The sequence below is a fragment of the Pipra filicauda genome, unplaced genomic scaffold (genome assembly GCF_003945595.2).
Source record: "Pipra filicauda isolate LSUMZ 115617 unplaced genomic scaffold, ASM394559v2 scaffold37_size4185640_pilon, whole genome shotgun sequence".
In the NCBI taxonomy this organism is placed as follows: domain Eukaryota; kingdom Metazoa; phylum Chordata; class Aves; order Passeriformes; family Pipridae; genus Pipra; species Pipra filicauda.
Genome location: NW_024104509.1, coordinates 1,415,794 through 1,559,972, shown reverse-complemented (window position 1 = coordinate 1,559,972; position 144,179 = coordinate 1,415,794).

The window sequence follows — 144,179 nt, the reverse complement described above, 5'->3', positions numbered from 1 at the left end:
AGCCAGTTCATGGGCGATTAGGGCAGAACGACGCTCAGGACGTCCGTTATCCACAGAATCGAGCATGGTTCTGATATTCCAACATGTTAGAGTTAATTTAGGTACACCTTTGGAGGCAGCTGCATGTCTTTGTCTTTTGATCTTTGTGCGACCGCATTGGAAGAAGATGCCCGTTGGTCTGCGGTTAACCAACCTGGTGACGGTGGAGATGAGCTTTGTTTAGGTCACCTTTTCTCGACCCCTTTCCGAGTGGAGCAAGCAGTGCTGTCTTTGAAAAGGTTGCTTGGTCGTTCAGGGTGCTGCCCCAAGAGACTGTAATCTCTGGTCAGTCTCAAACAACCAATATCCTGAACCGCCTGCATGCACAAATACTACAAAGTTAATTAACTGATATTCAGGCAATACTAAGTGTTTTTTCGGCAAAGTTTCCTTACTGTTCAGTAATAAATTTTAATAAGGGTGTGTGACAGCCTATGACTTCAAAAGAGGGAAATGATTTGTGCAGCAAATAATGCAAAATCCCTTTTGCTTTCATTCTAAAGTGCAAAGCTGACTATGCACAACTTTTCCCAAAGTAATTATTCACTCAGAGACTTTCATCCCAGAAATAGAGATTTTATTTATTCTCTATCATCAGTGAGCACTTTAATATTTTCCTTTAAACATGCATCCTGTCTTTTTTCCAAAAATTCCTTTAAAGAGCTTCTTAACAAGTATTCAATTCTTTTTAGTAGGTAGAAGGCAAATTCTTTTTTAGCAGGTATGTATGTGTGTGAATGTAAGTGCAGTTATTAAATGTTGAGTGCTGTTCACAAATTTCTGAGGAGGAAATTTTAGAAATTACCTTTTACAGAAAAAACTATTTGGACTTTGCTGCTCAGAAAATAGGCAATAAAACCTTGTTATAATTTAGTTTGTTGGATTACAATGTTGCACATCAAGATGTCCATAAACTGACAGAAAATATTTTAAGCAGAGACTTCTGAGGCTGGACTCTTCTGGTATAATATTTTTGAATATTTCTTCTTGAACAGGGCCACTTTTAACTCTGAACTAATGGAATAATAATGATGTTGTCAACATGAAGATGATTTAAATGACCTACTTTTAATACAATGAAACCCAAGTAAACTCACATAACCACATGCAGTTAAATAATTTTGGTACTAAATAAGCATGTTTGAGGAACAGGTTTTTATCTCAAGTAGTAATTTAGGGAAATCTTTATCATAAAATCTAGCTCAGGAAACTTCAACTCATGAATGCAGCTTGAAGTACACCTGTGACAACCTTAGTTGTCATGGTGATTGGTTGGAAATTTTTTGGCAACATTAAACCAGGAGAGATAAGTTGATTATTGATTTAACTGATCTGGTTGATTTGATTTGCAGCAGTCAAATTTAGACCATTATTTCTAAATCTTGATTTACTCCATCGATTTTACCAAGCTGTCTATAAATGGGACTTAGACTAGGTTAAACTAATAAAAGTACAGGAAGATTCAGATCTCTTGTTCACAAAAATTCTTTAAATCCTGAATGGAAATTAATGAGGATGGAAAAAGGTGTTCATTTTAGTGCCATTTGGCTTTAATAGGTTTTGTAGACTTAAACAATAAGCTTTAATAAAATCACATTTTGTCAAATTTTCTCTAAAGGGAAGGTCAATAAAGTTAATTTATCTTGTCATGTTGACTACTTCTAGTCAGAACATTTAAAAAGGATTGTCAAAAAATCCTGGTAGATGTGTTTCTTTCAAGTCATTTTAATTATAAATTTGTATAATTTATGTGGATTAATATTCAGAAAGCACTCTTCAGAGTTGATTTGCAACTCAGTTTTAGTGACAGTAAGCTCAAGAATGTAATAAAATATTATAACATAGCTGTGTTCATAACTAGAACTGTTTTATAAGCATTAAAATGTTCTACATATCATAAATCTTAAAACTGAGCATTAATCTGGAGCTTTTATACTATGAAGTCCCTAATTTTACAGGCTTATCAGGGTAACAGTTATATTTCATCTACGTAGCTTTCTTAATGAGAAATCAGCTTTAAACAAAATAGCAACGAAAGGATGATACACCATGTAATGCTCATAGCTAAAATTTCTATTTAATTGGAAGGCCAAAAAAAAATTAGATGCTTTGGTTTTATTTAATTTTTTACCAGCATGTTGAAGATTACAAAAAGGTCATTAACCTTTTTTCATAGAGTTTACGCCAATTCAGTGCTCTTTTGATCTGAAAATCTTGAAGCAAACGATGTTTTGTACTTGCATCCTCGCATTTGTTATACTCGTTTATTAAGAACTGTTGATTATAAGGGAAGAAGGGAAAAACCAAGCCTGATGTTTCTGTAAGAGGTCAACAAAAGGTGATCAACTGGGCACTTTACAAAAAGCTGTATTACTTTCTACCACGTTGTCCAACATGAGGCCTCCAAATTGGAGAAATTAAGGCAATCTAAGGACACAGATTCAGCATAGGAAGATATTAAATAAAAAAATATTTGAAGCAAAAGGCTGCTTCACAAGCATCAATATTGATAATGTCTATGTCTATATCTATAGGAAGGAAATGAGTACTTTTTTTTATTTAACGCAGTACATCAGTACAAGTTTTAATGTAAAGATTTAGCATATTTCATACTTTATCAAAAATGTTTTTGATATATTTATGCCTTACAGCTAAACTTTTACATTTTAAATATTCATGTTTAAAATTTTATTTCAGCAAAACTATTTTTTAAGTAATATTTTATGGTAATTTGAATTTTAAATTTATGTTATTTTTACCCCATTCTGTGAAAATGCAATAGACTAATCCATGTCATATGTAACATAACTGTGTTCTCTTGATCACTCAAAGGACTATGCAAGACTGAGGACTGATGCATCTATAGTAACTGATAAAATATTTGCAAGCAGGACCAATCTCATCAGAATGAGTATGAGGGAGGTCTCTGACTAAATGTGAAAGAATATTAGTTTTTAAATAGCTACAATTTTACTTTATTTCTCATCAAAAGTACTATGACTTTTTTTTTCTCTTCCCTCCACCAGTAAGTGTAAAATGTACCATCTGCATTAGTCAGCTCTGCATTCTCCTGTATCAGACTCACTACCTAAGAGATTCCCAAGTCAATTCACAGAATCACAGAATCAGAATCACAGAATATGCTGAGTTGGAAGGTACTCACAAGGATCATTGAGTCCAACTCCTGGCCCTGCACAGAACCAACCCCAAGAGTCACACCATATGCCTGAGAGTATTGTTCAAACACTTCTTGAACTCTGTCAGCCTTGGTACTGTGAGCACTTCCCTGGGGAGCCTGTTCCAATGCCCAAACACCTCTGGAGGAAGAACCTCTTTCCAACTTAAACCTTTCCTGACACAGCTTCAGGCCATTCCCTCGGTCCCTGTCACTGGTCGCCACAGAGAGGAGATCAGGACGTGCCCCTCCTCTTCCCCTCACAAGGAGGTTGTAGACTGCAATGAAGTCTCCCCTCACTCTCCTCTTCTTCAGTCTGAACATGCCAAGTGACCTCAGTTGCTCTTCATACAGCTTCTCCTCAAGGCTCTTCACCGTCTTCATTGCCCTCCTCTGGAGACTCTAACAGTTTAATATCTTTCTTATATTGTGGTGTCTAAAACTGCCACAATATTCAAGGTAAGGCTGTCCCAGTGAAGAGCAGAACAGGACAACCCCCTCTCTCAAGCACCTGGTGATGCTTTGTCTGATGTCCCCAGACACGGTTGCCCTCCTGGCTGCCAGGGCACTGCTGATTCATATTCAATTTGCCTTTGACTAGGACCCCCAGATCCCTTTCCATGGCACTGCTTTCCAGCATCTCATTCCCCAGTCTATAAAAACACCCACACTTGTCCCATCTCAGGTGCAGAATGTGTCACTTCCCCCTGTTAAACTTCCTATGGTTGGTGATTGTCCAGTCCTCTAATTTGTCAAGGTCTCTCTGAAGGACCTCCCTGTCTTCAAGCGAGTCAGCAGCTCCTCCCAGTTTTATGTCATCTGCAAACTTGCTTAGTATCTCTTCCACTCCTGCGTCCAAGTCATTTATGAAGATGTTAAAGAGCACAGAGCCTGAGATGGAGCCCTGTGGAACCCACTAGTGACGGTCACCAGTCTGATGTTATGCCGTTCACTATTACCCTCGACTCATGAGCCAATTGCTCACCCACCACATGATGTGTTTATCCAGGTGTGTGCTGGACATTTTGTCCAGAAGTATCCTTTCAGCCTTACTGAAATGTGAAAGGATTACGTCAACTGGCTTTCCTTGATCAGCTAGGTGAGTTACCTCGTCATAAAAGGAAATCAGGTTTGATAAGCAGGACTTTCCTCTTATGAAGCCATGCTGGCAGTGAGCAGTGACTGCATTGTCTTTCAGATGATTTTCAAAAATTCACAGAATATTCTTCATAATTTTAGCAAACACTGAAGTGAGACTGACAGGTCTGTAGTTTCTGGGCTCCTCCTTCTTGACCTTCTTGAAAATAGGGACAATATTCGCCAGCTTCCAGTCAGCTGGGACCTCTCTGGATTCCCAAGACCAATCAAAAATCATCCGTCATCATGTGTGGTGACATCAGGCAGATCCTTGAGGATTCTGGAATTAATCCCACCAGACCTCATAGATCTGTAAGCATCCATCTGGAGCAGCAGATCCTGCACAACTGGGAGTTGATCATTCTCACAGACATGATCCTCCAGCCCAGGGCACTGAGACCCCCTTGTTCCGTCATCAAAGCTGAAGACAGAGGCAAAGAAAGCGTTAAACACCTCTGCCTTGTCTCTGCCCCTGTTTGGGAGGTGACCATCCTGTAACAGTGCTGATATTTCTATACTGCCTATTGCCAATAATATATTTGAAAAAAATTTTTGTTGCCCTCCACATTTCTAGCAACCTTCAATTCAGTTGAGCTTTGGCCACATGAATTTTCTGCCTACAGGGGTAAGTAGCATCTCTGAATCCTTTCCATGTCACTTGACCTTGCTTCCACTGGGCATACACCTTAGTATTTTGCTTTATTTCCAAGAGAAGATCCCTGCTCAGCCAAACCAGCCTTTTGTCTTGCCTGCTTGATTTCCAGCATCTGAGATTTGTCTGCTCCTGTGTCCTTAGGAGGTGATGTTTGAAAAGTGACCAGCACTGATCAACCCCAGCACCAGCACAGATATTTTCCAAAGGCACTTTACTTTCTAATTCCCAGAGCAGCCTGACATCTCCTCTACCCACATCCAGATCTGAGGTTTTGTTGGTACTTTTCCTTCTGTCAATAGAGATTTTAAACTTGATCTCTCTGTGGTTGCTGTGGCCAAGACAGTCACCAACCTCCATATTACTGATGAGATTCTCTCTGTTGACAAACGTTACTTGTCAATGTCAAAAGTGATACTCCAAAGCAGTTTCACTTTTCATCTATTGAAATTATTACAGTATGTGTGTGTCTGGGCAAGATAAAAGCTTTTCATCTTACTAATGCAGCAGCATCATATCATTTTGGCAAATCAGGTATGTCCTATTGGGACAAGAGCTCTTTTCCTTTACATATTGTATGCTTCTGTGAAAGAAGCCATGTATGAAGGCATGTGAGAGAATTACACTAAAAGAAGCCACATAATTTGCCACCATCCCCTATTTTAGAAATCTATTCTCTGATCTTTTCTGTCATAATTTTTTTGTACAAAAGTCACAGTCTGAGACATAAATATGAGTCAAATTCTGGGAATCATGGAATCATAGAATGGTTTGGGATGGAAGGGACCTCAGAGATTATATAATTCCAACCCTGCTTCCATGGGCAGGGACCCCTTCCACTAGACCAGGCCACTTAAAGTCACATCCAATCTGACCTTGAACACTTCCAGGGATAGGGCACCCGAAATGTCTCTGGGCAACTTGTGCCATTGCCTGCACACCTTCACAGTGAAGAATTTCTTTCTAATATCTAATCTAAATCTGCCCTCTTTCAGGTTGAAGCCATTACCTCTTGTGCTGTCACTATATGTCCTTACAATATATTCCTGTTCAACTCTCTCATGGCCAACCACTTTTAAGTACTTGAAAACTACTATAAGATCTCCCCAGAACCTTCTCTTCTCCAGGCTGAATAACCCCAACTCACTTGGCCTGTCTTTGTATGAAAGGTGCTCTAGTCCTCTGATGATTTTTATGACCTCCCCTGGACTTGCTCCAATAAGTCTTCTTGTGCTGAGGACCCCAGAGCTGCATGCAGCACTCCAGGTGGGATCTCAGGAGAGCTGAGTAGAGGGGGAGAATCACCTCCCTCGACTTGCTGGCCACATTTCTTTTGAGGCTTTCTGCGCTGCAAGTGCATGCTTCTAGGAGATGAGGGACCCTTAGTGTTCACTAACATCCCTAGTCTTTCTCCCCAGGGGTGCTCTCAATCCATTCTCTGCCCACCATGTATCTGTGCTTGGAATTGCCCTGAACCAGGTGCAGGATGTTGTACTTGGCCTTGTTGAGCTTCATGACATTTGCACAGGCCCACCTCTCAAGCCTGTCCAGGTTCCTTCTTCCTTCCAACATATTAACCACACCACACATTGGTGTCATGGTCAAATTTGCTGAGGGTGCACTCAATCTGATGGTCCATGTTGCTGACAAAGTTGTTAAACAGTACCACACTCAATACTGATGCTCGAGGGACACCACTCGTCACTGATCTCCACTCAGACATCGAGCCCTTGACCTCCTTTGACTGCGACCATACAGCCTATTCCTTACTTGAATGGTTCATCTGAAAAATCCATGTCTCTTCAGTTTAGAGACAAGGATGTTGTATGGAACAGTGTCAAATACTTTGCACAAGTCCAGGTAGACGACATCAGTTGCTCTCCTCTCATCCATCAATGCTGGAACCTTGTCATGGAAGGCCACCAAATTTGCCATGCATCATTTGTCCTTAGTGAAGCCATGTTGAATGTCAGTGCCACTTCCTTATTTTCCACATCTTGGCAGGGTTTCCGGGAGAACCCGCTCCATGATATTGTGGCTCACAGAGAAGAAACTGACTCATCTGTAAGTTGACTTATGATTCATCCCCTTCTGTATGAGAACTATCATTCTATTTGGTGAAAAAAAAGAAATAGGGAAGGGAACATTTATTTTAATGGTGTTTCAGTAACAGAAGCTGACTGATAAGAGCAAGGAAATAACGGAGGGTACCATTCCAGTGTTATAGGGCTATTGCTTTTAGGTTTTTGTGAGCTGTTTTGTGCTCTCTAAGTTTCAACACAAACAAATTTCACAAACTAATTTAAGGAGTGGCCTAAGTGTCTCAACACTTAACAATAAAGAATGTTTGTCACATTAATAAACATATCTTCCTCTGAGGAAAACCCCTTATGACTCACAGCTGAACTGCAACTCAGGACAAGATGGGACTCTGAAAACACGGAGTGTGAAGTCAGAAAAATAAAAGTAAATTTATGTATTGCTTTTTGAGTGATATAGAATTTAAGCAGCAAGTTAAGAAATAGTCAAAAGGAAAATATTAGAATTTATAAAGGATTTGTGAAAAGTCTTAAACCTTCTATAAGTTGCGATGTTGCTTATAGGTGGGGAATGAGGATATGCGATTGTTTCTAACAGATTATTTTCGTTTTATTCCAATGCATAAAATATTGCAAATCATGCAAAGTCATGCTTAAAGTCTCATTAAAAATGTCTGACAGAAAGTTGTAGGTTCTAATTTTAAAAATTCTATTTTTTCTTGTCTATACTTCAGATGTATAGGGACCTCAAAATACCCTGAACATTTATTTGGAAATAGAGGGAAATTTTACAAAGCTTGACATTTCAGTATCTGAGCCAGAGTATGTCTGGTTGTCTTGTATGGGGTAAGACAGCTCTTGCCTGTTTTGTACAGAAGTAGGGTGAATAAGGTGTTACTACCAAAAATTGCTTTCTACTAAACTTTTCAGTTATAACGTTTGGAATTCTTTTTCTAAATCTGCCAAAATTGTGGCTTGTGCTATGCCTGTGTTACACGAAGAGATTTTTCTAATTTCAATGCCATTACTAAAATAGGTTAACATGGAACTTCTGGCCATAAATTCAAATAATTTGGACTTCAGCCAGTTGGATTGTTTGTTGATTTGTTTTTGTTTGCAGAGAAGTGGTGGTGGTGGTGTTTCACTTTGGTTTCCTCTCTCTAATGGGAGAAGAAAGGCAGAGATTTATAGAAAGAAAAAATGTCTTGGAGAAGAGAATATTCAAACAAGTTTAACTCAACATACTTCTTTTTTTAGTGCCTTCCAAGGAGAAAATTGAGGAGAATAATTTAAATTAAATTTATCTTGCTGAGCAAAACGGGCTTGCATCAACAACACAGCTAATACATAGAGCAGAATTATTTCATTTGAATAATTGACTGTCATCTGAGATATACCCGTGTGAGAGCACTGGCTAAATTGTAGTCACAAGGCTCATGAAATAAAAGATCTGACAGATGATTCTGGTAGTCATTTATGTAAGCAGATGTCTTCACTATGTACAGTACACTTACAGAACATTCCATAACTTCAAACAGTGATTATGTTATGGAGTCTACTAAGGTTGCTGACAGACCCATATTGTGGTAATAGCTACTTGAAATCTGAATACATGTGCTGGAGCAGTACTGAACTGTACTATTTTTGGCTCTGTACGCTCATGAAGACAGGAAAGGAAAGAACAGATTTGTAGAGGCAGCCAGGTACCCAGTTTCTGCTTAAGCCAACTCTTAGCACCTTCAAAAGATGACCTTTTCCGCAAAATAATACTAACCACCTCCTTTTCATATTTCTGGAGCATGTGTCAAGTTACTGTTAAAATCAAGTGAGGAGGAAGCAAGAAAGGTCCAATGACCACATTGTTGCTTCTGACTTCCAAGACTCTGATTCTTACTCACTTGGGTTCCTTCCAGCAACTGGAGACAACAGCACTTCTTTATGAATTTAAAGGAAAAATTAAAATAAAATGTTGGGATCAAATTTCAGTAGCTCTTGCTGACTAGAATCAGAAAGCGCACATTCCCAGTTTGGAATCAGGTATGAGAAACAGAGGAACTTGGACTTGGAACAGTCACCTGTTAGAGGAAATGATAGATAAATAATGTATCAGGTGTCAAAATGAGGATGGAGCTATGGATATGCTCACATTTTAATGACTGTAATGAACATGTAGTACAGTGGGGCAGGGTAGGAGAGCAGGAAGCTGGAAGAGAGAGAATATAAGTAGCACTAATGTGAGTACAAGTTTCATCTTCAGATCATTTCCATGAGCTGAGTGATAATTTGCAGCTGAATCCTTGTGTTACTGTCCGAGTGAAACAAGACTATATTTGCTCTAGGTATGTGACAGTGATTCGTCCCCTTAGCTTCTGTGGCCTTTTAAAATATGACTGCACTAGGGGATTTATCATGAGTTTTGATACCCATATTTTTCCCCTCTCTTTTTGTTGTTAATCACAGAAACTCAGGCAATGAAATCTGAAAATTATGCTTTCTGCCATTTGACTATAGCAGATTTTATTTTGTCAGCTTCATGTTTGCCTCTACCTGTGACAAACTGGGATGCTGCTTCTCTTTTACTGCTGGCTTCCCTTTTCTTTGATTCTGTAAAGGTTTTCAGCATATTGGTGGATTCTACATTTTTCAAGGATTGTTATGACCAAAATCGACCCCCTGATTACTTAAGAAATAGCTCTGCTTGTTTTTTAATCTATTCCTCTGAATTTGCATTGATAACAATATTTTTGATTTGTACATATATGTTCCTTAGGAAGTTAGAGATGGGATTTTATTCTTTATGCCATACAAAACTTATATTTGGAAAGTATAACGAACAAGCAAGCAAACAAATGAAATCACAGGTCACAAATTTTGGACCCAGATTAGAATTCAAGACTTCTGTAACTATAGAGTTGTCAAAATCCTGGCTTTGGTTTTAAATCATGTTTGGATCTGAAGTTACAAATCAGTTTCACTGAAATTTTTGACATCTGTTTTCCTCTTCAATATAGTGTAATTCTAAACAAAATCTGATTTTAAAGAAAATTTAAATAATATAATCCTGCTCATGTATTGTACTTTTCCCCTTTACATTTCAGAATCATACAAGGCTTTCACAGAGACCTGTTTTAATGAGAATAATATGTTTACAGGATGTGGATGCATGTGAAAAGGTAATTTCTTACAATATGCTCAAGCAACACATCAGTAGCAGTCACAGACCGGTAATAAAACATCTGTTAGTGAGAAAATAGAGTGCTAGTAGGCTTTATGGTCCAAGACCACTTATATCTACATTGGCTCACAAACTCTGAATACATTTAAGTGTTGTATGGTTATATTAAGTTGCCTAGCCCTATGGCTCATCATTTTGAGCTCATCACACTAATTTTTTGATTTTATTACTGTTTAATAATACTGTTTAATAATACTGTAAATAATACTTATTTTAATTAACTCTAGAGAAATTTTTGGCACACATATTTGGACAAATTTTTCAGAATTACTGATAATGATTCACATGACATTACAATTGATGTCTATTAGTTTTATTAATTCATCAAGATTTCACATTGGCTTATGATGACTGTTTTATTTAAAAGTTAGCATGCATAATAAATGAATAATATTCTCTTCTATAAGAGAAATTTCTCTGCCATTTATTTTTTAATAAGATAATTAGTTGATATAAGTAATGAAATATTTACATTTTTGTATGTATGAGTTTACTACATCACAAATGAAAAAGACTGTGCTTTGGGATTTTACAATGTAGTTATATAATTGAATCACAACTGTATGGGTACCCATAAGTGGAATCATAATATTTAAGAAATTATATATGATGAATCATCCAGTTAATTCAAGCACAGATAAATGGCAATTACCGTAGCTTTTCAAATACCATATATTTTCAAAGCTGGGAAGAGGTTCTCCGTGATCTTAATGGGAGTCGCATAGCACAACTTTGAAAGTGTGCACAGCTTTGAAAGATTTCCTCTCAGACTAATGGGTTGCCATTAAAACTATCAAGAAAAAAACCATGGGATATGAAAGCTTCTCTATCTTTTTGACACACATTTCTCTATGGAAAGAGCAAGGACTGGAAGGGGAAAAAATCCACCACCTTCAGCAAGAAAAACTTTTTTAATTCAAATGTTTTTGCTTTTCTAAAATGAAAGATATATGCTTACTTTTTACTACATACCTTGATAGCTTTTTATGCCTGTCCAGTTATCTGGGGTTATACTAATTGCAATCAGTTTGCAGATTTTGTGATAAGATTTTTTTAAAATGGGTAAGTTCCAACTGTATTCAAAATGTGTGGTGAATCATGGGAAACATCTTTATTAAAACAGAATGCCAGTTGTATTAAAATCTTTCAGTGGATGTTTCCATCAGAAACCAATGTTACAAACAGAAAACACCAAGATACCTTGCATCTTTGAGATTTCATGTCCTGGGACTTCGGCATTGCTCCTAGCAAGCCTTAAATCACTGACTCCTTCCTCAGGAACCTTTAGTTCCTGGTATCTTGGGACAGTTGCTTCATGACCAGTCTGGTCCCAAACCCAATGTTCAAAATCACTGTAAATCAAAATTCTGAGGGTCCTCCAAATTCCTACCTGCCTGCAAACAATGACATTGTTTTGAAGGAGAGAATTTATGCACAGAATTATTACAAGTCATTTTCTGATTAACTGAACTATTTTTGGCTTTTATTTTTCCAACAAAATGCGGTGTCAGATCCCAGAATGCTGTACTTTGGCTTTTATGGTGCTCATGCTTTTAAATAGTTTATGTGACAATGAGAATGTCTCCCAGTCTTGTGTAGCTGCCAGCTGGAATGAATGAGATAACAATGTGTGGAATAAATCACAACTGTGTTAGAGAATGGAATGTAGTTATACATGGGATTAAAGAAGTACGTCCACATCCTGCAGTTGCTGATAAACATTGACAGCAGCTCAGCTGGAGTAAAAATTGAAGGACAAGCACTAACTTGACTCTCCTGTCTTCTCATGGTAACATTGTTCATCAGAAATGGGCTAAAAAGAATAGATTACACAGTTGTGTGATTTAAGAATGATTCTCTGAAGAGAATCTTGCAATCCTTTATCTTCAAGGAATTCCTCATCCTACTATTTTCTTGTGAGTTGTCAGTTTACACCACAATTAAAATCCTAAGTGCTTGCATGTATCTGGCAAGTGGGCGGGTGTGAAGTGGTACAAGAAGCAAACAGAATTCAAGCATCTAAAATGTTAGAAATAATCTGGAAAAATATATTTGAATTATTAAAGCAAAATTCATTCCTCTTACCCAAACTTGTCATTCCACAAAAATAATGATAATAATAACAACAACAACAGTAACAAAATTTGTGAAAGAAAACCAGTCACTGGACAACCATAGGAGCTGATGGCAGAGGTCTCATCAGCTATTACAGGTCACTTCCCTGAAGCCATATAACCTGATAGGAGGCCAGAGAGAGCTGTGTTCTTAGCTCCTCTACCTGAGGAGTCTTTCTGCTAGCAGTGCTGAAAAAGGTATCAAAGATAAGCATCTATTACATGTATCTCACTCTCTTCCAGCCTGTAAGGAAATGCCTGTGGAGTTACTAGAAAAATACTAAGCTATTATTCCATCTAGAACTGTAATGAAAATTGAAAACACCTTGAATTTGCCATTAAGATGAACAGTCTGATTTTGGTAAGGACTTTAAATACGTGTTTGTCTTTGAGTGATGACTTTGGAATAGATAATAATTTTGTGGAAAGGACATACACACATAGGTAGGAAAAGTGTATATTATTTAAGTATATTATTTAAACTCTTCTGAACTCTTATTCACCTTTTTGATGTTTCCCTAAATTCTCATCTCTTGTACACCAAACCTAAGACCTCTAGCTATACATAAAATATTCCATATTTAAATAAATGTTACTAAAAACAATGTATGTCTTTTCCATTATGTACATCTTTTCGTTTAGCTTAAGCTGTAGTTTGAGAAATGAAAATGGGTAATAGTGGTCTTAAAAAATAAGTTAACAGAACCCAGAAAACAGATAAAGTATGTAATATATAAATGCTCCATGCCAGTGCTTTTGTGCTGCATTCTTCTTCCTCCTTTGAGTTCAACTTCCTGGAGTTAGATTGTTGATAGAATATAAGAATGTCTTCCCTACTTCTGTGACACACTTGGCAATTTAAGCAGTCTGTTGCAGTTCCTCTCCCTTCTTTCTCCTGGAATATATTCCAGTCTGACTGTGAGGGCCAGGAGAAAACTTTCCCTGTAGGATCAGTTCTTGCATCTAATGGACTGTATTAGCCCACTGCAAGCTGTATGGGTGGGTGAGTTGACAGAGGTGTAGGACAGGAGAACAAAGAGGAGGACTGAATGGCAAAGATTTTCAGCACAGTTTGTGTCAAACTGCTATCAAACTATAGACTCTTATTTGAATGCTCATATTGTCTAACCTTTCACACACCTGAAGTTCCTCTGTCCCATATTTGGAGACGATTTATACCCTGCCTTACCAAAAAATTCTGGCCGCAGAGGGCCCCGGCCACCCCGCTAGAAGTGCGTGCGGCTGTGGAGGGCCGCCCCCAGGCCCATACGGGGCCACCTCCCCCCCCCAGCAGGGAAAGAAGAGAGGGAGCTTCGCCGGCATGGCTTTGTGCCCTTGTGAAAAAGGAGAGTGGAAGACTCAGAGCACACAGAGGTTTGCCGGTCTGGTTTGGGGGAATGGGGGGGGAGGGGAAGGGTACCGGGTGGGCCATGGGGGTCCTCGGACTGGAGGGTGGGCAGGTATGCGGTGCGTGGGAAGATACAAGGTAACCCTGTGGGCAGAGGATAAGGTCAGGGTGCATAATGGTTCCCTCTGGGGGTTGGGGATCTTGACCAGGCTGGGGCTTGGAGAGGTACTCGAGCCCTAGGTGGGTACGGGGACTGGAATGGTTTTGTTCGTTTGTTTGGTTTTGGCTCACCTGCGGCTACTGCCCAGGTTCAGTATGTTCTGGATATATTCGTTACATCCTGAAAGGGTGGTCAGGACAAAGGGTTGATCCTGGGTGTTTCCCTGGGATTGAATATAGACAGGTGGCAGAAAAGTAGGAAATGTAAGACTTGCCCTAATCGTTTTAATAGTAGGAATGTAGCCTGTGTAATCCTATGTGGTTGTGAGCTATGCTGGCGATGGTACATGCCTTCGGTAGGGTCACTCATGCCAGACAGGTCAAAACCGCAGGGTCAGATACAATACATCCTTGGGCAAGATGAGCTTGTAAGCCTTCTCACAGTTATCCTAGGAGAAGGACAACTCTAATCCCAGACCCAGGCAGATGGAGCTCACTTACCCCTGTAAGACCATCCATCTAAGAAAAGGTACCTCTAATTAAACCTGCATCCTGAGGACCTCACTGCCACCATCCAAGCTCGCTCAGCCCTGGCAGATGAACCTTAGATTAAAGGGTGGGTTCAGTTCTGCGCATACTGCATCTCACCTAAAAAATCCATTGCGCAGGCTCGAAGGCTTTACCCACATTCCCAAAGCCCTGTAGCGACAGGCAAGGGTCAAAATGGCAGGTGAAAGGTGCACTGGAAGCTGCAGACCCAACCCTGCATGCAGGAGGTTCAGGACACTGGTCATTTGAGACGGACCGGAGATGACAGTCTCTTAGGGCAGCACCCTGAATGACCAAAAGACAGCACTGCTTGCTCCGCTCGGAGAGGGGCCTAGAAAAGGTGACCTAAACAAAGCTCATCTCCACCGTCACCAGGTTGGTTAACCGCAGACCAACGGGCATCTTCTTCCAATGAGGTCGCACAAAGATCAAAAGACAAAGACATGCAGCTGCCTCCAAAGGTGTACCTAAATTAACTCTAGCATGTTGGAATATCAGAACCATGCTCGATTCTGCGGATAGTGGACGTCCTGAGCGTCGTTCTGCCCTAATCGCCCATGAACTGGCTCGTCTTAACATTGACATTGCTGCTCTCAGTGAAGTTCGCCTTCACAAGAAAGGTAGCCTTAGAGAACGGGGTGCCGGTCACACACACTATTGGTCAGGTAAGCCCAGAACTGAAAAGCATATCTCAGGAGTTGGCTTCATGATCAAAAACTCTATTGTTCCAAAACTCGAAAATCTACCGACAGGTCACTCTGACCGCATTATCTCCCTATGCCTTCCACTCCACAACAAGCAACACGTTGTCCTCTTTAGTATATATGCCCCAACTCTCCAAGCTGACCCTGCTGAAAATGATAAATTTTACACTGGCCTGTGCCACCTCACCCAAAAGGTGCCTGCAGAGGATAAGATCATTATCCTTGGTGATTTCAACACCAGAGTAGGTAAGAATTTTGAAGCCTGGAAAGGAATATTAGGCAAACATGGTGTTGGGAACTGCAACGATAATGGTCGCCTTCCGCTAGAATTCTGTGCAGAGCAACAGCTCACCATCACTAAGACTATCTTTCAGCAGAAAGATAGTCTGAAGACAACCTGGATGCACCCCAGATCTAAGCATTGGCACTTCATCGATTATGTCTTGGTGCGACGGAGAGATGTCCGCGATGTCCACCATACCCGCGTGATGCCCAGTGCAGAATGCCAAACAGACCATCAGCTTGTGCGCTGCAAACTCAACTTCAATCCTAAATTCAAACCTAAAAGGGGCAGTATCTCAAAGAGAAGACTCCAAATTAACAATCTCCAATCAGCCACAGTGAGAGACAAATTCCAGGCAAACCTTCAAACTAGGCTCGAAAACCATTCCAAAGATTCTACAGATTCCTCTCCTGAAACAATTTGGCACCATATTAAAAACAGTGGCCTGCAATCCTCTGAAGAATGAACCTCCTTAGGGTTCTCCTTCAAGAAGAACAAGGACTGGTTTGATGAGAACAATCAAGAGATCCAGGAATTGTTGAGGAAGGAGAGAACCACCCACCAAGCACACCTTGCACTGCCATCCTGTCATGCAAGAAAAACGGCCTTTCATCTTGCATGCAGCAAGCTCCAACAGAAACTAAATGACATCCAGAACAAGTGGTGGATTGATCTAGCTGAAAAAACTCAACTATGAGCAGATTCGGGAGATCACAAAGGTTTCTATGAGGCCCTGAAAACAGCATACTGGCCTACATTCCAAGTCCAAAGCCCTCTACTCAGCGCTGATGGTCAAACGCTTCTGACAGATAAAACCTCCATTCTGAATCGATGGTCTGAACACTTTCAGACTCTTTTCAGTACCAACCGTGTAGTCCAAGACTCAGCAATTCAGTCCATCACACAACAACCAGTGAAGTACAAATTGGATACTGCCCCCACTTTGGGAGAAACCCTCAAGGCTATACAGCAGGTGAAAACTGGCAAGGCAGCTGGGGTTGATGGAATTCCACCCGAAGTCTGGAAACATGGAGGTCTTGCACTCCATGCTAAATTTCACGAGTTTGTGGTACGCTGTTGGGAACTAGGTGAACTACCATCAGTCCTACGTGATGCAGTCATCATCACCTTGTATAAGAAGAAAGGAATTAAATCAGACTGCTCAAATTACCGTGGTATTACTCTGCTCTCCATTGCTGGCAAAATCCTGGCAAGAATACTTTTGAACAGACTAATACCCGCTATAGCAGAAGGAATTCTACCTGAAAGCCAGTGTGGTTTCAGAGCCAACGGGAGTACCACAGACATGGTATTTGTTCTCAAAGAACTGCAAGAGAAGTGTAGGGAACAGAACAAAGATCTCTATGTAACCTTTGTTGACCTTACCAAGGCTTTCGATACTGTGAGCAGAAAAGGAAGATTTTGGAACGTTTAGGATGTCCCCCCAAGTTCCTTAAAATGATCATCTCACTCCATGAGGATCAACATGGCCAAATCAGATATGGCAATGCACTTTCTGAGCCCTTTCTAATAACCAATGGTGTGAAACAAGGCTGTGTTCTTGCTCCAACCCTATTCACAGTCTTTTTCAGCATGATGCTCCAAAGGGCCACAGCAGACCTTGATGATCAGGATGGTATCTACATTTGATACTCTACTGATGGAAGTCTTTTCAACCTAAGGTGACTGAAGGCCCACACTAAGACCTTAAATCATCTTGTCCGGGAGCTGCTTTATGCTGATGACACCGCCCTTGTTACCCACACAGAAGCAGCTCTGCAGCGTTTAACATCCTGCTTTGCAGATGCTGCTGAGCTCTTTGAGCTGGAAGTCAGCTTAAAGAAGACAGAAGTTGTCTATCAACCAGCACCTCAGGAAGTCTTCCATCATCCCCATCCCATATCACCATCAGCCAGTCAGAGCTCAAATCAGTCCAGCAGTTTAATTACCTAGGTAGCCTCATCTCCTCAGATGGTAAGATTGACTGGGAGACAGACAACAGGTTAGCGAAGGCATATAGCGCTTTTGGAAAACTCCATAAAAGAGTCTGGCATAATAAACACTTGAAGAAAAGTACCAAGATCAGTGTTTACAGAGCCATTGTGCTGTCGACTCTCTTATATGGTTCCGAATCGCGGGTTGTCTACCGCCACCACCTGTGTCTCCTAGAATGCTTCCATCAACACTGCCTCCGTTCAATCCTAAACATCCACTGGTCAGATTATGTGACCAATGAATCTACTCTAGAACAAGCAGCAGTCACAAGTATTGAGACCATGTTGCTGAGAACACAGCTGTGTTGGGCAGGGCACATCTCCAGGATGAAGGACCACCGCCTCCCTAAGATCTTGTTCTATGGTGAACTTGCCACCGGCTGCCACAAGAGAGGAGCCCCGAAGAGGAGATACAAGGACTCTCTGAAACAACATCTCAGCCTTGGTCATATTGATCACCATAACTGGTCTACTCCGGCCTCCAATCGGGAGGCCTGGAGACACACCATCTATAACGCTGCTGATGCCTTTGAGAACACACGCAGGATCACTCTTGAGGAGAAAAGACAATGCAGAAAGAATCATGTCTTGCAGAATACACCATCTAAGGAGTCTTTCTGCTGTGCCTTTTGCAATCAGACATGTCTATCTCATATTGGCCTCATTATCCACGAGCGTGCTTGTGACAAACGTGGATAGGACCTTCCTAAATCTTCGTTCGCAAAGCCTGGCCATGATGAACCAAAAATTCTCTATTATAAAATGTATGCCTCTTTGTGTGTTTTGTACATGTCAGTATGATATTTTCATAATTTTGAGGGAATAAAATCTTTTCACTTCAGTTGTAAGATCGAACATGATCTGGACATAACTTTGGAAGGTCCACCATCTGGTGATGCTGAATAACCACCAGACCCGCAAGATTTTCAACAGGTCTTTGTAGCATGCAGTCACTTGCTTTTAAACAAGCGTTTCATCCTGGTTACCACCTATTCATCAGAGACATAATCCATACAACTCTCAAAAATTATGAAAGAGAAACATCACAATTAGTTTGCTTTTATGAACATTTTATTGCATTATGGCTATCCCCCACAAGGTACAAACCGTCTGAGAAATCACACACCTGCTGTGTGATTAAGAAAGGTAGAGCTTGATTCCACGGTCTCCATAGGTAATAGGTAGGAGTAAGAAGGTGTATGTCTTTACTAAGGCAAGTAGTTACTATTTCTAGGAGCATTTTCTATTAAATTAGTTCTGAGACTGATATTTTTTTCCCCATGAATTTCCCCTACAATATCTTCTTTCATACCCTTTCAAATCTTCTCATTGCAAGTGCTTGAAAAGGGATCTCTTTACAGGCATCTATAAATCAACTTTCAAATAAATGGAACTCTGCAATAGTTAATGATATGGAAGAAATGTAGTATATGGTAATATACTGTAGCAATATAGTATAGTAGGACAGCAGTTTTGTTTCACTCATTTATTACACTGACATAAGAATGCAGATACCTGGATAACCCCATGACAATTTTTAAGCATTCAAATTTTAAATTTGTTTAATTGCCTACATGCAATTCTATTAATGACATCAAAACATAAACAACAAAAAGCCTTACAAAATCATCTATTCCAATAACTAGCCTTTACACTTTCAAATTAAGCAATAAATATATTTTTCTCTCACAACAATAGAACTAAATGCCATGACATTCATTTAGCAGAGGAAAATTACAGAAAAGCAGAGCAATGAAAAGGAAAAATAAAGTTATCTTTGATCCATACTAAAATCTCAGATTTTGATCAGTTCTCTTTGACCTGCAAACTAAAATCATTCTTCCCATGAGAAAAGATTTTGACTTGAGGTTCATATTAGTTTTTTTATAATACTTCTGTGTCTACTCAGACTGGAAATAATGGGTGATTCAGATTTTTCTATGGTGTGTTGACCCTTGACGTTGTTGGACCAATGAGATGGTTGGAAGTAGAGATAGAGTACCTATTTCTGACTAAAAGTACATAACTGAATTTTCTTGAACATCAGAAAGTTTGGGAACCCACCTTTTAGATTTCGGTCTCATTTTCAATTTAATTTGGTGGTACACTTCTGGCTGGTGACTTTATTAAAGTCAAAATATGGAAAATATCATAAGCTTTACAAGTAGAGTGTAAACTCATTTCCTCTTTTACTCAGACTCCTGGAAATGTTGAAAGCAAAACGCATTTGTCATGAGAGAGGAATAAGACAATTTAGGAGATTAGCTCTATTAAGGTCATGTAAGCTGAACGATCGAGAGGTCAGTCTTCAAATTGCTGATAAATTAAGGTGTAGTACATCAGGGCAAAGACATTACCTTGCATCTGTCCTAAGTGTCTACTACTGGTCATTATCAGAGGCAGGATATTTTGCCAGATGAATATTTCATCTGATTCCATAGGGTAACTTTCCTGTAAAGTGAACAGAAGTAAAATACATGGAGCTTTATTACTAATTATAAAGAGTATCTTAATTAAAACCACTGTAATAAAAGAACTAGATCTAAATTTCACCTGCTAATAAGATCGGCTGTACTCTCCTCTCAGATTTTTAAAGCCATACTTTAAAGCAACTGTGACTAGAATACTAGATATAAAAGATTTAACTTAATTTTTATACCTCCATATACTCAATAAGACAGCACATTTGTACCTGTCACCTTAGAGTTTCTGATCTGAAGCCATCATGTCCTGAGAAAATATAACAATTTTCTCTCTAGCACAGTATATTTCTTTCTTTCTTTTTTTATCTGAAATTCAACCAAATGAACCATTAAGTGGAACAGACAGAGCAATGGAGCTGATGAACAATGAACTGAAACATGCCTAAGGCACCAAACAGGTTTTTAATTGCTTGACTTTTATTTCTCTAATGTCTATCTCTATAGGTGATTGTGTGACAAGTTTTCCCTCTGCTCTTTATTTTGAATTGTGTGGAATTCTACCAAGGCATGCAGCCATGATCACACAAGCAACAGCTTTGATCATCTCACTCTACATTCCCATCCTGCTCAAATTTTGATGCAATTTTTCATCATGGGACTGAAACTTATTAGACATCTCCCTCCACCAAGAATTCTGTATACTGTCATCAGAATTGGTGAATTTATCTAACAAAAAGAAATTTGTTCAAACGATAAGCAACGGAACAGACATTTTAAAAAGATTGAAGTTTAGAAAGCTAATGACTCTCTCAATGTCTTCATCTTAGAGGTCAGGAAAAAAAAGAACTTTTGGCAAGGAATAAATGAGTGCAAAAGTTTAGCTCATACTACAGGAAATGCAGGTGACCTCCAGTGACCTCCATCTTATCACTGCTGTCATCTGATAATGTTTGTATCAATACAGAAAAGATGGTGATGTGAAGGACACTACAACTTCCCTTGGCTAAATCACCTGTGGAGAGCTGCTGTCACCACACGCTTTGGGAAACAGCAGAAATGAGTGAAGACAATTGGCAGTTAATTGTTCAGACAGCACCCCGGTGAAAGTTGTGTAGAAGTCCTGTGCAGAGCTCACAGCTGCACAAAAGAGAGTCCTCTTATTCTTTCTGTCTCCCTATTTTCTCTCTTTTATTCACCATGGAGTGTATGACCAAAAGGCAACAGATTGTTTTACAGGGATCACATTTTAAGACTCTGTTCTTGGTACATCTTGTGTGGTTGCTCATCTCATCACTTTAACTATTTCCTTTTCTTGTCTTGATTGATTATCTCAAAAAATGCTAACATTGGAATCAATGACACTTCACTTATATCTGTTGTTTCCCTACTCTGCTTTGGGTAACAAATTGTGTTTATAAACTCACAGAGAGAAGGGGAAGACATTTTCAGTTACTTTAACATGGCAAAAGAATCCAATTTTATAGTGAATTCTTACCAGAACCTAGAAATTATTTAAAAATAATAGAGGTATCAAAATGCTTGAATAACTGAAGACTGATAAGGTTGTATAGTTTCAATTTGTCACAGTCAGTAAAATCCCTTGAGCTATCTTTGTATTTTACATTTTACTGGGAGGAACTCTAACTAAACATTTACAACACTGGTGCTGCTCATACATACTCTTTGTACAGGCTTGCAAGACAAACATTTCTTGTCAGGCTGCTTCCGTTTTCTCAGACTTTACTAACCTATCAACCCTTTGCATGGTGAAAAACAGTAATTGTGGATCAGAACCTAATAAAATTTTAGATACATCAAATACGAACATAAAATTCATATGCCACTATCCTACGACAAGATTCCTTTTAGATCTGATGCCTATCTCACTTCAGATACCTTAAGTTTTATACATCCCTCTGTAACCTTTCATGAAGTTCATATGTTCAAAATTCAACAGTTCCATCTAAGGAACTTTGCTTAATTGAATAAATTAGCTCAGTGAGCCAGCTCCTGCCTCGTGTTAAAACTCAGTTTGCTAGCAATTATTCCTTCTGACAAAGAAAAATTTGTTTATTGATGTCTGCATGTTACACCATTCAAACAAATCTGTTTCTAAGTGAAGTGTCTGAGTTACTGCCTGAGACTTTCTGAAAAACATGACCATTCAATCTAATCTCAGATTTACACCTCAGTTCAAAATACACTCCAGTGGGAGATGTTGCCTCTAGCCCTGACTGATAATGACCTGATATGTGATTTGACATTAAAGTCAGTTACTGGAAAAGGAAAAAAAATGGCACTTTTCACATACACTAGCAAAATTACACTGGATTTTATCTTCTGTTACATCAAAGAGACTTTAGGATTGCTTTTCTCAGGTTTTATTGTTATAACATTTTAATTAAAAAAAAGTCTGCAATTTTCTGAATTGTTGATGAGGACCAGGCGCAAAAGCTTGGATTTGCATATGAAAGCAAAAACTCTATGATACCTAGCTGTCAGCACTTTTTTCAAAAGGGATATAAACCTGTCAAAGACTCTTTAATGTTATAGAACATACTAGGGTCTAACTTCAGACTAAAATGTATAAAAAGAAAACATAGCTTATTCTGCCCTAGTTGCTTCCAAGAATGTAAGATAAAACTTGTTCAGCACAGCTTTTTTTGAGTTGAATACAGTGATACTTCAAGTGTTCAAGGCAAGAAATATAAATGCAATTGGTATGTTTCACCATACTTAAATGTAGGGGGGGTTATTTCATTGTGCACAAAAGAACCTGTGATTATAATGAATTTTCACATCTCTTCCCTTTAGAGACATTCCTCATCCATGGAAGCACATTTGGCCCTGTTCATTCAGACATGCATAACTTGGTGTGGTATAAATATTGCCGTACAGCAGGACAAACTCTCACTGATATGAGCAAGTGACTTCCCTGCTCATTACCATTGACTTATGTGCAAGTATGTGAACTCATGTTGGTTTCATAACCATTTATCAGTGCTCATCTGCACTGTATGTGTATAAGGTTTGTTGCTGTTGGACTACACATTAATCATCCTCCCTTTCTTTGCATAAAATTTTAAATCTGCCTTCTGTTCATTATATCCTATGCAGACGAATGTTGCTGAGAGGAATGTTGGGTTGTGGTGGTTTTTTTCCTGATCCAAGCTGTTGCTAATAACTACTTATATTCCTAAGGACAACAGTCTTGCAGTCAAGTTTCTTCTCCAACTTTGTAATTGAATTAAGGTGTGCATGTTTTTTTCTAGAACTTATGGCTGCAGATACACGTTTTTGCCCTCTCCCTCCTCTAATTGCTTCTGACGTTTTCTGAATGTTGCACACCACTAACGAATCACTGATCCTGTTCTATCTGAGCACCAAAAGAGAGGAGTTGAGTCAGCTGTCTCTTTCTTTCTTCTGTCTGAAGGAAGAAAGATGAAATGGACAACTCTTCCTCATTGAAGTGCTGAATATATAGATAATAATACTTAAATGAGTAAGTAAATAAAAGCATAATGCAAGCATTAAGTGATGTCAGTTTCAAGTGGGTTTGAACGTACTTGTTTAACGGTAATTTTCATTAGAATGTGGATTATCTCCAAGGACTAACAACTTTACCTTTACAGAAACCATATAGGGATCAAGAAGTTTGAGGACATTAAAAACCATATCAGGCAACAGAATAACTTTTATTTAATTATTCTGAGGTCAGAACTTTCACTTACCTTCCCACTATAATAATTTCTTTTGGGTTTTTTTTCCTTGGATGTTTTTCAAGGTCAGCATTGTGTTGACTATTTTTAGTTAACTGCTAATAGATGTCCTCAAATGAATACATCTTACTTCCCGTCCTGAAATTTAAAAACTCAAACCAGCTTTAACACTTCTAGATATAATAACCATTTTATAGCTCTAATCTGCTGAGTTTCACAACAGGGTAGTTTTTTCATTAATTCTTTGCCTCAAGCCATTATTCAACTATAATACTGTTTTACTTAACAGCGTTTTAAAGAGTCCCTCACCATTGGCACAGACTTTACACAAACTGAACCTGAAATCTATTTCAAGCACAGATTCATTTTTAATGTTATGGGTTTTTTCTACTAATAATGGTTTATTTTTGGTCTCTAAAATTCACTGACTGATTCTCAACCTATTCAATTTTCATCACAGAGAAACCACTTCTGACATAAGAACAACCAAACAACAACAACAAAACCGATTAATGGGAAGGATGCAAACAGGAATGTCATAAACTTATTTTAACATAGGAAACTCCAAAACAAAAAAATAGACCTATTTTCTTCTACATGAAGAATATAATATTTTCTCTTATATTCTATATAGGAGAATTCCTATCTCAGGGAATCTAAGAAAAAAGACAGAAGAATATTAAAAAGTACATTTACAATAGTGCCTGCAACAGAGACCCCTGATGTAGTTTTTTAGGTACTACACTAATGTGCACCCGTTCCAGCTAAAGTTTGCAAATCTATGTTGCGTTTTGTACTTCTTCTAAACGTACACAGTTAAATAAAAAACGAAGCCATGAATCAAATTAATCAGGTCTTCCAATTGTCAGTTATTCTGTTGAATAATGAGTGTTTATTATTTAGGTGCCTATAGACAAAACACATCACTTTATAAATCTGTTTACATTTATCTTACCTGCATGACAAAAAGTATGAGTCTTCTGTTTGTTTGCTCATATTTAGGACAAAAAATCTGTAATGATGCAAAACTGTTTTGAATTATCATGTCATATGAGGACCATCCACCTCTTTTTGCTCAAGTTTTTTCTCTGATGTTAGCTACAGCTACTGAGCAGAGAAAACAACCGACCAACAACCAAACTACAACTAACTGAACCTTAAATAACCTGAAAGAAAATTCAGCACGTCTTCCCAATTCTTGGTTTGATGTATTCTTGCAGATAAGAATTGTAGTTGTATCTCAGCCTTTGGGACAAGGAAGTGACATTGGAAGTGAAAAACAATGGCCAGTGACAACGCAGTGACTGCAGGAGTTGCTCTATCAGTGTTTAAGGAAATGACTTTTCACCTGTAAAATTTTACCTGTTTTTCCAAAGTTACTCAGTCTATCAGCTACCCCATTGCTTGACTATGGTTAACAAGGATTCTTATGATATTATTATTTATATAATCCAGTTCACAAAAATGCTAAACTTTCCTGCTTCTTACTTAATATTTTCATTGATGACATAGATGAAGGGATCAAGTGCACCCTGCGCAAATTTGCAGATGATACCAAGCTGAGTGCTGCTGTTGACACACCTGAGGGACAGGATACTATCCAGAGGGACCTAGACAAGCTTGAGAAGTGGGCCCATGGGAATCTCATGAGGTTTAACAAGATCAAGTTCAAGGTGCTGCATCTGGGTCAGGGCAACCACCGATATCAATACAGGCTGGGAGATGAACAGATTGAGAGCAGCCCCACTGAGAAGGACTTGGGGATGCTGGTGGATGAGAGGCTGGACTTGAACTGACAACGTGCACTCACAGCCCAGAAAACCAACTGTGTCTTGGGCTGCATCCAAAGCAGCGAGGCCAACAGGTCGAGGGAGGTAATTCTGTCCCTCTATCGTCTCATGAGACCCCACCTGGAACATTGCGTCCAACTCTGGAATTCCCAGCACAGAAGGGGTGTTGATCTGTTGGATCAAGTCCGGAGGATGGTCATGAAGATGATCAAAGGGGTGGAGCTTCTCTGCTATGAAGAAAGGCTAAGAGAATTGAAATTGTTCATCCTGGAAAAGGGAAGGCTTCAGGATGACCTAATTTCTGCCTTCCAGTACCTAAAGGGAGCTTACAAGGAAGATGGAGAGAGACTGTTTACAGGGCTTTGTAGTCACAGGACAAGGTGAAATAGTTTTAAACTGAAAGAGAGTAGGTTTAGATTAGATATGAGGAAGAAATTTTTTACTGTGAGTGTAGTGAGGCACTAGAACAGGTTACCCGGAGAAGCTGTGGATGTCAAGTCCCTGGAAGTGTTCAAGGATGGGGCTATGTGCAATCTGGGAAAGTGTCCCAGCCCATGGCAGGGGGGTTGGAACTAGGTGATCCTTAAGGTACCTTCCAACCCAGACAAGTCTATGATTCTATGATTCTATGTATGTTTACCCTTTTCCAAATATGCCAACAAAATCCCATAGCCCTTAGGACATTCAGTATCAGAGTACAGTGGAATTTAATTTCATGTTCTTCTGTTTTGCCCTGTCATTAGCAGATGAGGAATATGCAAAGACATGACTCAGAGATCAATACACTGTGGCCTCAAAGTTTAGGGTCTCAGAGCCCTAAAGCATTTGTCTACAGAGCACTAATTATTTCTTTGTCATCAGTCTTCTTTCACTAAACTGATTAGATATGTTTTCCCAAGACAAATTTTTATACTGAACATCTGCTACTGTACATCATATGCTTGTCTTTAAAAAGCTCCAATTAATTATAATCAACAGCTCAAATGAGTAAGGTGGAAAAGCCATTACCACGTCTGTGTCTGGTAGGTAGTCATCCAAACTGAATAACAAGAGATGTCTTTGAAAAAACATTGTCACCAATACTAAAATTATTCTTCTTGAAATTGTAAGGTAATTACTCAGTATAAAATAATTTCCTTAATAATAGATGAACAAGTAAATAACAGCAAAAGTTTATTCCTCCTCAAAGCCTGATACAGTTGCAGCTGATGTGAATGGAAGGAGCCACGAGATTTTAGGGAATCTAGGCCTAGCTCTGAGAGGACTCAGATATCGATTCTTTACTATAAGGGACTACAGTAGCTGAAAATAAAATGTTTGGTTGGAAATATTCTAAAATGTGAAAGTAAAATAAAAAAAGAGACTCATGATGAAAGTAATGTCACAGCTTATTTTATTAGTCCATTAGGGAAATAAAGGATATTTTAAGAAAGGAACCTAAAAGTGCTTGGAATACTGAATGACGATCTTCAACACTTTCCCAAGTGGACTGCATTTCACAGAATATTCTGAATTGGAAAGGACCCACAAGGATCATTGAGTTCAACTACTAAGTGAATAGTCTTTACTGGGATCAAACCCCTGACCTTGGTGTTATCAGTACCATGCTCTAACCAATTTAGTTGCATGCTGGTGGCTAATCTGGAACCTCTTCTGTACCTTGCTCTTTAATCACACACTGGAATGATGCAAAGAGACAAAATATTGCAACTTTGAAACCAGATTAAAAGCTGAGTTTGGAGAAAGAAGTAGTAACTGCACAAAAATGTGGTGAAGAAAGATTGAGAACTTTTCCCAGTAAAATACATTTTGCTTCATGTATGTTTGTTCTCTGTGGAAGAATAACATTGGGTGAATTTTAGTGGTTCAGTTTTTCAGGCATTTTTTCCCTTCCTTTACTATACTTCCAACAGTAATTCAAAAGCCAGGAATAGCTTGTATAATGTCACATTTTTTTTAATCGGTAGCTCGTGGCACTCCAAAGGAGGGGAATGCTACATGGATATCACAGAATCACAGAGTTGGAAGGGACCCACAAGTATCATCAAGTCTTAAATAAATGGCACATAAAGGGATCGAATCCACAACATTGGCGTTATTAGCACCAGGCTCTAACCAACTGAGCTAATCTCATAACACATTCAAATACTCATTACAACCATGTCTGATAGGCATGAAAGAAGCTTAGTACATTTGACACATTATTTATTTATTATTTAGGTTTCTACAAAACTCCTGGTTTTTACAGTCTATACTCTTGATTATTAAAATACATGATGTAATCAAAGTCTATGGCACACTATGGGAGATCCAAAGAAGAATTTAAGATTGAGTAACTGAAATACATTCTTCCCAGATACAGAAGTTACAGAAAGGGACATTAGTCCAGACTGCTGTCAGTACAAAATTATTCCCTCCAGTATTTTCCAATGTTTTGTGTAATATAACAGTTAATATTCCTAGAGATGGAGCTTTTCTCCACCATTTCCCAAGGGAGATTATTTCACAACCAAATAGTGCTTACTGTCAACTTTGATTTTTTATTCTGTTAAATTTTCAAGACACATATTTGTGCATCTTATTTAGTTGTTTAGCAGACTGTAACAACAATAGTATATCAATATGCATTTTAAGGAACAATGTCAGAATTGTGTTCTATCTGTCCTCCATACTTAAAAACAATATGTAAATTACTTGGCTTACAGCACCGAAGTATCTCTGCTCTATCCCTGTTCATGCTCAAAAAATACTCAATAAAGTTAAGGAAAAGTAAGGAATTCTTTGAAGTTGTTCTGCCTTTATGTAGACGTTTGATTTGTCATCTCCAAAATTTTATATACGCTTTCAAGAATAAACAATTATTTAAGTTATTGCAGTATTTCTACCTTAGTTTGTAGTAAAGCTGTCTAATTTTTAGGAAATATAGGGAGTGAATGTTATTTCAGTTTCAATAAATTCAAAAGGTAACATTTTGTGGAATTAGTATTCCTAGTATTCTTTTTCAAATATTATTTTTACTGTTAGCTTCAAACACAAATTTTGTGATTACTAATGAGAAAAAAAAATGCAAGGTAAGGAGACGTCATTAAACATGATTTCTCAGGTTTTAAGTTGGGCTTTTCTTGGAGTAAATTGCTGTTACTGCTCATATTTTCAATCAGATGATCTGTATTTTTTAGAGGATCCTTAGCAAGGAGGAGTTGTGATAACAACAGAGGAAGTAGGAGACTTCATTTTATTGCACAAGACTTCTCATTTTCCCTTTGAGAGAATAGATGACAAAACGCAAATTACAAACACACTTTTCTTCAGCAGGAGGACATAGAACTGTTAAGATCCACTGCAAAATAAAAGACATTTCCTTGTGTTTAAAATTAGTTTTTACAGGTCTTTTTTCTTCCAGCTGTCATGTTTGTAAAATGGGTGCATCTTGTAACAGCTAAAAGTTCACGGTTAAGCCCATGAGCTTTTGATAATGTGGAGACATTTGAGAAATATGCCTTTCAAATCCTACCCTTAAAATATTATGTCAGAGCTTCTGCATTCACCTGCACTATTCCTAGGTTTACTTGCTGCTCGGAACTACATAGAAAGTTCAGTACTGAAACTCTTGAATTTTCCCTGCCTCTTCCCTACTTTGGCATGAAAATAGCCACTGGATATGAAATGTAAAACAACCACAAATATGGGAAACCTTGACTGTGGGTTCTCTTTCCTGGAGGTGGTATATATATAGTTTAATTTCTATGGGTTTCTAATATTTATCATAGGAAATAGTAACTATATTTTCACCAATAAACTTTATTTATCACAAAAAAATTTGTTCCAACAGTTCAAGTTTCTCTCCTTGGGAATAGCGGCTAAGATGGACAGTAACAAGGATCTTTCATTTCTGTCAGTTCTAAACTGAAAATTTCTCCAAAGCAAGCTCTTGTTGGGGATTGAGAAACTGAAGCATCTTTCATGGGTGATTTGATGCATGTGATGAACACTAATGGACTCCTATTGCAAAGAGGAAATCCAGGCAAATTCAGTAGTCAGAATGGTTTGATGCCATAGCTCTAGAGGTGCCAGCCAGTATGCTCTACTGAGTTTTTTGCTTAGTTTCACGATTTATAACACCCTTACTATCAAATACAGAAAATCAATACATAGAAAAATTGTAAATACAAAAAACACTTTACCAAGAACAGTTACATGAAACCAGGACGCCTACTGTCTCTTTTACAGATTATTTTTTCTTCTTATACAATACATAGATGTGTACATATATGTGTCTTGTTCTGTATATATTGTTGGGTAGTCTGCCCTTTCATTGAAGAATCCATAAGTGTGGCAGTTACAGGAGCTGGAAAAGTATGTCTGCAGTACCATTTGCTATAGAGCAGCAGTGTACTGGCAAACATGACAGATAAATACCACAAAAATTCCACAGGCTTTTTTGTCCTGGACAGCATATCAAGAGGAACATGTAGCTAGCTGAGTCAGAGCACTGAAGTCTGAAGGACAAAAGAAGATGGAGAAAAAACCAAAGTATTTAGAAATCCATTGCTTTCAAAGAGACAGAATAAAAGGTTGCCCAAGTATAGTAAGGTAGGATGGCATTTGGGTGGAATATGAAGGAAGATCAGACTGTGTCCAGGTGAAGTCATAATAAACAAATGAGAGAAAAGACTAAAAGACATGGAGTAACAGCTTTGGGTAAGAATCAAGCAGGAGAAATCAAAAACTGTTGGTGGGATTGTCTTCATCAGATAGAGCAAGTCCCTACCTAGTTTTGAGTATTTGCTCAGTAGGTTTATCAAGCTCCAACTTCCCCAAGAAACTTCTATGGACAGGTTATGCTGCTGGTAAATGGATCCAAACCTCTAGTGGTGAACCTGCGTACAATACAGTCCTTGTTTCCCTCTGCTACATTCTGGTAAAGGTAGGTCCACATGCACCACGGTTTACTATTTCTCCTGAGATCACACTGGAGTTGCTTGTAGATGAGTTCTAGAGAATCCTCTCCATCATGTTAGCATTCATCTTTAGGAACTAAAAAAGATTAGGGCTCTAAAGAAACAAGGGTGAAGAATTCTCACAATAGTTTATACAGTTCTTTGTAACTTCATTCTAAGGTTTAGTTGGTACAGGATCTCAGACTCAATTAAAGTAAAGGAAACTGTAGAATAGCCCCGCAGAGTAGTCTATAGATACCTTTGCAAAATGCTTTTTTTTTTTTTTCATTCCTTCTAACCCTAGAGCTGCCACATCTAGCAGTTGCTTTCTTTTGACAATTCGTCACTCTTGAAAAATATTTCCAAGCACTTTGAATAATTTCCAATTCATTCTTGCAGGAAATGAGGATTTGCTTCCTCACTTGGGATACCTGCTGCTAGGTTTATTCACTAATAAGCATGATAAATGTTTTAGCCTTTGATCAGTGCTAAATTAACAAGTAAGCTCCATAGAAAAGAAGTCTTTGAGGCTCAGGGGCTCCAGACAGTGAATATGCTGGAAATATGATTGATTGTGTTGCTGCAAGAAATTTCCATTAAAAAACTTTTATCATTCAGTTATGTTCTGAGCAATTAAATCAAAAGTGAAAGATATTTAGCCTCCGAAGAAGACAAGAGTAAGGAAGAAACAGAATGTACTTCACATGACTTTGTTTCAGCCTATATAGACTGATTGTCCTGGAATGCTTTTTAGGTTTTATCATTATTATTATTATTATTATTATTATTATTATTATCATCATCATCATCATCATCATCATCATCATCATCATCATCATCATCATCATCATCATCATCATCATCATTAATTTATCTTACTTGGAGGATTATTTTGCTACACTGGTAAATTATTTTTATTTTTATTTATCTTCTTTCTTTTCCTCATTTTACTACGTCTGGCAGGGATGAAGTTAAGTTTACTCGTAGTATTCCATGTGGTGTTCTGCTTTAGATTTGTGACTAAATCTGTGCTAATAACTCACAAATGTTTTAGCTAGTGCTGAACTATCTTTGCACAACATCAAGGTATTTCACTCTGTTTCTCCCAGGGTATAGGCTGGAGGTGGGCAAGAGAAATTTTGTAATAAACTCATCTTCTCAAATTTCATGTTTTAACTGCAGTATCATATTAACTTATGTAGGAAAGCTTGAGCATACCTTGCTTTGATACAGAAAACTGTCTATTAATCACAACAGGAGATTTGAATTGAATTGAAAAATATTTCCTGAAAAGAAAAAAAATACATTTTCACCCATTCCTCTACGGTGTATGGCAGTGTGCACAGAGGATGCTGAATTAATCTTCATGGAAGATAGCACCCTTCTTATCAAAGATACATACAGAAATACTTATGCAAAATGGTAAACTCCAGCTTCCTATGTCACAGATGTGTCTCTGAATTTTTTTCTCCTGTATATAACCAGTGCCCCAGTAACCTTGCTGTCAGTTGGAGTAATACTAATTTCTCTTTTTCTTCAAACAAAATGCCGGCAGCTAACATCCCTGTTTTCACTGGTGCCATTCAGAAAACATGCCATAGACCACTGTCTGTTTCCACAGACTTATGAATGTGTACTTTCCTTGTGTTCATACCATCTTACCATCTCCCTGCAGTCATTGGACTGGCATTATGAAAGACCTAAAAAAACGCTTTATTACAAAAGTATCTGTCCTTGAAGCCAGCTGTCAGATTGTTACTGTGGAAAGCATCTTGTAACAGGTAAATCTGCATAGCTTTTTGTTCATGATTTCTTATTAAAATTTAAGACTCTCTTCTTAAGAACAGAAATATTTATTAGTTTCTTCCAATCTTTGTAAACACGTGTCCTTTGTTTCAAGTCTTTGATGTTTCTTTGTTAATGAAAAAGAGAAAAAAAAAGTAATTTTTCCCTGACCTTGGCAGCAAGCTTAAGAGATTTTTAGTGTTTAGGTTCACATTGGTATGAATCTGTCCATTTTTTTGCTTTTTCATCCTTTAAACAAAATACTGTTTCCCTGCAAATATTTTTTTTTTAAATCTTTCCTGAGAGAAAGCAAATCTGCCTTTGCACAGAATCTCACTTTGCACCTTATTCTTTATACAGCAGTCTTTGGAATTCATAACATGGAAAGTTTCATGGTCTGCCTTAATTCATGGTTGTGTGTTATCTCTTATATATCACATATATACACATATATATGTGAAATATATTATCCATGGATATGGACAGGTCTGGGATAGGTCTCAGGAATTATTCCTAATTTCTTCACAGTCTTATTGGTATCTTGTGTGAGATTATTTTGCACAACTACATTTATTAAATTTGCAAGGATAGTAAAAGAAATGTCTTACAACACTATTCTTATCCTCTCCCTATGAAAATCTGTATCCTACCAATGCACTCCTTGAAACGAACTGTAATTTTTCAGTGGAAGACAGTTCTGAGTTTTACAAGAATGAACCACAGAAATACGCTGTTTTAAAGTGAAGATTGCTGGACCAGTAGCTCTATTGACTTTGTACTGGAATGTGCTGCCAAAAAACAGAAGTGGACATGGAGAAAAAAAAAGCAGGGAAGAAAAAGAAAAGATAGGAAACACCAGACTGACTGCTACTTACTAAACCAAGATCATTTATGAAGACATGCACCATAGGTCAGATATTCAGCAGGTTAGGTCAGTCTTATTGACATGAAGACAAAGATGCATAGTCAAGCTGGAGGAAGATCTAACCATGTTTCTGCAATGAGGAAGAAAAGCATCAGGTGTGCACAAGTTATACAACAGCTTAATAATCTCTTAATATTTTATGTCTTCAGAAATTCATTGTTATATCTGGGAAAATGCAACTTCAGCTTTTCTTTCTTCTTCTTTCTGTAACAATTTACAAAATAAAGTAGACACATATCAGAAAACTTCTTGTCAGTGCAACAAGCTGTGTATGCTGCCAAGCTGCAGTCTCTAGTCAATCATCTGTCTTTAGGCTTCCTTTTTCCTGCATACCAAAAAGCACATTTCTCTTGCATTTACCACACACTTGTTACTCAAGTCAATTTGGTCATGCATAATTTTTGTTTAATTTTGCCAAAGCCATTGAGTGGAATTTGATACTGTACTTGACACTCCTGAAAACACACTTCAGTTTCTCTTCATGTCCTAGGTTTACATGAATTAAGCTAATTAGCTCGCTGCTGGCAGTCTTTTAAGTTAGCTTCACAAAACTTCAGAAGAATCTCTGGAAGCTCTTAAAATAACAACACTATCAGATCTGACAGAACTTTTTTAAAATATATCAAGTCATGTAGCTTTATATGTAGGAAAGTTATACAGTGTTCAGAAACCAAAATATCCAAAACCAAATAGAAAAGTATAAAAATTTTGTTCTCTTTTCAGCAGAGATCAGAGATCCTTGAAAGAAGTCAACTTGACTAAACGGTAAGACTAATTTATGATTGCTTTAACAGGGACTTCATAGCAGTGCTATTTGTTCACCTAATTTGTCCCTTTAAAAATAATTTGCACTGTCTTGCTCTCCTTGTGATGATAAGAATGAAGCCTTCTTGGATTCATCCAAGAAAAACGTTCCACAATACCAGTTGTAATTTTGAACTGCGCTAAGGGAATACATTTCAGTGACAAGTTGTCAGAAATGGAGCAAGTAACCAAGTTTGCTCTTCGCTTGGGACCATCTTCTGTAGGGTAGCACTTTCCACAGAATCTTGACTCCTTTTGAGTCAACAGTGAAAAACTCACTAAATTCAGGGTGTTCAGGATTTCTCAAAGAGAGATTAGCACAAAAGAATATATTATAGTAATTAATGATGAAATAACTAAGCGTTCTTTGGAGCGTATAACAACATTGAGCTGTTGAATCTAATGAATAATTTATAAAATGGATCCCTTTTGCTCCACTGCCTCAAAAAACTTTTTTTTGATACTGAAACTATTCTGACATAAAGGACTTAATGTCCTCCCTCATAAGGTATGATAACTGTGTGTTTAACTCCTTTTAGACAGAATTACACAGATTTTGTAGCAACGGAATAAATACTCTGTTCACTGAACCTTGGTATACGAAGTAGGAGGAGGCATGACCACTGCATTTGTTTTATGAGGAAGAGATAGCTGAGATTCACAACTCAAGGCAAGAGTGCCAAATTGTACTTCCCAACTCAGAGTGGGAATATCACAATGATGATGCTGAGATCACAGATATGGGCTCATTTTAACATGAACTTCCTTTAATCTGTTTTTAATGGCTAATTTAGGCATACGCCATTTCATCTTGGGTTTATTGTTTCCTATGAATCTTGATTTTGCCTAGCATTGTACTTAGAGACTCTACATAGGACAAAAAAATAATGTGTAAAAGTTTACATTCTGCTGTGCTTAGCCTGTTAAGATTTCAGGAGCCTGTGGACCTAGACTCCTATTATGCAGAGGGGTACCTTGGGAGGTGAGAGCCAGCCTCTTATACCTCACAGTTCCAGCCGAGGAGTTAAACCTCCGAGAAATGTACCAGTCCAACTCTACTGCATTCCTGCCAAACATGTGTTTAAACAGAATTTTTCAATGGTTAAAATTTAAGTAAAATTTAGGTGGCATTTTTCATGGAAAAAGCAAATACTGCATTCCTGAAGCAAAGGACATCCTTTGCTCATATGCAGAACCTCCAAAGTAATAGTTTTATCAGTCATTTTATTGTCATTATTTTTACCACAGAGTAGCCAAATTATTTATTCTAGTCTCAGTATGCATGCAGAGATGTTTTACTATGAATGATTTATGATGATTATGGCTATAAACAGACAAAAGTAGGTTATTGTCAGTGGAAAACTTCAAGATAGCTCCTCCATGGGCAGCAACACCAGCTACACAAGATAAATGACAATGCTTAGATGAATCTTCATCTCAGATGTAACTTTTATTTTCTTTGGGTACATTAGCAACACTCACATCTGAAAAGAACTGTGTTGTCTAAACAGGCTTTATGATACGAATGAATGTAGTAAGTCAGGAAGAGTGACAGTGTGTGCCGTATTACTGCATTTTGTTTTTTTCTTGCTATCAGAAGATTACTAGAGTGAGATGTAGCTAGCTGCGTTCAGATGGAAATGGGAGTGTTCAGATTTGGAAACGCCTTGTGAGCATACTTGAAGATGAAAGGGAGTAAATAGCACTTATCAGTGTTGAATTAATTTGATAAAACAGCATTAGTAGACTTAATAAGGCCAGAAACCTCCCTGCAAAATAGTTCCAAGCATTTGGAAGCATCAAAGTGACATTTGTATTGCTTATTACAGCTTTCGCCTTGACACCCATATGCTTCTGACAATGGCAGTAGAATCTGTCACACACAAAGAAAGTTTACAATGTACAGTTTGAAAGGACAATGTTAGCAACTTACAAATTTTAATCCTATGGGTTCTCTTTCCTAAGGTAATGTGTACTGTAGAACATAGCTACTTTACACTACAAATGTATAAGTATTATTTGGAACTATTGGAGTGGATTGTCTCTGCTGAATAGTGAGTATTGAAAAACATGGAAAAGAAAATGGATCTTTTACGGCATCTTTAGCTACAGGATTTAAATTTTGGAAGTGAGGACTGGAGGTTTTTTCAGTAAATGGATTTTTTATCATATTTACCTCCATTTCCCTTCCCATTCTAAATCATTGATCCTGTGTCATTGTCTATATGATTCAGTTAGACCAATTTTTCAGAGGGGTATAAATATGCATTTGTGAAAGGAACACAGTTTTCCATTTCATATCTGTTAATGGGCAACTAGATAACTATGATTAATTCTCCCCCATTTGGATTTATGAAGTGATGGTGAATACGATCTTGAAATTTATGCACTGTCCACATATTATCTCTTGTGAACAGTTTTATAAGGAGTTAATTGGTCAATAACTCAACACTGATAGCACAAGGAGATTAACTTTCAATGTAATAAAGACGTTTAAAACCACAGGAAAAATTGCGTTCTTCATTTTAAAAGTACATAGAATACAGTGGTATTTGTCTAAACTGCATTTATTGTTCCCATGAGAATAGAATACAGTAATATGTTCTCTTATTTTTAATTCTCATCCAAAATACCTAACAATGGAAAACTGTGAGACTAAATAAACATCAAGTTAGAGATGATCAGGTAAGTATTATGCCCTTCTGACTACTGTTTGGATGACTTCTTCATTCAGGAATGGTAGTTAGGTTGGCTTCTTTGTAAAGAAACTATGGGATGACAGCACATAATAAATCATGTCTAACAACATGCTGAAAAACTGGCGAGAGACAGCTTGTGCAGTGACAAATACAGCTGACAACAAGTATATACATCTGTTTGGTAGGATTTAGGAGAAAAAAACACAAACAAGGAAAAGGGACTTAGCTTTACAAACAGACATTTGAAATTCTTATATTTCCTACTAATAGAAAAATGCAAGGAATATAAAAATTGAGGCTCACAAATAACTTTTTATTATTTTAAACACAAGTAGTATATGAAGATAAAGTGTAGACTGCCATTTTGATTATCACCTTTTTTTTTTTTCCAAATACCAGAGGAACTAATAAGGAAGTGACTCGGAAGCATAGTGATTAAAGGATAGTATGGTGCAGCTATTTTTAATGCATACATTCAGGTATAAATCAGTGAATCCTGCCTCCAAAGCTTGGAATAAAAAAGTAAAGAGAGTTCATACATTATTCTTTGATGTAAATTGAAGTATCAAACCATTATTTCACAAAAAAAAAAATTATTATCAGAAATGACTTTACAAGAAAGGTCATCAGATTCAAACTCTTTCATAATTAACTACTCAGTTATCTGAGTGAAATAATCAAGGTGCTGGCATAAAAAGTATTATGACTTAGTCCTATTAAAATATTAAGACTTACTTGGTATCATGCATTGAAATCTGCCAATGGTTTTGGTAAAGACTAACTACTCTGTAAGTTTCTCCTTTTTTAGTCAAAGTGTTACATGAAATTCGATTTCATTATTATGGCATAAAAATTCTCACTGAAACTAGTAAATATGTTTATGTGCTACGTCTCCAAACAGCTGAGGTATACTGAAAAATGTAGAAATCAAAAGGAATTAAAAGATATCAAAAAAAATTCAAGAAGCTTCTACAGGTAAATGAACATAGATGTTTATTCTGTTTTGAGCAAAAGGGATGAAAAAATAAATATGCTTAATTAAATGTTTTATTCAACTGTAGCTTGTGGTTACAAGACATCACTGAGGAGAACAGTTCTGATAGATATACAGAAATCTTTGAGAATTGTAATGATAAATAAGAATTTTCAAAACATATTTAAAAGAGGTGAAACATTCAGAAGAGATTAAAAGCATTAGTTCTACTATTTTAAGATGAAGTTTCCCTTACAGACAGTTTGCTGATTATACTTTTGAAGATTTTTGCACTTACTGCTATGAAGAACATTTGTCTCGTGAAAAAGCCCATATCTCTCTCTCTCTCCAGATATGACATCTCCTCTGGTTTTATAACTTTGAGGCGAAAATTCATCTATACAGGGACAGTAATCTAGAATAAGCAAAAAAAATCCCAAAAACCCAAACATCTCTTCAAGCTCTGCATATGGATTGGGGCTAGCATAGACTGGCTTGCTGTGAAAGATTCTGCCAAGCAAGGTTGCTCGACAGAAGACAGTATTCCCTTGTTTCTGTTTGTCATGTTTCAAGAATACAATTTCCTTAAAAACTGTTTACACATTTGCATTTTTTAAGAACTTCTGAAAGACAGAGATAGTTTTACCAAAGATACTGTGGTCTACCTTAGCTGAACCGAAATTAAAGATGCCTCACTGGTGGTTTAGAAATTCCAGTTGTGTAACCCACTAAACCAACACCATACTCATGTTGAAAACATCAGGGCCAAGCTCATCATAGCATGCAAAAGGTGATTTAAATGACACCTGAATAAAATGAGGCACCTTATGCATGGTTTTCAAGAGCCTCACTTTGTGGAGGCAATGTGAGGAAGAAAGGTTACTCTTCTCAATTATTACCAGTTATGTTAGTCTCAGATCTTATCACCCTTCGCATGACACCTTTATTGTGACTTCCTCCAGGAAGGTAATGAAGGTAAATAAGTCAAATATTAACTATAGTTAATTCTGTGTAAGTTTTTAATTAATCTAACTGAATCACTAAAATACATAATTATCTTGGAAAATACTTTTACAACTTTATAAGAAGAAATATAAAATGCCTGGGCAAACATTCGTGTTCACACCCGTTGTTCTTTTTTATTTTTTAATGAAATATTAAAAGAATCGAATGTTCATTTGACATTTCCATCTAATCTGAGACTGAAAACCTGATGCAGTTATTGCAAATTTCAAAAGAAAATGAAAAACAACGTCAACCATGCTTGCTGCTTTAAAATTTTATCACTCACAGAAAAGACCTTTTTTTCACACTTCACAGTTGTAAATTGCTGGATTGTGAAGGTTTGCACACATACTCTCTTACTTAAAAAAAATGTCTCCAGTCTTGCAGATACTCAAAATGCAACTGGACAAGGACCTGTGCAACCTGATCTAAGTTACTTGTGCTCTGAACAAAGCATAAGACGAAATTAAAAACTTAAAACCCTCTGAACCTAAGCTATTCTATGATTCTAGATTCTTTATGGGCTGTCACTTAACCATACATTACTCATTCACATTACATCTTGTTGTAACACCATAGTTTGGTTTAGTTTTGTTTGGTTTCACTGTGGTTTAGGCTGAAAAAATGCTTTTTGTTTTCACTTGCTTAGGGTCACTTTGTGTGGAATATTTTCAAATTCCTCACAGTATTTCCTAGATTAATTTTTTTTCTTTTGATTGTGGATATAAAAGTATAACATTTATATCTTTTGGAGTCTTTTGAGCAATCATTAAAATAATAACCAAGCAGTTCGTAAGTACAGACTTCAAAAAATGAAGGGAAATATTAATAAGATATGTCTGTGGTTTAGGATTTTATACAAGATATAATCAAAGATTAATATTTAACTTGTAAGACTAAAAGTGGTTTGTTTAATGCACATTGTTTATAATATAGGATAAAATAACCAATGTCTACACATACTGTTATTCCTTACTGCAACTTTTTATTAAAGTGATATTATTTCCCAGACAAACAATCAAGGCCAGTAGTGTGACTTGCAATCCTTACTACAGAAGTCCTCAGTGAGAAGGTGGGACTGAATTAACTTCAGTCTCAGTTCAACAAAACAAGTGGCAATCTGTCAGAATTTTTTTTTGTACTTTTACAATCTGATCCTATTGGCTTTTTCTCCAATTGAGTAGGAGCAGAATGTCTATTTCCAGCAATATTAAGTAATAATTAAAACTATACATTGAGAAATTTCCCCTGTAGTGACGATTAAGAACTTTGTGTAAGTTCATCTGGTGTCAGCGTACATCACAATGAGAAACAAATTCCCAGACTTCTGTTCAGACACCATTGCTTAGCAATAGCAAAAGCAACACACCAGCAATACTGATTACACTAATAATCCTACTAAGTAGGATGATTATATATATATATATATACACATATATATTCTAATGAAGCTCTGACGTATCAAAACTCAAAGGGAAGCCTGGTATAGCATACTGGAAAATGTAGCTGAAAGGATACAACATAACTCCATCTCTCTTGGGAAATTCTTGGGTATTTAGAGAATTAGCTCAAAATGTCTTAGTATCATGGTAGCACATAGTACGTATGTGCTGTGTGTATTTGTGAATACTTCAGCTTCTGAATGCGTTGAATAAATGAAGAGTCAACTTTGATTCCTACCAGCCCTAGGAAAGTCTTTGCTATAGTTTTCTAGAGGCAACATTAAAGCAGATTTTTAAAAGCTACAACCCAATACACAAACTCTTACAATGATAACAAATGATAATATTTATGATGATAATAAAGTCTGGGTTTTCAAACAGCATTGCTAGTTTTATCGTTCTCAACTGCTTTCCATTTATTGAAATCTGTATTATTTGCAAATTTACACTAGAAAGGTATTATTTTTTGTCATACAAAAAGTTTTTGAGACTAGAAGATATGTAACTAGTGCAAGTGTTAAGATCTGCTGTCATTGAGAAAATTCAAAAAGTCAGTTTCTCTGGAACAGAAGCTCCAATCCAGCAGACAACACCTTTGTTTGGAATGTTTTCCCTTGGTCATTGTGAAACACTGAATTCGAATCTCACTGGATTATGTAATTACTGGGTTGGAACGAACTCAGGTGTGTGTATATGTGGGAGAGAGGGACTAGGCCTGCAGCCTCGGAAGGCACATGGCAGGTTCATAGAAGCTGCATGGAGTAGCTGTCAGTCAAAAGGGCAGCCTGAGAGCCCACCCACACCACACATCCAGGGACCTCTGGTGGCTTCATTACCTCTTACTGTAGTCTGGACCTACAGAGTGGCCAGTGAGCCAGAGGTCCATCCTGGGGTGGGGAGGGTGTTGGCCACAGAGGGCCAGAACACATAAATAAGGCTGCACATGGGCACCATTTCCTCTTTCCCATCCAACCATCACCATGTGAAAGATCCTCAGCAGTAACTATTTTTCTCTTATTCTGATCTCTATCTTTACTCCTTTTCTCTTCTTCTCTCTCTCTTTACTCCTGATTCTTCTCTTAATCTTTTTCTTTCTTTACTCTTTTCTTTCTCAATATTTTGGGTAACTTAAAACTGATGGGTTGTTTTTTACTCAGCTGTGTGAGCTGCTGTGTGCTGGGTGCTTTGTGAAATGCTTCTTTTCCTTGGTTGTATGGAAACTTTGTATGGAAACTGTGAAACTTTTGCCAAAATGTCTATTTCTCACTAAATTAAAAGAAATCTCTAGGGAAACGTATGCAGTGTTTTCTGCGTGTTTTCAGGCTTTGTAAAAATTCAGTGGGTGAAATTTTGGGAGCCTTAAATATAAGTAAAACATCTGGGCAAGCACATGGCTTGAATTTGGGGTCCTACAGACATCTGTATTTCTCCAATGCTTTTCACTCTGTGTTACATGGTATTCTGGCATTGCTCAGCACTTACAAGCTGATGAGGTAAGAGGTCTAGAAAAAGTTTTACATTTCCAAATTGAGTGTTACATCTTAAACTTGACTGGCAACAAAAAAGTAGTTTACACATGAAGAACAACTGCAACCATTGGGATTTGTTTAAGGAAACAGACAAAAGAATCCCACATTTAGTGGCATCGCCAGCTATCATCTTTCTTCAGCATTAAGTATTACGCTGAAGGGTCAAGACTAATTTGCCCTTCTCCAACAGTACTCAGAAAGTATCTTATTTGGCTTTCTCAATTTCCTGGACAAGGAAAAGTAACGGTCAGGATATTTTTTCATACATGCATTAAATCACTTCTAAACCCGAAATATATCAAAATAACTTAAAAACTAAACAGCTGAAATTATTGAGAGAGAGTATAACCACAATACTTCCCTCACTGTGCAGGTTTTGTCTTCCTCCCTTTCTTTTATTTCTCCTAACTTGATCTATTCTATCATTTAAGTTTTGAATTTTCAGATAGTAAACTTTTAGTGTAAGTGTGTAATTAGTGCCAGAGTTCCTTCTGTGGATTATTTGGAATGTTTTTCTGATCATTTGTGTTTGTGAGTACGCAGATGAATCACGAGAATATGCTTTTCAATAACAAGTGTGTAAAACCACCATGACTAATGAAATTAAGAGTAAAAAATTCAGAACTCCAATGTGTATTTCTTCAATTTGTCAGTGTGAAAAGTTAATGAAGAAATCTTCTCCGGAAGAATTTCTGCAGTTTCTGACACTGTACAGCTGGGCACCTGTACAGCTGGGCACCTGTCTCAAGCCTTGAAGACCTTTTAACGGTCCTAGAAGACTGACAGAAGTCACTTTCATTACTGCAAATCCCTCAATAGTCAACAGTATTTCAACTGAACAAGTACTACTGTTGGCTTGCCTTCCTCTCCCTACCTGCTCACTGACTTCTGCTCTTCAACCCTGGTGCACACTTGGGGGTTACAAAATGAAATTTGCAGGAGCAGGATGGGGATGGTAAATATTGCAGTGGTTGCTGGTCCGGCTTTGTCTTTGGAAGCATTCATGACAGGAAAATCAGAAGGTCCAAAATATGAATTTTGGGCAGCAAATAACACCGAATGTCAATTATAATAACAAAGCACAGCCAAGACAGAAAAATAAAAATGGTTTTGGGGTAGGACGAGCGGGCACCACTGAACAGAAGAGGGAAATCTGTAATAGAGGGCATGCTAATATAGTTAGGAATTGGCTTGCGTATACCTCTGACTCTGTTTCTTACAGATAGCACTGGAGCTATAAATAACTGAAAGATGAAAATAGCATTTTGAGGGGAGGAGGAGAGGATAAAACATCTGCCATTTTAAAGCCATATGTGTCTTTGAAATTGAACTTAAAATCAAATGCTAGGCAGGGAGATGCATTTAGGGTAGGCCACTTTTTTGTTTGGTTGGATTTTTTGGTGTTATTTTTTTGTTTGGTTGAGGTTTTTTGTGTATGGGAGGGGCTTTTGTTCTTGTTTGGTTTGGTTTTTCGTTGAAGAGTGATCTAAGGGCAGAAAATTTGAAGATATTTTCTGTCTTCACAAGAAGGAGCTTATCTATGATATTTTTCTCTCTTTGAAGATACTCAGAAGAGCTGTTATTTTATGCTATAGTATGGTATGGCATGGCATGGGGGCTACAACCTTGTTACTGAAACTCTAACAGCAGAGAAAAAAGAAAGATTTTTTTAAATTATATAAATCTTGGGATCTATAATATGGAAGATAAGCATTCTTCTATACTCACATATCTAATGAGTGGAAATCTGCTGCCTGTTGTTACATTTAATGTCACTATTGGACAAATTTTTATGTGTCGATGTGTTACTGTATCTTGGAAATGTGTTAGAAAAAACAGGAACAAAAACTCTAATGGTCTCATCAATCATCTGAAGGTCAGATTCTCTGCAAGCATTATATACTTTTATATATATGTCTGTTAATATGTCAGTTAATAATGTCTTTATTATTACATATCTGAAGTCTCATAAATTTTGAATGCAAAAAAAAAAATTAGTGTTCTTGAATGCCGGTTTGTTCACATTTACTTTTTCCTTTTTGGTTTTTTTTAACATACAGAAAAACTGAAAACCCTATGAAACCGCATCTGATTTCATCTTGATTGAGTTTAGACCATATGACAAAAGGAGTTACATTGAAATCAGCTACTGTAGGATTCAAGTACAGTTCAGTATTCTGGGGAAAATCTTGAACAATTTATGACTGTAGATGGTTTGGGAATAAAAATCTTTCCCATCAGAGTAAGACTTTTAATTCAGTATGATGTCTTAGAATTTTTAAGATTTTTATCTTTTTGTAGATTTTAATGAACACTATTCTTATGCTTCATATTGAATTTTCTAAATTCTTTAGGCTTGTTTTATGTTCTTCTCAAGGAAGGACTCTAGCAAACACATCCTGTTTAGGACATGTGCACCCCAGACCAGAACAAGAAGACATCATTGTAGCCAAAGCAACCTTGAAGGCCCAGAAGCTTAGAGAAGCTCCAAAGACAATGCATGTTGTGAGGAAGAGGAAGATGAGGAAGGAAGGAGTCTTGAGATCTCCAACTCACTTCCAGGGAGGCAAGCCAAAGGGGCAGATTTGGGGGGGCATATAGTTCTCGGATTGGACGGATTAGTACCAGAACATTGTGGAACCCCTGGACACTCGTGTGCACTTCGTACTCCATGCACTAGAAGGCCTTCATTAAAGTGCTGCTCTGTATTCTATCTATACCTAATATTGTTTGGAGAGTTTTTCCTCGCATTTTAGGCATCAAGTAAAACAGGATTAAACAAAACAACTTCTAATACCTCCTTTAAGACCTGTTGGTCCTTGGCCTGCTGAAATACACAAAACCACTAAGTGGCCTTTTGCATTAAATCTATGCTCTGGAACATGAAAAGAAATATAACTGTCTTTTTTTGTTTTAGTTCTGATGAAATAAGGGGAGATTCAATAACCACTCAACATCTTTACTAGCAGTCAGGAAAGAGAAATTTTGTGAAGTGTCTCCTTCTGTTCATGTTTTAGATCTAAGGAGTCATTGTGGCCTTTAAAATGATAAATGCATTTTTTCAATATATCTGTCCTCCTAAAGCATTCTCCCTTTAATATTTGATAATATTTTTTTATTTTCAAATCATATCATAGTTAGAAACTCAAACATATATTTCTGACTAATCAGTACCTGAGAATGCTAAATGATAAATTTAGCACTTCTAAAGGTCAAAAACCACTACAAAACAAAATCTTCTGTTACAATAGTTATATTCCTGCCTTTTGTGACTGAAAGGTATTTGGAATAAATTTCTTTTATGCTGTACATTATGTTACAGAATCACAGAATGATTGGGGTGGAAGGCACCTCTGGAGATCATCTAGTCCAACGCCCTTGCTCAGACAGGTTCACTAGAGCAGGTTGTATCCATCTGGGTTTTGAATATCTTCAGAGAAGGAGCTTCTTTGGGCAGCCTATTCAAGTGCTTTGTCACCTCAAAGTGAAGAAGTTTTTCCTGATATTCAGATGGAACTGTGTTTCAGTTTGTGCCCGTTGCCCCTTATCCTGTCACTAGGCAGCACTGAAAAGGGCCTGGCCCATCCTCTTGACCCATTAAGACATTTGTATGCCTTGGTAAGATCCCCTCTCAATCTTTTCTTCTTCAGGCTAAACAAACCAAATTCCCTCAACCTTTTCTTGTAAGTGAGGTGCTCCAGTCACTTCTTCCTCTCTGTAGCCTTCCTCTGGACTCTCTCCGGTAGTTCCTTGTGTTTCATGAACTGAGGAGCCCAGAACTGGGTGTGGTACTCCAGATGTGGTCTCACTAGGGGAAAGTAGAGGGGAAGGACCACTTCCCTCAATCTGCTCTTCCTGATGCAGCCCAGGATACCACTGGTCTTGCTGGCCATTAGAGCACATTGTTGGCTCATGGACAGCTTGTTGTCCACCAGGACCCACAGGTCCCTCTCTGCAGAGCTGTTTTCTATCAAGTCAGCCCCCACCCTGTCTGGCACACAGGGTTATTCCTCCCCACATGCAGGACCCTGCACTTGCCCTTGTTGAATTCTACTGGATTCCTCTCCACCTAGCTCTCCAGCCTGTCTAAGTCTCACTGAATGACAGCACAGCACTCCGGTGTATCAGACATTCCTGACAGTTTTGTATCATCAGACAACTTGCTGAGGGTACTCCCTGCCACTTCTTCAGGTCATTGATGAATATGTTGAACAAAACTGACTGGGCCAAGTACTGATCCATGGACAACACTGTTGGTTACAGATCTCTGACTAGAGCCCATGCCACTGATCACAACCCTCTGAGTTCTGCCATTCAGCCAGTTCCCAAACCACCTTAGCGTTCACTCATCCAGTCCACACTTTCTGACCTGTGAGTATGTCACAGGAGACAGTGAAATCAAGGTAGGCAACATTCACTGCTCTCCCCTCACCTACCCAGTCAAGGAGATTACTGAACTGGTCAAACATGCTTTCTCTTTGGTGAATCCATATTGACTACTGATAATCTTCTTTTCTTCCACATGCTTAGAGTTGTCAGCCGCATTACTGATTCCAAATTAAAAGCTCCATGCATGTAACAGAGAGGTACATATTCCTTCCGAATACAGAAATATGATGTCATCTGGGATATTTGATTATCTCTGCTCATTTCACTACTGTGGGAAAGAAGATTCAAGCAGCAGAAAGGCAGTGTGTTGGCTTCCTTATTTGCTTCAAATAGAAAGAGGTTTGGCAGGGAATACATGATTTGGTTTTACCTGTCAGAGCCTCATTTTAAGAAGACTACTAATAGAAGGATTTGTAATGATTAGAGGCCAGGAAACAGCAGATAGTAGTTAATTAGTAAAGGCATTTCTCATTCTGGTCTACCTAGAAAGAAGAGTCAAGACGATTTTTTCAATGAAGGTCTAGATTTTCTGCTGGTATGTAGTTTGGGTGGGGTTTTTTAATGGTTTTGTTTTTTAAATAAAAAGGAAGAATTGACCCTGACTTAATCTAGACTTTATGCTCAAGTTTATCCTGCTATTGCCTTTGCACAGAAAAGAAAGTTAGTGGAGTGTGTTGTAGTTTACAAGTAGTATAGCACCAGTATTTAGTTTATGGAGGTGGAAGGATGGGGAAGACTGCTGCTTGTCTCCTGAAACAGCGTTCAAGTGTTGATTGAGTCATAATTATTACCAAAACTCAGAAGGTTTTCTGTATGGATTATTTATGGATGAAATGACAACAGAAATGTGAGGCCTGTGTAAAAGGCAGAAAGGCTGACTATTGGGTTTCCACTCCAACAGGCTCCTTCTGAAGGTTCCTTTCTGTCAGGGAGGGAAAAAAAAAAGGCAAAACAAAAAAGCACTGGTGCCAGGAAATAAGTCTGTTGGAGCTTTGTATTCTGTTGCTGTTTCCATGACTGAGGAACTGCAAAATACTTTTTCTATGTAATAAAAAAAGAAGTCAAAGTCAAAAGTTTGAGTCAGAAGAAAGACTAAACAGAACAAACCTTCCCAGCCTGAGTCAAAGCAGGAATTTGTGATCTTCTGACTTTCTCACTACTCCCTTTTTCTTTCCTTTCATTTTTTGTTTCAGTTAAGAATCTGTAAAATTTCTCAGCTGAAGAGGTGGGAACTGAAGTCAGTCAACAATGGTAGAGGGGTCCTCTATGAGTTTTGGGCCCCTCACTACTAAAAAAAAAGACATTGAGGTGCTGAAACACATGCAGGGAAGGTCCATGGAGCTGGTGAAGGGTCTGGAGCACAAGCTGGATGAGGAGCAGCTGAGGGAGCTGGGGCTGTTCAGCCTGGAGAAAAGGAAGTTTGGAGATACCTTGTTGTTCTGTACGTGACAGCTACCTGAAAAGATGTTGTAGTGAGGTGGGTGTTGGCCACTTCTCCCAAGTAACAGGTGATAGAACAGGAAGAAATGGCCACGAGTTGTGCCAGGGAAGGCTTATATTGGATATTAGGGAAAATTTCTTCACTGAAAGGTTTATTGGAACAAATTGCCCAGGGAAGTGATGGAGTCACCATCTCTGGGGGTATTTAAAAGAAGTGTAAATATGGCACTTAAGAGTCATGGTTTAGTGATAGACTTGGTAGTATTAAGTTAATGGCTGAACTCTATGACTTTAAGGGTTTTTTCCAAATTAAACCATTCTATGATTCTACTAGTATCTCTAAAAAAGGGTAGATAACTCAGCCCAATTAGTGAATGCTGAACAAAAATAAAAAAAAATTCTGAATTTTGCAAGTATTCTGATAAATTTATCAAGATAGATCATAGCACATTCATCAAAATAACACTTTAATTTAGAACAGTTAGGCACTGTGGACTAATCCCTTTAAAGCACGTCTCTTTCCTGTATCAACTGTATTAATAAAAGCTCTCTTAAAGCTCAATAGCAACAATAATGGGCATAGTTTTAATTGACTTCTTTAATTTGTAGAGAGAGATCAGAAGTTGCTCCTTCTTTTTGAGATTCTCTTTGTCATTTCAAGTCCCTCATTTTATGTGTCCCTTCTTTAAGACAGATAGTAAACAGCCTGAACAGGTTTGGCTGTATGGGAATTGAATCTACAATGCATCAAACAGGAAATCACTGCGTATAGGTACAACTGAATATAAGATCCTAGCATAGTGCAAAGTTTTTACAAATTCTCGTGTTGTATATACGTAATCACTGGACGGTAGCTGAATTTCGAATTTATATTTTTTGCCTCGATTTACAGTTTAAAGCTGGTAGCATAAATAAATAGAAAACAATCTTCTTTCCTACTCTTGAGGGTTTGAGCTGTGTTGCAAGATAATCTGAAGAGAAAAGTGCAATTGTCTGAGAAGACAATTGAATGGATTTCTTTTTCCTTCTATTTGTATGATCACTTTTTTCCTTAAGGGTCAAAAAAGGCATTAGAAATCTACATACTTTTCAGGCCACAATCTAAGTCTAATACTGGACTTTTATGCAGTTTTTTGTCTGTGTTCTGTTAGGACATAAGGGTATGTCAACCATTCACACCATCCTAATTTTAGAAGGTAAAGGAACAATGAAAGTTTATTCTTTACATCAGACAGCTTTGAAGACAAAATATACTCTAACATGATAGTATACCACAATCTTGCCACTTGATTAGATGGTATATATTGAAGTGACACCACTGCAATTTTACTCAGTGGTACTGGAGTAGCTGGCCTCAGAAAGTATGAGATATGATTAGGCATTAGTTCTTAACTTGGAACTTATCGTTCTTTTTGATTATGGTTCCTATAAATAGGAACAGCTTTTTGTGCTGCACAGCTGGGAAAGGTCAGATGTTGCTGCAGATGTCTCTGATACAACAGAACAAACCAAATAGGCACCAGGACTGCCTATCTGCAAAACTTCCAGTCTGGCCTCTGTGGGAATTACTGTAACAAGAAAAAGGATAAAGTAAAGAGCAGTGAAGGGGAGGAGAGAAAGAGATGATAACAGAGAATCTGGCAAAGAAAAGGAAAAAATGGTCTATCAGGGAATGAAAAACAAAATATCATCTGAGTCCTTCAACCTGCATGCACATCTCACAGTTCATGCAGCCAGAGGTCCCACTCAAGATCAGAAGGAGGGTATAAGGTCAAGGGAGCCATGTGCTCTGCAAGCAGCAGCAGTGCTGCACAACGCTAAATGAATGCATCGCAGGTGCCGGGAAAATGTGCTATCGTTTTTTAGATCTATATGTCATCTCTTTATAAATATAAATCTGTTTTCAGATGCACATCACTAAACAGTTTGAATATAACCAACTTAGTACTGCATGTGACATTTGAACTTGCCTTTGTTTAGATTGCTATCTGCTCCCAGAATGGCTCTTATCCTTCCACAATGTTTCATTGTATGGCATATTGAGAGAACCTATCTTTACATACACGTATGCATTTATAAACTCAAGAGTCCAGGAACCAAATTAGAGGCATCCCTTACAGCAAATATTCCATCTTTAATATATGCCCAACTGCTGCATATGGATAATGGACAAAATGCCCCATTAGACATTTACAAGATAGTCTGTGCCCAGACTCAAAGAAATTTAAATGCATTCTCACTAAACACAGTAGCCCAGATTCCAGTACTATGCTGAATCATTCCGATCCAGTTCTATTACAGTGACCTTGTCGTGACTTTGGCTTTCCAGTCAGAAGAAATACTTTCAAGATGAAGCCGTGCTACAGGTGGCAAACAGGGAATTGCTGTTTGTTCTTGTCTGACTTACTGTAATCTCTGCAGTTGAGAAGAGCCTCTCAAGGTCTCTAGGTTGGCTTCCTTCCTGACAAGGGCTGAGGGTGCTCAAACATTTTCAGAAGCTAAGACAAAGGATTCAGTAAGTTACTGAATACGCACCTGCACTTTGACAGCAGAAGTGCCTGACACATGACAGTTTGACCCTCAGTAGCCATGTACAGCTCACTGCTCCTGCACTGCATCTGTCTTCACCATGTTACACTGCTGTGTGCTTCTCTCCCATTGCTTTCCAAAGTATCTCCAGGAACAAGGTGATGGTGAGTCCCAAAAAACAGTGAGTGTGAAAACTCGAGACATATATTTTGGCCTTATTGATCAATAGCACCTTGACACAGGACAATGGGACAGTACTGTCCAAAGTACACCCACCAGTGTTTTCCCCAGAGCACAGAGGTCAGTGTGGGGCCAGTGTCATATAGTCAGGATAAATATGATCAACCTCTGTTAGACTTCATTAAAACGTAAAGGTCATACACTATATATGTATTTATAAACTTTTAGAGACCTAAACATGAATTGGGTAAGGTCTGCACTATGGAACTCTTAAGTTGACCTAATAACTGTTTGCCACCAAAAGAGAGAGGTAACCCTATTCCCCTTGCTCAGGGTACTTGCTGGTTGTGGTATTCTTTAGATCCCATTGTGAACAGGTTTGGTTCATCAAGCCAGCAGAAAAATAAACTACTAGAAAAGGGAAAATAATAGCTTTCTTACAGTTATACATGCTGTATCCAGTGATGATATAGATCTGAAAGTTAAAAGATTTTGAACGAAAGAATAAGAGAGGTGAAAAATGAAAAAAAAAAATCTGAGAGAACAAGGTGATGAGTCAGTTAAAACATGCAGTGAAAGCAGCAAGTAGGCTTTAGGATATTCACAGGGTGATTACTAATGATCCATTTATGAGACATTTAATTCTTAGAAGTTTTGAGTTAAAAATCAAATTTCTATTGTGAATATTCTTCCCTAGTTTCAAGGGTCACTTCTGTGAATTCACATAAATAATCTGTTCAGAAGCTGAAATGAAGATGTCTGCATCCATCTGAACATCACTGATATAAAAATCAGGTTGGAAAACTTGGCTAATAACGTTTTGGAATTATGTAATACCAGACAACCAATTATAAAAATAACTTTCTATATCTCTTCCTTGTATCTAATTTTGATCTGAGCCACATTCAGAAGAACCATGTGTAATTGTAAATACACAACTAGATGCCAAGGTAATACTGTCATTTGATATACCATCTACACTGCAGTCGTGCATTGCAAGATTCTTCTGATAACAAATGAATTCCAAGGACTAGATCCTTAGACAGTTGTCAATCCACACAGCTCCAAGCCTAGCCTAAAGATTTGAGTAGATTTCTCACAACTCTTATTTAAAAATCAGATATTTTTCTATTGCAGGCTGACTTTTTTCCCCCCAAATGAAGCTTTCTGTTGCAAATGACAAACAGAAGGTAATATTTTCAGAAGCAATTAAGTTACTGACATTCCTAAGAGTGTGTATGCATGTAGGAACCCTGAAAGCCAAGAAGCTGGAAATGACTAGTCTATGTTATGGGGCTGTGTTTGTGGCTTGCACCATGGGAAGGCAGCAACAGAGACATCCACAGTCCTGTCCTGTTCTGGGAAGGCTCACTAAACTGAGTCTTCTTAAGGGAGAGAGGTCAACCTCACGCTGTCTAGTGTAGTGCAATGTAGTGGGGTGGGTCATTGTAGTGGTGTAGTGGTACAGTGATGTAGTGCTTCTTGTAGTGAAACTTCCAATCACTTTGAAAATTACCCTTTTTCCCCTGATGTTCTACTTAAGAATATTTTCCATGTTATATATTTCACTAAAGCTTTAGCTCCTATTTGCAACTTATTTCCTTGCTGAAATTAAGATTTCATTCAGACCAAAAAAAAAAAAAAAAAGGAGAACAATATTTTGGTTCAGATCGTTTGATACAATTATTCCAATAAATAAGTTTTAACTTTATAAAGAAAAAAAAAAGCCAGTATTTATTTTTCTGCTCCTTTGGTCAGTCCAAGGTTCTGCCACAATAAACAGACAAAGGAAACACTTCCTAAATGAAAACTGACATATTCTCCAGTTCCCTTTGATGTAAAACTGCTCGGACACTTTCTGGTTACACTTTTACAAAACTCTGTCCATATGCTGTGAGCATGACCAGTGTGTGAATTTTGAGCTACATGCAGCTGATGAATGGTTCAAGAAAAGTTCACAGGCAGGGGCAATGTGATGTGCCCAGTGACATCTCTGATGTGTCACCGTGATGGTTGAGCAAACTCTTGGAGAGAACAGGGGTTTTAGAGGCTCAAATAGCCTGAAATTGCTTCAGAATCACCTATTCATGCAGCCAAGCTCCACCACTCAGATGACTTTATGTCTACCAATAAAAATTTAATCTTTTATTTTCCCATGATTTTTTGTACAGAAGTGTATCTACTGCCTGAATAAGGATCAGAGGTTACAAGCCAGTGTACTTTCCCGACACTCTAAAATCAGTAAGTGTTCAGTGACTGTTAGATCATACATAATGATATGTTATTATGCCTAGAATCGTAGAACCATAGAATGGTTTGGGTTGGAGGATACCTTAAAGATCATCTTCTTCCAACCCCTCTGCCATGGACAGAGACATCTTGTACTGGACCAAGTTGCTCATAGCCCCATCCAGCCTGTCCTTGAACAGCTCCAGGGATGGGGCATCCACAGCTTCTCTGTGTAACCTGTGCCAGTGCCTCATCACTCTCACAGCAAAGAATTTCATCCTAATCAAAAGCCACCCTCTTTCAGAATAAACACATTATGCCTTATCTTTTTTCCTGTCACTACATATCCTTGTAAAAAGTCCCTTTCCAGTTCTCTCATAGATACTGAAAGCCTTTAGATACTAAAAGGCTGCTATAAGGACACCCTGGAGTCTTCTCTTCTCCAGGCTGAATGACCCCAACTCTCTCAGCCTTTCTTTGTAGAAGGGGTGCTCCATCCCTCATTTCCAAGGATGGAGACTTCACACGCAACACTCCGGGTCTCACTCCAGGTCTCACCAGAGCGGAGTGAAGAGGAAGAATCTCTTCCCTCAACATGCTGGCCACGCTGCTTTTGATGCAGCTTCACTTCACTTCCACCCTGGAGAAGCTCCAAAGACAGTATGTGCTGTGAAGAAGAGGAAGATGAGGAAGAAAATGGCTCTTAGGACCTCCAACTCAATTTCCAGGGAGGCATGCCGGGGGGCAGATCTGAGAGGGGGTGATTCTCAGATTAGATCATGAATTATGGAACCGCTGGACACAAGGCACGGGCGCCATTGATACTCCTTCCACCAGAAGGCCTTGGTGAAAGACTTGCTCTATATCTTATTTTAAATTTGCCTGGAGTTTTTTTTTGGCTCCTGATCTTTAGGCAACATGTTCACAGTGAACCTCCTGTGTTTGTTAGCACCCATTGCCCATTGCCTCTGGTCCTGTCACTGGACACCACTAGAAAGCACCTGACTCCATCCTCTTGTTCTCTACCTTCACATTTTGTACACATGATAAGATCTCTCCCGAGCTGAACAAACCCAGTCGTCACAGCCTTTCCTCACAGCATCCTCAGAAAAGATGGTCAAGTTCTTTGATATCTCCATGGTGCTTCACTGCACTGTCTCTAGTACAACTGTATCTATTCTTGGGAGCCCAGAACTGGCCTAAGGACTCCAGGTGTGACCTCATGAATGTTGAGGAAAGGGGAAGGACCACTTCCTTTGATCTGCTGGCAACACACCTCCCAATGCAGCCCATGATATTGTTGATCTTTCTTCAACAAAGGTGCATTATGGGTTCATGCTCAACTTGACTTCCACCAGGAAGCCCAGGGCCTTTGCTATAGAGCTGCTTTCCAGCCAAATGGCTCTCAGCATTTATTGGTGCATAGAGTTATTCTTCCCCAGAAGAAGAACTTCGCACTTCACATTCCCGAAATTAATGAGGTTCCTGTCACACCATTTGTCCAGCATATTGAGGTCTCTCTGATGGCAGCGTAAGCCTCTGGTGCATCAGGTGCTTCCCTCAGTTTTGTGTTAAAAGTAAACTTGCTGAGGCTAAACTCTGCTCCATCATCCAGATCATCAATGGGCCTAGTATTAATCTCTTGGGTACAATGTTATTCACTAGCCTTCACCTAGAATTTGTACCACTGGATCTGACCATTCAGTGGGTTTTCAATTCATCTCGCTGTCTGCTCATCCAGTTACTCTTCATTAGTTTCTCTACAGCGATCTCCTGGGAGACAGTGTCAAAAGCCTTGCTAAAGTCAAGGTGGGTAGTATCAGCTGCTCTTTCCTCACCCACCAAACCAATCATTGTAGAAGGTTATCAGGTTGTTGAAATATGGCTTCCCCTTTGTGAATCCATGCTGGCCACTCCTGAACATTCCCATGTCTTTCATGACTCTGGAAATAGTTTCCAAGTTTAGCTGATCCCTCACATTCACAGGAAACTGAGAGAGGCAGACTAGTCTGTAAGGTCCTCCTTCTGGAGCTTTTTTAATACAAAAGTGACATTTATTGTCCTCCAGTCCTTAGATTCCACTCCAAATTGCCATGACCATTGAAACATTGCCAAAAGTAACCTTGCAATAACATGTGCTAGCTCTCCCCACACTCAGGTGTATCATACATAAGCCCATGGGCTTATGTATGCCCATTTTGCCTAAGTATTCCCTGACTTGATCCACTTCCATCAAGAGTAAGTCTTCCTTACTCCAGACTTATACACACACACACACACACATATGCACTCCTTCCCAGCTTCAAGGATCTTCAGTTTCTGAAGACTGATCTTTCTAATATGGACTGAGGCAAAGAAGACATTCAGGATCTCACCCTGCCCCATTCAGGAGCGGGCACACATGTTGTCTGCTCTTCTTTTACTACATGTGTACTTATTTGTGCCTTTCTTATTGCTTTTGTCATCACACACAGGACAAGATTTGTCTTTCCTAACCAGATCTCTGAATGTTATATATATGTATCTCTCTGAACCTACGTATTCCTCTCAGATTCCCCATACTTCCTTCCACCTTCTGTATGCTCTCTTCTTATAGAATCATAGAATTTTTATTTTGGAAAATATCCTTAAGATCATCAAGTCCAACCATTAACCTTACATTACCAAGTCGACCACTAAACCGTGATGCTAAGCACCACATCCACACGTCTTTTAAAAACCTCCAGGGATGGTGACTCAATCCCTTCCCTGAGCAGCTTGTTCCAATGCTAAACAAACCTTTTTGGTACAGAAATATTTCCAAATATCCAATCCAAACCTCCCTGGCACATCTTATAGACATATCCTCTCATCCTGTGGCTTGCTATCTGGGAGAAGAGACTGACTACCATCTCTCTACAACCTCCTTTCAGGTAGTTTTAGAGAGTGATAGGGCTAACCCTTGAGCCTCCTTTTCTCCAGTATAAATTCAGCAACTCCCTCAGCCACTCCTCATAAGAACTGTGCTCAAGACCCTTCGCCTGTTTCAATGCCCTCCAGAGGACTCATTCCAGCACCTCAAAGTCTTTCTTGTAGTGAGGGGCCCAGAACTGGACACAGGAATTGAGGTGTAATCTCACAAGTGCCAAGCACAGGGGGAAGATTACTGTCCCAGTCCTGCTGGCCACATTATTACTGATTCAAGCTAAGGATGCTTTTGACCAGCACTCCCCAGTGTTTACCACCCAGCAGCTTTCCAGACAGTAATCCCCAAGCCTGTAGCGCTTCATGGGGTTGTTGTGACCCCAGGGCAGGATCCAGCTCTTCCCTTTGTTGACTCTCATACAATTGACCTCATCCCCGTGATCCAGCCTGTCCACATTCGTCTGCAGAACCTTCCTCCCCTCCAACGGAACAACACGTCCTGTTCTCTCCTTTCATAAATATGAACTCTGCTGTCTTATGGTTATTGCAAGACTACCTCTGGCATTTGCATTTCAAAGAAACCTCCAACAAAGTCCAGCAGAGTACTGATCAGGAATTTGTCATCAGGAAACTCCTGGATTGTTTACGGCCTGCTGTGTTGTTCTTACAGCAGATATCCAGGAGGTTGAATTTCCCCTTACAGAGCAGGTCCTGTGAATGTGAAGCTACTTGAAGCTAACCATGGTAGGCCTTACCCACTACTTCTTTCTGGTTAAGTGGCCTACCACAGATACTCACTACCATGTATGTTACCCATGCTGGTCTGCTTTTTAATCCTTACCCATAAAGTGTCAATTGTCTCATCATCCATACCTAGACAGAACTCCAGAAAACTGTTCTTTCCCATAAAGGGTAACTCTAATTCTTCATCGTCCCACCTTGTCTGTCCTAAAAATCTTGTGTCATTCCACTGAAGTACCCCAGAAATATGAACCATCCCACAACACCTCCACAGTCCCAGTAAAATCAAAGCTCACAACAGGACCCAGATCTATAATTCCTCCTATTTGTTTTCCATGACATCCTTGATACCCATCTAGCATGGGACACCCAAGTCCTATGCCCCTGTACTCTCTAAAACACTGTAATTGTATGCATACTCCTTAATGGTAGTGTTCCTTGCAATGCTCTAAATTGAGAGCAACATCCAGTGACAGCAGGGAGTACTTGTGGGCAGAAGTCAAAGCATGGTACTGACTATTCTGGGAGTTAAGTATAGATAATGGTATTTCTGGGCACTTTCTTAACTTATTAATGTAGAGATAACCTCAGATTAACTTTAATCCAAACGAGGCAAAAGGGAAATTGCTCATTAGTGTTTTAATTGTTGTTTTAAAAGACAATCAAGAGTACACCAGATCTTATTGCTCTGAATAAGACCAGCAGTAACACAACTTTGCTTTTCAGACACTAATTATATTCAACTTCAGACTGTGTGCTGTCTAACCCTCAAGACAACCCAATCTCTTGCTTTGCATAGAGGCAATACTATTGTGGTGAGGAAATCCTTTTTCTGAATCAGTATCCACTTTAAAGATAATTTTTTTCTTTTAAAGTAGATAGGGAAACTAAAACTGTGGAAAAATAAAAGTTTGACAGTGGTGTAGATTTATACTTAGGTATTTTTTCTTTAATTTTTTTTATATATGTAAACTTTTCCTTTCCTAATCTAATCAGATTAGAGAGGCATAGTCTCTCTGTTCATTAAAAATTATATTACCTTATTATCAAGTGACATTAGAGGACCCTGTTGTGGTTATACTCCAAATCAAATCCCATCACTTAAGTCACAAAGTTTTCAGCCAGCTGTGTAGCACACAAAGCTGCAAAGGTGCCCACTCATGCTTCGACCTGTGTCAGAGCCCCGGAAAGCTGAACTGGTTGCAGGCTGGGATATGAGCAGTTTCCCTTCATTCAGGTCTCTCTTTAGGCTATGCATTTTCCTTCTACATCTCTTCTTTCTCCCAAATGGAGCTTGAAGGTCTCAAAACATACTTTTTTCTATCATACTGAGAAGCTTTAAATGGCTCTGTCAGTGTTTTTCTGCTTATAAACTGAGGGGAACTGTATCGTTATTCTGTCACTTGTGGAAAAAGTCCAATATGGATTATCAAAAATACCAGAAAAAAAAATTGAACTACTATGTCATTATACACCTGAGGATCCATATTAGCCCAGTGATGTAAATAGTGTAGAATGTATGAAGAAGTTAGGGCAGTTTTTGTTAAATCACCTGACAGATATGAGAACACGGCAGAAATGGAGGTCCTGACTGTGTCCATGACAGTTAGGTTGTGTGCCAAATTGAGGGCTGCTTGCCATCAGCCTCTGTCTGAGTACATCTGCCGGAATGACCTTTAAGAGAAGTTTGGCATTTCAAGAGGCATAGTTTCTGAATCAAATGTTGAGTGAGTAGTGACAAATCCTCAGTCTCTTAGTGTGGGGAAAGGGTTAACTTTACAGGAAGATTGCCGCAAGGAAGGATGGGAAATATAGTCTCTGCAGCAGGACCCCGAAGAGAGTGTTAGACTGCGCGTGCCCACTGGACGGGCTTGAGAGTGACCAGTGGGAGCAGCACGTGTTCTATGGTATGTAACCTCTTATGTAATTGAGGGGTATAAAAACATTGGCCGGTCCCATTCCCCCTGTTCCTCCAGCTGTCCCTGCTTCCCCTAGGGTTCCCCCAGAGACGAGGTGCAAATGTGGGGGTGTGAGAGGGCCCTCAGGACCGAGGGAGGAGGGAAGACAGGAAGAAGATAGCGTACCGCCCAACCCGGCACCACCTTCCTGCCACCAAGAGCGGGAGTGGAATGATGTGCCGCCTGGCTCGGCACCTTTTTTCGCTGGCATGCAGTTTTTGAGGAATCATTACCTCACTCATGCTGCACAGCTGTTATGGAGGGGCAGCCATTATGCTCCTGCCGTGAGGCTGCTGAGGAGCCACGAGTTCAACCCTGCCACACAGCCATTGCAGAACCACCAGTTCATGGCAGCTGCTTGGCGGCCAAGGGGCAGCCATGTTTTTCTGCCATGGGGCAGAAGTGGAGACTTCTCTTCTGCCCCCACTGACATGTTCTCATGTGTCCCTGCCTGAGGAGTCATATGAAGAGTATGATGATCCAGTAGGCAGTGAGTTTATGGAGGACACAGGGAGGGTATCAGTCATGTCCCTTCCTAATGAGGATACATGGTCTTGTGGAGATGCTTCCACCAGTATGTGGGAAAGGTGCCAGGAAGAAGCATTACGTGTGGGTAATTGGAAGGTGGTAAATGCATGCCCTGTCATTTATCACCCTTGACAATCCCCTCAGTTCCAAAGCCTATCATATGAGGTTATTAAGGTACTGAGGCAAATAGTTAACGAGAGTGGTGTTTCATTGCTCCACATGTTTTCCTCTTTAGAGACATTAAGTAGCACGTATGTGTTCATACCTCATGACTGGGAGGCTCTGTTAAAAACAGTGTTGACAACTACACAGTACAGTGTCTGGTTTACAGATTTTCAGGAAAGATGCGCGGCTTATGCTGGTGACCAGAGCAATTTGCAAGCGGGGCTGACTTATGCCCATCTAGCAGGGAAAGGAATACATGCAATGCCCAGGGCTTCCTTCACCTGCCATGCTTCCTGCTGGGTGGCCCTTATTAGTGATTGACCTGAAGGACTGTTTCTTCACTATCTTTCTGCATCCTGATGATGCCCCTCACTTCTCCTTCTCCATTCCTACTTTAAATCACTCAGAACCAATGCAGAGATATCACTGGGCTGTATTACCTCAAGGTATGTGCAACAGTCCAACCATTTATCAAGCAGTGGTGGCTAACGCAATACAACCTCTTTGGAAACTTTACCCTTCTGCTGTTATATATCACTATATGGGCAATACATTAGTGGCTGCCCTCCAAGAGACAGAGTTATAGTTGATAATGACTGCTCTAATCGAGAAGCAGGGCTACAGATCACTCTAGAGAAGATCCAGTGCACTCAGCCATGGACCTACCTCAGATGGAAGATAACACAACAAGAGATCATGCCTCAGCCTTTGACTCTTAAGGTAACAGACACTAAGACATTAAATGACTTACAGCGGTTTCTTGGAGCCATTAACTGGCTTCAATCTTTAACAAGAGAAGCAAAGCAGACTTTAAAGGTATGCTCACAGGCCACTGAAAATAGACAGAGCAGGTGACAGCATCTTGACCTGCATACTCACCTGGCTCTCATATCTAGCAAATTTCAACCATTTGCAGTTCTTTTTCAATGGGACTAGACTGACTCCAATCCCCTGAGAATCCTGGAATGGCTGTTTCTGCCCCAGTCTCCCCCTAAAACTGTCTGGACTATTAATTACGTTTGCCAAGCCTGTTATTAAAAGTCGGGAGTGACTGAAGGAGATGGATGGACAGGACCTGGAAGTAATCTACATCCCAGTAGCAAAAGACAACCTGGACTGGCTTCTTGCGGAGGACGCTGAATTCCAGGCTGCGCTGACAGATTATATGGGTGACCTGTCTATTCATTTTCCTAAACACCCATTATGGGCAGAAATTGGGAATTTACCTTTAATGGCCACACGCCGCTGCCAATCACAACCAGTAGTAGGTATAACTGTCTTTACTGAAGCGTCTGGATGATCAAAAAAAGCTGCAGTGACATGGACGGATCCTGTCACAGGCCACTGGAATAGTCAAGTACAGACCATCAACAAAGGCTCTGTACAAGTGTTAGAACTTACTGCTATTTGCATGACCTTTGAATTATTCTGTAATGAGCTATTGAACATTGTTACCAATTCGTACTATGCTGCAGGATTAGTCTCATGTCTCAAAGCCTCTTTTCTTTGAGGTTTCTCTAATGAATTCTTATTTGCAGAATTACTCACTCTACAGTCCCTTATCAATCATAGAAAGTCCAATTTTTATATATTGCATGTCCATTCTCACACAGAGCTTCCAGGACCCGCAGCGGAAGGCAATCAAAGACCAGATTCCACCACCATGATAGCTGCTGTTCCCAAAACTTTCGAGCAGGCCAAACTCTTTCACTTCTTTTTCCATCAAAATGCACGCTCTTTAAAGAGACAATTCCAACTCACCATGAACCGGGCCAGAGACATCATCACGTGATGTCCTGACTGCCAAAAATTTGCCCCAAGGCCATCTAAGGAAGGGGTTAATCCTCAGGGCATAATAGTTAATGAGGTATGGCAGACTGATGTCACTCACATAGCTGAGTTCAGTCGACTAAAGTACGTACATGTCATCATAGACACCCACTCTAAGTATATTGATACCACTGCACATACAGGGGAGAGGGTAAAAGATGTCATTAGATATTGGCTTAACTGTTTCACAGTTTTGGGAGTCCCAAAAACTATAAGAACAGATAATGGTCCTACTTACTGTTCATTGAAATTTAAAACATTTCTTAAAGATTGGGGTGTAACTCACATTACAGGCATCCCACACTCACCCATAGGACAAGCTATTGTTGAGAGAGCACATCACACATTAAAAGAAATGTTACAAAAACAAAAAAAGGGAGAATCCATCCATAGTCCACAGAAAGGCCTGTGGAAATCATTATGTGTCTTGAACTTTTTAAACTGCAACAACACAGGTTACAGTGGATACGAGCATCAGCATGAGTCCAAGGTGCTATCCTCTCCCAAACCACCGGTCATGATAAAAGACTTAATATCAGGACAGAGGTCAGGACCAGTGGACCTCGCGACCTGGGGGAGAGGATATGCGTGTGTATATCCTATGGATATATGTATCCAATTAAGGTGAATCCCCTCCAGTTGTGTCAGGCCTTATATTAATTCTTCAGAACAGGAAAAATCACCAGAAATGACAAATTATGAAACTGAACCAGAAGGAACACACGGTCAATGACTGTTGCTAATTCATACTTATGACTGAAATGCAAAAACAGAATAAAAATTTTAAACATGTGTGCATAAAGTGTGGGTGTGGCAGCCGCCTGCTTGAGTGGAAAGATGTGTGTGTCTGTGTGAATTCAAGAGCACTTTATATCAATAATGCCTCAAATAAAAGTACAATTATACAGCAATACTATCTTAACCACACCAATGTACCAAGATAACAGTTAAGCACACTACCTACACCCTAACACATTTCCCCTTAAAATAAAGTTGGTGCTTCTCACCCAGTTACATACATACCCTCAGATAAAAGTCCCACACGACCCACCTGTCAAAAATCCTGGATTAAAGGTACGTGGTTAGTGAAGTTACTTAGCGTATAGCGTAGTTAGTTCTAATAAAGGCCTTTTAGGTTTAGGCCCTAATTTGTATAGCTAGTTACGATATGGTTGTTTTATGTTAAGAAAGGTTTTAGAGTTATATTGTTCTGTAACTTGTTATTATAATAAAGAAGGGTTAAGTCTTTACAGGAAGATTGTGGCAAGGAAGGATGGGAAATGTAGTCTGTGCCGCAGGCCCCCAAAGAGAGTGCTCAACTATGCATTCCCACTGGACAGGCTCGAGAATGACCAGTGGGGAGTAGCACATGTTCTATTGTTTTGTAATCTCTTACATAATTGAGGGGTATAAAAGTATGGGTTTGACCATTAATAAAGGATTTTCCAGCTTGCACTCAATCTGATGGATCCGTGCATAACTATCACTTCTTAATATGGTAGAGATGCCTGCAGATAGGCCCAGTTGCAGACATGTGAGCATTCCACAGGATTTTGTATCTGAAATGGCCACAGGTATTCTTCTACTTTCCTAAGGAGCTAGATGGATCACTGAGTTGGGCTAGGACCTGGATTGCACACTACACCCTGAATTCTGCTGATAGGCCATGCTGGGCAACAGAGCACTTTGTGTATCTCAGTTCTGTGGCCCATCACACATAATGATTCAAAAGCTACTTATAGAAGGAATAGAAAGGCCTAATTCGTTACCATTTCTGCCATTTTTATGTTATATAACATGATAGGGAGTAATAAAAAATGAACACCTAGTACATTTCTTACTTTTTACTGGGACTGGTTAAGGAACCTTATCCATTGTCAGCACTGAGTCACACGGTATTTAGCATTATGTTGCTCCAATACTCACCATGGCACCTGAGAATCTCTAAGGCAGATGCAGTCATGCTCTACAAAGGGGTTCCAGGGTTTAAATGCAAGAAGCAAGAATTTTCCTCCAAGAAGGCCTTTCCAGCTGCTGTGATACAACCAGAGTTTACTGGTATTCACAAAGTGACCTGCTCTAGTATTCATTTGGGACCTAACAAGGTAAAGGAAAGCAATATGGATAATTTGGTTGCGTAGGAAAAGTGGTCCTTTCCTTCCAAAAAATAATCTTTGCTATTATATGTATTTCTCTATAACAAAATAGCATATATGCCTTATGAGCTGTGGAAATGACCATATATCCGTCCAGGTACCCGACACAGTACTTTTAAATTGAAATTTTTACATGTGGTCCTCTTCTCTCAAGTAAAATGCTAACATAAACTGACCAGGATTTCATGGCCCTGACTGAATGTTGTTTCTAATTCTACAGTGCAATCATCAACATTCAAACAGTAAACACCTAAAGCTTCCTCAGAGGAAGAGAAATTCTTATAACAGGAAGATTTTTCACATCTAAATGACTTTTTTTTAATGTTTTCTTTCTATGAGTATCACATTTTCATTTGTTTCCTTTCCTACCTGCTGCCTTCAGCTCTTCCTAAAAGAGCAGTCAGGAAAATGACAGGAGTGCCAGAGCTCCCTACAGTATGTAACTGTTTAACCTTGTCACCTCAGCTGCAAAAACTGTGGATGCAATTTTGAAAAAATATTTTGTATGTGACAGCAAAATTACTTTGTGGTGTTTATACATTTTTCATTATGCTGTTTCCAGCACAACTGATATTTCTTATAGCCACAGTATGAAGAAGCTGGCTGTTAAAAAGATGTGGCTTCACTTATGCTGCTTTCTTTGTGTCTAGTTAGCTAAGAGACTATGCTGTAGCTTAATGCAGCAGAATAATAACAGTGATGTTTCAGGAACTCTCAGGAAGCAGAGGTGCTTCTCCTTGTATATGGCTGCTTTCAGGGAGGAGGGCATGTGTCCGTGTGTGAGGGAGCACAAAAGCATGATGGCAGATGGAAATAGAGTAAGACAGCCAAGCAGAGGACTTAGACAATGTGCCACAGAGCTCAATAAATCTATACAGTCTCTTTATGCTCTGCAAGGTCATAGATGACGCTGACACCGGTTTCCTAGCAACCCACTCTACTAACCTACTTTTGTCCCAATCACTGGAGAATGACTTTAATGCTCTGAGCTGTGTTTCAACATGTGGAGGAAAGAATCAAATTGACACTAGCTAACTGCTGATGTGCAAAATGCCAAAAAGCGTTTTACTGGTCTGTCTCCCCTCTATATGGCTTGCACACAGAAGGCTTCTTTAATAAAGAACAACAGCATCAAAGAATTCCTAAGTTTCACAGGAATATTAATTTCATTAGAAAGTGTAGAAATATAATGTGAAAAATCATGGATGTATTTACTTAAACAGGCATGTAATACAGGATCCCAGTTAAGAAGGATTTACTCTGAACCAGAGATGCTTCTTATATTAAAATATATATATATATATAAACTAAAAAGTAGAAAATTACAAAATACTTAAATTATTAACATGGTTTTATTAGGTTATGGGTAGTGTAATTAATTCATTAAAAACCCTTAGTCTGTTAGAGTAATTATTTTAAAAAATCAAAATTTGAAATACCTGCTATATAAAACTTATATGTGACATATAAAAATCAGAGTTTTTAGGCAAAAATAACTCTCAGCCACAACTATATTGAATGAACTCTCCTCCTGTAGCTTATAAATAATATGCATAGGGTGGATAGGACACAGCTACATCTTGTCAATGTAATCATGTATTTGTCTTTTCTGTTCAAAAACTGTACATAGTCCTATTCCAAAACAGATGACAAATGGCACAGAAGAGTAAATCATGCAAAGCAAAGAACTACTCAGTGAATTTAGCCTTTTTCTCTGCTTGACTAATGTTCCAAATTCTAACCAACCATAATTTAGATTTATGTGATCATTTCTTATAATTTTATTAATCAAATTTCCTGTTCCTTATGCACAATATTCATTCTTTTCTGATTGGGCGCAAATATTTATAAGAATATGATGAAAAGGTTTTTCTGTGCTTTGATAATAGGTATTCTCAGCCAGCCATAAGACATAAGATTTACATGTAGCAAGTGAATACTTCCACAACGCAGTTACTGTATAAACCTCAGCTCTGCTTTACATTCAGTAGGACTTATTTCAGATAGATGTAGCAATACTGTTGCGGTGTAACCTCAGCCAGCAGCCAAGCCTCACGCAGCCACTCGCTTACTCTCCCACCAGCAGTGTTGGGTAGAGCATCGGAAGGATAAAAGCAAGAAAATTCACATGTTGAGATAAAGAGAGTTTAATAGGGTAAACAAAAGGTATGCACACAAGCAAAACAAAACAAGGAATTAATTCACTGCTTCCCATGGGCAAGCAGATGTTCAGCCGTCTCCAGGAGAGCAGGACCCCATCACACGTGACAGTGACTTGGGAAGACAAGTCCAAACTTCTCCCCCTTTCTCCTTCTTCCCCCTGCTCTATGTACTGAGCATGATGTTATACAGAATGCGCACAGATTATCCCTTTCGTCAGTTTGGTCACCTCTCCTGGCTGTGTCTCTTCCCAGCATTCCATGCACTCCCAACTTTGTTACCAGAGTGGAGTTCAAAAAGCAGAACGAGCCTTGGCTCTATGTAAATACTACCCAGCAATAATAAAAACATCACTATATTATCAAGATTGTGTTCAGCACAACTCTAAAACATACTAGTCCCTGCTAAGGAAGTTAACACTACTGCAGCCAAAACCAGCACAAACAGGCAAGGCGGATATGCTGTTGCTTCCCCACATACAACAAAATTTGCAGTTTTGTTGTCTAAAAAATCCCCATGCTAACATTTGCCCTGCCCACTTCCAGATAACATTGCTGTTCTGTTGGATGTGTCACTGGATTCAAAAATGCTGAATGTTATGTTGATCTTCTTGAGGGACACTGACTGACCTGAGATGAAGGTTTTCAATTGCAATGTCACAGCATTGGTCCCTTTTCTTTGACGGGCACTATCATTAACATGATAGTTACCATTAACAAATTGCTTAGTGCTAAATATAGTAATTGTCTAACCCTTGGTTGTCGCCTATCAGCACACACAGAAGACTGGCAGAGATGAAGGGCAGGAATTAAAAGGTTATGGGATCATAAACCGTATATGTAGTGTCCTGGCCCCAGATTGAATTGAATATATAGTGAGGAATCTCCTATACTGCTTTGGTTGTCATGGTGTTGTGAGGCCATAACAAAAGCATATCACCATTCATAGCTGTAGTAGGAAAATCCATTCATAGCTGGTTCCCATATAGGATTTGGAAAGTGGAGAACCATGCAGATTGCCAGTACAGTAACGCGCTCAAAGTGGGGTATGGCTCCTCTGGATTACTTTGCCTCAGTTATACAGGTTGCTCCTTATTTGAGAGGAGTCTGAGCCAATATAAAAAAAAAAACCCCGTCTCTTCCATTTTTAGCCTGGAGTGCCTTTATACTACTATGCTGATGTTGGAGAGGGATCCTGAGCACAACTGGAGTTCAAAACAGCCTTGCTTGAATCTTCTCATGCTTAATTCTAGAAAAAAAAGATTCTTTAGACATTCACAGTTAAGCAAACAGACTGTACCATACCACATTCCCATCCTCAGGCTCTCCCAGATGACTCTGATCCCAGCTCCTTATGCCTTAAGGGTCTAGACTGTACAGTCTTTTCTTTAAGACAGTTTGGTAACGTTAAAATACTTACCGTGGCTACGCTAACATCTTGAATTCTCTGTTATGTCAGCTTTTAAGAGACAGGCTTTCAGTCCTGACATCTGAAGACATCTGAATTGACTTCTTTACATTTATTTTCAAATTACAGAATTACTTGAACTGATAATATCTATATGTTAGCCAACTGTGCATTACTGAATGCATGCAGGAAAACAACTCTCTTTTGAAAACAAAAGACTGAAGTGAAGTTTCACTTACTTTCAACTTAGGTACTCTGCAGTTGTTATGAAATTATCTGTAGAGAAGTTTCGTTCCATAGGATCTTCTCTTTGTAGACTGAACTAGTACTTTAAACAACCTATAGACTCTGTTGACTAAACCTCAATCCTATCTGCTGATTTTCCAACACTCATTATAGTCATTTGCATACACTATTTTAATACAAATTGATTATGGCACTCTGAATATAATTTTGATTCCAGTTAAACTGAAGCACATGCAGAGGAACTAACTCATTAGTCCTCACTAGAGCAATTGATATTATAATCTACGTGTTAAAAGATATTAATGTTCTCAGTTTGCAGAGTCAATCCTTACATAAGAAATAAACAATACAGTAGAGATGGAACAATTTTACCTAGAACAAGCAGTGAAAGAAAAAATTTAACAGTATGTCTGTTGAGTGTTTTTTTCACGTGTGTGTATATTTCTGTATATACAAAACCAAAACAGTTATGTGAACTTATATGGTCTATATCCCACTTCTCTATGTGGATTGTATTCCTAAAAACTGAATTTTCTGTGCAGGTCCCTTGACCTTAGTTTGCTTTATGGTAAAACTGGCCTTCAGGAGGATCTGAATTATCTTCTCCTCGTTCTCAAAAACTTCCTCTGCTGTGTTGCCCCACATGATGATGTCATCAATGTATTGTAAGCATTCTGGAGCTTCAACTTTTCCAGTGCAGCCTGGGTCAGTCCGTGGCACATAGTGAGACTGTTTCCACCCCTGTGGCAGTTGTTTCCAGGTGTACTGGACACCCCTCCAGGTGACAGCAAACTGTGACTTGTGCTCTTGATGTTAAAGTAATGGAGGAAAATGCATTAGCAATGTCAATGGTGGCACCACTTTACTGTCTTAGACTCCAGTTCATACTTAAGTTCCACCATGTCTGGCACAGCAGCACTGAGTGGTGGTGCGACTTTATTCAGGTCATGATAGTCTACCGTCAGTCTCCACTCTTCACTGGACTTGTGCACTGGCCTATGGGACTATCAAAGGGTGAGCAAGTCTTGTTGACCATTCCCTGGCTCTCCAGTTCATGAGTCATCTCCTGGATGGGGACAGAGTCCCAGTTGGTGTGGTGTTTTTGATGGTGCGCTGTTGTGGTAGTGATCAATACCTATTGTTCTTCAACTCTCAACAGTGCTGCAATAGAAGGGTCCTCTGAAAGACCAGGCAAGATATTCAGCTGTCTAATTTCCTCTGTCTCCATAGCAGCTATCCCAAAAGCCCAATGATACTTTTTCTGAACCCTGAAATACCATCTCCTGAGATAATCTATGCCAAGACTGCACAGGGCCTCTGGGCCAGTCACAAGGGGGAGTTTTTGCCATTCATTCCCAGTCAGGCTCATTTCAGGTTCCAGTAAAGTCAGCTGTTGGGATCCCCCTGTCACCCCAGAAATTGAGATGGATTCTGCCCCTACATAACTTGATGGCATCAAGGTTTTTGCACACCTGTGTCAACTAAAACCAACTATACCCTTGTGGGTGTGATGTGCCAGGCTGTCGGATCCACATAGTCCAGTAGATTCAATTGTCCCTTTCCCTCATCTGGCTGGAGGAAGGGCCCCTTTAGCCCTGGTCATCGTACCTGTTGCTCACTTCTTGTCAATTTTGAATTGGAGGTCCTTTCAAGTGGATTGGAAGTAAGATCAGCCCTTCTATTCTACCTGAGGACTTGCCCACTGAAAACCAGAGCAGTGGACATTTATCCTTGAAGAATTTCTTGCTGTAGTTGTCCTTCCTTTGAACTCACAAACCCATGCTGCTAGGGCAGATGTCGGTTTTCCATCCCACTTCCTCATCATCTCGTTGGTCATGAAGGTAAAACCACAGATTACTTCGTGGTCTGTACCCTCTCTCGTGAGCAGGGGGTGCTTTCTACCAATAGCAGAGACTCTGGGCCATAGTGGCAGGGAATAGGACATTTCCTCTCTAACCTGCTCAAGTTTTTCAAATCTGTCCACAGTCACGGACAGTCTTTTCACAGCCAAGATGCAGGTTGGTAGGGAGGGAAAAAGATGATCTTCATAGTGCCAGTCAGGTAGTCACCTGAAGCATTGTTTGTTCTCCTTCTTTTATTGACATCAATGCCAGGGAGTTGGTTAACAATGAGGGTGCACTCCATACAAACTTCCACCACACAAATTGTGTACACTAGACCTCACCTGGATCTACAGGGGACTGCTTGTTATTTGAGTCCTTTCTCCATGACATTTCACCTTGGGCACACCGCTAGATCATTCTTGAGAGAATAACTTTCGCTCATGCTTGGCAGGAGTTGCTTCTAGAGGCTGAGAGTTTCTGTCCTCTTCCTAATCCCCTTATCAATGCCCACATACCAGGGCAGGGATACCAGTTGTTTGGCTTCACTATCATCTAGTTTCATATCATAGGCTGCAATATCCCAGCATCAGAGCAGTCAGGTCACCAACAGTTCACCCGACTGGTGGCTGAAATCTTTTCACATATCTTGCAGCTCACCTGGAAATGGGGATTGGGTAATTACCTCTGGTCCTGCCTCTTCCTCCTTTTGTGAGGACCCTGTTTCATCTTGATCCCTCACTAAGTGAACTTATTTTGTCTTGGATTTCTTCTGTACGGAGGTAATTGTCACTGACACAGGTTGTTCCTCTGGTTCAGCTGCAGTTGGAGCGACCACAGTGACTGTTGCTCTGCTTTCCTCCTCCTCCCCCTGAGGGTGGTCTAGTGATGAGTAGTGTCCAATAAATAATTGCCAGGGCTCAGCATATTGCATAACTTCACACCTCTCTGGAGCTGCCACGGCATTTTTCTTTTACATGTTTTACCACTCTAACAGATTCCTGTAGTTATTCAGGGGTGAACCTGCAAACACTGGAGGAGACAAGTCCTCCAAATACTGCCATGTTTTCCCACATTCCATGCCACTCGTCACTATCCACCCTTGAGGCAGATCTCTGAACGACCTTCCTAGAAATCTCCATCCTCTAAACATGATGTAGACCCTAACAAGGAGACATAGCAGACCTAGCAACAAGACCTCTCTTTCTTTAACATCCAAGGGAAACTCAAAATTCTCAAAAAACATTGTAACAGGAAAGAGGGATGAAAAGCTGGGAAAGACGCCCTGTTCTTCTCACATGTTGAGCACAATTATTAATGGACTCCTGAAAGTACTCCCAACATAAGGGCAGGAGAACAACGTTGAACACCCATCCCAAATGACCCTCATTGCCCTTGATGTTATCATGTCATAAACTGGTATCCCACAGTACATCAACATCCTCTCCCTGTTCTAAAAAAGAGCACTAGAATAGGCATATAGTGCATATATGGAAACATAGACAGGGTTATGTACCACAACCATGTGAGCAGACCAAGCAACATTGTGTCCAGAGGCTCTAGAACTAATATAACAAATGCTCAGATCAGATTTGTTTCCAGCCCACTCTGGGCATATATGTTTTTACTCAACCCTTCATACCCTGAATTGGGCACCAAATAAGGCTGCCATGGTTTAGAAATGGTATTCCCCAATTTAGTGTTCCCACTGAGACACTTTAAACTGCACGTCACTTGCTCACTCCTCCCTTCTCCTTCCTCTGCAGGTGGCTGGAGAGGAGAATTGGAGGCACAAAAGGTAAAGATCAAATTCTGAGGCAAGAACAATTTACCAGTAACAACAATGAAATAAGACAACGAACAGTAACAGCAATGATACTAATAACGGGCTGTACAAGACAGAGTCAAAAGATTCACGCACATTTCCTTACCACGTGGAGCCGAAAAATATGTAAACCGCCGCCACACTTCCCTGATGGGAAAGTAGAATAATGAGGTGGTATAGAATAACTGACCCTGCTGGTTATGGCAAAAATTAACCCTGCCCTGACTGGTATCAGCACAACTATCCACAGTGAGAAGGCATGGCCAGAAAACTGCATATTTCAATCAGAGCCTCCTTCTAGCTACCCAGTATGCTGAAAATTGGAAATTCCTGGCTCTAACTACTGAGAAAATGGAGATTCTCTTGATGCTATGAGAACTAATGAGTGACACATAAATATGATTTTTTATTCCTTTTTGTATTGCAACTATGTCTTTGAGTGTTTACTCAATTGAACTACATCCATATAAAACATGGTTAAAGTTGAATTATGAATGCTTATTTTGTTACTCTGAGTTGGTTTAACAGATGATTTAAAACCATATTTTTAGTCAAGATACCAATAAACCCCGAGTTCATTTTGTGTTGACTGTGTGTTTTCCATATACTTATTAATACTGTTTCTGGCTTTTGATGTGTTGCTAAATCTTGATAAATATCACATTTCTGAGTAAAGAATAAATAAACAGTAAACCTAGAAAAATAATGAATGAAAGAAATACAACTTCAGGATGACTTGTTGTCATTGTCGATATTACATGCAGATATCTGTCTTAAATAGTCAGAGAATTTTAGACAGCACCCCACACACAGTCTCCCATTTCCAACCTGCCTGCAGTTGGTATTTTACCAGCTAAGTAAAATCCAAGATTTGCACTCAAGTGTGTTGGACTTGCACTTCACTTCTGACCACTCCTATGATAATTAGAAGGAATTAACCTTTGGAGTTGTCATCTCTATAGAAAATTGGTAGTGGGTGGTTGCTCCATAGCTCTTCCCACTGCAATAATTACTTTATATTAGACTGCAAAATATTTTAAACTAAACTAAAACAAGTTTTTAGAAAGAAAACCACTGTTAATTTCTGTCTGTAAAAATTTTTCAATTAAGTTCTTGTCAATTTTCCTATCAACAAGGTGTTGTTTTCCTCAAGAAACCATGAAGCAAAGTGTAAAGTATCGGTTTATTCCAACCAAGGTGAATAATGCAGCTTGGTCCTCCACATGGTCCTCAGCTGGCTCAGTCCTTCATAGAGATGCATGAACTTTGCTTTTGGCCCGTGAAGCCATTACCCACCCTGTTGGGCTGGGCTGAGAATACAAATGTGCCTCTTTAGAGCTGGCCCTGATCTTTCTGACAGATCGCACGTTACAGATATATGTTTTGTGAGTAACTAATTTTCAGTTTAAAAGAATTAAATGCAGAACTATAGTTAAAGTTGTAATAATTTATCTGCTGAATTCAAGAGAGCATAGCTGATGGTACCCTGTTAAGCTAAGTATCTGGCAATTCATGTACTAATTATTTCTTGAAGCAAGAGCCTTTGCTGAATACCACTCTAGGTAATGCCTAAATGAGTGCTTTCTTAGAATATCAAGCGTGCTATACTGATAAAACACAGGAAAGAAAATACACAATTTAACAATACAGCAATACAAAATGTCACATCTTAATGTTACTTGGAACAGATCCTCAAAATGTGCTTTACTATTCAAAGAATAAAATTGTAGTGTTTTGTTGCTGAGTCAGTCACAAGTTTGGCTGTGGATTCTATTTCTAATGATTCACTGCTCTTCATGTGGTCAGACACTTTAAGACAATCATGAATGTGATGTTAAACTACAGAAGAATAAACTTCAATTAGCATATTATTTTTTTCTCACATTTCTGGTTCAAATCAGAACATCAAATACCTGCATAATTACTTCAGGTTGGTATTTTCCTTTACTCTTATACATTTATTTTTATATGACCAAAAATGTTTTGTTTCTAAGGTTTCACGGAATCTAGAAGTAGATAGAGAAATGGCATACAACACAGATGGGAAACAACACTTTTAAACAATAGAAGTTTCAAATCAGTTATTGTGTCCTCTGTTGCATACTTAAAACCCGAGCACTTTCAGCTCCTATAGTATAGTTTCCTACTGTGGCCATCTTCTCCACTAAGTAACAGAGAAAACCATAGCAGTTTGTTTTAACTTGTTCAGATTTATTTAGTGAGAATCTGATGCACTGCATGTGTAAGTATTGTGTTTCCAAACATAACATATTCTACTCCAGCCTCTAAAAGAACTTTCAGGATTAAGTTGTAAGGCTTTATAAAGTCAGCAGAAAAATGGTAAGGTGACTCTGAATGTAAACTAGATTATCTGGATATAAAATCACATTTTCCTGAGACTGGTTTTGGTATTTCTATTTCTTTTCTGAATTTAGATATTTCATTATTTTCTTGGCTAGAAGCAAGGTGTTTGCTTGGTCACAGGTTTACTTTTTCTTTGATCCTCTTCTGATCTGTCTGCAAGTGAGATCAATAGGATGCAGTACTATTCCAGTACTGGTTTTCCTAAATGTTTGACAGCAAGTTAGCTTACATAGTCTAAGGAGAGAGTTTGCAAACCCAAAGCTCTGGACAACTCTCAAGTGATTTTGTAGTAATTGGGACACCTTTTAGCATTTAAAGTTAATAATTTTCTGGTTCTTTTCTGATTTGTATATAATAGTGATTTGTTTTTAAGAAATGTTACACTTCAATTGTATCAATAGTGACAGAATCATGTCTTCATATCTGTGATTATCCTAGTTCATAGTGTGATCATAAAAATTGCCCGAGAAGAAATAGTTTTGTTTTGGGGCTTTTTGTTTGTTTGTTTGTTTGTTTGGGTTTTTTTGCTAATTCAGACACCAAAACCCAGAGGCCAATTTAGGACAATTAAAAATCAGGTTCATAATAAAATTTGAAGAATTTGAAGAATACTTTGATGATGATAAATATCCAGCAAGCAAGAAGACTCGTCAAGTGTTGAATACAGTTAAAGTGTTTTTTTTTAAAAAAAAACCTATTTGGATTTTATAGAAATTGCATTTTGCTAATAGAAAATCTTCGTTGTTACCACATGCTTCAAAGTCCTCTCAAAGAGTGAGCTAATAAATAACCTGATTGAGAATTAGAACTACAAACAGAGTTTTAGAACAAATATCTACTTAGCATTATATAGGGATAAAAATCAATTTGCTATTCAGAGTTGTCTTAATTTGACTGATTTTACATTAATTAGTCCACATGAAAATACCTTAGAGTCCTTTTAAGAGTGTTTTTTAAAATTTAAAGCAGTTAGGAGTTTTTCTTTATTAGGTATAGGTTATCATTTAACCAAATTAAGATATTCTTGAGACAAAATAACATTGTTCAGAAAAGAATTTAAGTAAGTTGGTTTAAAAACAAAAGATTTAATGCCATCTCAAAACAGGCATAAACCACAGATAGATTTAAAGCCACTACATACGAGACTTGTAAAGAGAGTGGTTCCCAACTTGGTAATGTCACCATTTGGAAATAAATATGTTACCAAATGTTCTGGACAATACCTCATACACTAGGAATTTCATAACATATTCTCGTTTGCAGAAGCAACTTGTGCTTATGCACAGGGCTTCCACATTTTAAATGTAAGTTCTGTATTATGTTTTCATAACAGAACAATTGTTCTGTAGCTGCCAAAGAGTTACCTGTCAGGTCTACTGTAGTCAGTGGAAAACTTTCCCCACACTTTCAGGATATTGTTGATCAGACTTCATCTGAAAGCAAAGAAAAATTTTCTGCTTCTGGGGTAGTGATGAGATATAAAATAATTTGATCAAGTTTTTATTTTGTTCAAAATCTTCAAGAAAAAGAACCCATAAGTTGAATAGAAACAAATAAAATTTAAAAAAAATAATTCTCACAAACTCTTGGAAAGTCTTTAGATAAAAAAATATACTTTGGTACTGTAGAAGACTGGAATTATGATTACTGTCTCAAAACAAAGAAATAGAAAGTGGATGTGGGGGGAAGGACCACAGGGTAAATTCAGCATAGGTGAGATAGTGCGCTGCTCCACACCCCACCCACTGAAGCCTCTGGTTTGGTCCCAAAATGGCTGAAAGCATAGGCTTTCTCTCCCCGGGAGACCAGAGAACATAAAAAGCAGTGGCATAGGTGTTACAACTTACATATTCCACTGCCTTGGATTTTACAAGCAGTTCAGACCACACTGGATCTAAGGCAGTGACTATATATGTGTTTCTGTCTCCTTTTTTTCTTTCTCTCTCTGTCTCTCTTCTCCTAACTTCTTCTCAAAATGTAAACAACTTAGAATGGAATAGGTTAAACTTTATTTAGTCAATGCTTTGTGAAGTATCTTTGTCTGGATGTTGTTTGAAAATTTCCAGAGTATCTTGTTCTACCATACTATTCACAGAATCACAGAATATGCTGAGTTGGAAATATCTTAATATCTTTTTTATACTGTGGTGCCAAAAACTGCCACAATATTCAAGGTGAGGCTGCCCCAGTGCAGAGCAGAGTGGGACAATCACCTCCCTCGTCTGGCTGGTGATGCTGTGCTTGATGCCCTCCAGAACACAGTTGGCCCTCCTGGCTGCCAGGGCTCTGCTGTCTCATATTCAACTGGCCATTGACCAGGACCCCCAGATCCCTTTCCATGGCACTCCTTTCCAGTATCTCATTCCCCAGCCTGTATGGTTGACTCATCCCAGGTGCAGAATGTGGCACTTTCTCTTGTTGAACTTCATACAGTTGGTGTTTGCCCAGTCCTCTCATTTGTCGAGGTCTCTCTTGCCTTTGAGGGAGTCAACAGCTCTTCTCAGTTTTATGTCATCTGCAAACTTGCTTGATATCCCTTCCACTCCTGTGTCCAAGTCATTTATGAAGATGTTGAAGAGCTCAGGGCTGAGATGCAGCCCTGTGGAACCCACTAGTGACAGGTCACCAGTCTGATGTTACCCCAGTCACTATAACCCTCTGTGCTCGACCTGTGAGCCAATTGCTCACCCACCACATGATGTGTTTATCCATCTGTGTACTGGACATTTTGTCCAGAAGGATCCTGTGAGAGATAGTATCAAAAGCTTTACTGAAATCAAAAAGGATCAACTGGCTTCCCTAAATCAACTAGGTGGGTTATCTTACTATAAAAAGAAATCAGGTTTGATAAGCAGGACTTTTCTCTCATGAAGTCATTGTGGCTGCAACCAATGAGTGCATTGTCTTTCAGATGTTTTTCAGTAATTCCTAGAATAATCTCCACAACTTAACCAGGCACTGGAGTGAGACTGACAGGCCTGTAGTTTCTGGGCTCCACCTTCTTGTCCTTCTGGAAAATTGGCACAACATTCACCAGCTTTCAGTCAGCTAGCACGTCTCCTGATTCCCAGGACTTCTCAAAAATCATCAAGAAAGGCTGTACAATGATATTATCAAGGTCTTTAAGGATTCTGGAATGAATCCCATCAGGCCTCATAGATCCATAAGGATCCAGCTGGAGCAGCAGATCCTGCAAATTTCAGGGCTGATCATTCTCACAGTCACAGTCCCTCAGCTCAGGGACATCCCCTCGGTTCATCATCCATGCTGAAGACAAAGGTAAAGAAAGCATTAAACACCTCTACCTCATCTCTGTCCCTGCTTTTATTGTCCCTCACATTCCTGACCACCTTCAATTCCACTTGAGCTTTGGTCACACAAATTTTCTCCTTACAATGGCAAGAAGCATCTCTGTGTTCTTCCCATGTCACTTGACCTTGCTTTCACTGGGCATATACTTTTTTTTTCCCCTTCTTTCCAAGAGAAGATCTCTGCTCAGTGAAGCCGGCCTTCTGCGTCACCTGCTTGACTTTCAACATTTGGGAATTGCCAGCTCCTGTGCCCTTAGGAGGTGATGTTTAAAAAGTGACCAGCACCAATGGACCTCTGCACCTGCAAAAATGTTTTCCCAGGGGATCTTACTTATTAATTCCCTGAGCAGCCTGAAGTCTGCCCTCCTCATGTCCAGAGTTGAGGTTTTGCTGGCATTTTTTCTTCTGTCAACAGAGATTTTAAACTTAATCACTTTACGGTCACTGTGGCCAAGACTGCACCAGTCTCCACTTCTCTCACGAGATCCCCTCTGTTGACAAGCAGCAGATCAAGAAGGGCATCTTTCTGAGTCAGCTCCCTTAGGACCTGTTCCATAAAGTGTTCATCGGGTTTTTTAGGAACCCTTCGGCTCAGGTTGTACCAGCTGTGTCATTCTCCTGGTTAATTTCTGGTAAGTTGAAGTCCCTCATAAGGACAAGAGCAGTTGACTTGGAAGTGTCCCTTAGTTACAAATCTGTAAGTATAAGTTTGTTATTCAGCCTCCTGAGAATTTTATTTTTTCTCCCATGCACTGCCAGAGGGAATCTAAGTACCTTTTCCCATCAAGCTCCCTGAGAGGGTTTGGGGCTTAATAGATACATCGCTGGACATTGGAGTACACTGAGTAAACAATTTTTCTGTGCAGTTCTGTTGTTTTCTGTCATGTCATAAACATTTTCACTGCCTTTTCTTTCATTAAATGCATCTTTATTAGCCATGTCTAAACGTAGATGCTGACAGACCATATTTGAACTAGCTAAGCAAGAGGCAGATTTTGAGTTCAAACGCAGGTTCTTAGCAAGCCTTTTGGTTTAATTCAGACATGTGTTAGTTTGTCAGATGCTATGTTAGCTGTGTGTGCAACTGGGGAGCACAAACTACAATTTAATACAACATTTTTGTGATATCATCTGCAAAGTGAGGATCAAGAGGACTGCATCAGAAATGGTGAACAATAGCTAACATAATTATTGACGCCGAACCACTAAGATAATCCATATGATCTCTCTATTAATGTGGCTGTCTGGTGCTAGCAGTGTGTGGATGTGGGGATGCTTCAGGACAAAAAAAAATCCCCAGAAAGGGTGAAAAGTGGTAAAAGTGCAATCCACAAATCCATTTTTGTACCTGGTCTGCAATTACTGTACATCAGGAGCATCCAATTTTGCTCAAGAAACTGGTAACTCAGAGTTCAGAGAGCTTCACTCAGTCACAGGGCCTCTGTTAAAGTAGCAAGGGCTACTTCAACACTTGTGGAAAGTCAAAATACAGGTCTGTGCACTTTACAGCCAACGCTTCACGGAACATTTATTCGGAAGTTGTATTCCTTCTTTGAAACAGTTAATTCAACCTATAGCAAGTTGCTTTATGTCTGCAGCCTTCTAACTTCTGATGCCATCTGTTACATCTATAGTAATTTATTGCATGGTGAGTCTGATGGTATTTAGGCTTAGTTGTTGCTTAAGCCGCCTTGAAGGCACCCAGACATCAATCCTCCACCTAAACTAAGTTCCTCCAACATTAGATTTGGGTTGTGAAGGACCACGCTCATATTACAGATGTCAGCAGGCTAAGTGAGACCACCTGGGGCTCCCTGTTAAGTAGAACACAAGTCCAAGCAAAGGAAGCAGAGAATACAGAGCAACGAGGTAGAAGCAAAACATTATGATAATATAATTTCACAGTATCAGTACAGCTAAAAAATTGTTGAGCTCTCTATTTGTATCTCATAAGCCGAAAGTTAACTTTTATTTTACTGAAAATCTTGCTATCCCATTAACAGTCTTTTCTGGAATTTATTCACCGATTAAGTTAAGCCTGTCATTGATCATTTAGGAAAGATTTATAACTAGCAGTTGGTTAAACTATGTAGATGTGATCTTGGATTTTTGACTGACTTAGTTTCTTCTCAGAATCACAATTTTTGAAGCGGAGCTGGTATGTACAGTATGTTCAAGTTGCTTAGTTTCCACCTGGTATTAAAGAAAGATGAACATTTATAAAAAGGGAGGGGGAAGAGCAATTATCCAGTATCTGAAGGGTAACGTATATGAATGATCATTTCTTTGTACAGATAGATGTATTGCCAAACCTTCCCAGCCTAACCTTTCAATGTCCTTTGCAAATACCTCTGTGCATTGGGACTTCTGAACACCTAACTAAATCTCTTCATACCAGTACAGTTCATTCAGCAAACAACAAATTCAAGAACTTGAGGAAACAATAACACCTTTAGGAGCCTAATTGCTTTTGTTTCCAAACTATATACATAAAGTTCTTGGCCTCTAAACTCTTGTCATTTGTTCTGTCTCCTTTCCCCTCTGAAATTTGTTCCCCAGTAATTTTACAACAAAGGCAGATACCTCAGTGGCTGTTTGAAATGTTGAGTAAAGAAATAATTTCTAATCATTAACTAAATCATCAGACATGCTCTATTTTGCAAAGAAGAAAAAAAGATAAACTCTAGTCCTAAATTGTATTTGGTGAATATGGAAATAATTCAAAACAAAGAAAGTTTCATAGAGCGGCAAAGTTCATTAGCTCATTAGGAGACAAAATAAGTTTTCAAATTGTTCATGAATCTATAACAAACAGAAACTATGGCATCCAGTTTACCTTGTTGTGAATAGCATTACAGATTGCATTGACTTAATTAAGATGTACCACTGAGCATCTAGGTGTTGTGTTTAGTAACTGGCCAGGATAAACCTAGGTTGATTTTAATTTCATTTAAAGAAATACAAACTGCTGGAAAATAACAGCATTCCAATAGTTTAAAGAGTAATTTTACTTTGGAAGTGTAGGTTCACTATAAAAATTTTTAAAGAAGCAACTAAAGTAGGGAAATATGATGTATTTAGAGTTGTATAATTCTTTAAGACCTAAAAAATCCAATAAAATATAACTATTAGAGTTGAAAAATTTTATTATTTCCATAGCCATGAAAAGTATATCATTACAAAAACAATTTAAATATTATACTCTGCTAGCATTAGGTTGTCAATTTGTATAGTCCAATCTGCACGTATATCCTTATGAAGATTGTGGAGCTCTGGAAAGCATCTAATTAAAGGTTCATTTAACATACACAAGAAAACAAAAGAACAATCTCTCTTCATTCAGTCGTCTATTGTCTATTCAATCGAGGTGTTGTCCTCCTTTTACAAATGTACCTTAAGTCTTCAGTAGTAAAAACACGGTCTGATATCCACACATAGTGTTCAGTATCTAGCCTAGGTGATTCTTTTCCTGATTTTAAAGTTTAACATATCAATATTACAAAAAGAGAGTCTGAATACAGATATTGGATTGCCTTGAATAATATCTCAGAGATACACTGAAATTGTTAAGACAGTAAAATCAAAAAGACTCACATCTGCTTTTGAATATGCTAACATAGTTTTGTTTTCCATGAAGACAAGGTGGTGCTTCAAATGATAGGCTTGTGTCACTGGTTTTTTTCCTTTCTTTTTTTTTAAGGCAAGATTTCAACATATCTTCGTATCTGCTTTTATCACCCCACAGTTATTTTTTTCTAGGTCTTCATATCCAATTTTGTAGATTGTATGCAGCATTGTATGTAAGTATAACTGACTGGAGTGAAGCTGGAGAAAATGACCAGATTTCATTCTGAGAGCAGAAACTGAAGTCTTTTTTTTCCTCACATTTATTTTCCCTGTCTACATGTATGTATCTACCATGCAACACTGAATTGTTCTATCACACAATTAATGCTTTCAGCTTTCAATACAACTGAAAACAGTAGAACAAGATCTATTAAGGGACTGATAAAATTCCTACCTTGAAGAAAAACTACATGGAAATGGCAGTTCAGTGCAAAATAGAAAAAGTTTTTATTAATTGTCAGGAAACATGAACCTGGAATTACATGCAGAAGCAAGCAGTTCTCTCTATTCTTCTGTCTGCCTGGATTAGAGATAGTAGCAAACAGTCATAGTTGTAGCCAGGAGACTTCAGTTCTGTCTGTAATACTTCAAGAGACTGAAATGTTGGTGGTTAATGCCTAAAACAATTGTTTTTTGGCAACGAACAATTGCCAAAATTCCCTTTTCTGAATTCAGTATGCCCCTAATCTAGAGTTTTGATGTTTCTTTCTTGTACTGTGCTATACACAGACAGAGAGAGAGAAACCTGCTGTTACCATTCTCTGCTTCTCTTAAATTTGAGAGGAAAAATTAAATTTGAGAGGCAAACCTTAAACTTCCGCATTCATTTTTATTTTTCTGAATTAAAAGTACACAGGACTACAACATGTGTCAGCAAAACCTACCTGCACACTAGTTTCTTTGAATGAGATGGGGATGGTAAACAAATATTTGAAATCATGCATATTTTCTGTATAGATATATATATTTTTTAATTGGGGCCAGAAGGTGTGCAGTATCTGGGACTTAACTGCCAATTTGGCTATGCAAATGCACTTTGGATTCCTGATAAATACTGCTTCTCTCCAAAAATACACACTAATATTTCAGTGTTTCTCCTCCCACTTAGTCATTAAATTTTAGCCATTGAAACCTAATGAAAGGAATAGTTTGTCAAGAAGACAGAAGTTACACTAGTTATTAAATTGTAAATATGCGAAAATTATGATCCTGCCTTATATCAGTACAGTAGTATTTTGTGCAAACAGCTTTCAGGAGTAGAGTTGTGCTGTTAACAGTTCTTTCTCAACCAGCCAAGCGACACATTGACCATGATCAACTTGAGCTTCATGGTTTCTGAAGCACTAAAGGCTCACCCCAACCAATGATGATTGCAAATGATTCTGAGTGTACAACAACAGAAGATCCTTTAGGCAATGAATTTTGATTGTTTTGCTCATAAGAGACTGCAAACTATATGAAAAGAGGAACTTTAAATGTCCCCTGATCCTATTAGACAGTCATTATTCCAGGTCATGAATGCATTGCACTGTTGATGTACTATAATAAATGCTGACAACTATAAAGTACCAATTATGAGGAGAAGCAAACAACAGCCAAGGTTATACACTAAAAAATTCATTTACGAAATAACTAAGGAAAAGTGATTGTAGTTTAAAGTTGGGTATCTTTTTGTTCATTTCTTGTATATAAGTTTAGACCTTTCCTTGTAAGAAGGAACCTTCTGTGGAGTTTCGGGTATTTATTTTGGGTATTTCTTGCATACTTTTGGTGAAGGAGCTGTCATAATAGCAACAGGTCAACAACAATTAGCTGTTTTAAGGCAGCATCTGTACCTTCCTTTCCAATGTTATATACTTCAAAAAAGAAGCATTTTCTTTTATTATGCTAACTTCCCTGTCTGATTAATGTTAAAAGAGAATGGTTATACCCAACAGTAAGGTAAAAGTTATCATCCTTTTCATCATAGGTACATATTTTAAATTTAGGATTCTTTTTCATGGAGTCACAGAATATGCTGAATTGGAAGGAACCCACTCCTGGCCCTGCATAGGACCATCCCCAAGAGTCACACCATGTGCCTGAGAGTATTGTCCAAACACTTCTTGAGCTCTGTCAGGTTTGATGTTGTGACCACTTCCCTGGGGAGCCTGTTTCAGGGCCTAAACAATCTCTGGGGGAAGAATCTCTTTCTAATATCTAACCTAAACCTCCCCTGACACAGCTTCAGGCCATTCCCTCAGTCCCTGTCACTGGTGACCACAGAGAAAGATCAGTGCCTGCCCTTCCTCTTCCCCTCACAAGGAAGTTGTAGACTGCAATGAGGTCTCCCCTCAGTCTTCTCTTCTCCAGGCTGAACACACCAAGTGACCTCAGCTGCTCCTCATAAGGCTTCCCCTCAAGGTCCTTCACCATCTTCACTGACCTCCTTTGGACACTCTCTAGTACTTTAATATCTTTCTTATGTTGTGGTGTCTAAAACTGCCACAATATTCAAGATGAGGCCGCCCCAGTGCAGAGCAGAGCAGGACAATCCCCTCCCTTGACTGGCTGGCCATGCTTTGCCTGATGCCCCCTGGGATACAGTTGACCATCCTGGCTGCCAGGATGCTGCTGACTCATATTCAACTGGCCACTGACCAGGACCCCCAGGTCCCTTTCCATGGCACTACTTTCCTGCATCTCATTCTGCAGTCTGTGTGAATGTACAGGGCTGTCCCTTCCCAGGTGCAGAATGTGGCACTTTCCCTTGTTGAACTTCATATGGTTGGTGATTACCCAGTCCTCTCATTTGTCGAGGTCTCTCTGCAGGACCTCCCTGCCTTCAAGGGAGTCAACAGGTCCTCCCAGTTTTATGTTGTCCACAAACTTGCTTGATATCCCTTCCACTCCTGTGTCCAAGTCATTTATGAAGATGTTGAAGAGCACAAGGCCTATGATGGAACCCTGTGGAACCCCACTAGTGACAGGTCACCAGTCTGATGTTACCCCAGTCACTATAACCCTCTGTGTTCAACCCGTGAGCCAATTGCTCACCCACCACATGATGTGTTTATCCATCTGTGTGCTGGACATTTTGTCCAGAAGGATACCATGAGAGATGGTATTTTTTAAAACAACTCAGCTATCCATTCTAATGTTCTGGACCAAGAGACAGGCATTTTAAATTATTTTTCCTCTTGGAGTATTTTTTAATTTACTGACCTTGACCCAAATCATGCTTTGAAAATGTTCCTCATTCCTCATTAGCTGTTGAAGGTAAAACCAAACATATTAGAAACAGGGATTTTTTGTGGGCTTTTCCACTACCAAACCAAAACAGGAAAATTCCGGTATTAGAATAAGGAGTTGAAATGCGAGGGTGTATTCTGGTTGCAGAATAGCTGTATCTTTGCTTCTAGTTACAGTGGCAGCCAATATCCATGTAAATTAACTGTAGTCCTCAAGTTTTTTGTTATCTGACTGCATAACACAGCTATGTTCAGAACATAGCCCATTTCCTTCTCCGTAGAGGACAGGTATGACTCCAGTGATGCCTGTGCTTTTAGCAGATATTTAGCCTGGGAAATATTAAAAAAACCATAAACCTCTTTATTACTATGAATGAATATTTGGTTGTTTTGGTAGTGGTGGCTTTTTTTTTCCTCACCCAGATCAGTACCAACAAAACTTTTGTCTGAGATTCCAAGCAATGAAACTGCAAAGAAATTAAATTTGTCTTCTGCTTCACTTTGCTACATCATGCTGTGATGTAACTTCACCTCTATCATCACGAAAGGTGATTCCCCAATTAGAATCTCAGCTGCCATATATGTTTGTTTAAAGTCTTTTTATTAGCCAGCTTGAGAAATACATTTCTAAAGTCTTAATATGAAGAATAACATTGACTTTCAAGGATCAAGTCTAATAAATGAGGCTGCAAAGGTAAACCAAGTATACTTTTAGAGCTCATAGGAAATGAAACAAGATTGCTAGGTGTCAGCAAAAAATAATGCATGCAAAATGGAGCAAGCACTATCCAAAGTGATAATCACCATCTTTGCAGATGTTGTTAAATGAGCCATGGACAGAGATATCAATAAATTGTGATGCCTAATGACTTAGAAAGAGACAAAATATGGTTATCTGTTGGAAGTGGGGTTCTTGAAGATGACAAGAAATTCACAATATGTTTACAGGTATTTGCAAATTTGTTTCCCCTAAAGTAGATTTAGCCCTGAAGACAAACATAATCTTGGTATCTGACAAGGTTTCAGATGTTGAAAAATATTTGAGTTATCTGGATAGAAAGAAAAGAGTTATGTGGAGAAGCAGTTGGCTGCAGGGTAGTCTGTATGTTACAGCTTGGCTATGAACAGAAACATTGGAGTAAATCAGGAAAGCACAGCAAAGTACCAGAACGTTTAATTTTTCCCAGTGATTTTTTTCCTGATCTTATTTCAGAACAAAGACATACATTTTGGAAAGTGTTTCTTTCCCTTTCTTGCCTGTGGCAATACAAGGGAGAAGCAGTGGAAAAATTAATTTCAATTTCCAACTTAAGCTCAGCTGTACAGATACCAAAGAGGAATCAGAAATCAGGTGAGGGAAAGAACTAGAGAGGTAACGTATGCTCTTACCCTCCAGATGTCTCATTTTCTGCTTCTTCCCCACAGATGTTTTATTTTCTTTTCAACTACCATCTGTGAGAAAATGAACATTAAAAAATTGCAAGTATTCTCCCTCTTGTGTTTCAAGCACTGGGAAAATGTACAGAGTGACATTCAAAAAATGAAGTCAGATATGGATCTGTATTGGAATTTAATTATTATTTCTCTTCAGTTTACAGTGATTAGAGGCTTATTCACCTAGAATGAAAACCAAAACAAAACATATAGAAGTGGAAAAATTAGTTACCTCGTGAACAGTCATGTTGTTATATTTTTATATTGAGACCATTTTTTTCAATGCTTAGTCAGCCTTTCTTTGAGGGAATTCAGCCTCTAGTGCTAGTATTCTGTCCAGGAATAACAATTTTGATACTGTCCAAACTTGATAAAAAACACTGGAGAGCATCAGCTGCTTAGTACTAACACCCATATCTTTAAAGAAGGGAGTAGTATCATTTAAAGACCCATTTGGAAACCTCTTCTGACTTGCCCACTTCAACCCTCTACTTTAGTTCAGAAATTTCTGAGTAGAAATATACAACAGACCTGGTATGTTCAGTACATCTATAATACATCAGTTCTGTGCTTGCAGCTCAAGACCAACAAACATAGAATGTGTGACATTTATTGCAAAGTTGCTGGCATTTGTGCCTTCCCAAAAAGTTTGTAAGGGATTGCTGTCTTCTGTTGCAACTGGATATGATGTTCCTATCAGAAAAAAAAAATAGAAGATGTGGTCAGTTTCTTCCAAGGATCAACCAAGACTTTAAGACAGAAAATCTCTCTAGAAATTCTGTAGGAAAAAAAGTCCATAATGAGGTGGCTTTTATAAAGTAGTGCCCAACAGAAAAGAGATTCTTCTAAATTAAGCTCTGGTCACACCTGCTGTGAAATTAGTAGTTGAACTAGTGCAACTGATCTCTGAGTGCTTTGGCTAGATACATGAAAGTAAAGATATGTCACTTAAATTCTGTATTTACTTTGAGTTTCTCTTTAGTAACTTTGTGCTTCAAAAAACACAGAGCTGAATGTTGCATGTGTTGCCAGGTGACCTATGTTGACAGTGATTCACACTATTCCTGGCCTACAATGAGACTGAAGCTGCATGCTCCAATCTAAACATATTTGTTTTGTGCTTAAAAGGATTACTAGTAAGCAGAAGGTATCAAGCATATCTAACACTAAGGGTGAAACACAGCAGACATCTCTATACATGGTCACCTATACCACACACTCAACTCCCCTTTTCCTTTCCTGGTATCTAGTTGTTCAGTTGCAATAAAACATAGCCTACAATTTCGGGTAACACACATTCTCCTTTTCAGTGTTGTTCTATTATTGTCCGTTTCTGAATACTGTTTCTACCAAGCACATTAATTTGAGAGACAGCACAGAAAGCAGACATCAGAATGGACAGCTTATGTATGTTCCTCACTTTGACTTGAATTCAAGCACACACTATTCAAGTCCAGACGTTCAGCTAGCACAAATGCTGTCTGGCTACTGAACATGAAGGCGATGACTCCCCCTAGGCCTTCTATCTCTAAGAAGAGAGAGGATCCTGTAAACCCAAACGTGTCAGTCCAATTCATCACTGATCCCTGTTGTCCTATCTTGGTGATGCCAGCTTTCTCTAGGCTACCGCTGCAGGCTATCTCTTTCAGCATTGCAGAAAAAAAAAGCCTTTCTGAAATATAATAAAAGAGGTAATAGCACAAAAGAATCTGCTAATGGCCAAACCTTTCTGTAAGGCCACTTCCTACAGGCTGCTCTGCTGAATTTGAAGGGTAAAGACAACTAAGGGAGATGTGCAAGTCAATGCTGCTGCTATGGTTATTGCTTCTCTTGGTACCTCAAGTACTGTCCTGCAGAATGACTGCCTAAAGGTAAGTATAATGGCTACCAACCTGCAAATGCGAATCCCATGATGGGACAAGGCACACTGCTTCCATTCTCTGATTTCATTGGCAATGAAAGAACACAGCACAGGTAGAAATACAGACTATTTACAATTCTAACTGTCCCCAGGCACTCTAACTCTCTTTCTCTGGTCTTATTAATTAATTTACTAGTGAGTTGAATAAAGAATAAGAGCACAAAGCTCAGGCTATCCAGTGGTGTTGACAGTGAAACTGCTGAGAAGGAGGAATACATTTATTTCCTGGGCATCAAAGTTATGTTCCCACTGTTCTCTGTCAGTACCAAAACAGTGTTCTATATAAGAATACTAAGTGATGTTTCCTTTAAAACCTAACACCTTTGCACAGCCATTAAGGTACACGTGACACAGCTGATCCATCTGTAGTTCAGAGCATTACCACAGGGCATTTGAACTACGAAGAATTAATTTGTGGCGGGATCCATTAGGCTCTAAAGCAATACTTCAAACAAGTTACATTATTATTTCTTCTCTGCTTTTATCTTCTCTCCAACCAATCCTCATGCTTCAGGGCATATTCTGATTACCAGCTGGGCAAGGGGAAAAAAAAGATTCCCAGATGTGTAGGTTTATATTATTAGATGAATTGCAAAATTGTACAGTTCCTCTGAAATATCCAGCAGAACTAGGAAGAGGATGCTAGATAAGATGAGCCGCTGATCTGGTTTTGCAAATCCTCTGGAATGGGTTCTAACGCTGAGAATAGTTTGCTCCTGCTATTAAGAACAACTTGTCTGGATCTATTGAATAGAAACAACTGGAAGTGTCCCTCTGGGTTTTGTTGTTCATTTACTTTTTTTTTTTTCTTTTTTAATTAGGCATTTGTCTGTTGGCTCTCTCCAAGTTATTCAGATGGGGTAGGCAGTCTGATGATTGCCAACACAACTCTTTAGCCTGTGGTCCTTCCTCAACACAGAAAAGCTGGCAGGAGACAGCAGTGGTGGTCTGAATCTATTAATCAATTTTACAGGACTTCAGATCTGGCCAGTGATCATGGATATCTCAGGTTCCTAATTTAACTGATGTTTACCATTATAAAAGGCTTCATCACAAGAGGGAAGTGGATGAGCCTGCAGTTTGGTGCACTGAAGAATAGATAAGATGTGATTTGATATTGTTCCATGGAAAGAAGTGGTTATAAGACCTTGCACAAGCTTCAGAGCTTCCTTGATCTTCAACGTAAAGTGGGACAGAATTTTCCCTGGTCTATCGCTACTTTCCCTGTTTTATAATAAAGTGGCAACATTAATAAGGAAGGCAAAAACATGGTGTGTTATTTTTTTATAGAGCATGAAATAAATAAATATCTGTTGATATATCTCCTCTGCCATGCCTCTTCATATTCTATTAATGGCAAATCCTTCTATGCCAGCCACTTGCCTCCTAACCCTGTTTCATATGGGATCTGTTATAGAATGGAGATCTTGCCTCTACACTGAATTTCAGCCAGTGTTTTATGTGGCATTGCCAGTTAGATTATTCCCCAGTGAGACATGATAGCACTGGTACAGTTCTTAATAAGCATTCAAATTGGATTTTTGTGGGTAAACCTGCCAACAATAAATCATGTTTTGGTCCCTTCAAGTGCAAACAAGATGTAATATTTTGGCTCTGGAACATATTTTTTTAGTCCATGTGGGCCTGAGTGGCATACCTGCTGAGTAATGTATTTTTTTCAGTGAAGTACATGTTGTTTCTTCAAATATAAACTCTTCTGGCAGTGCAACAATAGAAGTTCTTTAAGCAACTGATCTTCTATCAGTGATGATGAAGGTCACCTGCTTGGAAACACTGAACTCTTGTTAGGGTCAATATGTGCAAATAGCTAAGTGAAATACTTTTCCTATGACAGCTATAGTCCTGACAGAAATGTCCATGCAGAAAATAATAGATATAAATACAGTTGCCTTATGTATCGGATGCAGCTGAAGTTCTGGTGTGAAGGAGGGCCGTATTGAAGCCTTCATTGCATTTAAGCTTTACGATCCCAGAGGTGAAGCTGCAATGGCTGTGTGCAGAGGGAACAAAGACATCAAAGCAATTTGGCATTTCTGTAACAGTAAGTGCATTATGTATTAAAACAAAGCTGCTGAGGGACAAATGCAAGTTCCTTTTTGGGGATGATGCTGATTCAAATATTTTATGTGAGGGTTATCTTACTTCCTTAATGCTTACCAAGTTTGTAAGACAAATGGCAAGAAGTTGCTGTAGACTTTACGGTTATGGATTCCTTTTATCTTCTGGTGACTACTTTCCCTGAAACAAGAAACAACAGTCTTGAAAGATCCACCAATAAACTTTTCTTTCATTTTCAATTCATCCAGCATTCTGCTTACAGTAGAAATATTTATTTTGAAAAAGAAGTTCTTTCAGCAAGTTGTACAAATGTCATTGTGAATGAATACTCAGAATAATATTAATACTCCTGATAGGACCAATATTTTTTAACTTGTTGGTGGTTTAGAGGTTCATCTACTTGAGTAGCTGACAAATGGCAAGAAATTTATTGGAACGTTGTCAAAAATAGACATGAACTTTCTGAATTTCTTTACATCAGATAACTGGATTACTGTATACTGAATATCATCTGCTTGCATAATATGATACCTGCTATAAAATTTTGCTTGTTAAGTTAATCATTGTAAAGTGCAACAAAAATTACTCAAAACCCAAAAAAACCAAATTCTCCCTTTTTGAAAAAATACTAGAGAATGCAAGCGACTGGATTTACTGAATTGGTAGTAACAAAGAAGTTATTGATGTTTTAGAACAGTCTGTTAATTTTCATGCCTCAGTTCACCATGTTTTCAGTAGTGTTGGATGCTTAGGACAAATACTAGCTCTTTTCCTCTCTCTCAAAAAAAAAAAAATCTTTAAGTTTGAAAAACATATTAAGGATGAGAAAAACGGATAAAAATGCTTTTATTAAAATCTCTCTTTCTGCTTATTGAGTTTATATAAGGGGAAGTCCTGCTTATCCAATCTGACTTCCTCCTATGACAGGTAACCCACTGAATTGATCTAGGAGAGACAGTAGATATAATCTTTTTGGATTTCAGCAAGACTTTTCACACTATCTCTCACAGCATCCCTCCAGACAAAATGTTCAGCACACAACTGAATAACCATATTACGTGATGGGTGAGCAACTGGCTCACAGGTCAGGCACAAAGTTATAGTGAACAGGGTGACATCAGACTGTCAACTGGTCACTAGTGGGGTTCTGCAGGGCTCCGTCTTAGGCTCTGTACTCTTCAACGTCTTCATTACACAGGACTCAAAGAAATACTAAGTGAGTTTGCTGACAGTAAATTGGAAGGAACTGTCAAGTCCCCATGGCACAGAGGCCCTGCAGAGAGACCTAGACAAGTTAAAGAGTTGTGCATTCACGAACTGTATGAATTTTAAAAAGAATTCTGCACCTGAGACAGGGCAACCCCAGGCTGCATGTACAGACTAGGAAATGAGAGGCTGGAGACCACGGAAAGGGACCTGGGGGGGCCTGGTCAATGGCACGTTGAATATGAGTCAGCAGTGCCCTGGCAGCCAGGAGGGCCAACCGTGTTGTTGCCTAAAAGACTGAGGAAAAAAACCTCCAGGCCCAATTAGGCAGGAGTTAAGATAAGAAAGCAGAAAGCTTTAACGAGCCTCCTTGCTCTGGGAATACAAAACCATCATGTGCCCTCTTCGACCCAGGTACTACAGTTTTATAATGACTTCCATCTAATCCCCACTCGTCCACCCCCCAGTTCTGCCCCATTCCGCCCCTTGGCACACCCCTTCAGGAGTTGAGTCTGGGGGAGTTAGGGACCCCTCTTTCATCATCTTCCTCTTCATCACAGCATGTGCGGTCCTTGGAGGCCCTCGAAAGTCCTGGATTGAAGGTTGTTGTACCCATGTTTACATATTTTAATGCAGGCGTTAAGGTGCTTTCTGCAATTCTACGTTGAAAAGAAGACTAAACAGTTGACTTTTGAGGGATTGATATGGGAAGGGGGTTTGATATGTACAACCATTAGGCTACTGCCGTTACTTCTACTTGAAAATACTGATAGAAGATGCAACATCGTGAGAAACATACTAGAGCTACATTTAAAATCTACATTCACTACATAACTACTTCTAAAATATATAAAAATTAAAAAAATAAAAAACCTCTAAGGTAACAGTGTTCTGGGGGACATCAAGCAAAAGTGTCATCAGCCAGTTGAGGAAGATAATTGTCCCACTGCATTGCTGTGCAGTGAATATTGTGGCTGGTTTAGGCACCACAATATAAGAATAATATTAAAGTACTAGAGAGTGTCCAAAGGAGAGCAACGAAGATGGTGAAGGGTTCTTGAATGGAAGTCTTATGAGGAGCAGCTAAGGTCACTTGATGTGTTCAACCTGAAGAAGAAGAGACATTGAGGTCTTCAACATCCTCACAAGGGGAAGCTGAGAGGAAGACACTGATCTCTTCATCTTGTGACCAGTGACTGGATTCAAGAAAACAGCATAAAGCTGAATCAGGGATGGTTTAGGTTGGATATCAGGAAAAAGTTTTTTACCCAGAGGCTGGTTGAGCACTGGAACAGACTCCCCAGGGAAGTGGTCACAGCACCAAGCTTGTCTGAGTTCAAGAAGTGTTTGGATGATGCTCTCAGGCACATGGTGGGATACTTGGGGTGTCCTGCTCATGGCCAAGAGCCGGACTTGATGATGCTTCTGACACAGCATATTCTATGATTCTATTATATTGTTTTATTATTCTTCTAGTAATCACAATGATACTAATCACAAGCCTAAGCATGTTTGGAACTATTAATTTATCTAGAAGGTAAACAAAAATATCGAAAAGGAGACAAGACAAACAATTTATGTTAGAGGTATTTTCTTACGTCATGAAATAACATATCTGGTTTTCTTTCTTTTAAGGTGGTGGTACATGCATATTCCAGGAAACGAAAATAAAAAACAATGTTTAATTCCAAAACATGATTGACGTAAAAATCTGATGGTTTTTCACCCGTCACCCTTTAGAACTTTCATACCACGTACTGACAGAAGAGCAGCCAACACAGCTGCAATATTGTATAAATTGGGAATGGTCACAAACAATCTACAAAGAATATCCATTGTAAAATCTCCTCTCTCTTTCTCTTTGGTGCCATAATGAATGAAAGTTTCAACTAATGTTTAAGTAAAATTAATAGTGCTCAAAGAAAGAAACGGAGAGAGACCGAAATCTTCAGATATTTGCCAAGATCCACTCCAAAGCGAGGCTGCAAAATTACTGTAATTGAAGCCAAGCAAGACCAGACTTGACATCCATCTATTAAGGATCAATTAGGAATAATTAAATCATGATGCATGGTGGAGTAGATTAATTCTTCCAACCAGGTGATAATAACATCATTCTCCCTTAGCCCAAACAGCCAATATTGTGGCTCTGTTTTCATTAGAACAAATGAGAGTCTAGAATATTCTTTGGTGTAGTCGTGTTTATTTTCAGAGAGTACACTCAGTCCTGTTGGTGTGAAAAAAGTAGAAATAAAAAATGGCAGGCAGTATTCTTGCACAAAAATCTCTAAATCTGTCTTTTTAGCATGTTTTTTTCAACAAAGTAAGTGTGCTTCCTCCTGCTTACCGCCAAAGGCAGATCCAGTTGTCTTCTGATTTTCAGGTCACTTTGAACACACTCGGATAGACACACTGTCTCACTTGTATGCAGAGTTTGTCAGCTATTTCGCCCCATACCACTTTAGACGATAGAATAACCTTAGATCAAACAACAGACTACTGAGCAAGGACATTCAGGCTGGTGAGTTGTCATGATGCCTGCTAAGTGACCGTACAAGGTTGTGCTGACAGCATGGTCATGTTCACTAGCAATCTCAAGCCAGTTGTGCGAAATTAGTACTTCAGCTACTGGGGTTTCCTCTTGCAAAACTTCTTGGTTTTGGTTACATTTTACAAATGTAAAATTTTTCAAAGTTCCTTTCACTTACTTGAAACAGGGAGTGCTCATATTGGTTTTAACATGTTCATCTTCTGTTCACAAAGACCAAAAATATCACAATGGCAGATATTAATGCCTAGCATAATAAGAGTTATAGAGAACTCCATAGTTAAACAAAAATAATGATCCTTAAACGTTATTTGGTGGGTGAGGAGTAGTCTGAGATTCAGTAGTTACAGATTCTGTTGCAGTCTACAGAATGCTCCTGAACAGTGATAGTAAATTATTTTAATCTCTCTGAACCTTAGTGTTCATAGATCAAACAACATGACACCTTTTGCAGAGACTCAACGTGTGGCTGTTCTTAATTGGTATTTGGTGTGAATCTCATTCAGGACTTAAGGAAATCAAACAAAATATTTCCATTGATCGTCCCAACAAAATAATCATATTTTTATGCACCAGGTAATACTTTTTTTCACTTTCTTTCTGTGAGGGGGAGTAAGTGGTATGCTTCCTGCCCTAATGACCTGAGGTGATAGATGCTCCACAGATCTGGTGAGGGAGGGCCAGGGCAGGTTTGGGGGTGGTGTAAGAGACCAGAGAAAGTGATTCCTAGTTCAAAAGAGCTAAAGGTTGCAGGAGGAAGGGAGGGGAGAGAGAAGAGGCAAGTAGGTAGGTCAGTGCACTGCTCCATACCCCAGCCCTGGAGCCTCTAGTTTAGCCAAGAAAGGCTATTAGCTGCTGGAACACCAAAAACCTCACCTGGGGGGAAGGCCCCAAGAGACCAAAGCAGATAAAAGCGATAGCACAGAGATGCAAGAGTTCATGGCCCAACATCTGGATTTTATAGTAGCTGAGATTGTGTTGGAATTCAAATGGTGATTATTAATCTTTCTCTGCCCCTTTCTCTCTCTCTTTTTCTTCTCCTAATTTCCTCTTCTCAGAATCTGGGTAACCTAAAACTGGGTAACCTAAAATCTGCTGTTTAACCTCCTGAAAACATTGTGCTGCCCCAGGCTATGAAAAACCTTAGACGCCTTTAAGAAACTCAAGCGAGTCTGGGGCTTTACAGGTGGGGAAGGGTTGAGGAACAGAAGGAAATGCTAGCAAAGATATTAATTGGAAAAATCACCTTTCATAATTAGATACTTTCCAAATCTTAAGATGATAGATTTAAAGGATAACTGAACTGATTAGGAAAATTTAATGGTCAGATTAGCTGTTAGGAAATCTGGATTGGTAGATAAGTAAGCTTTGGGCAAAGAGCATCCTTTCTTCTTGCTCCCTCTCTCCAGCGACATGCCCCCCCAACAGGGCTCTCTTCCATACACTTTTAACAATAACATCTGTGCACTTGCATAAAATGCATAAAGAGATCCTCACAGGACACATAGCTGGGTCATACGAATGCTACAAAAATTATAAAGAGAATGTACCATAAAAACATTGAACAATACTATCTACAGTATCCAGTAAAGTTCATTACAAAAGTAATCCTGTACTTTTTATGCAATGTAATATTTAAAGATACCTACCCAAACACTTTTTATAGTACACCCAATCTATCAAAATTCAGGTGAAAGTTGTGCAAACACCTCTGCATATGAACATTTCTATTGAATGGAATTCAGTGTGTTGAACTTACTTTCATGTACAATTGTTTTCCAAATCAGAGAAGGATAAATATGTGTAAAATAACCCCTCATACACAACATATAGGCTAATCAAGTTTGAATAGATCCTGACCATCAGCCTTCCTCAATAGCCTGGAAGTGTTCTTTTGCGCCCTAAAAGGTATACAAAGTGTGTTCTGTCTGATCTTAAGCTTAATAAGCTCTTATTGTTCTGTAAAACAGAAACAAATGAAGACAGTGAAGAAAAATCATGCAGGCACGTGAAACTCAAGAAAAAAATTGCATGCAGAAAGTCTGTGGATATCAAACATACTAGTGATCAGACACTTTTTTTTTTAATTTATTATGTAACTATTAATCTAATTCCACAAGTTGGGAAGATAAAGAAAAGTCACATGAATTCCTTCAGAACTGTAAGATCAGTTGGAAGTTCAGAAGTATACTGCCTGTCACTGCTACAAGATAAAGGCTGGTATTAAGAAATGGCAACTCTGCAGAAAAAAAACTGCTTCAATTTTGTTTTCTTTGGGTTAACAAGAAGTAGCTAGAGGATATGTATTGCTCTGAGTATATTCCCCATTGATTTAAACTTGAGAAAGCATGCCTGTTTAGAGTGACATGGAATATCCATATTAGAATTGAAGGGTAGGGGGGCAAACACTATTTGTTCCCTGATAATCAGCTTTTCATAAACACTAAACCTATTTCCAAGGTGCAGGTCTATTTTATTAAAAAAAAATCTGCAAAATCTTTCTAACTAAGATGCATGTTGTGCTAGTGCTTTGTTGAAATTGAAGGGTCACATGTTGTGCTGGAAGCCCTACATAAGTGAATTTTCGTTATATTATATGGAGAAGCAAAAGACTGTTAAGCAACTTCTTAAAAATATATAACTTTTTATTTCTCTCTCAGATATTAATTCTAATAATAGTATGGCTAAGAATTATTCTGTGGCCTTCCTGTCAGTAAAGTAGAAAGTAAAGGTAAACAGACCACTATTATTTTTCTGGAAGGAGCTCGTCGTCTGCTGGAGGCAAGCAGAAAGAAATAGTGACATGCAACAGATGAATACTACATTCAGATACCCTGATGATAGGGGTTCTTATTCCAACTGGATTTTAAAATAGTAGCACAGAAATAATAAATAAAATTTGTTTCTGAAAGTTATAATCACTTTGCTCTTTTAACTTTACTGGGTTTAAAATTATTCTAGTGCTCATGAACACATGCTTTGATTTCTATAAAGACTCCTGGCAGATTAAGTCCTTTTAGAACATTGTTAGCTGCTACTTTTTTTTTATTTTTTCAAGCTGAGAAATAAACTGAAGGAGAAATCTGCATCCATGCGCGCACTGCTTTTTAACTGTGCATTCTCAGATCTGGGGAAAACCTAGTGATGATATTCCAAGGAAGGAAAGATCAATAATAGTCATGCCTGTCTGCAAAATCTGCACAAATAAATATGGTATAAACATGGTTAAAGAAAAGACTGCTGCATGAAATAATATGACCTTGCTACCTTTTAGTTGCAGTCTTAAGAGTGCAAACTTATTTTAATTAGCAGTCAGCAAGCAGACTGTAACTTCACTGAAGGAGCATTGAAGAATCACTGCCTATTAACAACCCAGCGGTAAGTAAGCCAGTACAAATACTTATAACCAAATAGTGTACATTTCTGGAGTGGAGAGGATTAGCTATTGGGCACACAACACTGTGGAGGAAATTGCTTTATTCCCAATACTGCTGGGTACCAGGAGGCAATCACTATGCCTCTAGCCCATTAACAGCATTCAGAATGTTGCTTCCCATAGAAGGGGTTATTGGCTAACCACTGGGTGACCAATTAAATGCTATGAATAAGTCCCAAACCAAACAGCATGGGGCCTGTTTGTGGCACAGTGGTATCATTACTAAAGTGAAAAACTTGATGAGAAAGAAGCATATTTAATTATAGAACTATACAAATGGCTAATTAGGACCATAAAGTGAAATGAATGACTTTCCAGTGAATTTTTCAACATTACTGATAACTGCTCAGCTTCTTTGGAGACCATGAAAGTGATCTACAGTGGTAGCCTGCATGTTATAGTAATGAATGGATCTTCATTACTGGAGACATGTTTGACCTGGTTGCTCAGGTAGCATGGGCAGTCCTCGATTCCTCTCCCTGCAAGGGTTCTGGTGCAGCCCCTGGTCTGCTGTGGGTTCTGCTTGCTTTCACCCCCCTTCCCATAGGTTTAAAGGCAAAAGTGTTACCTGCAATAGAAACTCCCTCTCACTTTGAAATCAAGTATCTCACTAATTTTGCAGAAGCTTAGACCCATGCAAAGCTTTGGCCTTTAAAATCAGTAATAGGCTTGAAAGAAATCTTTCCCCTTCATACGCCTCCCCAGGATCTTACAAACTCCAGCACTCATACCAGTTACTTTAATCTTTACTGCACAAACTAGAAATTCCTTTAAATTACTTAGTCTAGCTTCCAAAAGAGACCCCAGAGCTCCATGATTTCTTAATGAGTAGTGAACTTTTCATTTCTTCGCTACATGTATCCTCAAAATGAGGAGAGGAATGTTCCTACTTCACAAAAATAAAGAGACCTGATTTTTTCACTGAGCTTTTTTCCAGCTGCGTAAGCACTCCAAGGCGTAGAGAGGATGCTTATCCTGGCAAACAACCCATCCAATTATTTATTGACTCGATTAGTGGCAACAGGAAAAGGAGAGTCTGAATGTTAGTTAGTGTCCTTTGCATATTCTATAGCTGCATAAACGTTACGTGTAATGATATAACCATACTAATACAAAGCGGTAAAGACAGAGCAAAGCCCAATCACTGGAGCCCCTTAATACTGACAGCCCTTGCAAATAATAGGCTTCAGTGGCACAAGGGTCATGCTGGGATCTGGTTTGACAGTGCCCCTAGATTCACTGATGACAGGGGTCTTGCATGTCCAGCATACAAGAAGACTGTGGAAGGCCTCAAGCATGCATCTCTAGCCAGAAACAGAACTCGTTACATCTTTGTTTTACTTTTGGTGAGCTTTGTCTGCATTTCTCAGTCTGCAAAAGAAAATTGTCTCTCTTCCCTGATTTCCAGGCTTTTTCACCCTAAAGGGTCAGTGCTAAGAGCTTGAAAGATTTAACATCATTCTCAATCTTTTATGGTCTCACCATTCATTACACCCATTATCATACAAGTACACCCTAATTTTCTGTCTTAATGTGCAGCAATTAATATAGTTTCTTGACAAATGGAAAATCAATTAATGTTTTCAATAAATAACAATGTCAATTAGATCAACTTGCTTAAGATGCCCTTGTGCCTTAATAAGGCATGTGATTCTGTGAGTCTTACTGTGATCAAACCATGTACAATGGAGATGATAAAATACTTCAGTGAAACTTAATTTGAAGTTTGGCTAATACATTTTTTAGTCTATTTCAAAGTGACATTATTTTCTTAGATTTGACACATCATAAAATTTTAGAGTAGTGCCTAGGAAATAATAAGATTGGTTGGGTTTGGGTTTTTACTTTTTTGGGGGGTAGGGGGTGTTCTTTTCTAGGGGGGTCTTGGGGAGGGGGGGTTGGGTTTGGGGTTTTTTTTTCACCAAGGGGAGGCTTGAAAACAGATGGTTGTGGATCTGTTGTTTTATGAGCCTATAAAAGAAAGCAATCTCAGCAGCAGAAAACTTACTGACTTTACCTACAGTGTCCAAAGCCCTTGGTTCAAAAATTAAGAAAGTTCTCAAAAACCTCAGAAAAAGATCATCAGAACCCACAAAATGCACATTTCTTTACAGAAATCAACTTCCAGGATACTTCAGATGAAAAAAAAAAAAAGCTTCTTTTCATAGTATCAAATTATTTTCTCCATGTTTTCCTTCTAAAGACGGAATAATACTGAAAAATAATTTTGCACACTAATTATAACTGCTATTTTTCTCTTGATCATACAATGCAGCAGAAATCATTGTATAAGTTTTTCATCACTGACCTGAAACTGTAGCAAAAGATATATCTTCAGGGCTGAAATATTGTTTATAAATATGTCTTCTATTGATTTCACTTATTAATTGACATTCAGTGAAAAACAGACAATAAAGTCGTGAAATAACTAAAATTCATAGAAAGTGTGGGGATATTTCACCTTATCATTAACACAGGAAGCACTACCTTAAGAGTGTTACCGTGATCAAGGGAAGAGGCGTACAAAATGGTAAATTATCAACTCTTCAAAAATTAGAATTCCAGCTACAGCATGGGGAACACTTTTCTTTGTTCCTGTTTTGAGGAAAAATAAAAAATGTGTACTGTTCTAGATCTTCTCATAAGCTTTTCATTGCTAATAAGTCCAATTGTCTGTAGCTCATCCTGATCATTGATAGAAAATTATATAAATAAAATTGACAGAAAATATACATAAATAAACACAATGATATCTATAAATATCATTATTAGAAAATTATATAGTCCTATTTTGACATGGACTGTACTGATGTCCATATCACACTAGAAGAAATTTTTCATTTTTATTATGAGACCAGAAAGGGCTCCTTTTTATGCTGAAAACTGTAGTAACAGAACAGATCATACAGAGTATAAATTGTTAAAAGCAACAATGGCAACAGTATGATTTGACATTCTACATTAATCTGAATATCTAGACATAATTTACTGATGTGGCATAATGCATTGCAGAACTAAAGCATGCTATTCTAAGTGCCCAAGCTAACATTGGACTATTAAGATTTTCAGACATTAAGAATGCTAATCAGAATTTTTTCATCCTTTTTTATCACTAACACGGTCTCATAATATTTTGTGATTTGAAATATTATTAGCACACATTATGTTTATATTTTATTTGCAATGTATCCCAAACAACCTATGCCTTAGCAAGACAGATTCCTGACACTTGTGGCCAGGAATTGTTATTTAGTAAACTATGAATGGAATGGAAGAAGTAATTTAAAATAGTCAGTGAACAAATACAAGAAGGGCATTAAGCTTAAAGTAAAATTTGGAGTTAATTAGCATTTTTAAAAAGTACAGCATGTATAACATTGAGACACAACAGAGAAACCGTGTTATACTTTTATCCTGACCCCATCTTCAAGGCTAAAATCTCTTACTATGTTGCCCATATTCTATGCTATATTTGCTCCAAAGCATACCATATCCCAGTAAGAAAATGCTCTAATTTGCAGCATCACAATGTGAAACTGCCTATGCACTTAAAACTGAGAAGGTCATTTTCTTCCAGCCTGAATTTCTGGTGAGATCCACTGTTCAAGTTCAGATATAATTCTATTTCATTTCCGCTATTTTTAAGACGTGATCTTTTAAGTGACATCTTTTCATACTTGTACCATTCAACCATGCTTCAGTGAATTATTATCAGTCAATAGCAGAAAAAACCACGTTGTCTTTGAGTTGAAAATGAAATGGGAAAACTGCAGGACAGAGAGACCTTACTTGACAGATCGGGGTAACTTTGAAAGATCAGAATTGAAACTGATGTTCAATTTTACACAATTGGCCTTTGGAGTAACATTTAATTAGTAGACAAGAGAGGGTATCTATTAGGTTTTTGTGAAAAAGATGTGAGTTTTACAGATTTATCTTTGCTGCTGGAGATGTTAACATTTTGCTGAGAGACTCAAGCAATTGCTGTATCCTCTATTGCCAGTAGTTTTGCAAAGTTTCATGCAATCTTCCATTTATTCTGCTGGTACTTCTTAGGAGGGAAATCATTAGGTTGGAGCCAAGGTAGCATCAGACTTTGACAACTTTTTTGTTGTTGCTTTTTTTCATCACAGCAACATGCTTTTGCCTTATACAACAATACTTGGAGGACAGGAAAGATCCATGTGCATGAATAAAGTCAGTGAGAGGGACTCCTTATTTCATGTAGGCAAAGGGTTAGGTGTCTGTTCTTCAGTAAAACTAAAGAATCAAGTGTTTTAATGCCATGATGCTGATAAAGCTTGATGTCTGGGTCTACTTAGAGCACTACAATAACATTGAAGGACTGATGACTTGCATGAGGTAAGTAAATGCTGAAAGTGTACTGTGAGCACCTCTCAGCAAAAGGAGCCTTGAATTAAATCCCTGCCTCTAGACTTGAGCTGATCTTTCAGTCCTCACTGAGGAAGCTTCTCTTCTCCACTTTATACTCACCCCTTTTGGCCCATGTTTTCTGAGAGAAAAGGAGAAGAGGAAGCTTCTCTTCTCCACTTTATACTCACCCCTTTTGGCCCATGTTTTCTGAGAGACAAGGAGAAGAGGAAGCAAGGAGCAGAGTAGGAGAAGGGATGAGCTCACTGGCTGCCAACCACTTTATCTCTGGTTGGTTTAGTTTTCTAGTAAGTTTCTTCCCATTATGTCATAGATCCTTTGTAATATCAAAATCACAGTCATTTATTAGAAGCCAAATATCTGACTATGTGTTGTATATTTTGTATGGCATCTGGAACATTTCAAATATGATGAATGATAAAAAAAACGATTCTTGCCTGTCTCTTCAAAGAGCCATCAAAGAGCAACATTAAGGATGCAATGGAAATGTGATGGTTCTCTGTTACTTGGATGCATATTTCAACAGACTTACTGAAAATCTGGGTCTCCCTCTGTTGTTGGAGAAGAGGAAGAAGTTATAAGAGAAATTAATGCTGAATTAGTCAACTGAATAAACCTTTTGAGGGGATCGTGAATCTTTAAAGAGCCATGTTTTAGTATTCAGAATGGAGTCCAAAGCAAATGATATCATTTCGTGATGAGAATTTGACAAAAATATAACCAGGCTTGACATCCTCACATGGACCCAGCTTCCACAGAGTTCTCTTACTAAAGACAGAGTTAGTCATATGTGAACAGAGAGTTCAAATCCCAACACTCCATGTGACAGCTTAAATATTAAGAAATTGATAATGCAAGGTCAGTGAGAGCACTTATATAAAGCATAAAACAGTGCAGTGTTTCAGATTATTTCCAGAAAGAAAATGCAAGAGAAGAATTGGAAATCGTCTCTAAAAAAGGATGACAGAGTCTGTCTGACACAGCTCTTTCACAATCTGCCAATGTTTTTTATGAGCTTGTTCTGTCAAATCTATTATGTGGACATCATATTTGCCTTAAGAGATTGAAACAGTGAAGATAACAGAGTTACTGAGTACTTGCTGCTCTTTTGTATATTCAAGAAAAACACCAAATTTGATAAAGGTTTCCTTGAAGAAAGGTTGATAGATCAAATTCCATCCTAACATAGTGGAAGGTAAATTGCCACAAATCATATTTTTTTGCTTTTTTTAGGGGACACTTGGCATACCGGAATCCTTATGAATGTTCTTCTTGCTTTATAAGATGAAGGGAAAATACTTGCCACCATAGGCCTATTCAGTTGAATAGCCTAGCCTTTTAATTTATCATGTTTTTCAACAATATACTTTTAAATTAGAATGAAAGCATAACAGGTATGCAGTTTCTTTCTTAATAACATTCATGTAAACTGAACCTGCACTGTTGAAAGAAAGATGTAGTTAGCTGACATGCAGTAAAAGACTGAAATTTCACCTTCTCAAAAATACACTCTAGTGCGTTGACTGTGGCTATCCTCCAGGTGCACAACCAAGATACTTTATCATTCCTTCCTGGACAGGAGGGAAAAATATGAAGAAAGGCTATTGCATTGAGATATGGACAGGAAGAGATCACTCACTATTTACTGTCATGGGCAAAATAAACTCAACTTAGGGAAATTGATATAACTTACCGACAATCAAATCAAAGTAGGATATAAAGAAATTAGAATAAATCTTAAAACAACTTTCACCCACATCTCCCTTCTTCCTGGATTCAATTTCACCCTGAATTCTCCACCTCCTCCCCCTCCAGTCATACAGGGAGACGTGGAATGGGGGCTGCACTCTGTCACTTCTTGTCTCTACCACTTCTTCCTCCTTACTCTCTTGCCCTGATCCAATGTCAGGTTCCTCCCACAGGAGATAGTCCTCCATGAACTTTTCCAGTGTGAGTCCTTCCCAGAGGCTACAGTTCTTCACAAACTGTTCCAGTATGTGTCTCTTTCATGGAGTCAGTCCTTCAGGAACAGCTGCTCAAATGTGGGTTCCCCACAGGGTCACAAGTTCTGCCAGAAAACCTGCTCTGTCATGGGCTCCTCTTTCCATAGGGCCACAGGTCCTGCCAGGATCCTGCTCCAGCATGGCCTTCCCGCAGACGCACAGGCTGTTTTGGGTATCCACCTGCTCTGGCGTGGGTTCTTCTGTGGCCTGCAAGTGGATCTCTGTTCCACCATGGACCTCCATGGGCTGCAGGGGACAGCCTGCCTCACCATCATCTGCACCAGGGGATGCAGGAGAATCTCTGCCTGGGCACCAGGAGCACCTCCTGCCTCTCTTTCTGCACGGACCTTGGTGTCTGCATAATTCTTTCTCTCACATATTCTCCTTCCTTTTTCAGAGTTGTGGTTTCACAGTTCCTTTTTCCATTTCTTAAATATGTTATCCCAGAGGTGCTACCACTGTCACTGAATGACTCAATCTTGGCCAGTTGCAGGTCTGTCTTGGAGCCAGCTGGCACTGGCTTCATCTAATATGGGGGATGTTTCTGGCATCTTCTCACAGAAGCCACTCCTGTTGCCCCCCCACCCTTACCAAAAGTGCTCATGTAAACTCAATATACATAGGTCTTTTCAGCCAGCAGAGACCAATGGAGGTTACTGAAATATTGAGAGGGTTGGAGAGGCTGCTGGAAAGGAAGCCTGAGTGAAACTCCAGTATTGCCTAATTCCTGTAAATAAGTTGAATACTTGGGAATAAGCAAAGAAACTACAACGAGAAACCTAATATCTAGAGGAATGCATGTTAGTCTAAATATTGGGACGTTGGAAAGAAAAGAAATTAAATAGGCATAGTCCTTTGAAGCTTAGTTTACACAAGCACGTGTGATTTCTTGTGTGGGCATTTGCTGCTGAATATGTGAATGTAAGACAGCGGATAAAATAATCAGTGAAGCACTAGACCTCCATACCTGAGCCCTGTTGAGAAGTGAGAATTGTTAGCCTAGACACATTTAACACAGTAATGCAACTACATGTCTTCTAGACAGAAACCTGATCGGGCCACCTTGAAGTGAAGGTCAAGAAGTTTGCAACTCTCACTTGCACAGTGGCAGAGAAAGACTGCAGATTTTTTACATGTTTAAAATTTTTAAGTTATATCTTTGTCTGATGAGACTGGCTCTCTTAGAACAACGGAAAAACTTGATCCTTAGCTAAATGGCTACCTACCTATGACACAGTTGGGTCTGGGTATTTTTGTTTTCTGGACCTACAATTACCCCAGACTACTTTAAGGAAGCCTGTTAGCAACAATTATCTGTCCATAACTGAGCTTCTAATAAAAAATACTTGTGAAATGGTTTGTACTTTGGGTTGACTATGAAAGCTTTTTACCTGAACCTGAGGGTTATTTTAAAAAATATACTTCATACTCATTGTCTTCATTATTGAGATTCTTTTTTTTTTAATATGCTGAAGAACCAATTCTTATTCTCTTTCCAATAATATGCTCACAATACTTAAAGATACCGACCAAAAGTTGAGGCTTGCAGAGGAATTACAAATTAAAGCAGGCTTTCATGCCAAGCAGGCTTTCATGGTTTGCATAATGGTACTACTATGTGATGAGAAGTTAGTCAAAAGATTTCTGTCAAGCAAATTCAAATTATGATAATTAATTTTCAATTGAGTCTTCAAGATTTTCAGCATCTTTTTCAGCTGGTTTTCTTTGGAGGGGTCAGTTTTCTTCTATGGTTCATTTTCTGACACCAGCCCAAAATCATCTTCAGTAGCCTGAGAGGGAAAGAATCCTCAAAGACAAGCACAACACTCTTCCCTCCTGATGTGTACACAGGCTCCTTCAAACTATGCTCAGTGATAGACATATTCCTTTGTGTACTATGGTATCTTGTCAAAAGTGATGGAAACATGCTGCGTGTTTTTTTGAATTCCATTTGAAAATCTAATTTTGATTTTAAGCAGCAAGTCAACCAAGAATATCCATCTAATACTGTTACAGTTCAACCTGACACTAATCCCTGTGACTTGCAAGTTGAATAGCAAGGGTGGTAAAAGTGAGATCTTCCATCTACCTCAATTTTCACAATGATTACTTGGGAAATGCTTTTATTTTTGGCCTTTAAAAAAATCTATGAATCAGTGTTTCTTATAGATAGGGAAATACAAAATGTGTTTTAATATTAATATATTTTTGAAAAATTTTCACTTTAGTGTTGATACAGTGCGGTTTCATGGCAAAGTAATGTTCGCCTGTTGTCCTTTTTTGGATTAATGACGGTGGTGGGGATGGTGTTGCTTCATTTCTCAGCAACTGTGATAGTTACAAATAAAATGAAGGTTTGTGTTGAAAGTTAGGGTACTGACAACTTAAAGGTACTTGTTATTATGTGCAGTTATCTCAGAATCTTCTTGCTTTGGTCAATATTTCTACATGAGGGAAGTACTGAGATTTCCATCAAAATATCTGGCATTTGACAGCCAGAATAAAAAGGAAAAGGTATCTTACTGCTTCCTTAAACTTTCACTGTGAGGCAGTTATTTCAACAAAAATCTTTATTTTAAACAGCAAATTTGTACCCTATACAGTGTGATCCCCTCAATACCTAGGCATGAAGTAATATTAGTGGTTAAATAGAAGAACTGGGTCTTTTTTGTAATTTTTAAGGCAACTTTAGGGACTGTGCTACTCTAAAACAAAGGAAAATTTGCCTCTGACCAAGAAAATAGAGTTTTAAGGCACTGAAAAGGGAAGCTTAATGGTAGCCCATAACATTCACATTTCACACAGAAATGTAGTTTCTGTGTCCTTAAGTCGGACCAAAAGTTAGAACTTCTGGCCTGGAAACTTTGGTGTTTTCTAATTGTGAAAAAATGTCAGTTGCAATTCAAATGAGAAGAGTTACCTTCAACTCAGTGCAACAGCAGTATGGTCAGAAACTTCCAGTTTGAGGAAACAAGACTGACCCCACAGATCAGTCCTTAGGAGTTCTGATGGTTTGAGGTATTATAAGATTTTTCTCATATGGCGAGTGAGCTATTAATTAGGAATTTTATTCAAATTTAAGAAATCTGCACTTCCTGACTCCTTAAGGAAAAGTGAAGAAACCATGAGCTTTTTACCTGTATTGCTTTAAACAAGATTGAAGGGCTCAGCTGAAGGGCAAGAATAAGGAACCACAGAGCAATAGCACTATAAATACTCCTTGTTTTCACAGCAGACTTGGAAACTGCCTGCTTCTTCTGAAAAAACATTGGTATAAGAATTGTGGGGATACTTTATTTACATTAAATACTCTGATGTAGACAGACAAAATGCTCTGTAAAATATATTTTAGTATCAAGTCCCTCGGGCATCTGTAAAAAGTGCCAGCAAAGGTGCTGCCTTCATTTGAATCCATCCATTTGGGAATTACACTGACTAAAAATAGTCTATGATGTACTGTGGACTATGTCAAAGGTAATAGATTCATAACACTTCTGTCAGCCTGAACCAAAGAAGAAAGAGCTTTAATTGGCTTCAGCTATCAGCTAAGACTGGTTAAACTCATACTCTGTTTTCTCTACCAGTCTGGCATCAGCAGCAAGAGACAGGCAAAAGATCACTGGACAAGGCACAATGCTTTCACCATACTCATGACTGGAAACCTCTGTAAAGGAAAATGCATCACCTGTGATTTTCCTCTGTCCTTATGACAATAGGACCTTGTATAAAAATAATAAAAGCAACACAAAATGTCTAAATATATACAAAAGGAATGTACTTGGAAAGGCTATGTACTATATCAAAATGATGTATGTGCTGTGTAACAAAATGAAGAAATATATTACTGCTTAGATGTAGTAGAAAACATATTGTCATAAATGTGAAATACGTTAGGAAATTTGCATCATCTGCAAAGGAGCATGTATAAAAGTGAAATTAACTCAATTTTGAAAGTTGTGATTTTCATATTAAGAGCTGGCATCCTAGATCTGCACTGAAAACATCATTGCAATAGTAGACTTAAAACAGGAGGGTGAAAGCTGTAGTCCAAAGAAATGTAGTCAGTGTTTGCTATTATGGATGTTCTGTTCTTTTTGTGAACTGCTGTATATCCCTAAGAGAAACCTTTTCTTGATCATAAGGATTTTTTATTGGCTTTATTATGTTAATATCAAGGTACACGCCTAGGAAACAAAATACCAACAAGTGGTATATACTTGTTCTACCACTCTCCCAGGCTAAGGTATTACAGTTTTGCTGTAGTCCTTAATTTCCATTTTGTGTGGGAAAAAAATGATTACCAGATGGCACATGGCTATTTTTACACATTTTATGGCAAGTTTCCAGCTGATAATTATGACATTACTGCAACAGCCTATGTCTTGTGTTATGAATACTTGGCACTTAACTTAGTAACCACTCCTTAGAAGTGTTTTTTTCTCTTGATCTCTTTCCTCCCCTACCTTTACCTCCTCTCTTCCACTCTTTGCCTCTGTTATGTTCAGCTGAAACAGAAACAAAATTCAGGAAACACTATCTAAGAAAGCAATAATCTTTTATAGTCTATACTTTAGGCAGGAAAAAACAGACAAATGTAATTAAAAATACCTTCCTTTCATTAATCCTTTCTCACTTCCAAAAATTGTGATTTCTGGTTTTGTATTATCTCTTTCTGTTTTGATGCCTTACATTCTATCAAGGGTAAGTCAGGAAAAGTTCTCTCATTCATTGAATATCAGAATAGCCATGTGCTTCAGTAGTGAATTTACTGCTAATGCTTTCAGGCTTGCCATATGACATCTGTGTTACACCATTCACTCATCTATTTTATTATCTTGCTTTAAAACCTCCTAAGGAGGCTGCATGAGAAAGGGAGAATCTGAAAGCAAAGGTAGTTGTAATTACAGTATTTTTGTACTATTATGTAGGTGTAATATGTCTAGAACTGCAATGTAACACTCCTGAGTAGAGATGAGCCTTAAAGAATACTGGAATTTATAGTTGTACTTTGTTAATGAGCCAGCTCACATACATTGAAACAGCAAATTTCAAAGGTGAGAAGGGAAAACATTACAATATTATTTTATTCCAAGTGTGGAAGCCTGTCACAATTACTTTAACTCCTCTGAAGATAATGTACTTTACCTCAAATTCCTTGGAATCCTGCCTCTGTCATCTGTTTAACACTCTTCAAAACATATTTTTAAGGAAATATATCCACAAATGCAAAAAATATATTTGTATAGACCATGTAAGCAAGTGATAGAAGGGGGACCATAATAAGAAGATGGAAATTTTTTTAGGATAGTTGATATAGAATATTTTTTAAATTATTAGTCATGATTCATGTATGTTTGCCAGCTTGTTTCCTGGTTTCAATGATTGAAACAAAAAAAAGTTATGTTAATTAAATGAGAATTAGTTCCTTCCTTGTGTATAAAAAAGGACTTGGTCAAAAGCTGTGCACTTCCAAACTGTATTGCTTTGCTTAGATAAACTGAATAGGAATCATGCACAACTTGGCACTGTTGTTTCTATATTTATTTGTTTTTAGCACATAGTTTAGGTTAATTAATCATGTAAAGTATCCTTTGCTATTCCCCACCCCAAAACAATTAACAGTTTGCTTTCTGGAGATGAAATGCTGTAATTGTCTTTGAGTGAATTGTACAAAGCAAAGTGAAACAAAAAAATAACATTTGAAGATTGCTTATTTCTATTTTACTCAAAACAGTGCTCCACATTTCTCTTAATTACCTGGTATTTGGGAAGAAGTTGGGAGGAAAGGTGGGGGTGAAGCATGATCCAGTAGCAGACTGCATGTGCTCTATCCAGTTTGTAAATGCATTGGCCAGATGTAGAGAAAAATTCTAAGCGAACTTTTTTCTTCCAGAAAAAAGAAAAAAAAAAAGTGTAAAAATGAGGCAAGCTTTTTGAACATTCAAAAGAAAAAAAATCTGGTGAATGATATGAAGAAGCTATGCAGTCGGGTTCCTTTCCTCATTAAAAAAAAAAAAAAAGGTGTCTGTATAAATTAAAGCTACAATGCAAGCCTCTGCAGGAAACCAAGAGTTTTATTAACAATCTACTAAGAATAAAATGAAAATAATAGGCAAAATGTAATGACAGAACAATGATTCTAAATCCTTGTCTGAATGGAAATTTTAAAGTAAAAGCAATTACACATGCTAGACATCTCATGTCAATGGACTCTGTTTTGCCTTTAATGATTGATCTCATTACAATTGAATGTGGCTTTAATCCTCTTGTCTTTTGCTGCACTGATTTTGAAGATTAGCATTCTGAGAGACTGAGTCATCAGGTTATTCTGAACAAGTTGACTTCGAAACAAGTTCTAATCAGTGCAGTACAAGGTTAAGATAATCCTTGCTCTTCTTGACATTCTGCCTCTCATTTTCTGTTAGGGAGACAATCAGCTGGCTGTGAAAGATTGAACAAGTGAAGACGTTTTAAAGTAGTCTCTAAAACCAAGTTAATGGCACAAAATAATGGGGAACCAACCTATTATAAGGCCTAATTTAAACATACTTGGCCAAATTGAAGTGTAGCCTTTCACCTGTAGTGCTGAACATCCTATCATTTGTCTTTTCATTTAATTTCTGCAGGGGAGCTCAGTCTGAGATGCTTAAATACCCAAAGCTGAAGGCATGTAAGCCTGATATCAGACCATATATTTTCCCCAGTAGCAGGCTACCTTACTGGACAGGTGAGAAGGAGGTTCATGTTGTTCTAGTTTTCAAAGTGAGAGAGACTGACATAGTGATGATTTTTGCAATGTCTTCTTTGTTCGCCAATATTTGTTTTTCAAATTGAAGGCCGTTCCTCATGCTGGTATTTAAACTTGAATCTACTTTTGCACCTTAATACAAGGAAATTGCCTTCATGAAAACCTTTCATCTCCTGGCTTTGCTATACACATGTTTCTCTTAATGTGTTTCACAAGACATTGACTTCTTCTATGCATTGCTTCCTACTGCATTTGCATCCTGATCCTTTGCCAAAGAGATTTTGCAGGCTACAGTATTTTTAATTTTTTTTTAATAGGTGCCCCTGTTGTCTGTGTAATTGTTTGGCTCATTTCTCTCCTGGAGAAGACGTTCAGTTTTGTTGGTTCTTTTCTTTGACTTCAATAAAAGAATTCTTGGTACCTCTATTTTTCAGTAAGTATCATAACTGCACCATTTATATGCTGCCTAGAGATAACTGTCTGCAAATTAGTTCCGTATACTCACTTAACAGGCATTATGATAAAGTAGAAAAGGGATGAGTGTATTCATACTCTCAGTTCTTACATTTAAGTAATCAGTTATTATTCAAACTGGCAAGAATACTCTTGAACAGACTAATACCCACTATAGCAGAAGGAATTCTACCTGAAAGCCAATGTGGTTTCAGAGCCAACAGGAGTACCACAGACATGGTATTTGTTCTCAGACAACTGCAAGAGAAGTGTAGGGAACAGAACAAAGGTCTCTATGTAACCTTTGTTGACTTCACCAAGGCTTTCGATATTGTGAGCAGAAAAGGTCTATGGCAGATTTTGGAACGTTTAGGTTGTCCCCCCAAGTTCCTTAAAATGATCATCTCACTCCATGAGGACGAACACAGCCGAGTCAGATATGGCAATGCACTTTCTGAGCCCTTTCTAATAAAGAATGGTGTGAAACAAGGCTGCGTTCTTGCTCCAACCCTATTCACAGTCTTTTTCAGCACAATGCTCCAAAGGGCCACGGCAGACCTCGATGATCAGGACGGTACCTACATTCGATATCGTACCGATGGAAGCCTTTTCAACCTAAGGTGACTGAAGGCCCACACCAAGACCTTAAACCGTCTTGTCCGGGAGCTGCTTTATGCTGATGACGCCGCCCTTGCTGCCCACACAGAAGCAGCTCTGCAGCGTTTAACATCCTGCTTTGCAGATGCTGCTGAGCTCTTTGGGCTGGAAGTCAGCTTAAAGAAGACAGAAGTTGTCTATCAACCAGCACCTCAGGAAACCTTCCATCATCCCCATATCACCATTGACGAATCAGAGCTCAAATCAGTCCAGTAGTTTACCTAGGTAGCATCATCTCCTTGGGTGGTAAGGTTGATGGGGAGATAGACAACAGGTTAGCAAAGGCATATAGTTTTTTCAGAAAACTCCATAAAAGAGTTTGGCAAAATAAACACTTGAAGAAAAGTACAAAGATCAGTGTTTACAGAGCCATAGTGCTGTCTACTCTTTTATATGGGTCCGAATTATGGGTCATTTACCACCACCACCTGCGACTCCTAGAACGCTTCCATCAACGCTGACTCTGTACAACCCTAAACATCCACTGGTCAGACTATGTGACTAACACGTCTGTTCTAGAACAAGTAGCAGTCACAAGCATTGAGGCCATGTTACTGAGAACACAGCTGCGTTGGGCAGGGCACGTCTCCAGGATGAAGGACCACCGCCTCCCTAAGATCTTGCTTTATGGTGAACTTGCCACCTCTCTTGCTGCAAGAGAGGAGCCCCGAAGAGAAGATATAAGGACTCCCTGAAACAACATCTCAACCTTGGCCATAGTGATCACCATGACTGGTCTACTCTGGCCTCCAATCGAGAGGCCTGGAGACACACCACCTATGACACTGCTGATGCCTTTGAGAAAGCACGCAGGATCACTCTTGAGGAGAAAAGACAACGCAGAAAGAATCGTGTCTTGCGGAATATACCACCTAAGGAGTCTTTCTGCTGTGCCTTTTGCAACCAGACGTGTCTATCTCGTATTGGCCTATTTAGCCACCAGCGCGCTTGTAGCAAATGTGGGTAGAGCCCTTCCCAAATCTTCGTTCGCGAAGCCTAGCCATGATGATGATATTATTCAAAAAAACCTCATGAAAATATAAACTCTTCTAGTGACAAAATTGTTATAGGAATATGCTGTTACTGCTCTGTATAATGGTACAAAATCATGACATATAAATGCAGATTAAAGAATATACTCCAACATATTAATATATTTTCAAAACTATTAATAGTTATATAGATTAGAAAAACCATTAAACAAAAGTTTGAATCAAAGTCTGCTTTTTCTGCAAATTAGTTTCTTCAAAGCTTCAGTTATGTTTTTCCCATTCTTGAGATATATTTTCTGGTCTGATACCTGGCATTGGAAATTTGAAGATTTGGTGAAAAGCTACATACTCACAATAATATATTCATTTTACAGATTTTTCTTCTCCAGAAATCGCAAATTTATTAATACTGTTTAAAAAGTTATTGAAAGGAAGAAAAACAGTAGTTAGGGTATATTTTTAAAAAATATAATGCTTTCTACAAGAGAAACTCAATGAAAAACTGTAGTGCGATATACTTACAACTCATTTTATATGCTCTAGCTCACAAAGATTTCTTATTAAGAAAACTTTTTTGTCAGTGAGGGTGATTTCAAAGCTCTTATTTGGAAAAGATTACTTTAAAAATATTTTCTTAAGGTATTGAAAAACCTTTAAAACTTTAAAAATATTCAAGTTTCAGTATTTCATAATGTTTTGCGATCTGTTAAGAACGGTTTCCTCTATTAGAAATAGATATTAATTACATTCAAAAAAAATGAACAAAAATACTATTTACACACAAAAAAATAAAGCTTTTTAAAAATCAAACAAAATGCTTTATTTACATTTTTTGTCACTTAGAAATTTCAGCTGAACTTGAAAAAAAATTCAGCAAAATCTTACATAGCAGAAATTCTAACTCTTTTATATCATACCTCTGACTCTTCACTCTGAGGATGTTCATAATGTTAAATTCACAGGCACTCCTTCTCTATCATGATTGTCTATAACTGACTCGATTATCATTATCAGCTCTAACAGCTGAGGTTGAAATTAATCAGATATTTAAACACAAAATCTTGACTTCTAATACCAGTTTTCTCCCTCAGCATTTAGGACGGTTATGTATATGATAGAGAACAATATCTTTGCAACAACACTCTTATTTCTCCTCTTAAACAGATAGGGAGAGAACTTTTGTAAGGAAAAGCTCTATATGATTTGGTGAGGCAGGTACCTATATTATTGAGTTTATGCATGTGCTGTACTATTTTTCTCTGATTGTCTCATCAAGAATTTTCTGTTTCCTCAAGAGTCAACTGTGCTGACATTAGGCAATTTAACAACACAACAAGGAAAGTAATCAAGCCAAATAGTCACATAGCTGAGACATATGTGTTTATATCTGTTGTCTATTTCTGTTTTCTATTATTCTATACTTCTTTTCAACCTTTTATCATCCTGTTCTCTCTGTGGTTAATTGATCAAACAGCTTTTAATAATTTTTAATGGCATATGCAATTAAAAAGTAATTATTTAACAACTGTTTCCCTGATTTCTGTGGTCTATTATGTTAGATCACAATGTGTGAACATCAGCAGTACATATACCACTGCCATTATATTAAACTTTTGTTTTGTTTGTGCATGCAGTCTTTTAGTTTGTTGCATTTTTATTCTCAATATTCACAAATATGTTTTAAGCAACTTAGAGAAGACAGGAAATAAACTGCCTTCTTTAGCTGCCTGCTTACAAATCTTACACGCATTTGGTAGTATATATTTCCAGACTGAGTTGGGGTAATAGTGGACACCAAAAGCTGCTGGTTGGGGATGAATGTAACACCTAAATGTATTTTGAATGCTTCCTTTACATCTCATTGATTACTTCAACTTCATCACTTAATTTTAGGAATGTCTTTATACTATCAATGTGGGTCTTTCCATGCACACACATATACACACATGCTCTCTCTGGGGTGGAGAATGCATGAGAACTGAGAAGGATAAAAAGCCCAGCAGTTCCAATTTCATCCTCTCTCTACCTTGTTGGACCTGCTGCATGGACCCAGGGAAGCCTCTGCACCCTTCACAGCCACTGCAGCTGGTGCTGCCTCACTCAATCCCGCTCAGCATTGCGCTCTTTGTTTATGTCCCACTTCTCATCCAGATCTGCCCAGCCACTGCCATGCTGGCTTGCCACAGCCCCTGCTCCTCACCAGTCCAATCCAATTCCCCACCTCTCGCCTTTCGACCTCCAGCCACCAGGATCTGAAAACCACCGCTGCAGCAACCGCACCAGGTCCAAAACTCATCCCGCTGGGGATGAAATCAATAGCCCAGCTGAAGTGCATCTATACCTCGCTAAGTCTGAAGTGTGCCAGGCACAATGGAGCATACCTGCAGTCTTACAGGGACAAGCCAGGGACTCCCAAAGTAATAAAAGCCAACAGGGAAACACCAGAAAATAGTCTCAAAAACAATGAGTTGTTCCTCTAGGAAGGTAATGCAGCTCAGCTAAGTTGCCTTTACACCAATGCACATGTCCTACAACAAATGGGAGGAGGTGTTGGAAGCCATTGCGCTGATAGGAAGTTACGACCTCCTTGTGATTACTGAAACTTGGTGGTAAAAATCCCATCACTGGAGTGTGGCTACCAATGGCTACAGGCTGTACAAAAGAGACAGGGGAGGAAGGAGAGGTAATCCATCAAGAGGTGGATCAAGTTGAAGTGAAGAGCTGTCTCTGAAGAAAAGTCAAGAGCAGGTTGAAGGATTATGGGTAAGAATCAGAGACCAAGACACCAAAAGTTAATATCTACTATAGGCAGCCTAATCAAGGCAAGAATGAAGCCTTCTTTCTCCAGCTACAGGAGGCATAATCCTCTCAGCCTCTTGTCCTGCTGGGGGACTTCAACAACCCTGACATCTGCTGGAAAAGTAGCATGGCGAGCTGTAGGCAATCCAGGAGGCTGCTGAAATGCATGAAGGATAACTTCCTGACACAGGTAATAGATAGCCCACCAGAGGCTAGATGGAGCTCTAAGCAACCTCATCTAGTGAAATCTGTCTCTGTCCGTGTCAGGGGAGTTGGAACTAGGTGATTAGGTCCCTTCCAATCCTAAACATTCTATGATTCTGTGAGAGTTGTATACAGATGCTCCTGCAGAACGTAACTCATTAGTGTCACCAACAATACTGACATAGAAGTTTCCTTTTACTCAGTCTTTACTAAAATGCACTGTCTTTTAGGAACTCAAGGTCTTGGTAAACAGGGAAAATCTGGAGCAAGGAAGGCTTACTCTTTCTGGAAGAGGATCCGGTCAGGAAATACTTAAGGAAAATAGATATATCAGTTGACAGGCCTTTTGGGCTGCATCCATAAGTGGCAAGGGAGCTCTCTGACATCATCACACTTGTCAAGGACACTCTTGGCAATCTCTGAATAATCATGGCAACTGAGGACTGGACGAAAAGCAAGTGTTACTTCTGCCTTTGAAAAGGGCAAGCAGAAATTTCCAGAAAAAAACTCACCAGCCTCACCTCAATCTCCAGAAAGGTGATGGAACAGCTACTCCTGGAAACCATATCTAGATCCTTGAAAGACATAGAAATGGTCAGGAGTAGTCAGCAGATTTAGAAATGGGAAGTCATACTTCCCTAATCTGACAACCTTCTGCAATGACTGGCTTGGTAGGTGAGGGGAGAGCAGCCGATATTACCTGCCTCGACCTCAGCAAGGCTTTCAACCCTATCTCCCAGTAAATAATTTTAGAGAAGCTAATGAAAAATAGCTGGATGAACAGACAGTGAGATGGATTGAAAACACATCACATCCAGGTGATGGTGGTCAATGGTACAAATTCTAAGCGGAGGCCAGTAATTAGCATTGTATCCTGGGAGTCAATTACATCTGTATGATGGGGCAGAGAGTACCTGCAGCAAGTTTGCAATTAACACAAAACTGAGAGGAGGAGTTGGTGCACAAGAGAGTTACATTGCCATTCAGAGAGACCTCAACATGGTGAAGAAGTGAGTTGACAGGAACACCATGGAGTTCACAGGGGTTCTGGTGGATCTGAAATTGGACATGAGTTAGCAATTTTTTTGCCCATGTGGCAAAGAAAGCCAACAGCATCCTGGGCTGCATTAGGAAGAGTGTAGAGAGATAATTCTACCCCTCTACTCAGCACTGCTGAGGCTACACCTGAAATACTGTGTCCGGTTCTGGATGCGGCAGTACACAAGAGATAGGGACATACCAAAGAGAGTACATGAAGAGCCACAGAGATCACTAAGGAGCTTAAATATATCTCCTATGAGGAAGGGTTGAGAGAGTTGGGACTGTTCAACTGGAGAAGAAAAGACTCGGAGGGAACCTCATTATTGTGTACAGTTACCTAAGGGAGGATGTAAAGAAGATGGAGCCCGACTCTTTTCAGTGGTGCTCACTGACAGGACCAGGAAAAAAATGGGCATAAACTGAAACACAGGAGGTTCTCTCTCCATCAGGAGACACTTTTTTGCACTGTGAAGGTCATCAAGCACTGGTACAGGTTGCCTGGGGTTGTTATGGAGTCTCTGTCCCTGAAGATATCAAAAGCCGCCTGGATGTGGCCTTTGGCAACTAGCTCTCATTTGCCTCAAATGATTTCCAGAGATCCCTTCAAACTTTACCTATTAGTTTTCTGTGTTCTCAGATGATGAGGTTAGTGTTGAGGTTCAGAACATAAGGGAAGCACAATCTCAGCAATTCCCTGACTCTGTAACAACTAACATTACGCTGTTGATATTATCTGTCAGCAATGTGCAATCCTAAACTGTCAATAACTCTAGGATAATTCCAAAAGTGTCCTGAAATACATATTATTTTTCAAAACCTCCCCTTGACTTTTACTGTTCTAATTATTGTCCTCTATTGGACAGGAATTACATTCAGTGTGTGTATTTATATATATGTATATATATATGTATATGTATATATGTATATATGTATCTCTATAGGTTGAAACTTCTATTCAGAAACAATTTTTCCCTCAGCTGGATTCTCAGAACTGTGTATAAAGGGAATTTGCTGCAGAACAGTCAGGTTCTGTCCACGTGGAGCTGGGACTTCCTGATCCTTAATAATCTTAACTTAGAATCACTCAGTAAAGCACGTGTAACAGAATTAGGCCTACCTACATTATGCTAATTAAAAATGTACTTTACTTTACTAGTGACTTTCATATTTTAGTTTTCACTTTAACATTCCAGAAATGCAAACAATGGGGAGTGCACAGAATTAATAATAAAAAATATAAAATTTTCATATCTGTTTAATAAAACCCAAGAATCATAGAAATTCCATTTATCTGAAGTTAGTGCACCTAAATTTTTACATTTGTGTATGTTTTGTTATTTGTCTTGGGTGATATCTGAGTGTCATTTGCATCTTCTTGATTACTTTTGCTTATTAAACACTCATATGACAAACACAACTAACAAGAAAAGCATATAGATTGCAGCTGGAATCAGTACCTGCATTTGGGGATGTACAAGAAACACTGTGACTTTCCATAGCCAGTCTCCCTCAGCATTTCACAAAGTGTAGCTCACTGCTCCCCAGAGGATTGCAAAGGTATTGAAATGCAGCCTCAAAGTATTAAACAGTAGCCATTAGTAGCAGCACTTTAGTTTCTGAGAACAAAATTAAACTGCAAGAACCAGCTTTAAATATTTTATACTGTCTGGAAAATGTTAACTAACACTAATTGCTGTCTGCAGCCTGTGTTTGCACCTGCAGCCACTGATTCTGGTATGTTCTCATTCATGCCACATGCATAGGTAAATAGCAACCCAAAACCTGTAAAGAAGATTGATCTAGCACTGCTTTGAGCGTTGCTTGGCATCACCATTATGTTTGTGACTTTCCTCTGTTTCAGCTATTGATTGTTATGTGTTCAGTGTTCATGGATGGGTGTATGCTGTAAGTAAAGTAACAGCATCATTCCCTTTCAAAAGCTTTTGGTCTTACACAGTCCTTTTCCTCCTTCCTGTATATCTTTAAGTTTGTGGGTTTTTTTAATTTCACATGAATTACAGGCTTCCATTTTCACTTTTCTCTGCCTCAGTTTCTCTTTCCTTAAGCACTTTAAGGTAAGGCCTGCCTTGCCATGTTTTCTTCAGCTGGAATAATTAACCACAACCATTTTGACAATATTTCTAATCCCACTGGTTCTGCTTCATCCTGCTTCACAACACTTTGATCATTTTTTGGTCAGAGGATGTTAAGGATTTGCTAAGGACAGCTGTTTAGGAATGCTTATAATTTAGGTGGTAACATCTGGATAAGTAACTGTAAGAGAGCTGTTACACTAATATTTATTATGCAGTGTTTACTCCAGAGGGTAATACATCTCTTTCTTTGGATTACTTAGGTTAATAAAGACATATGTGGTCTTCTTTTTTCAGATGTAAATTTTTGTTTTGCTTAAAAATATTGCCAAAGTGTATGGAGTTCTACCATTCATATGTATCAGTTCAAGATACTTTTAAATGGTATTCCTGTTTGATTATATTGTGGTGAGTTTAGTTTATGTTGTTGCTTTAAAAGATTTCTAATTCCATAACTGTAAGTTATCTTCCTTTGGTCTGTCTTTGTCTAAAGCATAGCAGGTTAAGGTCAACTATAAAATTTTTGTGGAAGTGTACGAATTCGTCATAGTTATCCAATTTATCTCTTTGCCTCATCTAAGTCATTATGTGTAAAAAGAGTGTTTAGGTTAAGATGCTCATCTTGTAGTCACCTGAAATGGGGAAAAATATCACAGTATTGCATAGTACATCTCCAACATTTTGAGAAAGACAAAATACATGGCTAAAAAAAAGTTTTACCCCAAATCATTATGTATGAGTCTGAAACAACATTGAAATCAGGGTGTTGAAATGTTGAAAATTTTGATTTCAGAGAGAAGTGTCGTAGAGAAAATCTGTAACTACATAGAAGCCGACATTCTTTGTTGGGCTCCTGCCTTTCAAGACAAAGAGTTACCACTCTCAGAATTAAGATGTCTAGAACAGATGGTCTAGAAGAACAACAGGAAAAAAAGTCTGAAATAGGACAGAATAAAACAGTGGCCTCTACAGGTTTGTGAATAAAGTTAACTAGTACTAATTTACTAAGTAGAACACTTAGTATAGAATCACACAATCATAGAACCAGTGAGGTTGGAAAAGACCTCTACTACCATTGAATCCAACCATTAACCTAACACTGCCATGTGAATTGGAGGGAACATAGCCAGGACAGCTGGCCCAAGTGACTGACCAAAGGGATGTATATGTCTGCTCAGCAAAAAAAAAAAAAAAAAAAGAGAGATAGAAAGGAGGAGGAAGACACACGTGCAGTTGTTATTTACAGTGTTTGTCTTCCAATGTCCTACTTCCTGGGAAGTGGTGAGATACCACCTGCTGATGAGATACAGAGAATAAATCTTTTGTTTTCCTTTGCATCCACATGCGGTCTTTTCTTTTGCTTTATTAAATGGCTTTTATCTTAACCCACAAGGCTTTTTTCCATCATATTTTCTGCCCCCTGTACTGCTAAGAAGAGGAGTGATAGTATAGCTTGATGGGCACCAGTCAAGGTCAACCCACCACAGATGTCTGTTTATGTGGTAATTTCTGTGTCAATGGGAAATACTGTAGAGTTGTACAATCACTCTCTTTTTTTTTATTATTATTACTTGAGCTTGTAAGAGATTCAATTGATCAATATACTGATCTTCAGAGAACTTCGGAGGAAACTGGGTGCATCCTCATGGTTGACATCGTCTTGGTTTTCTTTAGTGACCACTCACATCAGGGAACCAAGAAGAGGTCAAGAAACTCTGCCCTCAATCACAGAGAAGGTGAGGCACTTTCCACTACCGAAAGCAGAGACAAATATATTTAAATACATGCAAAATGTAATTACATATCTGGTAATCAGTGTTGGTGCAGGTGTTGCTGGAATAAGATTCAGGCAGATTCATTATTTACACAGATTATGTCCATGATTTGCAGTGGACTTAAGGGAGGCTTCCTGGCAAGGATTGGAGGAGGATTGTTTCTGATTAACTTAAAAGCAGGGATAAAGCAATGCCATTATTAAGTAAATACTGCAGTCTGAATCAACATTTACTAACTGCTTGACAAGTTTTGCATGCTGATTGACTTCAGCAGGCAACCTGGAGAGGAAGCAGAAAGAGTACAGGGGGCAGGAAGGGGCAAGAGAGGAACACCTCATGAGCATACTCAAATTCCGTGTGTGTTTTTGTACATATTGTCTAAGAGTTACTGTCTCACAGCGAGATAGTGGGAATGAATTAGAATTCTCTAAACACCGAGATTCTGTTGCCGTAATGTGCTTATAGGTATTATAGTGGAAGTGAGTATGTGGAGGCAGATTGAAAGACTTGACCTAATGCCCTTATTTCTCAGTCCTCCAACTCTAATCTAATGAATATATACCCATAATAATTTGTCAAATATTTTATCTAATTTTAAAGTGGATAATTTACAGCACTTGTAGAAAAATGCTGTAAAAAGTGCTGTAAATTTCATTAAAATATTCAACATTAGGAGAACTTTGAGCAGAATATATTTCCTTACTGCTCTACAAAGTCATACATATTTATAATATTAAAAACACTTCACTTGCTTTAATAATGGCATTCTGTTCTATAGATCTGAATAACATTAATATATCTGCTGCATATATTAGAAGAATGTGTACAGTATAAGATATATTTTATACCTTCTATTTTTTGTATTTTTCTGATTTTCATTATTTTACCTTTAATTTAGATTTGTTTTGTGATAAAAAACCACATTGTAAGTGAGAAATAAAGACATTGGAAAGAAAACTAATCGTGCTTCATAGCTCAGTTGGGTCCCAGCCTGGCAGCACTGAGTATTTAGAATAGAATCATAGAATGATTTGGGTTTGAAAAGAGCTTTAAGATCATTGAGTTCAACAGTAAACCAAGTACTGTCAAGTCCAGTACTAAACTATGTCACTAAATGCCACATCTACACATCTGACAAATACCTCCAGGGATGGTGACTCAACCACTTCCCTGAGCAGCTTGTTCCAATGCTTGACAAACTTTAAATCAAGAAATTTTGCCTATTATCCAATCTAAACCTTCCCCAATGCAACTTGAGATCATTTCCTCTTGACCTTGTTACTTGAGAGATTAGGTTAACCCCCAAATCACCACAACCTTCTTTCAGATAGTTGCAGAGAGTAATAAGTTTCCCCCCCCCCATCTCCTTTTTTCTCAGACTAAACAGCCCCCGCTCCCTCAGCCACTCTTTATAAGACCTGTGCTCCCGACCCTTCATAAACTTTGTTGCAACAATTCATTTTGCTGCAAGTCTGACTGCTGACAGGTGAAGGTGCTCTGCACCTTCAGGTGAAGGTGCTCTGCTCAGACCTTTGGGCTGCAAACTGACCAGGACAGTGGTAGTGGATTGACTTGGGGAATACTAATATTCTCACCTACCATAGGTAGGTGCCTGTGACACCCTGCCTGTGACGGTGGGGTTGGAAGTAGATGATGTTTAAAGGTCCATTCGAACTCAAACCATTATATGATCCTATGATTCTGTGAATCTACCCAATATAGTACTTAAACAGAGTTACATTTAATTCAAAGAAATTCTTAAACAACATGTAAAGCATACTTTTATTACAGACAGGGAGGTGCAGGGGGATTTCGCCCCCTCGTGCATGCCCGCCAAGAAAAGAAACACAATAGCTTTTTATACATTTGGGAGGAGTGAGTTTTAAAAATTATTTATCATATACACTCTTTATGAAGTCTGCCTTATCTAAATAGACATTTGGTTGCCTAACTTCTATTTTTATTATTATAGAGTAGTTACATAAAGTTTTATCATTTCAAACAGCTTAGGTTCCCCTCACCCCTCTTCTGTCTCCCTTGCAATGCTACGTGCTAAAAGTCTTTCCCACTTTCCCTGACAGTCCCTTTTGTTTATGTAAACTAGCTTTATCTTAATTGCCCACAATTTCGGCAGCAATCTTCTTTCAAGCAGTTACAATTTTGCAAAGTCACACTAACATAGCTAAATTTTTATTTTATTTTTGTCTTGTCTTTATTTCACATTTTTCAAAATGCTGATTTTCATATCTTTTTTCTATATAATGTGCAGAAACAACAAATCCAAAGGGTGCTTTTGAGAAAGAAATTCTACAATATCTGGAAAAGAAAAAATAAAACGAAAGAACTGTGTCAAGTTAAGCATCTAAGAGTTCCTTTTCCTTGGTCTTCTTAGCTTGTGAGTTGTCTTGGCCCAGGAGGTTAGAAAATGTACCTCCTTTGTGAGTGCCTGGGGAAAGCAAATACAGAAATAAAATTGTACTGTGACTGTGGAGGGTAGCTATCCTAAAGTTGCATTTGGAAAATGTTACAGCCATGCATTGCCCACCAAAGAGCTCAGACCTGATTTCATTAATGAAACAAAAAAAAATATTGGTGCTCTTTTCTGGGTGCAGTTCTGCTGCTGTTTATAATTGAAGCAATGGAGAATGTTCTATTTCCTTAGCTTCTCTGAAATATTCAAATGAGACCACAGCTGCTCAAGACCTATGAAGTAGCAGTATAACGTGTTTGGGCCAACAGACAGCAGCCTGGACCTTGTACATCTGTCTCACGTTTGAGCTCCTGCTTCTAAGCACTTTTCTCACTTTGCATAAGTAAATCAGGGACCTAATAACAGAAAGGAAAACTGTGTTGACACAGATCCAGGAGTTTTTCTGATTCATTCAGACCCAAGGTACGGCAAGTTATGCTAGTTAGTGCTAAATATAAAAAATGGGTTTCTTTGTGCAGGGGAAGAAGAGCCCTACCCTGGTGGATAGGGTAACTTTTTTTCCAGCCTTAGGGAGATCAAAGCTGTGGCCCAGAAAGCAAAGGGTTCCACATTCTAAGCTTACTAGTCTACAGGGAATTCTTCGACCTTTAGGAAACCAATTTTAATCCAGTTTTTATTTCTGCCTATGTTGTTATTCTTTCTTATTGGTAAGAGATTCCTGATTTATTTATTTTGAACTTTACTCCTATTTGTTTTTTTATTTTCTCCAGTTAAGTATTTATTCAAGTTATGTTTTAGAGCATAACCCCAGACTGGACATTAAGTGTTCATGGTCTAATGTCTAGTAGAGAAGAGAACGCCTAAGCAATTGTACATTCCTTTGACCACAGAAACCCATGAAGTTCTAGGTTTAATGCGCACACAAAAAAGCGTACCTTGCAGTAAATTTGGAAATGCTGTTCTGCAGGCAGAAACTACAGAAACGTCTGACTCAAAATTAAATTTCATCATTGTTTCAGCATGCTTGTGTTTTAGTTGAAGTCTCCTTCATTTCACTGTGTGCCTGTTGGGATGTGTGAACGCGTGTTTGTGTCAGTGTCCAGGTAGGTGGCTGTAGCATGTCTCTGGGCATAGTAGACAAATGGAAGATGGGAAGAAGGAATCTTGAAAGCAGAGTCTTTATTACCGAAAAGTTAAATATTTGTTAAAAGGATTTTTTTAATTTGTTCTGATTTTTAAGAATGTGAATCTATGATCTTTTGACAATGCTGTACAATAACTATAAATGAAATTGTGAAGTGAACAGTATGAAATCAAAAGTGAGAAGCCCTGGGTAGAACAATCATTACAGAAAACAGAAAGTTAGAAGCAAAACTGTGCAAAACCAAGTGCTATTTAGTAATAAGCACAGCAGGAATAAAAAGACTGGCAGTATATTGCTGAATAAGCAGCTTTGCAAAGAGAATAAAGAAAACAAATCAGTCTAGCACAAATATAAAATATTAAAGTAGGATGGTGAAAACATAGACATCTCATGAGGGTTTACATAAGTGTATGTCCACCCCTCATCCATCTATCTGTTTATGTAGATACGAACAGGGCACAATAAATTTTTAAAAATGCAGGAAATTTTGAAAATGTTTAAAACGTAATTAACTGGAAAAGATGAGTCAGCAGGGAACCATGTTCATGTTGAAAAAAAGAAAGTACATTTAGATTGGCATATAATGTTATAAAAGTAGTGCAAGGGCAACAGTTCAGATTTTTTTTCTTGCTCCACTTCCTATAAGAATGAAATCACTGAGCAATTTTCCACAACATACCTGTCTGCTCTGGCAAAACATGGAGCCTTGGTAGAAGACTGTTCCTTTTGTTGTGCAATGTCAGTTCAATAGAACTAGGATTGTCTTAATAGAATCTTAGAATAATTTTTCAGCTAAGTAAGAATTGGAGAAATTTTCAGCAATATTTTTTATAAATAGCTTTTCTAAAATAAAAAATAAGGATTTTATATCTTAAAAATTCATTAATATTAAACTCCTGTATTTTAAATATTCAAACTAAAACTAGTAAAAATCTAAATTAACAACTTCTCAAGTATTCAAAAATGAAAAAATAATGGAATTCAATAAAATTTTTTTCTTTCCATGTCCTACACCTCCATAGTTTGTTGGGGTTTTTTGTCTGAAACAGGATTAATAATAACTTACATTCTTCATTTAGGTTAGTGTCATGGTTTGAGATAACCCCAAAAATCCTAATTCCCTAGTCCTAGCCCCCTTCCCCATCTCAACCTAATGTGGGATGGATTTTTCCAGACAAAACACACCAGACTCAAAAATGGGGAGAGGGAATATATTACAATGACTGTACAAATAAATACTACAATACATTATACACACGATCACAACTATCTCTACCATGACATATAGTATTTACAATGGATCGGATCTCTTCGCCCCTCCAAATAAAAGTCCAGGAGGGAAAGAAGGACAGATCCCTTCCACATTTAGGGCAGCAGCTCCTCTTCTGTCTTCCATGCAGCAGTTACTGGATTGTTGTAGCTGGACTTCTGTTCAGTACACACAAGGGGGTCTCCAAGCCTCTCAGCTCCCCTTCAGTCCAGGCGAAGGCCTCACCTGTGGACTGCCAGCAGGGACAAGACTCGCGTCACCACAGGTATATCACAAAATGCAGGGGTATCTTCGTGAAAGTCCCTTCCTCAGGGGATTCACCCCTGAGTCAGAACATCTTGGGCAGCATTCAGTTGCAAGCCTTTGCCTCAAGAGTTCTACCAGAGCTCCTGTGCTCTGTCTCAGGCTGCCAGGCTTGTCAGCAGCAGCGAGGGGGGCCAAGGTCAACCCCCCCGCATTCCATCTGGCCATCCCCGTCCAGCTCCGGGATGTCTTTTGAGCTTCTTAGCTCCTCTCTCTCTCCAGTGCTGCATGTCTAAAACTCTTCTCCAAAATAGGAGTCCATCTCCCTCTTTTCTCAGAGGGATCTCAAAGGAGTTTTGGGGGGTCTGGTACAGTTCTTACCCCTAGAACTCTGTAGCTCAGCTGCTGGCTCTCTCTCTCTCTCTTTCTCTCTTTCCAAGAGTTCTTTCTGCGATACATGCCGTTTCTGCTGCTTCTCCAGTTCAGTTCTTATCTGTCCTGGCTCTTAGCCAGTCTCTGGACTCTGCGTCTCTGCTTTCTGCTCTGTCGCCGCTGTCCAGGGTGGAGAGAAACATCTCCCAGCTTAACCACAAACACTTAGCCCAGTCTAACACTGTTCCAAGTCTTTGCAGTCCCCCCCCAGCCAGGGGCTGGGAGGCCCCAGAGGCCCCAAGGGGCTCAGAGCCCCTTCCTCGTGGCTCTACAACATGGCCACTTCCCCTCAACAACAACCAAAAAACAACTCATCTCTTCCGGTGAGCTTGTGATATGTTGACATTTTTGCAGGAGCGCCCACTGGACAAAACTTCAAAACTTCCAGGGGTTTCCACCCCTTGGGGTCTACCACTTTTCTTAGCCTCTGGGGGAAAACAAGATTCAAACCACTACAGTTAGAAAGTTTTTACAATGAAAAGTTTGTGAGCTTCTTTAGATTCACATTTTTCACAGAAAAAAAATTACTTTTATTCACCACTAATCTCCACTCAGCACTGGACAAAGAGGAACTGTTATTCTAGGTATCAATGTTAGCGAAAGAATCACAGAGGGGAAAACATATATGTACATCTATGGTGCAAGATATTAATAAAAATCCTGTTATTATAAAAGAAGGTGGTACATTTTTGTAATAAGTTAATAGAAAATGCATTTGTGGAAAAATCAACAATGAGGCATGCCTTTTTGGAGGGGAGGGAAGGGTATTTTACTTCGTTTTCTTCCTTTATTTTCGGTCCCAGAAACTTCACCAAAAATGCAGCTCTCAAGAAGAAGTGCAGCATTGCGGAAAAGTAAAAAGTTTAGGGATAGTGCAATGAAACTGACAAAGCATTAAAAGTCCATTTTGCATGTGTAATGACAAATTAAAACATGATGTATCTTCCTTTTCAAAATCATCAGAATTTTTCATCTTAACAAAAATAATTCAGTATTTCTATAACCTAAAGTTAGGACAAAAGTAACTGTTAAATACCTGAAATTATACCAGACTGAAGATGAGATAAGGAATATGTATGTGGAGTATTGATCTCTATTATCTTTGCCATTTGGGATTGAAAAAAGAAAAAGTAAATGTTTGAGGTCATCACAGCCAACATAGTCAACATCATACAATTAATTAACAAATCAGAACAAACCCAAAATCACAGAATCATAGAATCAACTAGGTTGGAAAAGACTCCTGAGATCATCAAGTCCAGTCTATGACCCAACATCACAATGTCAACTAGACCATAGCAGTAAGTGCCACATCCGGTCTTTTCTTAAACACCTCCAAAGTCTGTGACATCACCACCTTCCTGGGCAGCCCATTCCAATGTCCAATCACTCTTCCTGTGAAGAACTTCTTCCTAATATTTAACCTAAACCTCCCCTGCCACAGCTTAAGACTGTGTCCTCTTGTTCTATTGGGAGAATAGACTGATATCCACCTGGCTACAACCTCCTTTCAGGTAGTTGGAGAGAGTGATAAGGTCGCCCCTGAGTCTCCTCTTCTCCAGGCAGAGATGCAACACTCTTTATAGAGGTTCTCCAAGTTACATTTCTCAAGGAAAAAATAACTGTAGACAGAAGAATCATGAGTCAGCATTTCATATATTTGAAGTGCAGTAGCAACTTTAAATACTATAATAAAAGAGAAGACAGCATGAGCAGAGATTGCTGACAATGTTCTTTACCTAGGAAAGTTGAAAGTTGTAAAGCTGACCAAGTATAGCATCAATGTTGAGTTTTTTTAAAGAATTGCAAAAACTTCGGATTTATGTAGATCCATCAGGTCTGTAAATTTAAAAGCAGCTTATGAAGTAATGATGAATCAAAACCAATATAATGCAGAATCTATTTGAGTAACTAAAGTCTTAGTGGGAGCAGAACAAATATAAAGAGAGATTTATGCAACTAAGCAGCCTCTCAAGCTAACCATTAATCCATATTTGTGTTGAGTGCTTAAATGACTGATTTCTACCCTCCCCAACAATGCTCAGTGTTTCAACATCTGAATACAACACAGAAATGTGTAGCTGTACCAGAAAACAGATGACTGTTCAGAAAAGGGTAGAGCTACTTCCACTACTGCCAGTACTCCAGAAAGACAAAACACCTGCTATAATAAAATCTTTATAACGTCCTTATAATATTAATAAAGATGAACCCAAGTATTGCATTTCTGCCAATTCGCTAGAGCTGTGTAGTGCAGAATGAATGTTGCAGATGGAGGGTGTCTCCTAAAAGTCTCCTTTTGTCAAGACTGCATTAAAGAAAACTAAACCAGAAGAATCCTTGTATACTAAGCCGTTGTGTCAAACATAAGGGCTTTTTCAGATTTTTTGCTTTGCTAAATTGATGTAAACAAGAATTCACCTCCTCTTCTGGTATTGTAGTTTTGTTGTGAGTTTTTTTTCTGTAAGAGATGAAAAATAAAAGCATTTTTATTAGTTAGTGAAAGAAGTTAAAAATATCTGAAATCAGATATGCGTAGAGCATGGATCTCAGCAGAATGAGGCCTTAATTAGGCCCATGTAAGATCCTGAAGGAAGAGAAGCAGATTGTCACTAAGGCACCCTTTGAGATAATAATTTACACAAAAACACAGATAATAGATCGATCTTAAAGAAAGGATTAATCTATAAGCAGTTCAGACAGAATTTCTTTATGCAGAAGGTTACTGAATAATGGAACAAATTGTCAAAGGCAGTGATAGAAGCAAGTGTGAATTATTCTGACACATTTCTGGATGAGAGAATTGGAGAGTGCAGTTGTGAGCTAGATTTCCAAGATGATAAATGAGTTGCTTGCATTTCAGGTTGGCAAGGCTCAAAAAGGGAGGAACTGTACTAAAATGTCCCAAGGTTACCTATGGGAGATCTGAATGAATCACGTGCTCCTCCTGATTCCCTTAGAAGTTTCTTTATGCTGTTATAAGGCAAAGGTTTACATGATGGCTACTGTAATGGACTAGCTAGGAGGAGGAGAATTAGCTGCTTCTTGAGTAAGATATAAAAGATTAAAAGATCACAAAACATTTAGTTACTTTGCTTTGTATAGAATCTTTCTGCTGAAATAGATTTTTAGGTATAATTTGACAACTTCAAGAATACAAACAGTGAAAATCATACGTTAAAAAAAACTGTCTATACAAGGCAAAGCATTAAACAAATCTTTCAAATTTCATGTATGTAGCCCTGCGGTCATACAATCACTTCTGCCAAAGCCATTGCCACCATCACTAATAGGCTTGCAGGTGTTCTTAATATTATTAGAGACTGTGCACAAAATGGCCTAGAATGTTTCATTTCAAAAAGAACATTAATATTTAAAGCTAAAACAGATGCACTATGGGTTATTCACTTTCATACATAGACTGACAAAGGAGCGGAGAATATGACAATAATTTGGCTCCTTTCCTCTGAAAGCCTCAAAGTCCACTAACAATAATGAAACTTTAAATGTAAGAAAAGGAAACCTGAACACTTTGCTTAGAAGTAAATAAAAATTTGATATCTACCTGGCAGGAACAAACTGTCTTGCTTCCCAGTCCCCAGGTCAAAATAATGTTTACCAATAAAGGTTCTGCTAAACCTGACATTGCATATTAAAGAACACTATGATACATATATCATACGAAGAAAAGTGTGTCATAAACATCTTGTTCATCTATTGTTATTTCTTCTTAAAGTAGTTGTGCTAGTGTTGATTTTTTCATTAGGTTATTTTTGGCATATAGTTCCCATCACTGGAAGAACATATATTAATGCAGACATGTCACTGCTACAATTTCTGTGAAACTAAATATGACAGATTTTGGCCATATGACAGATTTATGACATTTGACTTTGGGTAATCCCAGAGGATTACCCAATCTAATGAAATCTGAGTGAGAGAATGCATGGTAGAGCAGTTCTTGCCTGGATCATTCTTCTGTTCAATTTATAAAAAAACCAGTATGTCCTTATTTCTCACAGGGAAATTAAAATTGTTACCTCTATTGAAGTATGTGTGCATTTGCTGGTTCTCATATCAGGTTTACTACAAGGTCATAACATGCTCTTAAGCTGGCAAAATGAATATATAAACAATCTGTACTCATTAAGAAATAAAACTGTTTGCTAAATTTAGAAAAGTTAGATTTGTGGAATAGCGAAAATTATCTAATCCTCCAAATTACTGTGGGAGACCCCTTTGCTTAATCAAAAGGAATGTGGAACAAAACTAACATATAAATGAACTAGTGCATTCCAGACTAGAAAAGCAGCAGATCTCTCAAACATCTGCTTGAACAGTTTCAAGAGCCATCTTCAGTAACAGAGATGGGAAGGATGGGCTTCAGAACTTCTGCATGGTTTTGTGAGCTCTGGAGAAGTTTCATTAGATCTGAGACAGGTTTAATGAGGCAGACTCACAATCTAGGGCAGCTAAAGAGGACAGTGATCATTAAATAGAGTTTCTTTCTTATTTCACCTGTATTGATTCTGATACTAAAAATATTTTCTTTTTAGGCGAATGTGAGTTTTTTCCTAAACCTGTTTTTATAATAGATGCTACTAGATCACCTGACACATGTGATATATTCTGGTTTCCTGAGGCTGACGCATCTACTACTCTGCCAGGCAAAGGCAAATTTCTGCAGGCTGTCTAACCCAACAGACTGTCAGATGTTCAAGAGTCTGTTGGAAAATCAATCAATTAACTGAAAACACTCAATTTAAAATTAATAAAATTAGATATTGTGGGGAGACATCTTCATTAAATGTCAACAATGTCTCTTAATTATACCTGTGTTCTTTCTTCACAAGCAATAAACACATGGAGTACCTCCTGTTTTTTTCCTCTCCATCAGCCTACAAAACAAAAAAAACCATTAGTTGCTCCTGCAACCACAATAACTCCTAAGGAGACTCTCAAGTGAGCTGAATCAACTGTAGACCATCCTTAAGGCCTGGCCTGGTAACAACAACACCAAGGATTGGAAGAGAAAAACAGACAGCCCCTTTGCACAGGTTTTTGCTCTTTTTGTGGAATGTATTTCCATATCCTAGCAAAACCCATTATATAGTCATTATTAATTATGACAAACGTCCATTTTTGATTTTTACTTCAATAGATTCTTTTTCCTTTTTTTTTTCCACACCGTCCACCCCTCTCCTCTGTTTTTATAAAGTTACATAACCTTTAGGGAAATGGGAAGTTGTTTACAATTTGTAATCATTGTACTAAAAAAGAAATCAAACCACAAATTCATTGCAGAGTGTTTGATCCGGAATACTGTAAGAAATATATTTAATAACTGAAAGCATTTGAAACAACAGTCCTCAACTTAGCTGTCAGACCCACAAAAAAATACAAGCACCAAGCTTTTCAAACTTTAATGTACAGATATTTATTTTTAATTTTAGTACTTGAAGAGTTAATTTGGTGCATCTGTTGTTCCTTGCTATAATGGAAATTATCACCACTCTGTAATGTCGAAACATTATATTTGTTTAAGGGTAGTTGAATTTCACTGAAGACTCTCATTTTGCAACCCACACCTTCAAATCTTCAGAGAGCCTTCAGACCCATGAAATATAAAGGGAACAAAACATACAGGCTAGGATCACCCACTGAGTAGTGAGCTACATAGCTAATTAGGGTTCAACTACATGGCAGCATCACCATTTTTAATGTTTCTCCGGCTGGTGGAAATCAGTGCAACTCTGGATTTGTGCAGTACAGTGTTAGCTTATGGGGGTTTGGATCTTGTGAGAATACTTTTCTTCCTTGCAAGTCTCTTTTATTGGTTTCCATAACTTTTGTTGTACTTAGTGGGGGAAAAAAAAAAAGAAAAAAAAAGTTGTATGGGTCATAAGGCTTCCTATTGTTTATAATTGGTCATTCATTCACAATCTATTATTTTTACTACTATTTTTGTTGTTCTTGCACTTTATTTTCTTTAGGTTTGAATTCAGACTACATACAGGTGTGTTCATCTTAACAAGCCCCAATAGTTCAGATGGATTATTTTCTGCTCTTTTAGTTTCCTCCTTTTGCTCTTAGTTTCTTTGGTTTATTCCCATCACAGTAGTGCCTCTTCAAGGAAGAAGGTCTTAATGCACACAAGAAGAGTGTCTCAATGCATGAATCAATATCTCCTAGGTATGAGTAATTTAGCTTTGCACCTTTTATGTTTGTGAAGGAATAATGCTGCCAAGAATGTACTGAGAAGGCTGGGAAATGTCTGCAGTTTTCCAGGTCCAATGCTGTACTGGAGGACTGAAGCAGGAAAAGGACTTGGCACAGTGTTCAGGCATAGCAGCCAGGCTAAAACCTTTAAACATGAAATAAGATCTAAAGCAGGTTTCATAAGGCCCCAGTACAATGGCTTCACACTCAAAGTAGAGAATGGCAAAGTTTTTTCCTTTCCTGTAACACTCATGTCTAATGATGCTGAGACTGTTTTTCTGGGCTATACAATGTTGATTTACTGTTGCAAGAAGACCATAGGCATAAGATAATCTCCTTTTGCCCAGTGCTACATGCAGGGAGCACCTTTGAAAAAGTTGTCCCAATGGCTACTTTGTCTAGGTCTGCCCTGCAGACATGGTAGGTCTGTTCCTGCTGCTGGATTTGCATGCTCTTTCAGGATTGTCTCTGTGGCATAGAATTCAGCACATTTATCAGGAATTTTCAAATCTTTGAAGTCTGAATTATAAAACCAGAGAAGGGGAAAAGAGCTAGAAAAATTAAAATGCTCTAAACAAATTTTCTTCAGCTTTGAAATATATTCTGCCAGTTTCTTTAGCAGTATTCTTGATAGATGTGTCTTGTCACAAAAATTGTGAATGGATTCATAGTGGTTTTACTTAATATACAGATTAGAGATTCTTGGTTTAACTGATCATCATGTTTCTTACTCATTTTAATTTCAGTTTATCGCAAAATTGCTTTTATACTGTGAAGATTAAAAAAAAGTGATGTTATTTAGGCTGGACTTATCCTAATTAGTTATATGAAAGTACTGTATTTAGGAATTTCAACTTCTATAAATCGGTTAAACTTCAATAATCAATCATCTCCTAAGCTCAGCATAACTATTAAGCTTTAAAACACAGATCACTCTTGCCTTTCTCAGAATGCTTTTTTTCAGTGCATCACAAATAAAGGTGCTGTAAAAGCTCATATTATAGTTGAAATTCAGTTGCTAGACAAGTGTGCATCCAATATAAATATGTTAATGATAATCTTGTGCGTGTAAGTAATGATTCAATGTTCTATTGGAATTTTACACAAACATATGGCTGAACAGTCTTCTACTCACGCAGCAAACTGATGAGAAATGCTCCTATTTGTTATTAAATATAAGCAGATATTGTTATACAAAAAAGGCAGGAGGCAGGTTGCTTTCTGTCACTGCCTTTCACCACACAAGAAAGCAGAAAAACAGCAAGTACCTTTCAGCTCACCTGTCTGTTAAACAGAAAAGCTGGAGTCTGAACATCCTGATGTCTCAGTAAGACACTAAGCAGCGTCTAAACCAATTAGCAGAAACCTCCAGCTGGTGCCTTTACTAATTCTAGCCCAGACTCTGACTGTCTATTCTGGAAGTAACAGAGAAAATCCCACAAGCCTGTTAAGTGCCTTCTGTGGAGGTCAGCAATACCTCCCATACCATGCAGACATTTTGATGAACTACTGCAATAAGTAAAAGACAATGTTGACCATTGAAGCTGGAATACACATTCCTTGATCTCCACCCTCCGTGGGACCCTGGTATCAATGGGGGAAGAATTTTTTCCAGTGGTTTCTGCCTCTAGCTATATAAGCAATGTTAATCACAACCTGAGTAAAAGCATGACTTTCCTGGAGCTATGATCTACACCTGGTAAAAAACTCCATCTGACGTGGGAAATTATTAAGATGATGAATTATCATTTCCTTGGCTTTTTTAAAAGCTATTTCTTACTGAGTGAATGTGCATAGAATACTATTTGGCTTACAAAATCCCTGAGAACTATGAAATATAGAAAAAACATTTCCCTTTTTTTACTTCTTGACTGTCTGTTTTTCTTTCAGAAATGGACCACAGCACAGGTACTCATATCATTGTAACTGGGTGATCTGTAGTGATTGCTATCTAGAGTTCACCATGGTGTTGAGCTGGATGATTTATCATAGAACCCAAGACTTGAAGGAACCACTCTGTCCCCTTTACATTTTTTCATTTTGCTTGTTCTTAGTTATAGCTTGTGCATTATTCATGGTGACCTTTCAACCAGAAAGCTTCTGGTACCAGGCTTGTAAATAGAACAGATACTATATGCAGCCAGGAACATTTGGACCAATAATTTTTAACCTAAGAGGTTTACAAGGTGCTTGAATATGGTCAATATAAAACTGTTCTGCTGAAGTGGTTTGCTACATGAGGACTATAGGCCAGGTTTGCAAACCACTGTCTACCTATCACTTCCATTTGTTATTGTTTATCTTGACTGAATGCCAGGTATTCACCAGGTCTACATCCAACTTCCCTCTGGAGGGAAAGGGGAGGAGGAAAGGGGGAGAAGAAGGGAAAAAAACCTATGAAACCAAAACTGCCAAGAAAAGCAGCTTTATATGTACACAGAGAGGGGGAAAAAAAATTATAAACACTCTGCATGCAGAGAACTAACAGCAAAGATTACTTCCCCACAACAAATGCTCTTCTCCCTCAAAGAAGCGGCCCATCCACCACCGCGCAGCTACCTGGAAGAGAAGAAAGCCCTTACTTCCTTCCCATCTTTTATATCTCAACTGACTTAACATAGTATGGAATATCTTATTGGTAAAATATACATCAGGTGATCTATTCTAGTTCCGTTTCCCTCTCAACAAACCCATTACACCATTGCATCTGAATAATCCTAAGAATACTGCAGATTTTCTGTATAAATGACCAAAAAAGTCATGTTCTTCTAGCTGTATCTGTTCCTTTTCCCAGTATGAGCGTTATCTTTATTTTTGACTTGCATGCTCTTACTTCTGTGAGTCCAGTGAGTCAATGCTACCTAAACTGCATTATAATGTGTCAGATCTTCTGTAAATTGACTGAGGCCAGGGACAGGGGGAGGGCAGGGGGAGCAAGGAGAGAAGTAGGAGGATGGAACCATATGCAAATAGTATGCAAATAGTAGGAAGCACATTTGCTTCCAGTAGTTTCTATGAGAAAATTGTACCTACTGGGAGTATTTGCTTTCATTGTTAATATGTTAGATATACTTATTCTTTGGTTCTGTTGTCAGAATCAGATTTCTAAGTTTTTGTATATTTCATGCAGCTCTTGCAGGACTTTGTCTGTAAGAATGCAAACATTAATTGCCATTTAATTAAAAGGTGCCACTACCATGCAAAGAACACTTCATAGTCTTGATCCTCAAAACAGATGTATGGTTTGGAGTGTTTTCCAGAAACAAAATGCTTTCTTTTTTTCTTATATTGTAATTATAAAAATTGTATCTAAATACAAACCGCACGAAGAACTACATTAGACCCTTCATTTTCTATTAGCCTAAAATCTTTGCTGCTGAGAATATTTTAAGGAATTTATGATGAGAGGATTCCTAGACCTTCAACAACATATGACAGTTTTGAATCTACTGGTTTTGAACAGGAATAAGATCTTCAAAAACATTTCTCTAAATTTTCATTAAGGTACCTTTACAAATAAATTACTACCATCTTACCTACAATTAAATCTGCTTTTCCAAATGCTTCATATTTTACCAGGTCCACCATGCATTTTAGAGGAGAAAGAACTGAACATGTGAGTGCTTTACCCTGCAGAGTGGTAAATAATTAATGAAAAGGAATGCAGAGTATAGCTTCTCTGTCTTAAAAATACTTAAGGTCCAAAAGTGACTGATTTCATTGGACAAATTAAACTAAATGTCACATTTATAAGAAGAAATGACAGGACTGGACAAGGCACAGAACAAATGTTCTATGATAATAACCAGGGAAAGAGGATTCTCAGAAGATGTGGCTAGATTTCAGGATGTGTGTAATATTTTTCTGTCCTGTAATAGTTATTGTGGACTATACTGACACACACACAAAAATTTTTTTCTCTCTCTCTTATTTAAGCTTTCATATTCATTAATTTTGAATTTACAGCACCTCTGGTTAAAAGTATATGAAATTGTCCAGCTTGTTTATCTTGAAATTTCACTCTGTCTGAACAGCTTAACTGATAGCAGGCTGATAATTCTTTATGAAGCAGGTTTTAATAATGCTTTCACATTTCTGGTTTATGATGCCATCAAAGCTATCTTTTGTCATGTTACTTGTAGAGGTATTCTCAAGATAACCCAAACATCAATTTAGTATAGCTTTTAATGTCAGCAGAAATTCCTGTATTACTAAATTTATTTGAAATATTAACAGTGTTGTTTGCATTTTCAACTACACATTTCATATGAGTAAGTAGGGCAAATCCCTTAGGCCAATAGAAATGTCCATTCTTTGAAAGTCAGAGGAAATTCAATTATACTTGAGGAATGTGATTCTGAGGCAAAATTCATTAACAGGAAAATTATGAATTTGATTATAGTGTTCTAGATCAAGTAGATAACTATATAAAAAAGTTTTCAAAATGTTCAGCACCTAACATTTCTCTTGGAGATATTCAAATTAGATCATGTAGTCTAAACTTGGAGCCAAATGCGCATTGTCATGATACTCTGATCCTGCTATTCTGATGTATCTGAATATATATATATATATATATATCTCCTGATATCTGATGAAAAAAAAAAGGCCTTATAGCCTTTTACATGGTGGTTTATCCTGATAAGAATAGAAAAAGTTCTGTTGCTGTACCTGATGTTCATCTTCTTCCTATCAAGTAATATGTGGGATCAACACATTTGTTTTAAGGGATTTTGTGTACAGTCTCAATATTTTGTCTTCTTTCCTAGACTGATATTGGAAGACTGATGAAGTGTCATGCATAACAAGATGATTGCATGTTTACAGAAAAAATAGGTTTTGAACAACAAGTACCTTTTACTGCCAATGTTGTTTGCTACACTGTTTTCATGAAAAATAAAACCTTCAGAATGAAAGCAGGCTGGATAACAATACTGCCCTGGTCTTGGGGGAAGAAATGCAGAAGCTACAGAGATGTATAATGTAGCAGTTGCACAGGCACTATACTCACTGAAAATCAAGAGGTCAGCATGAACAAAATTCTGCTGTTAGTCTGCTTCTGCTGCAAGTGATGGGAATTCTAGCCTCAGTCCAACAGACCACTGAAGTACATGCATAGTTTTGAGATTGTGAGTAAACCCACTGATTGCCATGACCTTCTAAATGAGGCTCTTGGTGTATACCATAGAAAATAAAAATTAATAGCATGGTAATGTCCACTAGAAAACCATTCTTAAAAAAAAATTGCCATATTTTAAAAGAAAATTATTTAAAAACCTTCATTTGAGAAAAAATAATATGTATAAATTAGCTATGCTTTAACCAACAGAAAGCACTACTTTAAACAAGCGGAGCTTCCTCAGTATTGTATATGGAAGGAATTGCTCTAATTAACTAATCAACAGAAATATGGGGTTTCTCCACAAGAAAAAGGGACATCTCCCATTTTTTACTTGTAGGGCCAGCACGTTCTGTTGTTATTGAAGCTGAGAATTTAAAAAACTTGCTCTAAAGAGTAGATATTATTGACTGCTTAAATACCTTTAGATTAAAATGAAGATATGGTGGGGTAGAATCAACTGTAAAATTATGAGACTACGAGTTAAGTTTTATGAGGGAAAAAACTCTATACTTTGTGCTTCTGTAGAATACGATTCCAGTCCTGAAGAAATATATTTTTGTCAACACAACAACAAAAATGCAGAATTATAGTTGCTTTAATTAATTGTCACCTGTCAAATATTTAATAGAAAAAAAAGAAATTCATATGGTATCAAAGACAGAAAAAGATCTTTTTTTTCCATTTCCATACGCAGTCTGATAATTAAACTGTATCATGTGGCCCTAGGAAAAGGTTTAAAATTACTATCAGAAAACTCTGACTTGAAAAGAATGGATTCAACGTATCTCTCTTAGTGACATTGCTACTATAACTTAGTTTGAGGAACTTGCCCCATATTGGATGAGAGAGTGTAAATAACAAGAAAGTACCACATCCTGTATCTTGTCATTCTAATGTTATGTGGCGTAGCTCAGTATTCCATAATAACTGGTTTTATTAACAGTTAAGGCTTGTTTGTATTCTCACTTTCAGAACAGTTATTTCCAAGATTTATAGTATTTTTAAAAAGAAAGAACTTGCAAATATACTTTATCGTGATTTCAAGCTTAAAAGTTTTCAGTGAACAGGTGATTGCGCTAAAATCTAGTAAAATCTTTGAAGTATTCATATTCTGAATTGTTCATATTCTAAAGTGTTTGTACTGCCTCCTTTAAGAGAACTATCTCGGTCAAGGGAAATCTTTACATAAACTGAGTAGTTACCTTTAAGGTCATTGATGACTTAGAAAACACTCATTTGTTGTAAGCATAATTTGTGTCTTTTCATAATACCACACAAAGCCTCTACATGACACCATAACATAAACTATAAAATTTATATGTACTGTATGTTATTAAATCCTTGTAATCTTTCGTACAACTGAGAGTAGTATTATATTCTTTTCTCTGAGTTTGACAAACAGCACTTTATGATGAAGACTCTTCAGCTAATTTCTGTCAAGACAGGAATGAAAAAAGGCTCAGACGAAAAAACTGTAATAATACTTCCAGACATGTTATATGTGAAATAGAATTTATGGTATTAGATTATTTGTTATGGAAGACTATCCTCTTCAGAAAAGATACATTATTCCAAGGGCTCCAGTTTTACCTTATTGATTTTTTTACAAAATTGTAGGTGAAGAAATTACAATAATCTCCATGTATCTGGGCATTGTAGCATGGAAAGGGTAATGATTATTGAGATCAGAGACAAGGCATAAGTTTTCTCCAGAATAAGCAACAGCTGTTCAAGAGTTTCTCTTTCAGTTCATATTGTAGAATCTGAATAGAGTCCATCAAAAACAAATTTTTGAACTGATCTTGATGGGTTTTTTTTAGTAGAGATAAAAAGTAAATGTACTATGACACATAGGAAGAACCGGAAGATCTTGAGGGACATAATTTTATTTTATACACACACACACGCACACACACGCACACACATATATATATACACACTAATGAGAACCACTCATAAATTGTACGTACATCATTTTGGAATGACAAAGTAAGAGAAAGAGAAAAATATAACTGGCATAAGCAAGATTTTACAATAATTCACCTAAATAATGAAATGAAAGGTGAATGTCATCAGAAAAGATCGTCGTGCGGTATATTCCCAGCAGAATAACTGATTGGTTTAATACCGCAGAGACTGCAGTAGGCATCTTTAGAATACCTACTGTACAGCCAGAGAAAGATCCAGACATCAACAAAGACTAAAAGACAATTAAGAGAGTCCCACAAAGAAGAGTAAATGAATCAAGTTATGTTATCCTAGAAACTGTAGCTTAATTATGGTACATTATTAACAGCTTTATTGTACAAATAACATGAAGGGAAAGCAAATACTTTAGACAATATCCATATGAATTTTGTAACAAAAAATATTTTTTCCTCCTAAGGTCACAGAGGCAAGGAATCAGTAGGATTCTGAATACCAGAAGAGTTCTGAAAGATGTTTCCAATACAAATGGCTGGATTTAAAAAAAAAAAAAATACTCCAAAGTATAGCAATGTTATGAATAAGATCATATGTCTGCTAGAAAACAAAACTGAAGACCTACTCTAGATGTTTTGGGAAGAATTTCTTCTATGATGCATTCTTGGAAAAAAAGGCACTTATAAAAAAAAAAAAAATTAAAAGACTTTCAGGTAAGGAGAGTCAAGCTATATATTTTATTGTGTTTCTCTTCACCTATTTCAAAAATCACAATTTTTCTGCAGATATTATGCATAAAATTTATGACAATGCTTGAAGATGCTGAAATTATCAAGACATAGATGCATCGTCCTTAGGCACATTTATGAGGGCTGTTTCATTTAAACTGGGAGTGGAGTGTCTGCGTACAGAGGTGCATTGCCTCCCCTACAGTTTTTTTTTAACATGAAAGCATGTAATGTGCTCTGCAATCTGTGAAATCAGTACACGATGTTCATTGCTGAAGATTTTGATTCCTAATGCACGTCGCACTAGAAATCATTAAATAATACCTAATTCACCCTGTGGTGAAGTTCAGAGAATCTTTTGGCTTTAGTGTGAACCTTAGAAATAGATTCATTTTAATATAGGAAATAATTTTCACTAAACACTGAGGTGTGATATGAGGCCATTACAGTATATCTTGGAAACTTGTATTTTAGAGCTAACAATGGGAGATTACATGTTTCTGTCTCAGCCCAAATACTTAAAAATAGGCTGGCATCCAAGATACACAGTTGTAACCTGTTCTCTACTTAATCAGTACTTTTTAGTTTTTCTTATTATGAAAAAAATTTCTCTGGCATCTCTCGGGATGTTTTGTTATATAGAGAGAAAATTAATTCAACTGAACCAAGGTGTAGACAGAGACAACACTTAGTACTGATAGAGACTTCTGCAAACATATTTTGGGAATTCCACATATGCTAGGAAGTCTTTTTCAAGTATCATTTCCAAACTGAAAGAGTTACTACACCTTCTCCTTCCTATTATGACATCCTTTGAATAAATTCTCAAGTTTAGGTCCAAGATTTTTTTGTCATGATTGTGAAAATGAATAGATACAAAATGTGACACTAAAAAAAAGCTACTTCTGTAGTGTGTAGTAATAGATGACAATGGAAACATTCTTCTATTTTGATATCTAAAAATAACAAAAATGGCAATAGCAAGATGAGGTTAGCAAAGAAATAGAATAAATCAAAATGCTTCTGCTCTATCATCTCTAACTTGCCTCTAATTTTCTTTTCACTCTAATTTTTCCTGTAATCTCAAGAGAGACTAGTCACTAAAGTTATTACCAAAATAATCAATATATTTTCTGAAATATGGAGGGGTTTAGAAAGCAACCACGAATTTACTTCATACGCCCCTTTACTGTCCAATGACACTGCTGCAAGTGATCTAGACTTTGAGGTCATCCTTTTTGTAATGCCTAGAGAGGTGGTGCCAGCCACAGATGTGGGGTAGATGGGAACTTGCAGAAGCTGAAGTCAGACATTAAAATGAAGGCTAAGAGATCCATAGCTATGTAAATGAATGCTGGCTTTCAGTGTGGTTTCACTATTTCGTACCAGGTGAAACTGGCACAAAACTTAAAGGATGTATCTTAACTAAGGATGGAAGGGGTAGAAGGGGAAAGGAAAAACAGTACTGCACAAGGCTAATGTTAGAATCCGAATAATTCTTTCAATTCTCCTGGGTTATAAAATCATTTGTTGAGGGAAAAGGACAAAGTTGAAGTGTGAAGCAAAGAACAGTGGTTGAACCAAATTCAGGAATGCATGATGAGTTTTTGTTCCTACAAAATATCAAATAATTTCAAATTTACACAACTTTCGTTTTCTGCTTAAATAAAGTGTTGTTCCAATCACCAGGTTTCAATGTACAAGTTGACGTCTGGCTGACAAGGTTAAAGTTAAGCATCTGCCTTGAGTCATTTATTTCCATACAATATAATGTCAAATTGGATGTTAAATTCAAAGAAAGAGAGCAAGAGATGACTAAGTGGTATTTTATTAATTGGGTCTTCAGTCCCTCCCTGTGGCAGCTGTGGGTTAGTAGATCTCTAAACAACAAAAAATGTTACCTTTCATATGGAATTATTTGATTGTATTTTACCTCACTGGGCACAGAATTCTTATTGTATTAGTCAAAGTTAAGAAAAGAGAGAGCAGAAAAATCTAACCATGGTGAAGGCAACTCTTGAAATGAGACAGATTTTTGCCATCTAATTTTTTTTTTGCTGCTGCTGTGTAATTCACAACAGTCAGATCCATTTAAAAATATTCAGCCTGCAGCTTCATCTGTAAAGGATGGTCTTCAGACCCAGAGCTAAATTGCTGAGCAGTGCTAAGGGATGGAAAATCATTGACCCTGGAGAGATGCTTTTGTCTGCAGGATTGGCCGTACTTCATCAGGGATGAAATATGGCTCTGGGTAAGTTTCAACACGCAAGTCACCCGGCATCCTGTGAGCTAAAGCAGAGAGGCCTGTGCTTGAATGTCAAGATTGCTATCCAAAGCTTCTCAAGTAGAGGGTAAGACCACTGAATGACATCATATGAACTGCGTAAATACACTCAGGATGTGATCCATTATTTTTTTAATTTAAACAGAGTATTATTTGTACAGCTAATGAGAAATCCTTCCCAAAATACCAACATTATGAATGCTACAATTCCTTTTATTGTGTACAGACAATCAATAGTGGATGCGCTCAGATCTAAATCAAATAAGATGATGCACTGCTTCCCCAGGAAGCTTGTGCTCCAGTTGAAATACAAAGTATTTCAGGCACAGACGGTACATGGTGTGCCAGTACAAGGTGTTTCAAGGTAAAGTAGAAGCTGACCTCTTCTCCTTGTTCTAGCTCTGATAGATATTCTCTGTGTATCTTCTAATTTCCTCATTAGTACTGAGTGTCAGAGCAAAGAGAGATTGGTAGTTCCTTCTTTTTTAATTATAGAGCCATAAGAAGTATCTCAGTTGCAGGGAGAGCATGAAGTGTTGCTGATCAGCATGTTATACTGCAGAAAACAGCACGGCTACATGCATCCCTATGCAGATTTTTCCAGTAAATTCAAGCAGTTAAGTGCATGCCAAATTTCTAACTGCAATACATGAATGATGGGTTTAAACACAGGTTCAGAACGTGGAGGAAGCTCTCAACTTGATTTTAGGAATTGTGAGATCTCATTAAATTAGAAAGAGATATGTAAGTTAAGACAGAAAGTGTGGCAAGCACACAGAGCATTTGAATAAAAATACATACATGGTACTTTTTGAATTTTTATAATTTATGATTTCACATATCCTTAATGGATTCTATGAATAAGGTATTGGTGCTTGGGAGGAGGGGGGCATTTTGGGGGGGAACTTAAGCGTGGGAAAATATAACACATCTTACACAAACTTTGTTTTATCCAGACGTCTTCAAAATGCCTAGCAAAAAAGATAAGCTTTGTAAAGACAACACTAACAACGTTCTTTATTTTCATGTAACCTAATATTATGACTGATACTAGGATAAAGTTTTTGGCTATATCTTGAAAATATGCCATAATGACAAACTATGACACTGATGTGACACTGCACAGATCCTGCCATTCATCATTTGTTTGAATACAAACTGTTAAAATTGCATTATAAGTACCAGCTCTAGTTCTTCTACCAGAATAAAGGGAACAAAATATGTCAAACATGGTAATAGTAAACTCTTTCCCTATTAGTTTTGAACAATTATATATTTTCAATTTAGGAGGAGACATATATAGAAGTTGTAAGCCCCTGCAAAAGTGTACTTTCAGTTGGGTCTTGATAGAGCTTGTGCTTATTTGTGAATGAATCCTCCCTAGGAAAAGAGCAGTTCAGTAGAGCTACTCTATAAAACAAAAATAAAAAAAAAAAAAAAGGAAACAAAACCAAGCAAAACAAGTTGCAGTTATACAACATATATTTTTGGCTAAAATGAAGTGAGGTGAGAATGTTGCTTCAATTACAGGTAGTAAAAAATAACTTTGCAAAATCACACAGGAAGTCCTTATTCAACACTTTGCTTTGCTCTTTCCATTTCTTTGAGTAAATCTGACGTTATAAGCATAACTGATTCTCTGAGGAGCTCTTAAATAATTTAAAGATGCTGAGCCTCATATTCTAAAGGCAAAAGATGCTGACATTATTTTAAATTAGGGTTTTTATACTTAAAATATATTGAAGTGCATTTTGGGGAAATGAAGTTTTGCTACCTGTGCTTTTTCTGGGAGATACTATGTGCAGAACAATACAGACACTGCGGATAGAATAATGTTCACATACCTTTTTTGTATGTTTTGAAAAATATTATTAAGCCCAATACTCTCTTTTTCAAAGATGAGCTTGAAATATCTGTGTTACCTTCTGGAAATGTACTAGGTCACATAGATTCTTTGCAAGTGATTGTATCCAATAAAAGGCAGACAGTGTTTATATCAAATTTTATGAATAATTAAAAATATACACCAAGTAAAATTGGTCTTTCTGAGGGATGTTTTGACTCCAGTGAAAGTCCAATTTGGTTTTTTTTTGCTAATAGCTTGAACACAGTACCATTATTGTTATTTTCTCTTCTAACTCTTGATGCTTTATGGTATTTGCCATAAGCAGCTGGCTTCTGTCTTACTCCCCCACGTTGTTCTCAGATGTCCTTCAAGTCATAAACCAAGTGAGAACATGTAAAGAAAAGATGCATAGAAAAACAAAATTTCCTATTTAAAATGTGGGGAACACTGAGACAAAGAGTAGACACTTATATGACTTGTTTGCAAAGTTTATTTTTATCTTCTTATGGCTGTTTGGTAATACTAGTTTAATAAGCAGAACCCAATAAACCCTTAGTAATTCTCCTGAATCAAATCAAAACCAAAAGTGACCCCAAATTGTTCTGATTATGCTGCTCGCTAACACCTAATGCATGCTGGGATTGGACATTTGCCAGTTAGTTTATTGATCATGTCTGATAGTGCAGACATGATCAATAATGCCAAAAGTCATGTATCTCTGTATCAAATGCCATTGCATCATCTATGAAGCCCTAGAGAGGAAAGCATACTACAAAAAGCATACTGCAAAAGCCTCTCACATTTGGATATCAGCTCAAAATAAGAAACTTTTAAAAATCACAGCAAAGTCAGAATTACTGTATTTGCCATCTGATTTTGTAGCCATTGGAGTTTACCTGATCTTAAATTTCAAGCTTTGCTCTGAAACTTGAACAGCTAAAACTGTCTTTTCTTTCTTTGTAAAGTGGTACGACTCTCCTGTATTCGTTGCCTGATTAGGGAAGACATAGGAAATATCTCTATCAGTCTAGTTTTCACCTTGCAGACATCCCAGGAGAGAGGAAGAACTCATTGTTCACCTAAACTCATCTGTAACATTATGAAATAGTGTAATTAATGTCCTATTTGACCACAGAGCTTTGGGAAATGAAATTCAGGGAGTAGCAAAGACTCCTCCTGAGCAGTTCAGTTGTTCTGCACCTCACCAGTAGTCCTCCAGATACTTTCCCTGATGGCCAACCTTCATGCTGAGTATGACTAGCAGGGAATGCAAACTAGGTATGAGACAGAAGGAGATAGACCTCAACATCACTTTGAGTCTTTGATAACACCCTTCCCATATTTCATCAGTTTAGTCAGTTCTCTTGTACATTTCTGTGAAATCCAAATCCAGTATTCTCCAGGATGGTAAAACACAAACAACCAAAGAACTCAGAGCACATCCATGTTAATGAAGTTGGCAGACAAGGTAATGGGATTCTAGATGACCCTAATGACTGTTGTCACTTATTAAACAGTTTGAAGAAGAGAATTACTTCCATCATAGCAACAAATATGCCATGCCTGTTGCACGCTGGCTAGACTTGGACTAAACAGATTAAAGAAGCCCTGGGATTAAAGGTTGCAAGCTCAGTGACCTGTAAACTGCCACTTTCTGAAGTTATCCAAAAGGAACTTCCACTCTGGTCAGTGCAGTAGAGCTGCAATTATAATGTCTTGAATGAAACTCCATTTTTTGTCGTGAGTAGGCAAATACCTCATACACACGCTCACACACAAGAATATACACACAAAAACAGCATTACCAAAGAAAGACATTAATCCTGCATGCATCATCTGGCAAAATGGAATGGAAAGCAATCTGCACTTCTACATAAGACTGAACTTAAGACAGAGATTGTATAATCAAGAGGCTATGCTGAAGATATGGCTGCAAGTCTTGGAAGTCTAGGCAGGAAGGACAATGAAGAAACTATTGAACATTTTTGTATTTGTTAAAGTCAGTATTACAGATGGGAATAAAAAAAATGTTGTTGCCGCAGGCATGCTTTCAGTGTTTTTTACACTGAACATTTATTTTGTTGTTTTCTGCCTGGTTCATTGAGCTGGTTTGTCTCTAATGGTTCACTAAGCTTTGACTACTACAGAGATGATGGTAATTTATTTTACTGTAGTGGTGTCCTGTACTGGAGCGTATGGTGGTGCTTTCAAAGTATCAAATAAGGTAAATATCA